Source organism: Anopheles funestus, chromosome 3RL (genome assembly GCF_943734845.2).
Source record: "Anopheles funestus chromosome 3RL, idAnoFuneDA-416_04, whole genome shotgun sequence".
In the NCBI taxonomy this organism is placed as follows: Eukaryota; Metazoa; Arthropoda; class Insecta; order Diptera; family Culicidae; genus Anopheles; species Anopheles funestus.
Window position 1 is genome coordinate 17799223 of NC_064599.1, and position 121896 is coordinate 17921118.

General features: G+C 41.6%; 5 protein-coding genes and 1 long non-coding RNA gene across 16 annotated transcripts; 5 read left to right on the top strand and 1 right to left on the bottom strand.

The window, feature by feature from the left end:
- Positions 1–24565: 24565 nt before the first annotated feature.
- LOC125767998 (myb-like protein A) lies at positions 24566–110396 on the top strand. 10 transcript variants are annotated; one of them, XM_049435075.1, is made up of 15 exons: positions 24566–24801; positions 26725–26982; positions 48038–48054; positions 76852–77043; positions 86510–86906; positions 87482–88169; positions 88376–89328; positions 89401–90208; positions 90282–90440; positions 102804–103116; positions 103984–104004; positions 104306–104581; positions 105386–105607; positions 105695–105735; positions 107527–110396. In XM_049435075.1, the coding sequence occupies exons 4-15, from the start codon at positions 76939–76941 to the stop codon at positions 108464–108466; spliced, it is 4923 nt and encodes a 1640-aa protein (XP_049291032.1). In that variant the 5' UTR covers positions 24566–24801; positions 26725–26982; positions 48038–48054; positions 76852–76938; the 3' UTR covers positions 108467–110396. The 10 variants fall into 10 exon arrangements, 9 of the variants coding, with proteins under 9 accessions (XP_049291032.1, XP_049291030.1, XP_049291031.1 ...); XM_049435073.1 differs by having other exon boundaries at positions 24566–24797; XM_049435074.1 differs by lacking the exon at positions 24566–24801 and having other exon boundaries at positions 26366–26982.
- LOC125768015 (forkhead box protein K2-like) lies at positions 59241–70365 on the top strand. Of its 2 annotated transcripts, XM_049435121.1 has the most exons (2): positions 59241–62898; positions 62975–70365. In XM_049435121.1, the coding sequence occupies exons 1-2, from the start codon at positions 62631–62633 to the stop codon at positions 64165–64167; spliced, it is 1461 nt and encodes a 486-aa protein (XP_049291078.1). In that variant the 5' UTR covers positions 59241–62630; the 3' UTR covers positions 64168–70365. The 2 variants fall into 2 exon arrangements, with proteins under 2 accessions (XP_049291078.1, XP_049291079.1); XM_049435122.1 differs by having other exon boundaries at positions 59241–70365.
- Positions 93056–94233, top strand: LOC125768031 (uncharacterized). The gene is made up of 2 exons (XR_007418843.1): positions 93056–93156; positions 94198–94233. It is a non-coding gene; the product is annotated as an uncharacterized LOC125768031 (long non-coding RNA).
- A 237-nt stretch (positions 110397–110633) lies between the features above and the next one.
- Positions 110634–112138, top strand: LOC125768021 (60S ribosomal protein L8). The gene is made up of 3 exons (XM_049435128.1): positions 110634–110762; positions 111061–111212; positions 111289–112138. The coding sequence occupies exons 2-3, from the start codon at positions 111075–111077 to the stop codon at positions 111934–111936; spliced, it is 786 nt and encodes a 261-aa protein (XP_049291085.1). The 5' UTR covers positions 110634–110762; positions 111061–111074; the 3' UTR covers positions 111937–112138.
- A 639-nt stretch (positions 112139–112777) lies between these two features.
- On the bottom strand, positions 112778–115788 carry LOC125768025 (NEDD4 family-interacting protein 1). Its single transcript, XM_049435132.1, has 2 exons — positions 115342–115788; positions 112778–114972 (listed from the first exon to the last, which is right to left on the bottom strand). The coding sequence occupies exon 2, from the start codon at positions 114958–114960 to the stop codon at positions 114277–114279; it is 684 nt and encodes a 227-aa protein (XP_049291089.1). The 5' UTR covers positions 114961–114972; positions 115342–115788; the 3' UTR covers positions 112778–114276.
- Positions 115789–116058: 270 nt separating this feature from the next.
- LOC125768007 (DNA replication licensing factor Mcm7) lies at positions 116059–119209 on the top strand. Its single transcript, XM_049435099.1, has 3 exons — positions 116059–116241; positions 116316–118239; positions 118323–119209. The coding sequence occupies exons 1-3, from the start codon at positions 116214–116216 to the stop codon at positions 118522–118524; spliced, it is 2154 nt and encodes a 717-aa protein (XP_049291056.1). The 5' UTR covers positions 116059–116213; the 3' UTR covers positions 118525–119209.
- Positions 119210–121896: the final 2687 nt, after the last annotated feature.

Sequence of the window (121896 nt, forward strand, 5' to 3'; positions counted from 1 at the left end):
TACAGTAACGGCATTTGTGCGGCGATGGGCAATCACGAGCCCTGTGATTCTCTCGCAGACAATTCAAACATAAACGCGCGGACATGGTAAAACGGTGACGCTCCTTCGGGTCCATCCCTTCGAATTGCGGGCATTTAAAAAGATAGTGCGCGGATTTGCATAACGTACAATTTGGCGTTTCATTTGATGTCGAAGCAAAACTGGCTTGGCGTGAAAAGGACATTCTCGGTGAGTGACTCAGGTCATGAACCTGTGACGTATGACGGTTGTTTACTAACAACGTCTCCAATACACGCATACGACGGTGAAGGAACGAAATTAAACTATCGTAACTCGGATCGGCGTTATTTGATGCGTGCTCTTCCCAATCGCGTAAGGTGATTATTGGGAGTTTAGTGCATAACAGATGCTCAAGAATGCTACCCCAAGTGTCCGTGTCTTCTCCCAAGTGCTGTAGAATCTTTTTATGCCGCTCAAATTCATCCACAAGATGGTGCAGTGTTGAAACGCTTTCCTTCTGGGCAGCAGGAATGGCAAACATTGCTTGCAAATGGCGTTTTCGCAGCAAATACTCGTTTGAGTATCGCTCGGTTAGCGTGTTCCATGCTAACTCATAATTAGCTGCACTTATGGTGATAGATTCTATCACTTGAGCCGCTTCACCTTTAACCGCGGCGCGCAAATAATGGAACTTTTGTATTGCCGGCAAATCTATGTTTGCGTGTATCAGGCACTCAAAGGTATCGCGGAATGTCAACCATTGCATATAATCTCCCGTGAATTCGGGCAGTGCAATAGTGGGTAGTTTGATGCCCTTTAACGGATTCAATCCGGTGCTCGTTTGTGGGATCGGAACTTGTTCTGATGGTAACTTAATCTGTAACTGCGATTGTACGTAGATCAGCCTATTCTCGAAATTCTCCCTTAGAGCAGCATTTTGCGCTATTTCTTCTGCAGTGGCAGCAGAATCTTCCAAACCTTGCTGAACACTTTCTAGATCAAGGCATAGCTTCTCGAACCTTTTTACACGTATTTCCACCTCTGCTTGGTCCCGTTCAGGAACGAAATCCTCCAAAAACTTCTCGTACCGCGAAAGAGACACCAACAAAATTGTCCGTCGGGACGCCAAGACAACGGGTTGCACGGGCATTGCGTAAGTGACTATGAGTGCGTGGGATTGACAGTGTTTTGCGTGCGGCGGCAAAATCAGCTGTGCGTTTCACAAAATCACGACGAATGTGATACGAAAGCAGGAAACGATGTTACGGTAACGGTGTGATGATCGAAATTCGCGATTAAAAACCAGGAGCAAGTACCATCCTGGTCACGGCACCATGAACAGCTTCGCGAAATTTCGGATCGATTTTTTGTTGCGATATTTACCAAACAGGTTGTAGTTTTTCGAGGTTCCAAAATGTAAGAGGATTTATTCCATTTTTCTAGCCCTATTTATAAGTTTTTTCATGAGTGTTCCTATCGTGAGAGACCATCTCACTACTCACTATTTTCTCACTACTCACTTGACGAAACTAGCTTTCGTCAAATGGCCCTCTTGACGTCTACGCGTCAACAAACATATTTAGATATATCACGTTATGATGTATGGGTGGCCTGGTGATAAATGAGATAAACGAAGCCGGTCCACACGACAGGACCGGGTTTCAATTCGCATCCGGACCATCCCCCAGGTTGGAAGGACTGACTATCCGATTACGTGGGAAAATTAAGTCTTGATATGGCCGTTCTTGAAAAGCAAAAGAAAATAATAAGCAAACTGATTTGAAATACTTTTTAGATAGAGATCAATATTTAAGCAACAAGACAATATCAAAAAGTTGAATAGAATCCATTTTGTTGTTTTAATGTTTTTATAAATTACATTTTACAAGTTATACATCTTTCAGTTTATACTCTCTGTTGAAATTATTTTTAGCACCATCTGAACTTCGGAAACGTTACTTACCATACCAGTTCCTTTAATACCTTAATTAAGCATTATTTTTTCTCCTCACATTTTGGAATTCCCTGTCCTACCATCAAAACAAAAGGCTTTGTTTCCGCAAATATGTTTCCACATATTCCACATACGAAACATATTCCAACTAAACTTATCCTACAAATTTTCTTTCCCAACCACTCTGGGCTTCCTACACCGCCCTGTTCCAAGACTCATTTAATAGAGGAAGTGGTTCGCAGTGGTTTCCGGTTAGAAAACTAAATCACTTAATGTTGTGCAGCAGCGTGCGGTATGAATTATGTCCTCACAAAAATAGCCAAAAACCTCCGTACGGGGCATGCCAATGTTGTGAAATCTTTGGGAGTGCAGAAAGCAGAAAGGGGAAAGCGTTTCTCTTCCTCCCCCATTTGTGTGCGTAGTGCTTGGCCGCAGAACTAAAGCATCCAGTCCACTTTTGGTTGGGAGGAAGTGGTTCTACAAATAATTTCGGGAAATATGACCACTCATGACCGATGATTAGTGGCATCGGGTGAAGGGAAAAATGAGTTATCAGGACATCTTGAGTGGCCATGCCAGGTCGGGTAAAGTCGGTGGTTCACTCGTGGTGTGGCAGGGATGTGTTACCGTGTGCACGAATCCGGGAGTGTGTGTGTGTGTGTCCGAAAATTATAGCAATTTTAGCAGCCAATGGCTCAGTAATTGGTAAAGTTTTGTGTCCAGACCCTTCAAAACCTACGCTCTTAGCTGCCCGGCACTCGCAAAAATCCCTCCGTTCATGGACATGTATGGCGTGCGGAAGGATTCGGGGTATAAATGGACAACAGGGGTCACTTTAACCACTTTGCCAACAGCGCCAATTGTTGTGACCACACACGCAGCGCGAAATGTGCCCTTTGTTCTGTAATGGTGGTCATTTCGGAGCTCGCGGTTTGATTTCATTTATTTTATGCTTTCACCGACAGCGGCACCGTAAGCCTGTAGCTGATTGGCCCGAGTAATGATGATAATAATGGGCGCTGGTATGGAAGCGCTCGCGAAGCACCACTGATCATCGATAAGTGTTATTGAGCGGCTGACAGCCGCTAAATCACATAAAAGTGTTCGCACTCGCACTTGTGAGTGTGCTTGGAAAGCGGAAATACAATGGAGAGACAGAAAAAAGAAGCTAATTGGAACATATGGATTCCTGTGCGTGCGGGAACCTGACCAGAAGACTTAAGTTCTATAAAGATTTACTTCGGGTATCATAATTCATGATAAGTAGTAAAAAGCAGCAAGATTAAAGAAGTGCGCATAGGTATAATGGTTCGTAAAGAAATCATTTTACGATAATTTGAACAATTCGTATTAATTCTTTTATTAAGAATTTATTTCCCGTCTAAAGTGTAATAATGAAACATTGTGAAATTTAACCTATTCTAGATCAACAAATACCTTACTTTTCCTCGATTTTTCTTAATTATAATGTCCTTTAACAACGTTTTCATAACAATTCGATTGCATCCCCCTTCTGTTTTATCAACCATATGCTAAAAAGCAACAATCAAAAACCATTTAAAAAGCCATTTCTTTTTAATAATTAGCGCTTAAAACTTGGCAGACAAATTTAATACGAGTATAGACAGCAAAGTTTCACTGTAACCATGCTGATATAATTGAAACAGTAACAGCTCGCACCGAGCGGAAAAGTTAAATTTGTAATTCAACACAACATTTTTCGACGATATTAAAAAGGTGTTGATGCTCCATTCGCCGGGAACACGTTAGGCTGCTGCAGAAACATGGCTGCATGGTTCCCTGGCAAAAACAAAAAATGCTTGGCCATCTTACCCACGGGCTGCCAGATGAGAAACAATTTCCACCCGTCAATTAGCACCTGCGCTTAGCACCGGTGGGAAAACCCACCCCACCTCACGGCACAAAGAACCCCCGAAACCGAGCTAAAAAAGGAAGATGAAACAAAATTTTCTGCTAGAACAAAAAGAAAAGCGAAACTCTTTCAAAAAACCACCAAGAAACCTACCCGTGAAGCCGATCTTCAGACCATCAAAACCGTACCAACCAGTTGCTGTGCGTTAAAGCAACCCCCCCAGCCCGGAACACTCCCACGGGACGCTCAACGCCAAACTCGTGTCTTATCCCTTTCATCTGTACGACCATGGGCGGTTGATGGCAGGTGGGAAAACCACGCTTTTCACACCCAACATAAACGCAAAACACCGAACCACTTTGGTAGCGGAAGGGGGTTCGGGTAAATATGGTGCAGAAAGAATTATCCCCGCCGGAAACCCGGTAGGGACATAAAGATGTAGAAAGCGTTAAGACGAATGCCCTCAAGACCTCGGGATGGATCAAAACGACCACCATCGTAACCACCGCCAGCAGCGAACCACCGTGTAAGGTTAGGAGCAATAGGTCCCAGGCTCAAGCCATGTCAGAGGTGTCTGCACTACCTGCGCTCCATCCGTTTTTCTCTCTAGAGACGGGAGCCCTTTCAACGCCTTCGGAGGCCAAACTTTTCTGTACGAACATTTTCTCACTCTTTTACCAACACGCAGGTAAGGGTGTCTTGCGATTCGCCCCTCGGTTACGGGAAGGAAGGAGTAGCTATCTGCTGATGTTTCGGTTCTGTTTTACAGCTCCATCACCGGCTGGAAGTACACATCCTTCCGGTGTAGCAGAGTCCCTGGCAGGAACTTTGTCTTCCTCAAGCGAAAAATTCAATATCACAAGGCGACGCTTATCTTTATTATTTTTGCGAATGGTTCCCGCCCCGTTCCGGCCTAATCCACCGCATCACTGTACAAGAGCACACCGTTGTCATGTCACCTACACCATCTATCGTGTGTTTGTGTATGCGAGTTATCGTTGCATGGTGTGTAGATAAAAATTACCGCTTCCAAAAATGGCACAGCTTCCCGCAAACCACGCAAACCAAACCACAACACCACAATTGAAAGTTTTTTTTTGGTCCAACTGCACAACACAAGACACAAGACATCATCCGTCGCGGAAAATGGGTGGGTTCTGTGGCTTCTTTTAATTTCACGCAACTCGTACCACCCCTTGCCAATCTGGTGGTTGCCTACCTGAAGAAGGGGAAAAGCTTAATTGCCTAAATTAGGCTTAATAACAAACCATTTATGTTGGTCGGGGATGAAGCAATGAGGAGATATTTACTCTTATCTCCATAGGGAACATCTCGAGTCACATACGAAACGAAAGGCGGGGGAGAATTTTTGTAAATGACAAACAATCACTTGTGTTGTGTAAAATAGAATTTTTACTTCACCTGTTTTCCTTTCATTTCACTGATTCACAATTACATATTTTAATTAACAATCTAAATGTTCGAACAAGTTTAATAGGAAATATAATACACGTCCTTTGATCATGAACGATTCCACCATTGCAATGCAAATTGCATACTTTTAGGCAATTTGACATAGACATTAACGTTAAACGTTTTAAATAAAACTTTTTTGTTGCCAGGGATACAAAAACAGAATTTTTAAAAGTTGTTTACTTACTAACTCTTTCGATCAAGAACATACCACTGACACCACGCTTCCTCCTTTTCCTCAAAAAAGTGTTGATTGCAAACCACTTAATATCCTACAGAAAAAAAAAATCAAAGAACAAACTCCCTTCCAACAGTTACCGAACCAATCAAATCGATCGACCATCACCAAAGTTGACTTCAAACATTCAAATTGGCAGCTCATTTGCAGCTTCTTTTCTTCGAAACCCATGTCTCTTCGTGTGAACGTTTCGTATTACTCTCGAACCAACAGAAACTCAACCGTAAAAACAACCTGCTCATCAACGTTTTTGCGAAGGGAAGTGAGAAAAAGAAAACAGTAACTAATTAATTTGACAAGCTTTTTACCATATATCGGTGGCACATGGAAAATGGGGCCCCTTCTCCATGGTTGGCAAAGTAATGGGTATGCCCATCGTGACATTACTGCGATTGATTTTCACTACGCCCCCTCTCTCCGGGCTGCGATTTATTTATTGAGGGTGTATGCAAACATCAAACAAAACCTCCAATTTGCTTCTCCATCAAGCGCAGCATGATGTTATGGTAAGGTGTTTTTCGGAAGGCGTTTTCAAACAAACTGGGAAAAATTAACTACCAATTTGTTAATCAATGAAATGAACAACAACCTGTTTATTAGAGCTGCAAGGCAAAACAACCTCAGCTGTGTTGTGTTGGTGTGTCGTGCAATACTCCTCCAAAATATAACGCCAAAAAAAACCGACTCTATAAATACAACGAATCGCTCAGTTCGCTGTGTCCCGAAGGGGACGGCAGGAGAAAAGAGACGAAAAAAAACTACCTCCATATCCCAAGGAGTACATCATCCTTCCGAGCGTCATCAAAGACGACCGCAAACAGCAACCCGCAGTCATTGCCGTTTGTTGATGGAATGTTTCCATTACCGAAACCCGTAAGCCACCATCGTCCAGGCTGCCGAGTGATATCCACTCCGTCATTTGACCGGTATCTGCTCATATAGCGGTTTGCCCAGCATGTTTCCATTTGGGATCAGTACTTTTGGGAACCATCCATAACTGGACGCTCTTTGCAGCACGGAAAGTAAGGTGAAGTGCGCCGGAGAAAAAAACCCACACACAAACAATCCCTCCCTTCGGTTTTCCTCGCCCTCGAAATTCATTTTGGAAGCCAATTTTTGAGAGTGTTGGTATTGCACACGAAAAACCCTCCGACCTCGGGCATTACCCGCAAAAGCCATCACACACAAAAACACAGACCGAATCCAACAATTTTTCAGTCGAAAAATGTTGCGACATTGATTGATGACGTTGATACGCGTCGTACCAAGTGTACCCGAGCGTGCCGTTTTGCGCGGCCTTCATACACTCATCCACACGGATCTCTCCACACGGCAGAGCATCAAAGCTATGTTTTCGGCTGGAACGCCTCCGGTCACTCCGGTATGGACGCTAACAAGGCAAAGGTTGGATGGTACGGGTAGCAAAAACTTTCTGCCACCCAATGGACTGATATTCATTCTTGTCGCTCTTCTGCTCCTCCAGCCCCATCTGCCGCCCCGTGGACAATTGGGGAAAAAAGGAACAAGGAATGGCTGGTGTTCCACTTGTTACCATCTTTGTGGAAACTGATCGTTGTTTTTCTTCCATCATTTTACCCCGAGGGTGTTTGATAGCGTGCGGGTAGATCAGTTACTTCGAGATAAAGTTGAATAAGTTTAGAAACTTTTCACAAATAAACAAACAAAAAAAACTCGACTTCGTCAAGTCGGTGACGAATGAGTGGCTATAGTGCGTACCTGTTTGAATTTGGCACCCCCCCCCCCCCAACTAGGTTGGGGTTGTGTTGCCGAATCGAGTAATTCCTTGAATTATGGATGAGAGAGAGAAAAAAAATCCAACGACAAAGTGCACGTGGGATTCAAATATCGAGCATTTTCCTAACAATTTGCAAGTTCTCATCATTTCATAAAGGCTTTCGCTGTTGTTGTTTGGTAGCATAATAAAACTCCCTTTCAGTTTTACAACACATCCTTGAGTTTGAGTCCTAACTACTTCTCTTGCATTCAGAAAGAAAAAAAAACAAACCACACACACATATTAGAATGGTGAAGATTCCATGCAGACTAATTATACACTAATGAATGGACCACATGCCTACTTGCAACGACAAGCATCCCTTAATTAATTATTTCTTCTTGTCACATACAAAATGTTTGCCACTTCCGTTGATGACTCTACTTAACATCTCTAATTAGTAGCGCTAACCAATCCAATTTGGTATATCACCAGCAAATGAAAGCACTACGCGTAAAGCTTTACTTTTTTCCCCGTTTTTGATATATTTGTAAAAGAATCTCTGTTAGCATTCTAAAAACCGAGACCGGTGGAAGAAAATTATATAAAAGAATAATTAAAACTGGCAGAAGAGCTCATTAAAACGGCACATTCGTTAAGTGCATATGCATGGGTTCCTTTGATGCCATGGATTTGTTCCTCTGGGGAACTGGTTTATTTTTGATCCCCTTCCTGTGACGTCTATTGATATGCATAACTCTATACTACAACTCTTTTGTTTTCTTTCCTTTTATTACTTTTTGTTTGATGATTTTAATTTTAATATTGATAAGCTTATCTACATTTTTTTTTTTTTATTCATAAAGAACGGCCTGGCCGTATTGCTAGCTTATCTACATTTATTTTACTTTCTTTCATCATTTTACTTTTCTATTTTTATTTCAAAATTTTATGAAAGTATCAGTTAAATAAAATCCAAGTAATATAAATTCACACAACTTTTTTTGAAGGTAAAATAAATACAAAAAAATAACATAGTAACGGCATTCTTTAAAAAATGAATTATTTAAACTATGCTTAAAATTTACTGCTATCCGTAGTAGTAATGGCTGCCTTACAATTTATGTTTTAGATTACAAACATACCCATCATAACCTCCCTCAGCGGGCACGCCGAACGGTTAATAGATTGCATGAATAAAGGTCGTAACTTGATATTTTACTGAAAATCCATTTCAATATTTTCTATACCGAAATTGAATTGATTTCCCATGAGTCTATTACGCCTAGAGCGATCCTTTAACCGGTGTTGTAGTTAAAACGCAAATGGGCCCCGATCCTTCATGGTACCATTTAGACGCCGAATTGACATAAATGAAAACTTCAAACAGCCCCGATATTGTGCAGCATATGTGATGCGACACGTGAACCATCGCACTTGACCTATTTATCAACAAACGACGCCATTTACACACGCCACTCATCCGCGATGGAATGGGATGTTGGACAGGGCTTTTTTATTTATTTTTTTTATGAAATTCTCGTTCTCTCGTTAAAAGCATAACATTTTCCACCCCAGGGCGACTGACGGACGATACAGCGCGGTGTCCTGTGAAAATTTCCCACCCCAATACAACCCGTGCGGTTTTCCACCACATGGTTTCGAATACGGTCACACTTCCTTGTCGGAAAACGCAGTCATTTGAATAAATAGAATTTTATGACACTGTCCCCAGTGATGGAATCGTTTTTTTTACCGGTTCGAGCGGTCTAAAATGGTTTGCGTGTGTATTTTTTTTTTTTTTTTTGTTCACCATTTCTTTTCTCTATCCATCGTTCGATAGCTCGCGTCGATCACACCGCGTTTAACGTTATTTTCATACTGTAATGGTTGTGAAAGAAAGTCCAAGCCAAACTCTCCAATTCCGTTTCGATCTTGATCGAATTGAATTGGTGGTGGTTCCCACGAGACTTCCTGCCCTGTCCTTGTGGCACCATCCACAAGGACACAAGGTGCCGTCAGCCTACATCCATCCGCAGCAAACGTGTAGCGAAGCGCAAAGTAATCAAATTTTCCGTAAACAATGAGATGACCGCATTTTACCCTCGAGCCTTATCTTCACCGTCCCCAAACGTACCCAAAACCGTCCGGTACTGGTAGTAAGTGGTCATTCGAAGGGAAAATTGATCGGCTTCGGCTGCTGGTGCAACAATTGGTAACACCGTGGAGAGTCGGCATCCGTTCGAAATGCCTTTGATCGAACATTACATCCCAAAAATTAGAAAGCGGCACATTCACACGAGGCATGATAATACATTTAACTGTAACCATTCTGTTCCTTCCGTTTGCGGTAGGTTTTGTACTTCGATCCTAGTTTTCATCTTTTTTGGGAAAACCATTTTCGCACAGGAAAGGGAACAGACGGATGGCAGACGGATGGGATGATCGTAAAATTTGAATGTTACAGTGCTGGACAAAGTTTCGCTCTATATAAACAAAATGTTTCAAATGAATTAATTCATATAAAAAAAACTAATTTCTTACAGAATATTTTAATTTACAGCTATTTTTATTGCTATTACATTTATCCTATTGTAATTTTTTTTTTCGAAATTCATAAAAAAAATTGATGTTTTTTACGAGAAAGAAACATAAGTTGTGAATAATAATTAAGCATTTACGTTCATGTTCCTACAATTGTGTTGCACGACTTGATAATTAAAAACAAATTTATATTTTCACAACAATTCTTCTCTCAGCAAGGTTTGTAAGGAGTTCGCCGAGAGTTATTAAAGAAAATAATAGGATGATTTATCAAAAATAAAATTTGTAAATTTTTCGGGGCGGGCCGTTGGTGAATGTGATGAACGGCGCCGGTTTCAAACGACAGGACTTGGGATCAAATCCTATCCGGATTTAAGCCAAAAAGAAGAAGAAAATTAGTAAAGAACGATATTCGGAGACATTGTAACTTTGAGATGTTCGTAGCTTTTCTCTGATGAATCTTGTTAATCGCTAAATTTGAATAAATTTGCTATAGTTGATTGGATTGTAACACAATATATGATTTAAAAAGAACGTTTGTATCTGCATCCACACAGTTGAACTCTTGCACAAACATTGTGTGTCACTGTAGATCATAAAACCGTCAGCAAGCACCATGCGGAAAGGGAGCACCACTAGTGGCGCTTACAGGGCAAACACATTCACCCTCCCTCTGATAACATGGTTAGCGCCAGGAGGCGCTAGATGGTGGTGAGTTTTCACCCATTGGGACAAGATATTCATCCAGCGCCTTGCTCCCATCCGAAAACCACCATCGAAATAGAGCGTCACATTTGTAGCACATCATTTTATGACCATTTTTCCGACCAACACAAACATTGTTCGAGCGTGACGAACGGGAGGCGAAAAATAAAACTCAATGGTCGCCTACAAACGCTTATACCCCCGGTCGAAAACAAAACACAGCTAGTAAGGGAACACATGGAAGGATCTTTTAGAGCGGTGAGGAAGCAGCATTTGAGAAAAATTCTAAAAAAACCTTCCCCGTGAGGGATCATCTTTCCCAAACCCTGGGAGGGTTCCAGGTTCCGGGACTGTGTAGCTCAGCTTCAAGGAATATTTTGTTAGCTGACCGAACACAGCTCAGTCGAACGCCACCCCCGGATTCAACCCTCGCCATGAAGAAGCGAAAAAATTCTACGCTCGTTTTCGTAGCCTGTTGTTTTAATCAAATTAAATTTTTATGCCACTCGGTCCACTTTGTCCGGCTCTGGGCTCTCCCCGGGTTCGGTTGGCCATCCCAGCCGGTAATCGTTTTTATCGCATCCTGCACATCTCGGCACATCGGCGGGTTTGGGTTTGCGCAATTTATGAGCAATGCAGCCCCCGACAAACGATGGATGCAAAAGGACGAGATCATGCTTTATGATGATTTGATTTCGACGATCTTTTTTTTTTGCTTTTTGCTTTTGTTTTGTGTCCTCCTGCTGTTGCACACTACTTCTGCCATTTTTCTATTCCCGGTGTGTTCCGGCGCATTATCACTAGAGGGATGTGTAGACATAGGAAAAGGGGGATGGCGGGGGGGGGGGGGGGGGGCGAAAACTTGTCCTTAAAAACTTTGCTCAACATAACAATGATAACGAGTAGAGAGGCATAAAATAAAGCGAAATGCGAACGGTTCTTCCTTTGTGTGTGAGTGTACGTGAGTGTAAAACGAAGCAGTATTATGGGAGCTTGCGCTCTTTATTATGTTTTGTGCTTCGGTGAACAATGATTAAATTCCCCGGGAGGAATCCATCCTGCACGCGGGAATGTGTATGCTTCACGTTGCCTCGGAAGCGAAGGGGAAATGCTCTATTTTTATTTGTGATTACTCATCAATAAAATCGCATTAGTGAAAAAGTTTTAAACTTAAATAAATAAAAGGTTTATATTATTACTCTTGTACATGGAAAGGAACGTAAAGAAGAAACTAGTCTCTTTAGATTTATGTTTCTTATGGTCCTATAAATACCGGGAAAACTATTTTCCTTCATTACTAATGTGTAGGTAAACATATCAAACTCTCAAATGGGATATTTTCATTGAATCTATTCCTTCTTCTATGCCGCCTTATCCTTTATAATCGTTTTACCTTAAGAACCAATTTACTAAATTACCTTTTGTCTATAATACTTTATACTGCCAGTGCTTTTGATACCATCCTTGTGACGGTTTTGTTTTATTTTTAGCTTCACATTTCCTTTACGTGTGCTTATGAACTTTCCATCACCGCGAGGGGATTTTGGAAATGTTTTTGGAAAAATTGAAATAAATTATTTACCTCAGGCTGAAAACTTTCAGTACATTACACTTCGCTGAAGTCCCACAAGCGCGAGACAGGGGAAAAAATCATAGAAATAGAACCAAATACAACACACATTCTGAAGCTTGCAGGAATGTACTGGTGGTGTAAGTGGTGTAAAGTTTTCCCACCGAATGTGCTTGTTTCATTTACGAGCACGAGAAAACATTGTGACCACAACCCCGTGGAATGGTGTGATAAATAAACTTTTTGAAATTTTCTCTTGTTTTGTTCTATTTCCAGCACTTGACCCTTTGAACGGGGAATGGCCGCTTGGTAGCGTTACACACCAGCTTAACACTGTTCTGATTTTTATTGTCCAGTGATTGCAGCAAAATGAACCGTTGCAACGCGTTTAGCACTACTTCGGCAACCTTTTTTTGTCGCCCTTTTTTTTTAGAAAATGGCAGCAGAAAGGCAACAGAAGGTTCCACGTTCCATCTTTCCTTATCAGGTATCCAGCAGAAACTTTTGCTTCATCGTACATCAGGCTGTAGCCTGATTGTTTGATTGGTTCGTTTGAGAGAGCTGTGGCAAGATACATTCGACGAATATTTCATCAATTTCTGTAACCACTTAGCACAACCGCCGCATCCGTCCACCAATAATGCGGGAACGGTTTTTTTTTCATTCTGTTGATTTTCCAAATGTTACCCGGTTCTTTGCAGCATCCGAAACGGTGCTATACTGGCCTTATGTCGATTGCGGTCGAAGATATTTGCCCATCCAAACTTACAGTGAAACAGTTACACACGTACAGCGACGGTGGAAAACTGTAGCAAAAGTACGAAATTGAACCAACACAGGAAAATGAAACGAACGCTTCTCTGCCAGCTTTGCCGCTCGTTTTGTTTCACCCGACCGAACGAAACAGTTCGCCGAGACAGATGAAGGGCACACGGTACACCGGTTTTACTGGCGGTTCATTCAATTTATTCATTTATTGGTATGTTTATTTATTTATCTATATATTTATTTATTATTATGAAATTACTTCTCGTTATTTGTGATCATCGGACGAAAAGTGCCTCCAGGGGCGCTGAGCAAAGCTCAAGCACGAAGACGCTTCAACGACGACGGGGATGGCAATCGTTTTCGACCAGAAGCAACCAGATGAACGAAGGACGTGCGAGTGCCAATTTGGTGAATCCTATCATCATCATCATCACCATCATCATCATAGTATTTTTGTATGGTATTTTTTTCTTTCGTTGCCTCCACATTTTGTTTCGTTCCACTGTGAAAGCTGAAACCCGGGGCCAACTTTTCTCTGGTGGATAGAGAGCAGTCGAGAGCATTCGGTTTTATTTCATTTTGTTTCGCTCCGTTATGGATGCCTTCGTGCCAACGTGCTGCAGCACATCAGTCGCATCATCAAGAAGGTTTTCGAAACCGATGTTCGAATTCATATTTTCTGCTGCTGAAACAGTTTTTCCTAATGCTTTTGCGTGCTGTACATACCAGGCGAATAACATAAAAAGGATACATATTTCGTCTTTTTCTTCTTTGTGATGGAAAAAGAGTTTTCCCTGCCGGGAAGGGGTTTTTACTATAAGTTTTACTTTGTGTAAATTGTGAAACGAACAGAAAATATATAAATGGCTGATTTTCTGTGAATAACAAATATAAAATACATCAAACTCATAATGAGATGTTTCAAACAAAATCTGAAAAATGGTAAAATAAGTAACGCCTAAATTTATGCAATTGTCGCTTATAAAAATATAAAAAATGTATTCCGTCTTACAACTATAGTCTCTCCATTACTTGTTAAAAACTCTTGTTAAAAACGAGTTTAAACGACTTTAATAACATCAAAATATACTTATTTTCTAATTATAAAACTACAAAACTTGAAAATCGCCCAAATATTTGCCTTAAATTTGCCTTGATGATTAAATGATCAAGGTACCCTAAAATATGAATTATTAGGTGATATTGTTAAGAAGGCAAATACGATGATTATTCGAACATGTTTCACATATTTCTCAAAAAAAATTGCTTTTACTTGTATAAGTTGCTTAAATTAAATTTATATTTTATAATTATCTAATCCTAATAATTACCAATTCCATCCTCATTTCCTCTTCTACCGATCACGCTACATACATGCTGAAGAACCCTGTATCCATACCATCACAAAATCGAAAAGGATAAACATAACGGCCACTTTCCAAAAGACAACAACGAAGTGCTCCGTTCACGGAAAACTTACTGCACCATCACACCACCATTTGCCACCACCAACAAAAAAAACCCCTACCCTTAGGGCACGATAATCTAGATAGGAAATTAGTTTATTGTGGCTCATAAACATTAGAAGAAATGAAAATTTATTTCCATACCCACCAGCGCACGTCGTGCCACCATTTCCGAACCGAAACGCGCGCAAACTCGCACTCCTCCATTACCACCAAACGGAGGACATCATCTTTAGCGCAATGGTTGGAACGGGTGGTTCTGGCCTAACCGGGAAAACCAGATCGCCAGCCCGGTTTAGCTGTGAGCGGGTTACAGAGTATCCTGTACCGCGGCATATGCGTCTAACGTTGACTTTGTTGCGCTATGTACAGTGAGGATGAAATCCAACGAAATGGAACTGTTCAATGTCGTTCGGAATGGAGTGTTCGCTTTGCGCCCGGAAAGTTACTCAACCGAACATAGCTCGGTACACCGATACTCATAATTATCGCCGGCGCGTACGCTTCACTACCGGTATGGCTGACGTATGATAAGAAATGGGGAAGCATTTGATGCGAGTTGAAACATAAACTAGCCAGAACCAGAAACCAGAAACCGTACCCCCTCACTTCCCGTTCAGCCATTATGGTGGAATGGTTTTAGTAGTAGTTCATTGCTGTAAAAAAAAATCCACTTTATACCGCAACAACTACAGCAGCAACTGAAGACGGCACGGTACGAATATTTCCAACCGACGGATGACGAAGGTTTTACGATTATTTTGCTGTCGTTAAAATTATGAATATAATTATTGCATCGACATTGTTCTCCTGAGTCGCGTTTCCGTTGTCTTTTAGTCTGTTTTTAGCAAACGGAGTGTTACGAAGCGAATGGCATTTTCTCGAAGCACATCGAGAAGGAGTGTGTCCGGCTGGGAGTTTTCACATTTCACCGGGTGCACTACCTTCCACCCCCAATACATTGAAGATACATTTAAGCGGGAAAGCAATCGACAGAAGCACCGGCAAGGGTCCTTTTTTCTAGAACGCAGCTGTATATTGCTGATGGCAGCCACCGATAGGATCGCAGCACCGTCAGCCATCCATTCTTGTCCTTGTAAATATTGAGTATCAGTTTGTACTGTTGGTAACAGTACCGATACACTAACACTTGCCAAAACCAGGAGCAAAAACAATGACACACAACACCGCAGTAATTGTAATGATGATTGCGCATCCATACTTTTAATGTTTCATAATTTAATTTCTTCCCAAAAAAAAAAACGGATCCCCATGTCTTAAACACTACTCAGTAGCGTTGTGGAATGTGAGTTCGATCAAGCGAAGAAAATTGCCTCCGCGAAGCCAGACGTAAGTAAACCTTCAAAAACGTGATGAAACCATCACGAAGCTAATGTTTATCTTCATCATGGTTCGGACATGAGCCTGGATGGAACGGTAACGGTGGAACACAAAAAATAGACCATCTAAATTTCATATCTGCTTTCTAAACGTAATGAAAGCTGCTTTCTTTGCTTTTATGGTTTGCATGTGCGTGTTACTTCCTCCAGCAGTAGAAGGATCGATACTTTCCTTTCGTAACACGATACGAAAAAACCCGGAAACCGAACAAAGAAATGTCAAGGTTGAAAGCTTTTCGGCTAGCAGGACTTGAGGTTTAACTCATGATGAACGTGTGAAACCTGGTCAAATAACAAAGCAGCACTTGTTAACAACATTATAAAGGGAAAACGCTCCCTATTGTAGGTGCTCAATCTCAACAGACGATTAATGTAGCAGTAGACATAATTTTCTTAATTACAACTCCTCCTTTCTTGTAACTGTGACCAATAATAACAACCACTAGCGCAATCCATCATTCACGGTTTGGTTATCATCCTTCCCCCCCGGGCAGCGTATATATCAAAGGTCGACTGGAACAGAGTTAGCAAGCGTAGCAGATCAATTTTCATCAACGCAAGAAAAAATCGACCTTACAGCTGAACGGTGCAACGAAATTTCCAAGCAAAACATTCACTTTTAAACACTTTTCCCTCACGAAACACAATCGAAACCCACAGCCGTGTATATGAGTGTATCCTTTGGGATAAATTTAATTACCACGACAATAACAAAAAACCCAACCACCCTTTCAACATCACAACCACTTCGAGCAAGGGTGAAAAGACACATTTTTTTATTAGGCCACAACAGCAACAAAAAATTACAAGGACATTTTATGCATTCACCGTGACCGGGAAAGTCTTCCACAAGAAATTAAATCCATACTAAGACGCATAGGTACACCCTAACGTTTCCTCCTTTTGGTGCGTCTAAACTATCGCATCAACCATTAAACAGTAGACCCCCATCGTGGGGTCGAGAGTTTTGAATCACGACATGCTGCCCCTACGGAACCCACGCACATTTCATTGCCCTGGGTACCACATTAACATCCATTACCACTTCAATTTACGAGCTTCATTATAGCGCGTTCCCCCAAAAAACAATAACAGGTAGGTTGGAAGAAAAGAAAAACAACCAAAAACCACCCCTTTTTAACTTGTGTGAATTTCTTTTCCGGTGACTTTTCTGGTTCAATGATTGGCACATTCTCGGTTACCGTTGTAGAAAGCCAGGCATAAAGTTTTTACTTTTGATGACCATTTACGAAACATTACGATTATGTGGGATTTTTTTCTGTGGAGAAGGAAATGTTATCGTTTTGGAGCATGCATCAAACTGGAAGGCGAGGGAACCCATTAAAGAAATGGTAGGTTATAAGAAAAACAATCAAATATATAACAAAAAATTGTGTTAAAAATTCATTACTGCAAACGATAAATGTACTTCTGAAAGCATGCCATCACATTGTTCTGCAGTGTTTGTTTTTTAAATTAAAAACATCCGCATTAGTGAAATAAAGTAATGCAAATAAAATAAGCGTATAAAATAGCCTCCCACTGCTACTAAGATACTACTCACAGCCAAAGGAAACTCATTCGAGCAGTTCAAGCAGTTTTGAATGCGATAAAATCCAACGCGCCACTCAAATATGTGAGTTATCGTTGCTGTGAGTGCTTTGAATAGGACAAACAAAGTCGTTTAACCAACGGAATTTGGTTGAGATTGAAGTATTTGGTTTAAGTTTGTAATAATTTCAAAAACTTGTATACCTTATAGAAATTGTATTCCTTAAAGCATAAATAACAAACTTACGTAAATAAAATATAAATAACAAACTTACTTAATTTATTAAAAAAAAAACATATTCGGTTTCAAACATTTGTTCTAAATGCAAAGGACTACGAATGCAAATAAAAAAGTTTGTTTCTTTTATGTTTCACTCGTCACAATTCCATCTAAATGTGAATTTTCATAAATATATTGCCATTCTGTTAGTTACAAATTTTATCTTGTGCTTTAATCTTATTTATATTTTCTCTCAAATACATTGAAATATTTAACTTTATTAATCTTTTAAGATATTTCTATACGACCCCTGTTCGGTTCTAAATACTAACACTAATTTAAACTTTTCTACTATTATTATGTGATATCAATCCTACTTCCAAAGTTAAACGTTATTATATCTATATTTAATCCAAATGTGTGTCCAGGAAGGCTACAAAAAATTGACTATCGTTTCCAACGAAAATTCCAAAGCATTTCAACGCAAAACGATACAGAAGAAGCAACAGGTTTTCCCGAGAAAAGTCAACAAGAAGCTAAAAGGAAAACTAGGTTCAAACGAACTCTGCCCCAGCAACTCTTCCACGAAGCTGTTAATTTCCACGATGTCTACCAACCGCAACGCACACAAATCATCCATTAGTAGCTGCTTTGAAAAGCAGCTAGCCGGGTTTGTAATACCCTGACAGAAACAGTCAAACGTCTGGTAGTAGCGTATGCTTCATCAAACCTTCAGATAAATTAAACTTTGGTTTTCGGTACGGCATGTTTGAATAGTTGTCTACAAAAGTTATAAATTTCACTTGAAATCATTGCTCTAATCCGTGCCCCGCCTACAACACAATTGCCTCCCCGTAGGGACTTTTAATCGAAACCAACGAAGTTTAGAACGCTAAAGAAATCAGCATTCTCATCATCCATGGGAAGCTAGTTTGCTCGTTTCAGGTCGGTAAAATTGTACCCTCCAGCCTTGCGCCAAACCAAAAAACCCCAACTCTAAATCAACAATTGTGGCACAATTCTCGACGTCAAAACAAGCCTTCCAGCTTCCTTCAAAAACAATATGGCCACAAAATATACTATTGCTAAGCAGAAATACAAACAACAGCTAAAGCAAAAAATTATATTCAACTTTTTCGAACAGAGTACCGCTGAGTTTGGTAAGAGGTTACCAACAAAAAAAAGGATAGACCTGACATTTAACTCTAAGACCAATCGTCCACATAAAGAGTACAGAGCAGGGGGGCTAACAAACTTAAAAACCGCCATCTGAGGAAAAAAATGTCTACTGTCTCCCTTTCCATACCCTCAAGAGTCCCAGCGGCTCCGTCAGAAACCGGTGAAGATGGTGGAATATTAACTAAAACACATGTTTGTGACAGTTTTGTGATGGCGGTTTCGGGTTTTCTCCCGGAGTACACGCACACGAAGTCTACAGCATTGAAATCATTCCCAAATCTGTCCGTCGCCGGTGGCCGACTGCCAACGTGAAAATCTTGCTCGAGACTCGGGACTTCTTCTCCCGGGGCTTGCCATCACCGTGCGCCTATCAAAGGTACGAAGGTTTGGGGGTTTATTGAGAAGCTCCAAACGGGGTGTCTGCGTAGTTTGCCCTTGCGTGAAGTGGTGTAGACATGTAGTCTAAAGTACATAATTGGATGAAGTTCACGTTCAGACTGCCTCTTCCAGGTGCGTACCGCGCACTGGGTACGGCCCTGAGGGACGCACCAGCAATTCAACTAAAACCCCAGTCGGTGCACAAAAGGTAGACATCTTGTTTAATTGTTGTCACCACTTACCGTACAAACCCGAGTGCCAAGCTCACAATTCCCGGGCTACATGTTTCCATTTTGCTGGTACCTATAAAGCCCAACACAGATATAATCAACAATCCGTAGGCTTATCATGCCGCTACGCTCTACACGGAATCGTCGCTGGTACCGATGCCACCATCCGACATTTTGGCTGGACGCAAAAACTTTTCCCGCTGCGTGAAGTTGAAATGATACATAATTGATACGTTTTCACCAACATACGGGTGCGCTGTGGTTGTCGTTTGGAGAATTGCGGGCCCGTACGCTCGCTACCCTTGTTGACGTGCGTCCGGAGAGTTCACTTAGCTCCCTGTCTGCTGTGGCTTCATGCACTCGACGTCTGCTGTAGAATGCAGAAACCAATTAAGCTTTGATAAAGGAAGATTTGTGAGCGATTTAGACATAAACTGGTGGAGGTGATCTCGTTCGCAGGTTAATAGAAATACAATTCTACTACAGACGATGCTATACTAAACTTAAATGTACTAAAATTGCTAAAAAAAATTGGCTTAAAATAGCAGTGTTTGAATTACTTCAAACACGTAATATAAACAATACAAATAAATTAACTCTTTATATGGCCAGGCCGTACTAACCGAGCAAAAAATAAATAAATTAACTAAATAATATGTACGTAATCTACTCAAACAGATGTTTATCAAAAATATAAGCAAACTTTAAATGACATTTATTATTAGCTATATTTAAATTGTGTTCACCCAATTGCTCAAACTAAGTATTTGTACAAATAGCACTTGCATTATTGATCTGTAAAAAATGATAACAAAAACACACTGTTACAACCTTATCTCTAACTTTCTTCTTAGGTGAACTATTTCTTTCTCATCCTTAAACATGCAACAGGTTGTAAAATGTTTTTATTTCATAATTTCAGTGCATGTTTCAAGACAATTTCGATACTGTCTCGGAACAATCGGAGCTGATTCTTAGTGAATGATTTATAAAGCAATACGTAGCATACTTCCAGGCGTTACACATCCTTGACGCAGTTGAACTTAGAGCGACTGTGTGAAGTGAAGCACTTGAACCTTACAATGAATAGGTAATCCTATTTTGCTGCTTACAAGAAGCTCTTGAGAAGCTCTTGACCAGATTTAGTATGTGCATTGCATACTTGCAGGATGAAAGTGTATTAATTAGTGTTTTTAACGTTCCATATCGTTTCGTGCTGTCTTCATTCCACAAACTGCGGAAACTGAAACTTTTTTATTAACAACCTTTTGCAACTTTAAAGCAACGTTATTAAATAGAAAATAAAAACATGTAACAATTTAAGCTTTTCAATTTATATTCCCTCTTTGCCGCATAGGTCACAAAACTAAGCGACAAGCAAAAATAGTAATAAACCTACCACTGTATATGATACCGTCCCCTGACACTGTTTGCCGTTAGAGATTGTGTCATCATCATTCAACAGTTGGATAGGATTTTTGTTTCCCCTGTTTCTTAGCTCACAAACGTCATTCGGTAGATATTTCATGGTGGTAACTTCCGAATACAAAGTTACAGGACAGCCACACACATGGTCGGTGCTGCTTGCTGACATTGAGATTCATTCGCATCATCACTGATGAATGAAAAAAAAAACAAATCCACTCCCATGAGTTTCAACCCACGATGGGGCAATAGTATCATGGTAGTCAGACAAGGGTTGAACGAAATAGGTACAAAACTAATTCTACCTCTACCCACCGTACTACTGTAGACCGGGTTTTGGAAAGCAGAACAGTGAACATTTGAACAATTGTGTCCAGCCGTCAGCCAAACGGAAGCGAACGTGAACAACTGCTCTCTCTCTCTCTCTCTGTACACCGAAGTTCCCTTTGGAGGAGATTTCCGGTCGACTCCAAATGGTGTACGTAGCTGTGCGCACGGCGTTCCAGATGAGGCAGTGGTTCCGTTGGGAAAATTCGGAATTGCAATTTTCCTCCACCAACCAGAAAGAAAGCCTCAGGAACTATCCTCCGGTTCCGGCACAAACCACCTAGCAGGTGGACATTTTCTAAATAATTTTCCAATTATTTCAATGGTCACCGGCGATGGACACGTCGTAACCACCTGCCAGCTTTTTCAATCTCATCGTTTGTGACATTGTCACTGCATTGGGGAAGTAAACGGGGGAGAGATAGAGTAAAACCGGAAGGCAACGTCAATCCTGGCGCTTACAATCCGATTGTCTAGATAGTTCCCAAAAGTGACCAAGAGGAAAGTTTACCGTGCTGAGATTGTTAATTTTTAATTATAAGGAATTTAGCCAGAAACAATCCACTCGAAATGTTTTTGTCAGAAACCACAGGCACACAGGGAACTTTTGTAAGTGGTATTGTCGTTCTGTTTTGAAAAGCGGAGCCGGTATGCAATTAGCCAGATCGAATTGTATAATTTAGGGAATGTTATTTACCCGCGGGAAATTGTTTTAACGTTTTAGAACTTTTAAGACGATTTGTTAGTAATTGACCATTAAATTAAACTTGCAAAGGAAATATTTAATAAATTTAACTAAATACATGAGATCTTCATAAACTATTTATCATTCAAGAATGACGCAACTCATGCTCTTAATTCTTCATATAAGCAACAAGAATTTGAAACCATCTATAAATATATTGGACATTGAAACGATAGTTATAAATAATCACTAATTTTAGTATTTCAGCGTTGTATTTTCATATTCTCATTCAACAAACGGAATCTCTTTGTTTAACTTTAACTTTACATTGTCCTTTCAAATATCTCTTGATACAAACTTAATTATTTATGCTGTGTTTATAAAAATTTTAATAATAAAAAGAAAGTATTAAACATAATTTTTACCAACTTCATAACTCTGCCAAAATTATACATTTTTTTACTTCCAACACGTTTAGTGTTCGAAACAAGTTGTATAAAGCTTTAAATAACAGCACGCCTAAATGTATGCAATACGATATACTTTCTTTCTTTGTTACAATCACCATCACGGACCTTTGCTCATGAAGCGAACAATGATTTAAAAACTTTATTACGCTTCATGATATTCAAAGGTTGACCACGAATTCCAAAAAGTCGCGACACAAAACATGAAAAACTTTTAAATCGTCCACTCGTGAATAATTAATCATTCGCGTAAAAGTATCACCATTTACGTCGGTTCCCTTTTAGGACGCAACAACAACAACAGTGCTTGTCCATTTGCGATGAAAATGTGAAAGGGTTTCATTTTTCAATTTTTGATTTTTGTTTTCTCAAAACCATAAAAAAATATGTCATTACGAGTGAGCGAGCGCAAGATTTTTCCCCGAACAATCTTTAGCTGGATGACAAAAATCCAGCGACATGGCCATTGCGTCGGAGTATTGCAGCAAAACATTTGTCCGTTGTGATTGAAAGAACGGGGGACAAACTTTTTTCCGTGGTTCTCATTCTTTACTGTTGTATTGACGAACTGCAGGAAATGGTTTTTTATTTTCCTTAGTTTTCTTTCCCCAAAAGGATGTATTTAACCAAGAGAGAGAGATGAAAAAAGTATCCAACGTGATGAAGCATGATAAGCAACAGGAAAAGATTTCCCGTACCGTTTCGTTAGTGATGGAAATGAATAATGGAAAATGCGCAAAGGGAAACGATAGTCCGGAAAGAAACAACTCTCTAGTGGTGAGTAAGTTTTCTGTTGCGGAAGACGTATGGAAAACAAATCCAATAGTTCTTGCACACGGTCGCACAGCCTACGGGCACATTCGTAACAAAACATTTCCGATCAAGCTAACGACCACGGGATGGAAGGAAACTGTTCGTTGCGCACTGCAATACGCCACTGATTGTCTCATGAACTTGCAGACTTTTGTAACTTTTCTGTACAATTCTGTTTACGTTCCTCATCACACGTTCTTAACTCCTGCCTGTTTTGCAAAACACTGTTGAACCGATTCCTCGCTAGGCGGTCAACGTCAGCTCGAAAACCCCTTTGACATTTTAAACAAAACTTCCAACAAATGATCATAATTGAAGCAGTTCAGTGTTTCACTTGCATAACGAAACGTACTTTTGCATCCTTACAAATTACGCAAGCTAAACTTCCATCCACTTTTGTGGAACCACACACGTCCGAGTGAACCAATTTCTTTTGCTGAATGCTTCCTACGCCGTTTGATATATTTTGCTTTTGTTTTCAAAATGCAGCTAGTGCCCTTTTCTTCCTTCACGAGATGGATAAATGGTAACAATAAAATCTCAGCATGATTTCTTGCCCTGCCATTCCTGTTGATGTATTGTTTTCGAGTTTTTACAGTTTTGAACTTGGCGCGTAAGCTTTTGCATTATATCTTGCGTACCATTGTAAAGCTAGCGAAACAATTTTACCATAACAACAGCTTATACTTTCAGTTTGAAAGCATTAAACACACTTCACTTCTTGTGTTAAGTAGCTCTTTCATTCAAGTCTTTCATTCTAAAGTAATTTTGAAATGAAACTTACCATTACAAAGCCCGTTTGATGTAGTTGCTTCGTTAGGTTTAACTATTGAATGGGTGGATTATTTAACATTCATGGTTTTTTATTTTTTATTTAAATTTCTAAATTAAATTACAAAATAAATTGCTTCAAAAAGCAATGTAATGTAATTGTATTACAAAATACCATTTTTGCTTAAATGTTTCAATGCCAATAAAATAACAACTATGAAAATAGTCAACCATTTTCTTATAAACTTTATAAAAGTGAAGTAATAAATTGAAATATGTTAACCAAAGCAACAAAAAAAAACTTATTAAATACAAAATAAACGAAAACAATTAAATTATTGAGTAAATAAATAAAATCATCAAATTAAAAAAAATTAAAACACACATCAAACGTTTCTGGTCCAATAACTTTACAGTCAACCCACTTGCAGAAGGGGAGCCACCGCTAAACGGTGACGTCACCGTCTGTACCAAAACCTTTGCTCACCTGCTTTCTCACTCTCATCGGCTCTCACCTGTTGAGGGTTGTGGGCTCTCTAGCCACCCCAGTCAGACACAACCACCCTAAGGTTACGCATAAAGGAAAGAAGGAAAAACAAACCGGTTGGTGCAAGATACCGCTAGGTGCGTACCCTCTACCAAAAAAAAATACCACCCCGTACTCTTTACAGTGATCAACCTGTATCATTCTTGCTCTCTTTCTCGCTTTCTCTCTCTCTCTCTCTCTTCATTTTGTCTCACTTTGAAGCTGATCAATTGCATACCAGCCCGCAGTGTGTGCGCCATCTGCGCCGTCAGTTTTCAGCCGGTCGCGCACTACGCAAGCCACGTACGCCACGCGTTCGCTCCGAAGTGTTACCGATACGCAAATGCGACAAAGCCCATAGTGTATATAGAGACCTTGTCGCTCGGTATGCGCGAGACGGGATCGTGGTTTTAATTTATTTTTTTCTACGTTGTGCTAACAACACTGGGAGTGCTATCTTATTTGCAATTCCCCGGGCCATACCGTTGCTGGTTTCAGTGTGAGTGCGTTTGCGTTGATGTATGAATGTTGATTCGATTTGTTTTTGTGTTTTTTTATTCCCTGCTCGGCGGCATGGGCACAGCCCCGTGTGATGACGAATCGTGTAAGCACGCGCGTGCAAATTAGAATAAAACCCCAGCGCATCCGTTGGTACAAAGTTTGATAAATAGAATGTATAAAAAAAAGAAAGCAAGTGCAAATGAGCATTTGCGAATTGGTTTTGTGAAGCAAACAGATCGGGTACATACGTTGGTAGCTAATAATAAAAAAACCCACTTCCCTTACGAACAACGCACCGTATAAATTAAACTCATTAATTCTGTTACACGAAAAAAAACCGAATAGGGAAGCTGCATCAACATTACCTAGGAAATGCAGAATATGCTGCTGCCCTTTTTGGTGCAAGGGATGCAAAACAAAAACGGGGGAAACAAATGAATGCGAAACGAGAGTATATTGGGGACCTGGTTTCACACTCTAATTACCAAACCAGCTGTTCAATAAACAATCTGTCCGTAGCAGCTGGACAGGGCAGTGTATGAAATTTAAAGGGTATTAGACGAAAGAAGAAGCATTCCGCTTTGTTGCATTATGCTCAAATATACTTTCTGTTACATATTTAAAAGTAAAAGAAATGGATAATATTGTGCACAGCAGTAGCAGTAGATACAGAAGTTTCAAAAGAACAAGAATGTAAAGTAATGCTAATGAATAGGTCGTTTTCTTGCACGGTGTTGTGGTGCCATTCTATTCGATAAGCTCCGCTGGTGTTGGTGGTGTTTGCTAACGTGTTATTTCGAAAAGTTTGTACACAGAAACGGGTTATTATATGAGGAGTTGTGTAGGCGAACGGCAGGGTTCGATAAGATCTGTATGTCACCCATTGACTCACCTCCGTACGAACCACTCATATACACAAAACACACATGTTTGAAGGACACAGGTGTTCGATGTTGTAAAAAACGCTGGTGTTTTCTGGTATAAAACCACACAAAAGTTTCCTTAAAAAGTCTTACATTGAGTCCCAAAAATAATAACAAACAAATCACCAGATTCCGATGCACGATGTGGAGAGAATTTTCTTTCTCTGCTAGTTTTAAGTTCATTATATTTCCAATCAATCCTCCGTTTCGTGCACGACCCGAAAGAACGAAAGACTTCAAACTTCATTAAGCATGAAAACACCCTCTCCTCTACCTGCCAACAAAACACACCGAGCACACTTGCAGACGAGAAGAAAAAAGAGAACCAATTCATCCCGAGTTCCTTCGCCACCTTTCTTGGAGGAAGTTTTGATTGCACCTTACCCATTCCTGTACCTCCCATTTGTCCATGTTACCGACTGCAAGTGAGCTTATCGAATTTGGCCGTGCAGAGAAGAGAAGGAATTCCCCGTGCCGGTAACCAAACCCGACACATACCCGCTGTACCACGCTTTGAGTACGGCAATTATGAGCTTCCGGAATCGAAATAATTACATCAAGATGTACGCGCGCATGAGAAGCATACGTGAGTGGCAACAGAACCTACCCTTTGCCCGGGGTTCACACCGCGGGGGGAGGCGGGGAAGGGGGGGAAATAAGAGAATTGAACCGACGGGTTTTCTTATGTTATTATGCTATTGCTAAGAAGCGAACGGAAGCGGTAAGCTAGAACCAGGTGATAGTTGTACCAGTGTAACCAGTTGACCGGTATCTGGGTGCGAGGAAGATGGTGGATTATACGAAATCTTCACCGTAAAATGCGGCTTCAACGTAAAATGCGCGGCATAATAATCTACCGAATCTGTGCTATTGTTTCCGTGGTGTCTACGTTTCAAGTGTAGGAAGATGGATGATGGGTCGGTAGGATTGGCTCGTGCTGGAATTTAGTTCGATTTAATTAGCGTGATCCAGTGAGCTAAATTTATGCATTCATTCTTGCAGCAAAAAAAAGTGTGCGTTGTAAATATGTTTTAATGTATTCAAAATATACATAAATGTAGTGTTACGAGTTAAAAAAAGTACAAAAGAGTGGCTTAAAAGGCACAATAAAGTGGAAAGTGATTAGTTTGCGGAAGAGTTACCTCTTCTTTCTGAAGATAAATATGTGTTTTGAAACTTGCAGCCAAAACAGCAGTGGCTAACCAAAAGCTACGGGACAGGCACCTATATTTCGGGAACCGCAAGCGGAATCAGTACAAGGTAATACTCCATGCTGTACCTTTTTTCTAGCTACTCATCGCATCCATCTCACTATGGTGCACGGTGCATTACAAGCAGGTTATTTGCATTCCGCTCCATCGAGACGCATTCTACCACAACTTCCAAGGCACGTCCGAACGTTCCGACTGTGCCTTCGGAACTTCAGAAGACATACCCATTGATGAAGGTTTATGGATACGGATTAACGAGTCTCGTGCTCGATTCTCCCAATTCTTCAGTTTCTTCTCCAGTTTCTTGCCCGAATGATTCATCCTGATTTGTGTGTACCATCAGCGGCATTGCCTTCTGCGGACCATATTTCTCACTTTCTGAAGAGTTTTTTTCCTGTGTATCCAGTGACCCCGTGCTGAGCTAGCCGTACATCTACCCAAGTCACAGTAACTTCTTGGGACCGGTTTTGTGTGCACTGGTTGCGATATTTTCTTTATACTCGTGGATTTTGCTGAGCAAGAAGCAAGCTACCAAAAAAGGATATAGCGGATAAGATGTCCGGAATGCTACATTGGACAGTAGTGGGTCATGCATTGCATGAGATTGATTTTTGTTGTTTTTTGTTTTCGTTTGCAACAGGGAAAGTTGTGCATAAAACGAAGAAGTGTGAAATTCGTATGCCATGTTCAGGATGTTCCCAGGAGGGAATGCTTAAATGTAGAGGAATTCATAAAACTATTCCTTGGTGAAAGTGGAGGTGACTACTGCAATGTTATTAATAAAGATATGTTTCTAGATTAAAAAGCATAACTTTCCAATCGATTGAATTCTTCGATTCTTATTTCGTATTGAGTGAGTGCCATCTATCGGAAAAAATCTCAGTAGATACAGTAAATTGACAGAATAGTTCGAGCTAACCTAAAAGTGTCAGATGGACCCAACCGTTAAATACGTGCCTTATTTATGATTCTCGCGTCATTTCATACGACGCGTCTACGGTGACATGTGATTAATGGCTATTATTTGTGCTCCATGACTCTATATTATAAAATTAATTCATCTGCAAACAAAGTTCACTAATCTTTTATGTTCAGAATCCAACCAATGAGCTCGTGTTGCAATTACTTTTACTTTCTATGCTCAACCATACAATCCAATCACGTACGTTCAATGGTGAAAGCGGTTCCGAATCCTTTTCTCATTGGCTCCAGTTCGACGTTCCAAATTGTCGTCTTACATTGACCATTACCAGGAGACCAAACGACCACCATAAATCATCCGGACATCCTACCGGAGAGAGACCAAAAAAATAAAAAAGTATATCCCTTACCACGAATCAACAAGACTGTGCAATTCTTTCATGCCGCTTATCGTCTGGTGGTTTAAAATCAGCCGATTTAGAACCCATAATCCTGTCGACTTTGAAATGGTCTCCCTTTGGAAAAGTATACAGGATAAGGGAGGAACCATAATTCAAGCATTTCACTATCCATGCCGTGCGCATCCGTACGACCGCTTTCACTTCCTAGATTCGTTCCAATACTGTTGGCTTCCCATGTTCCCAACCCGTCAGAACAGCGAAAAACGTAGCTAAGGAAACGTCAAACAAAAAATTGACCCGCAACGAGAATGAACCCAATCCATTCCCATGCGTGAAAGTCTCCTCCGGCCGGAAGAAGAAAAAAAAGCAACTCGTTCAGTAAACTAGAAGGAGCAAAACTGACGACATTCTTCAAATAAAAAGACTCAGAAAGCAGATAAAAGGCAAAGCCACGACATACCGACTTATTTGGGCTTGTCAACGGAATTCCGAATTCAAATTAACCCAACTTCCGCCAGACGGATTTCATACAACCCCCCCCCCCCCCCCCCCTTCGGTCGGTCGATTCCGTATGGAAAATTCTTTTCAAGATGCGATTTCCTCGCGCTCGTCTTGCTCTTCTTTCACGTTGCAAGAGATTATGATGGATGAAAGTAAAATCCTCTGGCAGGAAAAGGTGCAACCAAGCGTTGTTACAATGGGTGAACGCAACTTATGCTATTGGTTCGCATAATACAACGAAGATAGGAAGAAAAAAAAAACATCTTCAAAACATCAGTTCCTCAAATTCCATTGCGGAAGCAAAAGATGACTTGTGGTTGTGATTTCCCGATTCCATCCTCTACAGAGTTAGCATAAAAGCCACCATGATGTGTTTTGACCCAAAACTATTAGCAGCCAAATCTAGTCAGTATCCCTTTTGGGTATTATGCACCATCAACTGCATCATGGTTGGGAGCTGTATGCAAGAACTTACTTTCTTTCTTAACAGGAATATACAATCCTCTTTCGCCAACACCATTCACCATAGCCCGGTTGTACTGCCGTCCGAAAGTTCGTTTGTTTGTGGTTACCCTCAGGCCACATTTGCATCGTAACGGTTTTCTCTGCTAAGTTGTTTAGGGACCGAGAGAATGCAGGACATTCATATTCGATTTGGTCGGAATACGGAAAAATACACCACAACTCACGGTTAAGGGTATGACAGCGCAAGAGCACTTCCTGGGAGCTAAGCTTTTCGTCTTAGCATTATATGCACGTTACACCAAGTTCACTCGTTTGGTAAATCTGTCACATACTGACATACTTTCCCTTTTTTTCTTACATTTCTGCTGAACACCCAACATTATTTCATGGGTTTGGGTAGATGAAAGTAAGCACTCAGGAGAATTGTTTGAGATTAAGTATATTCCGCTTGGCACTTACGTAAACCTCATGTTTTAAATATTGAATTAAAAACTTGATTCTACACTGTGGTAAACAAGTAACTAACTTGAGTGTAAAAACCGTAACAAGAAATGCTTCGATTGTTTTCCTGCAGATGGCGTTACTAAGAAAATTCTTAATCTCTATTATTCGAGTAAAGAACCAGAAAATCGATCTATTTTATTAATACTCTCGTCTTGTGATAATTTAATTTAATTCCTAGTATATGAACAATACAAAGGCGATCTATAAATGATCATGTATTTCCCATAAAACAAACTACCATCAGCATTTAATCGAAAACTGCTGACAATTAAAAGGTGACAGTCAAAATATTGGCTACCATCACGAACTTCATCAGCTTCACATCATAAACGTAAGCCAAACGGTTTAGCTACCACAAACCGCAGTTATTTATACCTCCTTTTACCGTATCGTTGTTAATAGCAGACAACAATGTTACACGGAAGCATTGTCGCCAGCTACTGCACTGCACTCTGTCAATGCCTAGAGTAGTGGTCCGCAACGGCACGTGACGGTGTGAAAGATACGTGCTCAAAATGTGTGGTAAAAATTAACATCGTTACACACAAGTGCAAAACCTCCGCCTAAACGTGGTACAACTTCGTGATTCTGCTGATCATCATATGTACTATACGATTCGAACATTTCTGTACTTGCTGCGCTTCTGCAAGCTTTTTCAGTTGCTGACCTTCTGGGTGTATTTTTTTTTACAAGTGATGCAATCCATACTGAAATCAGAATGAGATTAAAAAGCGGATGGAATTACAATTTCAACCTTGCGTCTTTACATACATCGGGGTTTTTGCTGTTCCGGGTTGCACCAGTAGCATACATTTGCATGCCACGACAAAGAGCGATCAATGGGGCAGTAAAAATGCACAAGGGAAAAGCCACAGCCAGTGGCAGCACGCCAAACCAATCCCAAAAAACGTGGGGGAAATGTGAAATGATAGGAAAATTGGGAAAAATTGTACGTAGGGTAAACGGTTTTTTCCCGAAACCCAGTCACAGGACTAGTGCTGCTGTACGTACATTAGCTGGGCAATTGAGCAAAAGGGAAAAGGTTATTACCACACATCCCGAGCATGTCATAATTTGGTGAAATGAATGAGAAAACAACGAAAGTTGTCGTTTGTGATATGTGTACATGTAGCGGTTCTGATTGCTATCGATGGGAATATATTTTTCTATCGCTTATACATCTTTCATGCATCATTTTTATACTAAAATTTACAGCATGTGTGAGACTTTTTCAACTATTTTTTAACACTTTTTTTTATTGAAAACTTTACATCTACTGTAAAGCTTCACACACAAATCTTTACTCACCCATCTTTCAAGGTGCGCTGTGGGTGCTTCAAAAATACTCAACTCAAGGTAGACATCACGCATTTCGAACGGTCGTCAGTCGAACGGCATTGGTCACTGGCGTCCCAATATGAAACGATGATGCAACACCCTTGACCCGATGCTTGCTTTTAAGGCTTTGAAACATCTGAAACACGACTTAATACACGTGTGCAGCTATAATTTGCTTGGTTTATAATTCCGTTCCCAAAAATTTGACGCACAAGGTGTTACTTGGAAGCTAAATCACTGTTTCAATTTAATTCCCATCAAGCTTTCGAGACCATCGGTATGAAAGTTAACTAACAGTGAGATGCTTTTTTATTTCACACGTTACTTTAATATCTGCAATAATAATATTGTACATAACACCATTTAATATATTTTGTCACACCTTCCGCCATTCGAGCCGTCCAAACGCAATGATTTGGTTCATAGCTAATAAAAACCAACCAAGCGAGGAACGGTGCAATTTTTTACTACTATTTTGCCACCGTCTAGTTAGACCATGCTAATTTGTGACAGCATCAATGTTTGTCATCTGTTCCCCGGTTTATCTGGCAACATGCATCTATGTTACGATTAGCAAACAAACACCAATTTACATTTCATTAAAATGGAATAAATGGTCCGTTAAAACATTGTCACGTTGCAGATCTATTCATATCGGTGTACAGCCACCGTTCTCACACCATCATGATTGATGCAACGCCACATTCCATCATTCTCACCCATTCGCATTAAATACACACACAAAAAAACCCCGAACGAACAAAACAAATCCCAGAAACAAAACAAAAAAGCAACACCTCCTTAACGACCTGTTGCAAAAAAAAGGGTGAAAACACTAGTTGCACTAGACCAGCATAAGTCTATCCCGAAGTGGTCCAAACAACTCCCACCCATTTCGCGGTCCGGCTGTTGGCTCACCTTAGATCACACTCTGCAGCTCGCAACAACTCAGCAACTTTAACGTGCGAAAACGGATGGAAACGTGATGGTTTGCTTCCAGCACCCCGAAAAACTCCTCTCATAACTGGGTTAATGAAATTTTACTCCCCTCAGTAGAAGTATAAATCACTGCTGTTGTTGTACCCACCAATGCTACCCAACCAGTCAAACTTTAAACTATTATAGTTGGTGGAATAAAAGTACAGCATGGAAAAAAAATGGGAGGAAAAATTAAGCCATTCAAGCGTACTTCGTTCAGCCTCATCCCGTTCCCAGTCCCTCAGTTCTTAAACCATTCAATCGACCGGTAAACGGTAACAATGGTGGCATAAAAGTCGAATACCAACTATCCCGATGTGCCAAACACTTTGCGGATCCACTTCCTCCGAAAATTGGATAGAAAGTAAAGCTTTTTATATGCACACACACACACACACGCAGACGCAGCAGCAAAAACGAGTGAAGGGCACAGGAAGAAAAGGCAGCAAATTCGAAAAAATTGTCTATAGAAAGCGTTCAGAGAGCAAAAAAAACACCCGATCATTCTTCGATCACGTTCGATCAGAATGGGTCTTCCATCTGGTGGTAGAAATTAGAAGGGTGTATACCTTTCAATACTCCACTCTAACTCTCCCCTTATTTAATCCACATAATAAAAGAAAACTTCCCCCTGACCACGACTTGAACGCGAATAGCCAAAAAAACCGCTAGGTTTCGTGTCCACCATTCCAACTCGAACACTTATTGGCACCTGCTAGTAAAGTAGTCCAACCGTAAAGTGTCTTTTAATTAAGATCCACACCACGCACCGCTACACACAACCGTACGGCGCATTTGTGATTGCGGTTGCGTGAGAAATCTGCTGCGGGCTGAGCCCTGTTCCGGCGTTTCGGTGGACAATGTTGAGTGGTTGTCACCAGCAGGCGGTACACCTGACACAGCCGGGAAGCTGATAAGATAAGCAGGCAGGCAAGATCAGTGCTGCGCATTTGTGACACGGGACTAGGAGATTCACGTATAATACATAGTGTCACCTCAGACACAATGACTAGTTAAAGTTACGGTAAATTCCACTATAACTCAGCGAAGGTGGAAAGATGGCGGTTGTGATGTCACTGAAGATAACACCCACATCGGTATAAATCAAAATGAAATGTAGGCTTTATTTTATAGCAAAAGTGTTAGTAGTAGAGGGTTAATGTCAGAGAAGTCATGCGTCACGACTTTGTATAGAAAAAAGTTATTTAAACTACTTTTTTATGGGACTAATATAACTTATGTCTTTCTACTGTAACGGTCAAAGAAAAAATCCTACAGTTTTTCTAAGTAGATAAACTTTGGGTGACATTTTAAATTTTAATAGGTACACCACACCAGAGACTTAGTATCCGAAGTCGACTTATGTTGACTATGTCGATAATTATCTAGAAATTTATTTTTACGTATCACCATGATCGTTATAATTATTTAGTGGATATAGTAATTAAATTCGATTTTTAGAACTGACCATTTGCTGATGGCTACATAGTCAATGGCAACTTTATTTGGCCATAATTATTGATTTACATTTATTTATGTTCGGTTCAAACTACATGACTTATTTCAGATAAATATTTTAGGAAAGCGCGCGATTAGAAGTCGTACCACATTTACTGCTAAAATTAATCTAAAAATTTTACAATTTGCGGAAACATTTTATATGGCTTATAATTATCTTATGTAGAAACGTATAATTAAAAACTAAAACAGTATTTTTTTTATTTTTCATGTTTTTTGAAAAGCGGTTTTAGTTTTAAACCGTACCATTAATTTCAATCTTATTCATTCATCCGGAAAACGACAGTCAATAAATCGCGTACCAGCGAACCATCTGTGCGTCCAAAACATAATTTCTGTCATTGTTCGGTGAAAGCATAACGAATTATTGAACACCACCGAAAAAAAAGAATACCTGCACCTTAAGCCAAACGGGTGGGGGAAGGAACAGGGTCCATAAAACTTAATGACGGCGTCAACGGTGGCGGGAACTTTGCGCAATCTCAAGCAACCGGTGAAAGGATGATTAACCTCAAGCTACTTACCAACTTTACTGCTGTTGTTGATAAATGAAGATTTTTTTTTCTCGTTTTCATTTCCTTCGCTTATGAGCGTACATAGTTGGGAAGCAAGCTTTTGTTACATTTTGACTCCCGATACAATCTTTCACCCGGTGGCTTTGAGACACTTTTTGGGGGAGGGTGGCGCAGAAAACTAAAGCATATCTTAGCGAAAAGAAAACCAACCCCACCAAAACCCCAGAAGTAACTCTATTCGGCGCTCTATTCCCAGCGCACCGACAAAATACGAGGTGAGTTAATTTGCATTTTAGATTGTTTTGACACCCACCGTACGCACTGGAAAGCTTTCCCCACTACCCACCCGCCCAGTTGTTATTTTTACTCATCCTGCCCAACTCGCAGTTTGCTAGCTCATTAAGCATTCATTTTCCCAGCAGCCGAAAGAAAAGAATTATTACCGGTGGACAGTTTTGCCCACGGGCTCTCAGTGCCCGGGTTCCATCCGGGCACGAGCTCATGTAATTCTACCGGGTTTTTTTTTGTATTTTGTTTCACCCCTTACCTTTGGTGTGAAATAAGAAAAGGAAAACAATGCATTAACAAGAAAAACGAAAGAAAAGCTTCACGCACACAAAACAACACTCCAGATCGATCGCGCGTTAGTGGCAGCACCCAAGCAATATGTTTGGCACGTTGAACCTCTTTTCCGTACTGGCTCGAACGATTCCGGCCGGATCCAATTACTTCATCATTGTCTGGTGTTTATTTGGTTTTTGGCGAATTGATTTACCGGTTTTGGTGTGTTGCTCACAGTTGTTGCTCCCGGTACCTACTGAAGCATCCTAATCGGGAGGAAATCACACCCCAGTATTGGTGGGGTTTTCCCCGCAAAATAATAATTACACCAGCCGGCAGCACAGCCGGAAGAAGCAACAACCGCTAGTGTGCGCCCGGAAAGCTTTTCCGAGCAAGTCCAGGCGAAAAGAATAGTTCCAGTGATGTAGATAGTAGAAACGGTCCCGGCAAAGAATCGGGAAGAATTATCTCTCACTAGCACTTTATCGATCGATAGAGTCAAAATGATGCAACAGTTGAGTTGGTTCAAAATTTTCTTTTACCACAGCAATGATTTTGAAACATTATAATGAAACATTATATAAATTTTCTTTTGTATACGTGGCGCAAACTGCTTCCATAGCTTAGGCAGCTAAGTAACGTTTATAAGCAATTGAACTGATGATAAATTAAGTGAATACTAACATATTTTTGCTATTGATTATGTACATGAAACAAATATAACAAATCTTTACATAAAAATATTCTAAAGTGCTCAGAATATGGTTCATGCGTGCCTCTTTCATGCACTTGCAAACAATTTGTTCAATTATGCTTCCGCTAGTGGATTCATTGGATCGCATTCATGTGCCAGCGTAATGAACCTAAATTCTATCCTGTCTAGCTAGCATATCGTTTAACATCATTCGTTGTATTTGTAGCGTGCCTTTTGAAAATATTCTTTTGATCATGCTGATAGACGAGCGTGTAGAAAAACATAATTATAAAAAATATTTAGATTGATCTGTAAATTCCAGGATAGAAGGCTGGCTAAAGTAAAAATAGAAAATAATTATAAAAAACAACCAAAAGTCTAAAAAACCGGTAATTAAAATAATAATTTTTTTTTATTCATAAAGAACGGCTAGGCTGTATTGCTAAATTAATAATTTAGTAAGCAAATGAATAAAATCATAAATTGATCTTAAAATAGATTATTAAAAATATTAATTTACAAAATTGTTCAATACAAAACGATAAATAAAAACAAAGTTTTAATATTTCCATTAAAAAAGATTAGTAAACTAAAGTATTATCTAATCAGATTAGAACCCATAGAGCAAACTTTTAAACAGAGCAACGTCTCAACGTTACAACAAATTGGATATCATTCCCACTAAAACAAATACTTTTTTCCCAACTTCATAAAAGCTCTATCATGTTCTGCTTTCATGTTTCGGATAGACATCCCCACCTACAGCAGAAGGGGAACGGGATTATTCCGCACTGCTAAAAGTGCCATTGGCCATGAGAATATGACACCCGACATCGAATAGGTAACAAAATGGTAGTCAAACCCGCAAAAAAAGCCAACCATTGCTTCCAAGCAAGCATTTTGCCATTTTACACTGCCACATCCATACGTCCTTTCCCGTACGCTATAAGAGACCATGCTTGCTGTAGGTCACGATCTTTACCGAGCAGAGTTCGACATATCCTATCTAGGTGGCTGTGTTGTCATTGGGGGGGGGGGGGGGGGGGGAGGGCAGGGGTACATTTTGGAGCCGTAAGGAACCGACGCAGAAATCGAGGAAACATGCGATTCAACGATACATTATCGCATACAAATTGCATGTTGCAATTGCTTTTAGTCCTTGTATGTCCTACACACACGTGCTGGGCAAGAATGAAAAACAGTTCCTGCAGGCTTAAAAAGCATCCCAACCAGATTGGATGAAGGAGTTAAAGAGATAGAAAGCGAGGGAATGGAGGGAGAATACCGGAACCAACATATTCACATACATGTATACGTGTGCTGTTAGCTTTTAGCTTGGCCATCCCTGTCGTGGAGGCGCCTCGAATGGGTACTAATGGGTGGTACCTCCGTTTCTATTTGCTCATTTATGCTACACATGATGATATCCTTAGCCCATTGGCGTTACTGTTACCATACCCTTTACCGGCACTTTTACCGGCTAAGATTAGTTCCTGTTGGGCGTTGGTGTCGTGGGCGTACACGTTGCAAGCGTCGCTTACCTGACTTCACCTTACATACGCTCCAAATCTCCGCCTTGAATCCGTTCGTTCCGGGCGACGAAAGTGGAAAAATGTTGAGAAAAGAACCAAACGGAAGGGGAAAGCCGGGGGAATAGTGTCTTGAAATACGGTAAACATCGTCACTCCGTTGTGGCGCCATGCAGTAATTTAGCGCTTTTAAACCAGCTACGGCTACGGATGGCAGTAAAGGACGAACGTGTTGTTAAGGCGATAAGAGGTGGCCATACGAATGGCGGCTTGTACGGCGCTGTTGTGCAGCGTGTTTTTTAATGATTTGTATGAGTGTTTAAGATATAACGTAATTGTTCGTTTATGTGGAAGATTAGGCGGTAGGGAAGCAGATAAATATTGAATGGACCATTCTACCAAGTGATCTTCAGCACTACGTAAAGCTGTTTATCTGATTCTTATTCATACTGGAAAAGAGATAATAACTGTTATGTTTGATTGTTTTCAAATCTTCTTTCAAATAGTTGGCAGTGATATTTCTTTCTATTGAAGTTTTTTTTTTTTGGTAAAATTGATTTTTTTTTTTAATTTTTGATAAAATTTACAAAATTTAGTACAGATTTGTTTGATTGTTGTAAGTAATTTATTGTTTACTTACAATCTTGTTTATGCTACTTCTAAATTATTTAAATTAATTGTTTACTACTTTTTTTATAAAATTAGTGCTTGATGTTATATTGAACAGATATTTTTACATGTTAATAAAAAAAATAATAAAAAAAAACAAAAATTAACGAAACTTCTTTTTTGTTTTGTCGAATCACGTGTGTTGACAACATGAAATAAGTAGATAGTCAGGCCTATCAATTTCAAATTAAAACCGTAAGTCGTAAGTTGGAAACTCAGATTTTCTATTCCACCTGTGACAGTAACCATACCGGAAACCTTTCCTTAATATCTTCTTCGTGTTGGTGTTTGAAACAACAAAACATATTTTATGCATCCATACGAAACCTCACGATTCTTCAACCATCGTCGGGCAGACCCGGTAGGCAAACCTTTTCGCCCGAACAAAGAAACAAAACCTTGCGCCCCTTTCAACCAGTCGGTGCTCTAATGAACTCATCAACATACCCAAGCGGCCTGTTTGTGGCTGAGCAAAATTCAATTGAACCAGTTGTGATAACATTAACCACCGGTACGGATCTCTGCCATCGGCATGGTTTTCACGTTTCCGAATTCGGTTCCGAAACACCCAGACAAAAGATAGAAATTTGTTGGCTGCTTTCCGTCCCGAATCCGAATCAGTTCACCTTCGATGCAGCTAATTAAAAGTCGAACCACAAAAATGCCTCCCCGTTGGCACTTTTCGTTTGACAGGTAGCAAAATTTTGGTACCAACTCTGTTGCTCCATAGATGTTGTCACTCTATGTGAAGGAATGGGATATGAGCCCCACTTCGGTATTGGAACCCATTAAACCCGAAGCACCAACCAGAGAAGCAATAACCGCATCCTTCCACCCGGCATCGGGTGTCCCGATATGTTCGGGTCAACCTTGCAAAGAGGGGTTTTGCAGATTTGTAATCTTCGCCCCCAAAAAACGTACGTCCCTTAATCCTCGCACGTACGCCATGTAAACAGAGACCTCGTTCGGTTCGTGACCGTTCCGACTCGAACCGGAATGTAGCCCCCAGGAATGGATTGGTACCGTCGCGTCGTACGTGAAACATGGAGCGATCGAAAACATACAACACTCGTATCCTTACACACACACATACACACCGAAAAGCCCCGTAGGAAATTCAGGTATTGTCCAAATATTTAAACAAAAAAGCTCACAATTTTCGTTTGCACTACTCGTTCAATGATACGGTCGATGCTATGTGACACAATCAGCAAGGGTACTGTTAGCCAATATGGTACGGAGAGACTGGAAAGAAATTCGTTCGAGTTTCAAAAAAGCTTCTTTAATCTACTCATTGTTCATCTGTTGTTTTCTTCTCTCTCGCTCTCTATGCGTATGATTGAGACATGATCAATTCTCCAAAAAGGAAAAGCATCATTAATGCAATATTCTAATAGAATCTTCTTTTCAATGTGTGTGACACAAATAAAACCAATAGTTACAATAACTTAGACATTAAAAATCTTCATTGGAAATGAGTTGCTAAACTTCCTGCCTCCAATCCAATCGCATTCAATCGAACAACATCCTTTTACCCATACCCATTCATATTCATACATGTCGAATCCTTCAATCCCATATAACCTACCAACTAGGTCAACTGTAACAGCTTCACAGATGACAACCATTCTCTGCTTGACTACCAAAAGACGAACAGTCCAATGCGGTCCAACTATGTCCCAGAAGAACTTTAAGCTTCAGTCAGCAGGAAACGCAACCGAACGCTGACAGCAAATGGCAAGACAGAAACGTTTACATCAAAGCAGCCTTTTGATTTAAATTGCAATGTGCATACAACGTTTGCTGCAACCGTGCGGTATACTGCTGAGTGGTAAAAATGTAGCAATTTTGCTTTTAATTGGGTTGGGTAAAAGTTACATCTGTGTAAAAGTTTTCCCGTTTTGATCGGTTTTTGAGGAGTATAAAATTCTTTGTTTTTTGTTAATGGAATATTGTTTAATTAAAAATGCACCTATTTCACTTAATCCTTGTGATTGGTAAAAGGGTTTATATTGTTCAAAGGACGTGCTCAACGATATTTGAAATACTTTGGAAACTACATAGGATTAGCTATTATTAACTCCTTCCTATTTTTTTTTTCAAACTTTTATTTTTTCCTTGTCCTAAAGCTGAAACCAGGAGATATTTTTGTTGGGAATGACATTCCATTACGTGACAGACTTACTTACAAAATTTAATACTTAAAACTTTTAGCTAATCTAAGCGTGAATTGAGGGTTAAGTAAAGTATAAATTAAAATAATTTCTAAAGACCAAAACGAATGCAAATAAATGTCTATTTTCCCGCAATATTTTTCATTGTTTAGGTGTGTTGGAGACTAAAACTTAGGTATTATATGATATGGTGATTTAAGAGTCTTTTAGAGTCGTTTTCGTACATGAAGATATAAAGGGTCAAGGCAATTTCCCAATACTCCAATAGGCAATAAAGGAATCTTAACTCGAAGTAGTGATGGATTCAGGTATTTCAACAACATTTCAAAAGTTTGCGCAAATTTCGTTGTGAGTATGCTCAGACATACCCCAATGATTCTTACTAAGCTTTCTCTCCTTTTCTATTTGTAAAACATGATAACTCTCTATTAAATTTTATATCCCTTGTTGTATGGAAATCATTGAAATGTAATGTTAATTTTTATACGATATTTTGAGTTCAGTTGAGTTCAGAGTCCTTGAAAGACTTTAAGATATTTATTACTTACGTCATTGGTTGCATGGAGTTCGTGTCATCTAACTTATCGTTTATTAAAATATCAAAAACAACGCTCAACGTTAGGGTTGTGCATAATGAAATGAGCAGAGATAAATGTCGAAATGATCCACTTGACAAGCCATTAGTCATCACCACAAAACATAACCTGATTCTCAGACAATTATCTTAACTATCAACAAAGAAAGACAACACTAGTCAACAACACTAAACAAAACCAACTAGCATCCTTTTTAATATCAACCACTTTCCATCGTTCCATAGTTCCATCTAACACGCTAAATTCAAATATTCAAATATGATAAATACTTCAACCTTTTACCCACAAACAACTGTTGACATAAATCCACCAGCGACTCCGTTGTTCTTGTGTTGCTTCTAACGGACATAAAGCTAGCGGGTGGAAAACTTCCAACCCTACTGACAGCCAATAAGTGTTGCTAGTGAATCGTACCACACTCTTACAAACAACCTCAGAAACGGTGTGTTTTATTTTATTAAATACATGTACACTGTCCCACTTGAATAAAATATCATCCAGGCCAATGGCGACGCTCAAACGTGTACCCATCAAAATTGTACGATCGCGTGCTAGATTCGGTTCGTGGATTTTTCTTCTCTGTCCGTTATGCTGGCTTTGGATCCGGAGACTAAAACAGGCGCAGAAAGAATTCAATTTCAAGCGTTACCTCGGTCTATGGATTAGAGGCATTTTCCGTTGGGCAGGGAAATGTGATGTGAAGTGACGTTGTAAAACACTTCCGCATGCACAAGAAAAGCTCCACACACACACACACACTTCGTTTTGTGACTTTTCGAACCATTTTAACCATTCGTCCTTTTTTCGTTCGGTAAACAAACGACCTCGACGCGTATGCACAAAGCCATCCAACCAACCAACGCAAGCACAAACACACGTGGTTTGACTGGCAGCGAAATACGCGAACTGCATAAACCAAATGGTCGCGTGCAATGAAACGAAGACAAAAAAGTGTCCTCTCCCTTTGGGGGGTGAGGTGGTTGGAAAAGGAAAACTCCCACGCACACACACACACACACATACAAACACACATGCTCATACAAAAGGAAGTGAAAATATTCTTTCTGTTCAACGATTGACGTGCAACGGTATAGTGCAGAAGGATCCACACAGCACCGGGCGGGGATGAGTTTTTCGGGGGTAAGTTTTACTAACATTGTCATGTCACTTCCCCCATCGCCACCCAGGGCAATGTATACCATCGAATCATTACAGCACCACAGGATGGTTTTGTAGAATAAACGGAACGGTGTCTAGTGTTGAACGGTGAAACCCAACAGCTTAGCGTTCCGAAAACACGAAACGATTCGCGGCAGGTCGAACAGAGCAAAAGAGGAAAGAAAAACAACAAGCGAAAGGTACACTTTCCCTCACTGCCGAACGATGATATCATATGCAAACGTTTGTATATACGGGTTGATCGTTCTCTAGAAGAATGGATGGAAAAAAGGCACACACTCACCGAGCGTTCACCGTTTCAGCCCTACGCAAGCTCATCGTAACGAAGCTGCCATTGATCTACGCTGAACACGTTGGAGAAGAATTTTCCCACTTGCAGCACAGAAACCTTTACCACCTTGCTTGCTCGATTAAACTATGAACTTAATTAAGTTGTACCGAAAACGCGATACGCTAAACGTCCCCTGACTCAGTAGCACGACGTTGTACGTAAGTCAATGTTTTCATATTGAGGCGTTTGATGAAATATTAGCTTTCATCAACAGTGCATCGACACTGTTACACGAGTGCGCACAGCATGCATCGTTCTTTGCGTACAAAAGGGAAAACTAAAAGACCCCATTTAATCGCCAATATCGCCTAAAATTGTTTCCCCCATGCAACCGTGCATTCTATTGAAGAAAAATTGAATTAGAAAAACAGGCAAAACAAAAAATACTTATTTTCCTGTAACGTAATTCCTCACGTCTGATTAACCATTGACCAATTTCCAACATTCTTCGTTTTTCTTTATCCACGGTTTGTTCTTTTTTGCTTTCGTTTCCGTTCCCACCAATGAACAATTGTAAAACGCAGAGATTAATTGGCCAATTATTGCTAAAGGTAGGTCAGGTAGGTTTTCCAGACCCACAGACGAAGGGAGTTTAATGTCTTGATTAAACTGGACGATGGCTTAAAGAGAGGCCTTACATTTTTTGTGGCACGGAAAATCGAGAACAACGCCGCATGATGCACTTACAGGAGGGTTTTGATTAAAGCAACAACTTAATCACAGCTGCGGTAAACATGCTGTAAAATGGATTGAACATTTAAATAGTTCAGCTGATTGTTAACGATTGGTCGGTTTTAATTGATTCATGTCTTTGGAGCTTTTTTCCAATTTTTAGGACAACTAAAACTAAGTTGGGCTTTCATATATTAAGTTATTAAGTTAAAAAATCGTTTTGTCGTGAATTGAAAATTATTTCTAAACTGACAAAATGTCTTCAACCTTTTGAACAATATTGAACAGACCTTCGACAGAAGTTGCTTTAAAACAACTAAAGAACGTCCAAAAACCTGCTCTGTCCTGATTGATACGTGACTTAGAGTTTGGTCTAAAACAGCGAAGTTCGTGGTTAGATTCTAGACTGGAACTATTCCGTTACAAGATAAACAATTTCATTAGGCGTTAAATGACAACAAATGAATAAGAAAGTAAGAACAAGCTAGCTTATTTTGAATCTTTTCTGGAAAAATATCCTTTAAGTACTCCTGGTGGTTTATGTCTAATGACGTCAGTCTTACAAGACAGAACTTTGCTTCGAATCCCAACCGGTCCGTATCTCCGTACGCAGGATTGATTATCCTAAAAAAACTAAAAAAAAACTCAAGGAAAAAAACTAAATAAAGTCAACGATGTTCCTAAACATTTTTCGAAAAAATCTTTTCAGATTATTTTTTTGCTCGGTTAGAACAGCCTGGCCGTATCAAGAATTATTTTACCACGTAGCCGGATAGGCAGTTCATTCTATGGGGAGACGGTTCGGATGGGATTTGAACCGGATGGAATTTGAACGCGCGTTTATCACATACACCACCGGGTCCCTACTTTTCAGATTGTCGTGTCACAAACGAATAATAAATAAATGAAGATTTTTTTTTTATTTATTTTATTACATGATTACGGCTTTTGCCGTATTATCAGCCACACACGGCTGAGGTAATTACAATTTTCGCAAGGCATTTCCTCCTTGTAATTTGCCTTATCCCGGGCATACTCGGTTAAATGAAGATTTTATCGTTGTTCATTGTTCGAGCGACTTTTCTGTTATTTAAAAACAATAAATTATAGATCTATAAGCCGTAGTTAGCACCTCTTTTTTCCCAACATTTTTTAACAGCTAATTAAGACAAATGTGAGAATTACTTAAGATTACTCTTAATTAGTTAATCGCTTTAATTTAATTTCAATTATTTTTATCATCATCGTAATCAAAACTTCTTTAGGGAGGTTTTGCTTCATCGCCAACTTACTCAGGAAGACTTCAGCGATACTCTGCCACGAAAAAAAGCTCATGAAAGTCTCAATTTTGTTTTACGTTACACAGCTTTTTTATAAATTTCACATTTTGTCAAAAAAAAAACAATCCAACAAAAGGGATGCCCGGATTTCAATTAACCATTTTTCTTTCCGTCAGAAAAGTTGCCGAACAACGGCAAACGCACGCTGCTAAAATTACGTGTCACTGTCGGTGGAAAGATTCTACCCAATGGCGAATGTTTGTCACCTTCTCCAGCGACGGTATAACGTGCAAAACGTGCACAACTTTTGCAAAAATTGTGATTGCAATTAAATAAAAATTTCCCACATTGCCAAGAGACCTAAGCGCCGGTCGCGTTTTCTTCAAGCGGAACTCAAACTAAAAGCGACCGTTGGCAGAGAGAGAGAAAAAGCTCGACATGAGTAGAAGCGTGCAGATTTTTATCTATGAAGTATTAAATCCATATTATGCCAACTGCATCTGAAATACGGATAGCACCGTAGGCACCGTCAGCTGAATTACGACGATGTGTTAGACACAAAGTTGCGTGATGGTTCTTCGGTTGTACGATAAGTAGACGCGGGGATTAGTTTCTTCTGCTTAAATTTTAATTTAAAACACATTTTAATCCTTTCTCTTTTACCACCGCCCAGCACATGAGCAGCGTGTGTTTCATACATATTATGATTCACACACAAAAAAATCATGCAGCGTTTCTTTTTGACAAACCCACGCAAGCGCTTCGAAGCAACCTAAAAAAGCTTTACGCGAACGCTGCGGTCTCTACACTAATTTGTCACCGGGGGCACGCTGAGCCTAGCAAGTGTCCACGGTAAGCCAACTTTTTGATTTATATCCCAGGCAGAACTTCATGATAATTTTTTTCGTTGTCTATTTCCATTACCAATTTCACTGTACCTAGAACTTGCATATCCAGCAACGGAATGGATGCAATTTTTGGCACCAGTTCGCGCCCAAATCATAATAGAAACAATAATAGCTTAATCGTTTCATTGTATTTTTTTTGTTTGTGCTAGGATATTTTGTTGCACTAATCAGACGCTGCGTAATTTATGGCAACACAAAGTGTGATGGGCATTTTGCCAGCATCATAATGTTCCTCCGGATGATCGTTGCTTTGTCTTTTCGTACCAAATCGTAAACATTCTTGGAACCATGCCAAAATATGTATATTTTTTCATGCTTTCTAATGTCGGAGAAATTGAAGGGTGGATTATAAATTTACTCTGCAAATTTCTTGATTCTTGTCTTAAGATAAATCACAGTTTCTCCTATTTTCTTATCCAAATACTCAAACAATTAGAGGAGCTGTTATGCCATTCCGTGATGAAATAATTGAATTATTAATAAATAATTAATATTGTGGAATTTTTAGCAAAAATTCAAGCAATTTTCCGCGGAGCTACAATTACTTGATTATCAGAAAAACTACCGAACCAGCCATTTGATTACATTATTTTCAATGATTATTAATTCTTAATTCAAAAAGGAAATATGCACGACTTTTATTAACCCATTCTACAGAAAAAGCTAAAAAAACAGTAAACTATGAACCAATTGATCGAAAAGATGTTATTAAAGTTACCGTCAGTAAAAAATCGTTTAAACACTTAACAGATCTAATGTTAAAGTGCTACAGAAAATTTAAAATAAAACAGAAGTGAAAAGACTAACAAAATTAATCAAATGGATCGATTTAATAAAATCATTTAATAATAAAAAATAAATAACAAAAATATCAAATAATAAAAAACAAACGTAAATTTTACTAACTGTTTTTCATACATGAAATTGGAAGCTCAACCTCCCAACAAATTTATCAACAAGATCACGAATAAGAAAATCATAATAAAAAAAACAAGAAAAAGAACTGAAAAAAATAAAGCCAATTTCATACTAAACATAAGAGCAATTAGCACGCAACAAGAATAATACAGTAAAATGTTGCTAAACTCATTTATGAGTAGAAATAATTATTTAAAACTAATTGTTATAAAAACAAGCTCCACCTGCTGGAAATCGTTTCCACCAACGGTTAAAAGTAAAAGTATTTAGTACGCATAGTAGTAAAATCAATATTCTCTTTTTCAGTCATTTATCTTTCGTTTTCCATTAAATGCCAACATTGGCGAATGTGCATACTGCATAAATCTGCTTTATTTATTTCGACTCATGGTGCATGTGTATAAAAAAAGCATCTTCTGCTTAAGACAAGTGTTGTGCCGTAATTTTACACCTTGCCAATCGACACGATCATGGTGCCAAAACCCTTACGGAAAAAATACCTTGCTACACTCCCCGTTTCAGGTGTTTCAGTTCAATCCATTAACCGAAATTAGACCTAACTGTTTGAATATTTACCGGACTGTTGTTTCGTTGATGATTTTTTTGTTTTGTTTCGAAAAAGGTTGGGGGAAATATCTGCACCGTTAAGCTTCCCCCAAACAACAACAAAATCATAAACCGACTAGGTACTTGTTGTTAACACTTTATGGATGACTATTATTAGCTTTGCTTCATTTTCATTCATGAATGATTTCCACGCATCGTATGATGATGAAGCAAACTATAGCAAAAAGGCGGAAGGAACCGAAACACCGGCCGGAGGCAGAGATGATGTAAAACGCACTCGGTGCACAAATAATAGGTACGCGCCATCATAAGTGTTTCCCTTTCGCCGATAAAATGTTTCCCAACAGCAGCAGCTTCCCGAGTCGAGAAAATGGTATGCTCCACACCATAATGCCCCGGAGTCACTTTAAGTGATGTGAAGTGCACGAATAAAACAGTTGCATTGCAGCGCCATCTCATCGTTGGCAAAAGTATATAATGGGTTCGTTTTTTTTGGCTCCCCTTTTACTTTTTCTCACACACATACACATACGGGCCTCCGTACCTTTTTCGAGCATGGCCAAGATCATAGCGCTGATTCTTCGATTCGAAAAACACTAATCCAACACATTGTTATGGTGTTATTGTTCGGTTTCTTCTTGTTTTTTTGATCGTGGATTCGTGAAAGGATCGTTAAGCACGGAAGCAGCTTCTCAGCTTCATATGCAAGCATTTCGAAATGCGCGTTGTTCACACACCCCTTCTGTAGGCATCTTTGTTTTTGTTTTTTTTTTCTACACCTCTTGTACAACTGCTGGCAAATCTGCTTGTTCCGATTATGTGTTAACGAAAGAAAATTGCAACGCTAAAATCTTTATCGTCCCGTGCGCTCCCATTGCAACCCGGTAAACTACACGGGAGATTGGTTTTGTTTGTTTGCCTTGGCACCAACCCGGCACCGCACCAATTTTTGCTTTCTTTTTCCTGCATCGGATACAATATTATCTTTATTTTCATTTTTGTTTGCCGTCTCCGGGCGCTTATCACACGCGTAAATAGGGTGAACCGTAGCTATGAGATAAAACGTATTCCCAGGAAAGTAAGAAGCTTACATCATGGCAATGTGTTGTCTGTCCTGGGGATTGTTTTTTTTTGGTGTGCAAGTTACAAAGGATTACGCATCACAGGTGAAAAAAACTGCGACACAGATACTGCTGGATATTGTTGTAAGCGAAAATTGGAGGAAAAGAAAAACAACATTCCACCCGTGGTAGAAAGTGAAACCTAGAATCGTTTTCATCTTATTCCACAAGCAGGGTGATTTTTTTGTTTACCCTTTGTACATGAAAAGAAAGTTTTTTTTTGTCTTTTAAATTTTTAAAAACAATTCAAAATGTGGAGTAAAAATACCGCTTTATCGATATAAGCGTAAAATTTTAATTGTTTTTAAAACCTATCAAAATGTGTATTTTGTCAAAATGTCTGCCAAATGGGTTACACAATGTGTTTTTAATATCTAGGGAAGAAGTACAGTGAACTTAAAAATTGATGAACCAAATACTTTTCCAATTTTAGTTGCCTCTCACATATAGATATTACAGCCACTAAAACTGATAATATCTACTAAACTGAAGACAAAATAAAATTATTAAACTACCTATTTATTATACAAAACATGTGAAATAACAGTCACCCGCAAGATGACTGTGAAGTTGTAAATAAAATTCTTGTCGAGGATATTCTTAACGATTTATGAATGATGAATTTAAATGATAATTGCTACTTCAACATCGCACATTAATATGTTCCTTTCCAATACAATCAGTGTCGATGTTCTATGCATCGTTATTTTCTCTCTATTGAACCCCTTACTAATGGCTGTATCTCGTTTCCCTTCTCATTACAGAACCAACAACACCCGTAGTAAGTAATTAAGGACATCGGCGCTTTTCTACATTTATGCATCTGGAAATTGTAAAGAAATCCAAACACATCATATCTCATCCCTGCATCCTTCAGGTGATGGCTCTCCAGCAATATGTATCCATAAGGAACATTTACGTTCGTATGGGAATTCCTTCATATATTTCCCCTGCTGCTGGTGTGGTTTTGTAATTAATAGTGACAAAAACATACATCCCTCGGAAATACGTTCGATGCATGCCCAACTGCAACACATTAATCTACTGCCGCTGTCAACGTTTTCCCTTTTTATCGACGCCTTCGTAATGATCTCTGATATCTTCGCTTTATTATAAAGGAAATATTCTTATTGCAGTGCATCATCTGTCTGTCATTTGGCGCGCACCAATCATTCTTACTGTCTTTGTAGAAATCACCCACCAGTTCGTTGCCTCTATCTTTAATCTTTCGCCGCCCCCTACTACTACTTTAACCAGGAATCTCTGCAACAGGAGAACACATGATACAGACAACAACTAGGGGGGAAAAAAACATCCCTTCATCGCTTCTCCATCACAGGTGCTTGGTTTCATTTCTTCACTCTAATATACAGTACCATCCACACCTGATTTACTGTCCCCGGTAGCATCACTTTACGGCGTAGCAAAAATACGATAGCCCCTAACCTCTGGCGTTCGGTACCATAACGATGTGACACACAGACACAGACACACACCAGCACCACTCGGAACCAGTTGGTATTTCATTTCTTTCATCCTGACTTTCATTAAAAGTGTAATAAGACCGGAAAACTGATTTCCCCAGTGCTCACGGCGGGGTAGCTTTCCTTTCACAGTCACCACGAGCGGTCGCGTGTGCGCAGGGTGACCGACGACTGAGGACGCTTCAAGCATCAGAAAATGTACCAGTCTCAAATCACCCAACGTCAACGGTCCGAGAACTGTGTTCGCACCGAACCCAGTTTGTCAGTTGGACTGAGCGCTCAACAAAAGAATATGGTAACGATCATCTGCGCTTCTCCATCCCAGTCAGACAGGGTGAAAACTTGCAGCAATGTTGAGCTTTTTTTTGGTGTTATTTTTGTCCCTTAAAACATTGGGACAGTAGATAGCAGAAGATTAACAAGCAAGATATTTCAAATTGCTGGCCAAAAAGAGAACCCTACAAAATACAGCTGTACTAAACCTGTCACCGCTTGGTTCGATTATACACCAGAGAGGGCGTTGTGTTACTACTATGTTTTGCGTCTATTTGACAGTTACTGGCGAACTGTCAAACACTATACGCCGTGTTCTCTCCCATTCCAGCTTTGTAAGTAAATTCAAAACACTTAATATTGCGCACAAATACGGGCACACAAATGACCGATAGTCGGTACGGCTCTATAGCTACCCAATCGAAAACTTTCTACCATCGATAACCGTTGTCAAAACCCGTATCTTGGTGGGTCCAAAACTTTCGGCTTTGGAAAATTAACCCGCACTTTACGGTTGACTTTTACCGCTCGCTTCGGAACTTTTTGACGGGACATTTGTGCACGGAGGATAAAGATATTGACGAAGGTTCTGGACACGCCATCCCATGATGGTGGTTAGATGTTGCATTGAACTTGATGGCTTATTGCCATGTCGAAGTGTATGCTCATCATACGCAGCTACTGTGGATGCTTTTTTTCTATTCCAAAGTGACAGTATTGTACTGAGCTTTTAACAAAAGGAGCGCACATACATACACACATTTTGTGTGACAGCTTTTGCGTTGCTCGTCAAGATGATTTCTTGTCAAAGTATCTTCCCTTCCAATAACCCATTACTCTTGCCATTCTTTAATCAAACGCTTCACACTAGACCACATATCATCGTCATGTAATAAAAGCCTTTTTGTCCACAGAAGCTAGCAAAAGGAAGGTAAAAAAAAAATCCCAACCACCCAACCGTATCATCTTCTGGGCTGATGTTCCGAGCTTTGGGGACAGATGTTTCACATATTTATTGCATGTTAAACATTCAACCATTCAACCCTGTGAATGGAGGGAAGCAAGTTTAAGGATAACGTATCGCAATACTTTCACAATCTCCGCAAAAACCCCCTCCAAAATGAAACCGTCTGCTCCTAATCAAGTGGTGTGTGGTTCCAAATGAAAAACGAAAAAAAACATCTACGAAAGCCAAAAAATAAACCGTCGATAGTGGGCACACCTTTAACCGGTACACCTCGGGAGTCCTTTTCGCATTTTCACAGAGTAGCTTTTTCGTTTTGTTTTGGGTATTCAGATAGCTTGCCGGCGAGAGGACGTTGTTTTAGATGCTCGTCTTGGGAGAAAAGCGATTTGTCTGATCCCGGCGCAGGGACAGAGGCTACAAAAGTATCCTCCCTCAACCCCACCATCCTCGGCAACACCAAATCTGAACCTTCTGATCATAATTTCGTCAAGCACGGTTACACCATTGAGCACGATGAGAGATACACGATAGAAACAAAGTATCCCCAATACAATATGGACACGGGCGAAAGGAAAAAAAAAACCGGCAACGGGTTTGACCCTTCCTTGGTAGCATATCACCTTACCACTTACGCCTTTTCTGCCCTGTCCCGTCCCTTTGGATATCCCGTTTTGATTGCAGCAATGAAGCACCCGAAATTGAAGAAAAGCCAGAAGATATTCATTTATAACCTCACCGTTACCGAGGAAATGAATTTCCCCGGCACAGCTCAGATTGGATTCTTTCGTCCATATTTTATCGTTCCCTTAGTTCCTTTGTTAACATTGTTTTTTTTTTGTCTTTCCACCGTTTCGTTTTCCTTTGCAATTTCTTCACTTTCTAACCGAGATTTTTATTCTCTAGTCGTGATATTTTTTTTATTCCCCTGTTTCACACTTGACCTTTCTCCTTTTTTCTTTTCTTTTTTTGTATTGCATTACTTCGTTTCCTTTTTATTTTAGGAAAAATCTTTGTCTCGACTTACAACAAGCATCGAGCGGTTTGTTTGAACCACAAAAAGGATTGGCACCGGAATGAAGCAAAAAAAAACCCCGATACTATGCTGAAGAACTCTACTTAAATGACACTTCTTGCCTTTTCTGCTGCCTTGAGGCAAGGACACTCCATTACCCGTTCGGTAGCCGTCTTTGGTACCGGATTTCAAGCTTCAACCATCGCACTTGTACGAAACGCAAAGAAAGGGTTTTGTGCTATAGTATTTCTTCGCTTTTTTTTGCCTCTTGATTCTTATCATTCGTCCCAAAAGAATTGGTGGAAAATGTGGAAAATGGAATGTATTTGTCAAAGAAGAAATGAGAAAAACGCACCGCTTCAAATCATAGAAATTGGAGTTTTTCTTACCAATCTTTTTTGTTTGTTTCGTGTTTCGTTGCACTAGACATTCCTTTTTATCTATTCTCGGAAGGCTTTTCTTGATTGAAACACCTTTCGATTAAATCGGATGCTGAGGATTTGCATGACACCATACGGAAGGGGGGGTTGATGAGTGCGGCATCACACCATTATAGGCCTAGGCTCTATACCGCCGGGGGTGAAAAACACGAGAAAGTGAGACAAGCAAAAGAACATGACAAGCACCGTATCCGTAAGATAATACTAGCGCCCATCCACTTTATCGTGTGGCAAATGCGCCCGGTAATGAAAATATTGAAATCGACAGGTCGGCAATGAGATGCTGGGGCAATTTGTGTAGTATCAATGTTGTTTTAAGTATTATATTTCATCTTTTTTCGAAAAAGCTTCCAAATAAAGTACCATCGAATCCCTCGCGACTACGTCGCCCCTGAACCTGTTTTGTGCAATTCGTGTTCTAGTATCTAGTTACGGTAATGATTTCTTGTTTGCTTACTTTGTCTTACAATTGCACGATAAATCATTTTCACAGTGAAGAAACAAAAATCAAAACTCACGTTTTGGAAGCACAAATAAAGTGAACAACAAAAAAAAACACACTAAAACTACCATCTTAATATTACTTGAAACAGAGCGAACGTGCCACGTGCAAAGGAAATAATCTGCTCGCGGGTAAACAACAACAACAGCTTAGGGTGCACTGTCCCAAAAAGTCACCATCCATCCATTACGCGTCTTGAGATGGCGCAGCATGGTTCTCAGGGGCAACCATTTCAATCCCGAAAAACCTGTAACCCTTAGCAACATTCAGGGCCCTGAGGTCCATTCCGAGGTTCGTTCCGGGTATCATATAAATCTTCATTTTCACCCCTGGTGGTGGTGGTGCTGAAATCAGGAAGCTGGTAACCCACCAGCACGGGGTCCTTCAATTTCCGCTTTCAATTTTTCCCTCCATTCTAAATTAGACCAAAAAAAAACACAAACACACACCAAAGATGAAAAACATCACCATTCTCTCTCTCTCTCTCTCTCTCTCTCTCTCTCTCTCTCTCTCTCCTATTTAACCCTCCCCAAGAAAAAAAACCGTCATCATCAATCAAGTCTTGGTCCATTCAAATCGGTCGCCCCATGCCGAGGTTTTCGTTTTTGTGTCGAAAGAAATGCAACCGAAAGGTTGAAGCGAAGGTCCGTTTCGCACCAGTTGGTGCCGGGAAGTGTCTTAATTGAATTGCGTTACAGAATCTGTCATCATTATAAAGCTCTATTACGTTTGCTTCTTTCTGGGGGGAAGGTGATGGCTGTATGGGGTTTCTACCACTTTCCTCCTAACCCTTGATATCGATCGTAGTACGATCGTTGGTTGGTAATTGTTCCGCCTTGTCCAATCCATTCCGTAACCTGAACGTGGTTGACAGTTTCGCTTAGCGGCAGCACATCGTTCAAGTGTGAATTAAATTTCCACATACACAAAGTGGAGCATCCTTTCAGCATGATTGCTTGCGTGGTAAGCGATCGCACCTAGTGCCGGGCATTTATCACTCTTCCAACCATGAAACTTTACTTGCAGTTAATGAAAGCTTTTCTGGTGCAAAGAAGTAAACACCACGTATAAGTGTCACACCGTCCGGTTCGTATGTATCTAAAAAGGGATCCTTTTTTTTTGCTAAGAATTTTCCCAACAGCCACTCTCAGGCCAATAGAGAGATATGTATGATGAAAAATGGTTGTTGCAACCAGCTTAAAACCATGCCCACGCTAAACACGCAAATCAAGACGCGCTTGATCCCGCGATGTGAACGAGATTGGTTCCCGTTTTAGTATCATAGACGACAATATCGAGGGAGAGAGAGAAAAAAAACTCCCTTTCACAAATGCCAAACGATGGAGTAAACCGTCGCCCAACCTCGGGTTTACCGTGAACATTCTTCATGGTCGCCTTTATGAGCTCGCGGGCTACACTATCCTGGTTTTTTTTGCCCACTGCCCTTAGAGTGTGCTCCATTTTTCCACACTGACACTTCGTCCTGGTTTCGGAATTGAATCGCCGGCACTCATCCATCATCCGCGTGAACTCGGGCGAAGTCTCCCAAACCCATGTCTGGTGGCTATGTGTGTTTGGCTATGCAGGACGAGGCATCGCCTCGTCTAATGTTGAAGGTGTACTGTTGCCCTTTAGTTCCTGGAATAAAAAGAGCAAGATTCTATCAAGCAAGCAAGTAAATGATTATACACAAAACACACACACACAAGCATATCTACAGCACACTCTGGATGAATGGGAAGAAAATCTAGAACGAGCTAATCATGGCCAGTATATTTATCATCCAGAAGGAATTCCCATTCACAACAGGAATAATACAACCACGGTTTGTGGGGTAGCAGAAGTTGAGGGTTTCGAAAACGAAAACTTCGTTTTGTAAAAGAAGGTGAAAGAAAGAAAGAAATCCCCCCCTTTCTTCATTTCCAAGCGACTTAAACCACCCCCGTTCAAGGAAGTGAAGGAATAGGAGGATAGTACATCTCAGGCAAATGCGCATGTTAATGCCATCAACATCAGCCGTACTTTTGACGCCCCTCTTTTCAGCATGACGCCCTGACAGTTGATCGTGGTGGGGGCCCCCTTTTTTTTTGGAGGCGATGGAGTAGCATAAGAATCCTTGCTCGTCCTTGTTGCTAAAGAAAGATGCGTCTTGCCGTTGCGAAACATGTATACTTGTGGTGTTTCTACCCTTGTTCCTATGTGTGAACCCCTTAAGAAGCAAACATCGTGCTAAATAAACATATTGCGCGCTGTCATGATTCTGTCTGCACTCATGCACCACCACCACCTTCCCGTCGCTCTGTAACAGAACACCAACCCCAAACCCCAGCCAACATTGAACCGACGGATGCGGAACTGACGCACACAGCATGCGGGGAGACGCGTAATTTGATCGATGAGTGAGATGACGGTAGCGAAGATCCCCGAGCGCGTCGTTGTCAAAATTTGAAAGTAATTGAGTTCCAGCGCTTCAGCGGGAACTGTCTGCTTGCTGGTGGCGCACATCAAGCACTCGTGCGATGCGCCTGTAACCTTAAAGTGGCACCCGAGAGGGCAATATTGTGTAAACAAATACACACAACCACCATGGCGTCCTTTGATTTAATTTCAGTACCGGTGTTCTATTTTTTTTTCCGTAGTCCCTTTTGTTTCAAGGGCTCCTTTGATGGGTAATGGGAAATGAGAGCTTCCCAGATTCGACGAATTGACACACCGGAGACAGAGCGTTTGTGAAGAGAGCTTTCCTGCATGCATGTTTGATGTTGTACCTGCATCAACACAATTAAAATGGTGCTACCACATCGAATTGGGTTGTATTTACACGTACATTGCAAGCTGCAATCTTGTCAATCCTTGGAAATCACACCGGACGGACGTAAAATCCTTTTGCAAGTGGATTTCGAATGCGTTAAGTGGAATTTCTCCAGTATCGAACACATTTCTCAACCCCATATTGTATAGAGTTTCAAAATAATGGACAACAAGTTCAAACGTATATACACGTTTTGTGCATCCTGCTTTAAGCTTTCAAAAAGTGATTTTGGAACTTAACAATTGAATTTCCACAACGGACACACTTACTGCTTCAGTAATGCGATACCGAAATAAGTATTTATTGTGTACTTTCCGTTAAATGCCACTTGACACCTACGGTTTCCCGGATCAAATCCATCACCGGGAGGGGGTGGAACTGCAAATTAGAATTTGGTTCTGTGCATCAGGAATTGCCTGATTATTTGCAATCACTATCTCAACAGGGTGACGGGTTATTTGGTCAGTTTGGACGTACACCGAAGGTATAATCATCGAATGCGAAAGCACTCCATTTGATGTACCAAGCGTACCAAGAAGCCTCTCAACTGCATCACCACAACCACTTCCGGCAGTAACTCGTCTAATCGAACCACCGATATAAGCATCAATGCCACTGCCTATTACGGTATCGGCGGTTAATGTGTTCTACACCGCACTGGCTGATTAAAAGTGGACAAAACAGTCATCCATATATGTATAAAGGGGAGGCGAAAAGCTTCCCCCGCCCGGGGGGTAGCTGCAGTAGGACGAAAGCTACTATCAACCCGCAAGCTAATATTCATTACCGATTCAATTGTTATGCAAAATATCTTCTAATTGGCTGCAGCTGCAACTCTTCCACATTCGTTTACTACTCAGCATGATGGGACAATCTCCAACCGTGCTAGTTGCGTTAAGTGATACGCTTGGACAATAACCCAACCGTGCCAACCCCCTCCCCCTGCTCCTTCCTTTAGGTGTGCTGAAGGGGTTCTGATAGTTGCCAATCATGGTGGGCACTCATTACAAACTGGACCCAAAATGGCAATAGAGCGATGCAGACGCAAAGGGATTTGTACAATTGAATGTTCCGATGAACCGTATTCAAAATGCATCAGCCTCAATTAATGAACCCTTGGGGCGTGCAGGTGCATTAGTATCTCGTATCCCCATCGTATCCCCATCAACGCACACATTTGGCCATTTGGCGATTGGACGACTCGGCTGGGCTATAATACTCTCGACAATTAAACGCCACGATGGTATCGTTTGCGCGAAATCAAAACTTTATTCAGCTTAATTGAAACGAATTTAACCCGGGCCTGTGACATTCGATCGAGAGCGTAGTAGTCGAGGAGTATGCGTCACAGCTGTCAATGTGGCATGATTAACAGCTTTCGCGCGCTCACACTGTTGTTGTTATCACTGACGCACTAGCTCGCATTCATTCATCGCTGCTGGATATCACACTGTACACGGAGTGTGCTTTTTTACGCAGTAAAGAATACAGCACTGATTATCTTCATTATCATTCACACACACACACACACCGCGTCATCGGGTACGGGTAAGAAACGCAGAAAGGATTCATTTATTTGTTCTATGATTTGATTTTTCATTCCCAACGCAACACACGTCCCAGTGGTCATCCCAGTTTGCAATCAGAATTCCACCCACACTCCTAACCTCATAGCGGTGTATGTGTCGGAAACGAACTAACACCGAACGGGCAAAAGGTCACGCGAACCTGTAGGGAAATGTACCGTCAAAAAACCCCCCGCCGGGCACTGTAGAGTGCCACAACAGTTCAGCTGCGGGGACTAACTTCCAGACAGAGCCGCCACACATGAAAATCAATAGTCGCAATAGAAAATGCAATAACTGCAGTGTCCAGCAGGGGGGAAGCTTCGCATCACACATAAACACATACAGACACACGCAGAGTGCTTTCAGTGTCCTGTTCATTCGTTTAGATTGCAAAAGCATGCCGGTGGCAACGGCTCTTACCACCGTCCGGGAGTTTCCCGTGAATTGCACCGCAGTAACATTAGTAGCAGAGAAGAGCCAGTGCCACTGACGCGCTACAGCATCCGTACGGTACGTACGTGAGGGTGTACAAAACCTCCACCCACTCCCAACAGCGCAAGGGTCAATACGTACCGATGGCATCCAATACTCCAGGGGAGCACAGCACGAAAAAGATGTAAGAAGTGAAGCTGTTGTAACTTTTTAACCGACCGGACATACAGGATGGTGCTAACATTTTCGTCTCTCTTTTTCTCTCTCTCTCCCAACACCAGAAGCTTCGGTACTGGCACTGTCCATAAAAAAGTGGTAGCACTAATTTATCGCTTATGTTCCCCACTTTGGTACAACTCTCCATGTTGTATGGATGAATGTAGCCAGTAGATACCGCCGTAATAAGTTGGGACCACTGTAACGATATTGCTGAACGTGGCAATTGGTTCCCTGCTAGCTCGATTGTGAACGGGAAGGTTGCCCCCGTTGGCTTTCCCTAATGCAGTACAGTGCATTGAAACATACATACAGCCACACGTACGGGTGGGCCACATGAATGCAAAACAATCAGAGTAATTATCACACTGTGAATTGATTAAAACTAACATGAAGAAATGTCGGTTGATTAGAGAGCGAGAGAGAGAGAGAGAGAGAGAGAGAGAGAGAGCACAGTTGGGTGCCGATGAAATTTTGCTGCGATTGGTTTGCCGACGATTTTGTTTTTCCACTGCCTTGAACGTCCTATAGCGAGTTCGAAGGATGCAGTACGGATGCCACCGGGTGTGACGGGTGGCAATGCTATTCCGAGTCACAAATTAATAAGCTTTTATTTACAAATCAATACAAACGCATAATTAGCAAGTGCTATGATAGGAGCATGATGCCCTGCCTTATACAAAGCAGATCACAATGGTAGAAGAATGGGGCCCTACATTCATGTTTAATTGTGCCAGGGTAAAAGGAACCCGAGAGCATAGAACTCGATTCGAAAAGTCCAAGCCAACAAGCTCCATTGGAAGATGCATGCAAACATGCCTTCAATTACTGGCCGTCGTTTATGATTCCGTACGGCAAAGAATGGGGAATGCCGTCGTGAGTGCTTCATGTGCCCCATTTGGTTTTGCCCCCCCTATCGATGTTACCCGTTTTCGATCACCGGTACCGTTACGGATCATTGTAGGCAAAACATGTGATAATGAATTTATGCCAATTGCCAATGCTCTATCAATGTTCTTCTCCACCTTACATCATCTTTACCGCAGGGCATTTACAAGAACATTTCCTTACATTCCGGTTCAATCTCCCGCCCCCGGGTGGGTGTGTTTGTACATCATTTACATGCTGATTTGCTCATCCACTTTCATTTGTTTGTGGTCCATTGTGTGTTGTTTCAACGTGTTTCACTTTCCCACATGAATGCTGCAAATGGTACACACCGGCAATGACAGCGTATTTAAAAAGTCATTCCATTTATGGTTTCTTGTACGCCTGCCTGGCATGTTCGTATCACAAGTACCACCACTGGAAGGCTTGATATTGGAGCTACTTCGTATTTTTTTTTTGCATGTCAATGTACAAATGCAAACTAACCGTGTAGGCCAAACCGGAGGACAACATTGCGTAATGGAATGTTAATCAATTGCTGTTGATGCAACTACTGGCGATAGAGTGGATACGCAAAAAAAAAAAAAGAAAACCATTCGGTACGATTAAAAACAGGGTTCTCATAATGGAAAGTATCTCCGAACGGATGCTTCCGGGGACAATGTAGCAGTGTAGTAGTTTCATCATGGTATCTCAATCGGCTGTAACCGTTCGGATCGTTTTCAATGTTGAAGCTTTTATCGATATTGGAAAATCCTTTTTTTTATCTTCTGCCATTTGCCTTTGTTTTGTAACACAGTCAGGATCCCCGATATCCTAACGGACGATGATGATGATGATGACTAAAAGAGAGCGAGAACTGATAAATCGATACTGGGAGAATTGGTAAAATAGACGGATTATGCTTTTAATGTTAAGGATGTACGATATTACAAACATAATTCTGCGTGTAGTCCATAAAAATAAGCAAATATGAAGTTAATGAGAAGCTAGAAAGAATGCTGGAAGTGTAGATCAACGATCTCTGAAGATCGTCAATCAATGAATCATAATTCAGCTCCAAGGATTTTAAGCGTAATAGTTTCTATCTCTAAAAACAGCAACAAAAATGGACATCCAGGAATGTCAAGTGTCCCTAGATAAAAAGTTCAACAAAAAATCGCTGACGTCATAATCCCTACGAAAATAAAAGCATTCCCAAAGGGGAAAAAAATGTTTGAAATGAGTGCTATTCGTGACATGAATTACTTCAACCTGAGGAACCAGTATTGGTTGTTGAAGAAAAAACAAACGGGGAGTCTACTAAAAGTCAAATGATTGACTCTACCTGGAATTTTTATATGTACCCGAAAGCCTCACATATGGGCCTGCACGTGGAAGACAAGCGGAGCACAATCAAGATTAGAACTCCAACTGTCGAATTTGTAAAGAAGAGTTACATCAATTGGATTAATTTGCCGTTCTTTTGGCTAATTTTAAAATAGCTTTTGTAGTGTCATTTGCATAACTTTAGGCGTTACATGATTAAAATGTTAATTCGGTTTAACATCGAAATTATTATTTGTTTCATATATTCCATACTGCACGATTCTTCTCCAAAATCAGCCCACTTTAAACAATTCATCCCAAATCAAATCAATCATCACTTACGAAGCAAATCAAATGTTGTAGTACATCGATTTATCAAAAAGCTGATGAGAAGTAACAAAACAGACCATGAACCGTTTGTCTATTTTTCAATTTGATCCTCCTACAAAAGCCTAAGGCTCACAAGTCAGGATGATATCCCCACGCTTCGGTGTTTTTGCCGAAACTTTTGCTTACAAAAATTTTCCCCCCGTGTCCCGTCCGTTTCCCTTTCGGAGCCAAATTGGAGTTTTATCAGCCTGTTGATGACATTTATCAGCAAATTTTCACACAGTTCACTAATTTCACTCTCAACAACAATAACAGCAAACGGCACCCGTGTTGGCCGGTACACGTATAAAGTTATTCCTACACGCATACCCCAAAGGAAAACTCGAGAGAAAAACATCCGTGAAAAAGTTCCCTTTTTCAGTGATCCCATCCTCTGCCTGCTGTAGCCGATAGGTCCATTGGGAATAATAGAAGCTTCACCGGGATGACTGTACAGTGGGAAATTGGTGACGCTCATACCTTCGGTTTTTGCCGTGGCCGATTGTCAATGTCCCCAGACTGGTTGGGAAGGAAAATGCAAACATATTTCCTCACCTCTCCTGATCACACAGAGTACGCCTTTCCGAAATGCTCATAAACACATCCTTTTTCCTCGTTTCGCTTATCCACCGCCACGTGCTTGTCCACCTAAATACCAATACGGGAGATGAAAAGCACGGGATGAAAAACCAAATCAAGCGCACCAAATTGGTACCCTTTTCAAAATGGTAAAACTTTTCTAATTCTCTCGAACCAATTTCTCGAATTCGACACGGGCACACCACCGTTTGCCTGCAACGGATCGGTTTGAGCGGGTGGGGGCCGTTGGTTGACTTTCAGCCTTTCGTATGTCTGGTCTGGTCTTCAGGAAGATCCATCCTATTGAGTGCCTTGTATCGCGCGCACAAGATACCTTTTTCTTTTTTCTCCTCCTTCCCGGCTTTGGCCAACGATCAGACCCAGCGCTCTGCTGAACTGGTGAAGCGTAAACGGAAAAGGATCTGTTAAGGGTTTATTGTAGTAGCGCTAGATATACCAATGGGATGCGATATTGCCACGAATGTCATAACGACGAACATCTTGCCTTTTGCTAATAAACTGATAAATGCCATTGAAATTCGAATTGAGCTTTGGTATGGGATGCGAATTTCTTGGATCTTATTATCCTTTTTTTCTCTATATTGTGTGTGTGTGTGTGTTTATGCGTGCGTCTTTCCGGTCTGATCTGCTGTGACACCTTCGCCCTTCTAGGTCGCTTCATCCAGACTATCAGGTTCGTTAATACACTTTAAAAATCGTTTTCATTCTTCATGGAAGTGATAATATTATTATATATCTATTTTCTGGAGGTATTGCATACTCACATGATCAGGTTCTAACTATTGCAAATGCAATAAAAAAAAATCAAACGCTGCTCAACTGGTAACAAAAATGTGCTCCACAAACTTTTACTATCTCACATCACTTGTCATACAGCAGCGAAACGGATTTATCAACTTCATTACTGAAGCTTTTACGAATCACAGGACACAAGGGTGCGAAAGAAGGATGGCAAAAAAAAGTATTGACTTCGTTTCCGTTTCCCTTGGCGCGACACGTCAAACGGTTTCCTTCGACGAACTTCCTGCGGTTCGTACCGGAAATAAGTACAAGCGCTCCAGGACTGGTAGTGCATGACCTTTGTCGAAGCGAAATCAACATAAACCTTTCAAAGGCGGAACCAGAACCGATTTACCTTCTACCCTGCCCTGCCTGCCCTGGGAACCCGCCGTAAAGGGATCAAGATTGCGTGTTGACGTACGTCAAAGGGGGGTCCTACATAGCGTGTATTTCACGCTGCGGGCTTCCAATGGTGACAGGAGCAATAGTAGTGCGCACGACATAAACATACCGTCGAAGGAGTCGACACAACAGCAACGAAAAAAAAAACTAACACCGGCACGCAGGTTGACGATTGATGCGTCCTTAGTAAGCCTTGTGATATTTCGTTTCTTTTCGCCTTTCTTATGCTGTCAACGCCTACTAGTAGATGCCGGTGCACCATCTCCACTAGGAACGAAAATTCTATTCCCATTTTCCCGATTCACTGTTCCGTTTGCCTATTTATCATTTTATGATTGAATATATTCAATAAATTGCTTCGCACGTAAAAAAAGGACAACTCCCTGAGAAATGTGTGCTACCGAGAGTGAACTGATGCATGGCTCACTATTCCCGGAATGCCTTTTTTATTGAACTAACGAGGAAGGAGGCCTTCATTACTCCTGGACCTGGACGTAGCAGCTCAAACATGCCATCATTGGTATGAAAATAATTTCTAACCTATACTAGACAAACGCGTATAACTCGTGGTCTTAGGGGTGACCATTACATTCTGCCCTAGAATCAAAGCTCTTTTCCTATCTCGATAGTGACGTAAATGTATCCAACAGTTTCCTATCAGCCAGCGATAAAAATGACTCCGGAATCCGGACTAGAAGAAAGGGAGAATGAGAAAAAAAGGCTAACTTTGTCCAGCATAAATTTATCCCGACCACGCGTCAAGTTCCCGGTGCTACTACGATTGGACTGACACTGATTTTATGGGACGATAAAAAGCCTGACCATCTCAACCGTACTGACTTCACCTCATCTTGATAAGAGTTGAAACCAGCGCTAATGCGCCGAGCAAATGGGTTCTTCAAATTATCTCTCGAAATGTCACGGCCACGGCACCTCGGCAGCCGGTAATATCCGGCGATGTCGATAAAGTTGGGAAATAGTTTCCGACGGGTGGTCAATATTCTACCGGTTTTTTTTGTCTCATTTCGATTGACACTATCTGATGAATCCTGACGTAACGGTCATAAATGGAGAGAAAATAGTTTCCTAATGCTTCGATTGGTAGATGCTGTTTGAATCGTTTTAGGAGAGGGAATGTTTTAATTAAACATTCATTCGGTACAGTGTTATGGCTGCTTTTTTCCGGGAAAGGAAGACTGGCACGTGATATTTTAGTCCACGCTAATTAAAAATATTCCAAGAACTTTTCAATATTTCTTTCGTTCAATGTCTAGCTCTTCATTTCTTAGTATTAGTATCAACAGATGAATGAAATCCGTACGGATCAAATCTTGTTGGAATTTTCCAATGAATGTTCCACGTGCGATGACACCACTACCAAACACATACACACAGCCACACAATGCAACACGAAACTGTCAAAAGTTTTGCCGCGAACTGTCAACGCAGTTATTGCAAGCATTAGTTTTCGGTGCACGCAACTTTTTTCTTGTGCAAGGCGACTAGCAGTGAAGTTACTGTATTTCCATACAAATTGTTGTTTGTTTGAAGTAAAATACTGTCTGCAAAAAGGTATTTGTTGAAGAGTCTGGAATTTGTGCATGGATGTATATTAATTGTGTTCTTGTGTCCAAATCCGTAATCGTAGATTGTGTTGCGTGCTGCTCAAATAGGGGCGGGAGAAAAACTGAAATGGAAACGACGGAACAATCGACACAAACATATCCATTCTTCGACGATCCTACCGAGTTGGACGTGGTACCGCCCAATTGTTTTAATTTCATCGCGTATCTACTCGGCGAATCCAACATTTTGCTGATCACCCAACACAAAGTGGTCGTTGGACGTTTAAGACCTACATCAGCTGTAGATTTCCCGGTCTCCACGAAGAAGCAGATCTCTCGTCAACATTTCACTATCGAGTACTGCAATGATGAGTTTTTGTTGGGTTGTTTGAGCAAGAATGGCATTTTTATCAACGACAGATTTTTAAGAAAGAGTGCCATTTCGTACTACTTACCAAAATCGTGCTACATTCGCTTTCCCGCCACCAACGTTAAGGTGTATTTTAACAGTCTCATCGGAACGAAACCGCACATCGGTGCGGTGGTGCATCGTGACATGCTGAAGGCTTTTGCAGTTCACTTGATGAAAAACATACCTGAAGCCGTTTTAGGTTTGTTAAAGATTAACGTCCAGAACACGCTGAATATCATGCAGTGTCATACAGTCACTACCGATACACTAGCAATGAACATGCAGCCGGAATCGGTACCAATGCCCGATTTGCCCACCGAACGGGATGGCGTAAAACTGGAAGAAGCAAATGAATCGACAGTTGACGATGGTGTACAACAAACGGTTTCCGAGATCCCGTTCCGCCACGATAGAAAACCACCATACAGCTACTCAAGACTTATCGTTCAAGCCATTCTCGCGTCACCGCTGCAACAGTTGACGCTTTCGGAAATTTACACCTTCCTAAAGGATAAGTATCCTTTCTTCCGGAACCATTCACGGAACGGTTGGAAGAACTCGATTCGGCACAATTTGAGCTTGAATCGATTCTTCGTTAAGGTGCCGCGTCCATTTGCTACAGCCGGTAAAGGAAGTTACTGGCGGATTGATGCAACTATTTACAGCAAAACGATGGAAAATCGTTGCCAAGGGTGGAAAAAACGTCAGTCGTTGAATCGTGATATTTACTGCACGGCATCAGCCATACCGCTTCCTCCTCCTAATACTACGGAGTCAGCTCAACCGATAGATGCACAACATCCGTCTACATCCGTACCAGATTCACCGAACAACACAAAACCATGTTTGGATGGTTCGAGTTAAACGGAATATTGTACAATACAACGTCAGTTGAAATTGTTTGTTTATATAGATAAGTTCGGGTCACTACCGTTTGTAAATCCGTTCATGCAAATGATTGGTAAATGAATGATAAGTTTGCGCGCTTTCATTCCATTCAACCCTATTGTACAAAAGCACTTAAAAATTAAATAATAAAATGTGCCGTTTTCCGGTAAATGTTTCGGTTCGTTCTCCGTTCAAACAAAATGCAAACTTTTAAAAATATTTTCCATTATTATTCCACCCGCAAACCCGATATATTCGCATTGCATTTCTTACGAAAAAATATGTTCCATTCACTTTAATTGAATTCCACCGAACGCCAAAGCACCAGCCAACATGCTGCTTAACAGATTAAAACCGATTGTGCACGGTTCACTTTCATTCGCATGTTCGAGCGAATATAAGCGGGCCCCCAAAACGCAACACGGAACCTTATTCTACCGACCGTTAAGCAAAACAAATTCAAACGCAAACAATTTCCCATTTTCCCACATCCTTCGGTTACGCTGCTGCTGCGAATTCGATTCGCAATTACACCCGGATTCCATATTGGAAGTTACGCTGTGTAAACTTCGACCGTACGTAAACCTATGCCCGGGTGATGATGTGGGGGCGTGTGAAGAGTGGGAGCAAGATGCACACCGTGCTAGCTTTCAATTTTCACCATAAATCCTCCCATCCAAAAACGCACCGAAAGAGCTTACACAAGATCAGCATAATTTAACGAACGGCCCCTTTTCCCGGGAAAAGCGATCTTCAGAGATCGAGTTGCTGGTGATGCTACCCGCTCGGGGATGGGCAAAGATTGTGTTTACACAAGTTTTGTTCTTGAATCATCATCTTCGCTTTTCTTGCACCGGATGGAAGGAAGCGGACTAAGGACTGTGGTGTAAATGTGTGTGCAGTGTACGCAAGACACATTTGCCAATGCTAACATACAATGGACAACAATAACAATGGCGGCCCATCCGCGTTACCAACGGGATATACCGGGAAAGTGCCAATCAATAAGCACATCATCGGGAGGCGGACTGGCGAAAGGATCTTCAAGTTTGAAAGGTTTCTACCATAATCATCTTCCAACATAAACTTGTTGGTATTTCTTTTTTTTCCTGTGTTGTTTCGCTATCTCTCCTACGCTTTGCATCTTATACATTTGATAACATAACAAAGTTTCCCACCCCGTACGGGTGGAAGTGTTTCAGTATCCATAACCGATCCGTTTTTGCGGAGGTTGGAAGAACCATTTTGCTTCTTACTTGCCTTGTTTAGATATCTTATCGCAGCACCACTTTCACAGCCGGCACGGAAACAGATTATTTATTTACTTTTCATTGCGTAAGGCTTCCAAACACTTAGTCTCCCGTTGCCGTTCCCGGCAAGCGATCCCGATCAAGTGGGGAGGGCTGATATGTTTCGAGCAAACTGATTCATTGGCGCAGTGCGTCGGTGCGTTTGTTTGCGTTAGCGTGTGTTACCGCATCGGACGCCAGAGTTCTGGGCGTGCATACCGTGCACAACACCTTCCCAGGAATGGGCGCAACAACAACTTGTCAACAACAGCAGCACGCAATTGTTACGCTTTTTTGCGAAATATCACCAAGAATCTCCAAGAACCGTGTGATGGCAAGTGTCTGCTGGTGGCTGGGGGACACTGAAGCAATAGCAATTTTCTCGCCATCACCGAAGATGTACTTTACGGGTTGTGTTCCGGGATGCGTCGTCCTGCTCAATCCTGCCGGGGCAGGATTTACTGAACAACCTTAACCTGAATTGACCAAAGCCGTCACACATGTACGAGACTAGACGGAGGATTGTTTTTTTTCGTTCTTTCTTTTTTTTACTGCTTTCATATGTCCAATGCGAAGAATCGGATTGGATCTTGATTGAAAATGTTCTCAATTTTCCGGCTTCCCTGTTGCTCCGTTTGGGTCCCCACTCCCACCCGCTTTGCTCGTTTGTTGCCATCTATTTATTCGCTCGACTATGATTAGATCTTCTTTTATTGGTTTTATCTCTGTATGGGAAAATGAAAGCTTGCTTCCAGTGGAGGCAACTTTCGAACAGATAAGATGGATTTAAAAGACTCACAAACGCATCATGAGGAATAACACAAAAAAGGACTACAAATGGAAGCAGTAAGCAATGAAGCGGAGTCTATTTCCGGAAGGCCTACCTTTTACCTTCAACATGTTACGAAAAACCCCATGGTCCGATATGTCCTCCCCGGGGTGATGGGTTGCTCAAATGCAAAACTAATACAACAAAAAGTGGAGAAAAATATGGCCAACCTGGCAGGAGCCAATATATCTTCGAACCATTTAGTCAATTGCGATTAAAGCCATTAACAGGCGGCAATTGCATTGCTGTTGCGTAAACGGTAACATTTCTTACGGTTCAGCTAATGTTAGCTCCAGCATGAAACTGGAAGGACATAAAAAGGCTTACACAAAGCTCCACAAAGCGTTGTTGCGAACGTTAAATTTAAACAGCAATTCGAACCGGTCTCTGTGCCCTCCTATCTTAATCAAACAGTAACTCTGCGAAAATTGCCATCTTGTGTCGTTTATTAATCTTCTGCTTGTAAATGGACGACAGCACGGGATGTAATGGAACGAATGAATGCCAAACATACCACCAAGGCTCCTCACCCGATGGAAATGCGTTCGTTTGTTTGGTGGTTCTTTACTTTTCTTTCTTCTGTCTTACAAATCCAATCGGAGAACAACGCAATGAAGAGTGAAAAGGGTGTCCAGTGCCTGGCAGTAAGTAACACTCGGGCCGCCATTGCCAGATGGAATCAAGCTGAACGAAAATGGTGAAATTGCACACACACATTGTCCTGTGAGTGGATTATGGGCACATTCCTAGTGTTCCTGCTTATTGCTCCGGCGGAAAAGATCCCCCCGTTTCGATAGTGCCCGATGACGGCGGGTGTTTCCCAACAGCGCATCAGCCATCTTCTTCCGATAACGATCACGCATGTGAATCCTTGGGTAGGAGATGGAACAACATTTTATTTCCACCATGCCTTTCGTTCCATCTGCCCATATCGGCTACTGGCGATCTTTATGGATAGTTTGAGCAAACTAACTGCTTCTTCCCTGGCCGATAAATAGCCGGTACTACCAGAGAAACAACGGATGCTCCTGCACATTCGTCCGGTAGGAAATTCGCCTTTTGCATCTTGCTTGGAAAAGTTTCTTATTGCAAATATTCCACCACATGGAGCTAAACAAACTAGAAAGAACGAAGATCAAATAAGCACCACGATAAGCTTTTACCCGACGTTCGGTTGGGGACATAATTTTTACAATCTTTTTTTTTAAACTTTACTCAATATCGTATCGAAGACAACAACCTGCAGATACGGGATCCTATATACATGTATTAATTCCTGCGATAAAGTAAACGAAACACTTACGCGATCTCAACGTAACGAAATGGGAAAAGGAAAAACTTCTTCAAGTAAAGGAAAAAAAATCGTTCCATTGTGGTAATAACGATCCACCTTAAAAGCAACTGATGGAACCACTTTGATACAACACTCCGGAGCCCAACCCCAAGGAGACAAACAAGTAATTTTCACAAGCTTCGGCTATCAGCGATGTTAACCGAGCGTGAAAGTAAATACGGCAAAGGAGAGAGAGAGAGAAATCAAGAAAGAAAATTTAAGAAAAAAATGTGTACACACTTACAACAGAATTAAATTTAAAGTAACAGGGAAACGAAGAAAAACAAAAGCAAATGGAATAAAAACAGCGGTACTAAAAAGAGGAGGTGAGAGAGAAAAAACGAACCGGGTGAACTATTCTTGTAATAAAATGTAAATAAGGAAATGAACCAAAATTGAGTTCCGAGTGTTGAGAAAAGCGGAAAACAAAAGCAAGGAAACAAAACCAAAACAAAGAGAAAAAGGAAGAAAAAAAAAACGAACAATATCATACCTTCTTGCAAAACGTACTACAGGGCACGGTGGACTTAGGGAGATGTTCCCAGAAGGAAGAATTACAGTATCGTGAAGCAACAGTTTACTTGTGCAAAATGCAAATTGCTTCCAAGATGCACAACTCTTGATAACTTGGGTAGTAAGGTGGTTGGGGTTTTTGGGAAAGGTTACCTTGAAGTAACCTACTAGGAAAAACGGCATTCCTTTTTTTGTTATTGTTATCAGTTTTTGTTCCTTGTTTTGTTTTAATGACAATGGGAAAAGGGACTTACTGGACGAATTTGTTGTAGCTGTAGTTTGTGAAAATAAGATGGGTGACTGAGAAAGTTTCAATACTGAGCTGTTAACTTTGTGGCTTGTAAAATTACTAAAAAAGTATCAAACAATTGTGCTGTAAAACATTGATACGAAGATTCGGTTGTCTAATATTGGAAATATCGTTTCATATTATTCGTAGCTGTTATATTAAGCAACTGTCGTTGCCGTAGACTCTCTTTTTCTATAGTTTACTAATGACATAAATAATCAAAAGAGAACCTTGTTCCACTGGATAAACTCTCTTTCGCTACGTAGATTTGAACCCACACCGTCTTGCATGTTACACTGTCCGTTATCGTGTCGGCTATATGACCGGAACATTTTAATATTGTTGACAGAGGTAAAAAATGACAGAATAGAAATTCATTCTTCCCAACCAAATATTTACCACAAACGTTTTTCGCATTATTGCTTCATATTAGATCAGATGGAAAAGTCTTCTAGGGTATTTTATGATATTTTTTGTATAAAAGTATTGTCTTAAGCTCTATTGTGGATAAATCTTCACAAAAGGAAGTTTGTTCAGAAGCAAAGATTGGAATGCAGTTTTGTATGATAGTTACATCCTCAGTCCCACAATCTTCCACAACCACATCATGAGCTCTTCCTTAAATCTTTTTAAAACTACCTCTTTAATATCCCAATCATAATCCAAAGGAGTTATGTGAACAGAAAGCTGTCAGTTCGTAGCATCCACTTCAAAGTCTGAGATGGAGAGCCTTTTCCATCTTTCGCTTGATAATACTTATTGAATATTGCTACTTTTATCGATAGCAGCATAACACCGTTGCATACGATTCCACACGAACTATAATTTATGTTTCTTCCTGCAGCAATTCTAATGAATAGCTTCTGCTCCTTTCAAGTTCTTCGAGCATACTATCCACTCTGTTCGATGGCGGAGAAAAAAAAATCCAGTTTAATCCCTCGAACCATCATTACAGTTCAAACGCATTAGCAGCAAAAACAAAATGCATTCCTGCTCGAAATCAATATGATGCCCTACGGTTGGTAACTAGCATAAATCTATCCACGACGCCCCTTGCCGCATTGGCGCATAACCCGTCGTCGGAGAATACAGAAAAAAAGTAATTGAATTCATCTTGATCGACATGAAGAATGATTGTCAAGTTCGCTTTATGAATTTCCATCCACCTTTACGTTCGTTCGTGCGTTTCTGCCATACGCGAGGGTTGGACGCATTTTCTGCGTCCTCTTTTCTACTATCATCCCACTGGACGTAGACTTTGCGGGATGAAAATGGATGGACGGACGGTATCCCGTCATCATCTTGAGAGCCAGTTCGCCCGCATAGAAATTCAGTGGCTCAGGAAAGGGGATTTACCTTCCGGCACAACCCTACACTTGTAATCAGATCGTATGATAGACAGCATCGTGTCTGCTCTGCCTACAGGTGCTTACCGTTTTCCCTCTGCACACACACACACAAAGCCAAGGGGGGTTTAGGCAGAACCGGATCACGACGTTTCTCCCTTGCATTGGACGACGCGGGAAAACTCGACAAGGGAACACGCATTCACCTGGCCCATTGTATGACGCATCACTCCTGCCTTCCCCCATCATTTCATATCTTGCTCTCGATCGAAACTCTTTCACAACCGCTTTTGATTGACGTTTCTCGAATGGGAGGAGACATCTTTGCACGCATTGAACGCGTTTCCGATGCTTGGGTTGGAAGGGAAGGAAACAGGATTTTCCCTCCATTCGATTAGGCATCATCGCGGTGCTCTAAATCGTGGCCATTGATTACAGGTTTGTCGTGTTGCGATTGTAGCAAAATAGTAAGCAAATCTAAACAGTTTGATAATAATTTAAAATGTTTATTAGTGATCTTTAAAAAAACATTGAAATATTTTATATTACGTAGCCTTCTACTAAATAAAGTGGAAAATTATATTGCATCTGTAGAAAAAATATTTTAAGCTGTTTGATAGTTTCCCGCAATACTATCTACTTCATTACGATAGTCAACCTATAATGGAGAAATTCAACTACTCTTATCCACCACAAAGTGGCAAGCAAATGTTGTACCATCGTACAGTAATCCGGCCATACCAGGTTATCCGATCGCCTCAAACCATACGGCAACGCCACAAACATGATAAGGAAGCTGGCTTCCGTCTCACGATCCGTCGTACAGGCATCACGATATGACTAACGAGAAACCCGTTAGCCCTAGCACACACCCCCTACCCGGCCATGGTCTTACAAAGTGTCAGAGCGTGACGGAGAAAATTAGCTCTTATTACGTCCAGCCATCGTCCACATTGATTTTCACACAGTGCCGGGGTTCGAAAATATCAACATCGTCCCAACTTCAATGATCATCCGGGATGTGCGTTGTATTCATCCGATACCGTACCCATCGATCCGTGGTGCTGAATTGGCGTCATCTGATTTGCTGAAAACTCGTAAGCCTCTGCTTCATTAATCTGAACCATGTAAACACCGAAGGCAACGGCATGGCTGCAATATATCCAAGCCCAAAGAACTAGGTCGATAATCGGTTGGTAAAAAGAATCAGCCTTCGTTTACTTGCACTCGATACTCGTTGAGGCAGATGGCTTTTATGGCTTGCCTAGCAAATGGTTTGCTGTTGTAGTTCCCGGTACGGGAAGAAACCTGGACTGCCAGTACTGCTCCAAGTTCAAGGATTCAGAAAGGTAGATTAATCGAAGGGGAAAAAACAATCTTTCCAGACACAAATTTGTGGAACGGTACATTCACAGCAATAGCTGTGCCTGGGTAGGTTACATTTCACCGGCCATGTAAGAGACTGTAAAGCCGTTTCCATAAGCAACAAGCCCAGGTTCAAATCGAGGATTGCATGCAGCTTACATTGAAGCTCAATCATAACTAAAGGGCGCATTACTTTTCGTACGAACGACCGAACGATTTCCAAGCAAATGAATAATTGCATGTGATTCAAAGGATTCAATAGATTGTTTGTTCGAAATATATTTACCATCTTTTATAGACAGATGAGACCATGAAGAAACGCATTAATACTATGAAGGTTTTAAGAATACTTTCAACCATTTTTACGAAAAACGAATATCAAGAGCTCATGTTTTTCATAGACAAGTTGGAAATGTAATTTTAAAATTAATGCAAAAAAAAATTCTTCCCAAAAAATTTTTGTTCTGCAATGGTAAACATTTCATTAACTAGTCTATCGAAAAAATCTAATATAAAACTTGAATGCTCCTAAAGTGAAAGCAATTAATTTTAAATAATTAATTAATTAATTACCACACAACAGTAATGGAACAATCCAAATGAGTTTTTTGTCTCGAACAGGTTAATCAAAAAAACAAAACTAAGTTACAAAGTCATAAAACAAAGAAAAAATTCTTATCCGTTTTGTCAAAATTAAACAAAAAATATAATACCTATTTCAAAGTGAAAAACACAGAAAAATATTAAGTCATTAGCAGTGTTCTATTGGAACAAATGAATGCAGCATATTCTACACAAAGAAAAGAAACAAGAGAGAGCGAAATAAAAACAATCAGAATAAAAGTGTACTAATAAACTTAGTGAAAAGTGTCTGCTTTTCTAGGACATCATAAGAAGCAATTCGCACTGTTACAGGACACCAGCAAACGGTGTACAACACTAAATTATACTTACGACCGTTGATTGTGCAGCCAAAACACACACACAATATGCCACCAGCCACTCATTGGCATGCTGCTTACCTTCACACTTGCCATGCCCTGTTTTTGTGTGTTGTACACCCGATGGTGTAAATTTTCCCACCAATGTCCATGCCTCTCCTACCACCTCAATATGTAGCTAAAAAGTATGCTCGTGTACGACCAAAAAAAAACCCTAACTCGTTCTCGTTCATCGACGAACGTTTGGCAAGGTTCCCAAGGGCTTGTTTAGATACACACCCCAAACACCATCCTGCTGCTGCTGCTGCTGGGGCCCAGGGCTTCACGTTCCTTATTTTGTTGCATCCTAAACAACACTGGACCACATTCTCCTGTGGGCAGTGGGTCGTCTCCACTGTCACCGTCACCTTGCACTGTCCCGGTGTACTGCTGCACTGCAACAAAAGCATACAAAGGAAAGAGAAAGAAAAACGCACCCAGTTCAGCATCACTAGGACCTGGGTTCGCTTCCCCCAAACATAACCCTTCCTAGGTTAGGTTGCAAAATATGAGCGAACGGAAAACAGCTGTAAAATTATCATAAAAACGATACAACAACCCTCGCGGTCACCGTTCGGTTACTTTGGACGTAAATAAGATCGGTCCGGTTCGAGGTTTTTGTCTGGGTACAAATGGGTCCTAAGAGGGTACCATAAAGCGTACATGAACATGAGAAGGTATAGAGGCAAAAATACAAAACACTGCACCACATGCCATCGGAGAAACAGGAGTCTTTATAGGGTCGGGTGCCGTTGGAGCATGATGTTAAATAGAGAGCTTATGACACGTTCCGGTTTTTGGGGGTGGCATGCTTCTTTTTTTTTTCTTTAGTCCTCATCATGCACATCTCCCATCAGTACTTATTCCCTGCACCAATCACGCCCGATTGTTCGGAAATTAATTTGCAGTTACAAGTATAAAAACTGTCCCATCAAAGGTAGAGGATCCGTTTGATGCAATCAAATCTGAATGGAAAAATATCAAACAACTCACAAACGCACGCGACTTACATCAATGAGCAGTGGTATGGATTTTTTTACATTTTTTCCCCCTTTTTGTTCCAACGGTACGTGCTTGATATGGTGAAGGACTCAGAACTACTTCAGCACCATCGGGCTCTAACCAGTACCAACGACCACTAGCAAACAGCAAACATAAACCAAAACAACAACAAAAAGCATACAGACTGGAAAATGGTGCGAAATCCGAGGCACAATAAAAACATTTGAATAATTCCGTTATTATCGTTATTAATATTTCGCTCGTACTTATAAATCGTGCGACACGTTCCTAATGGCATGCACCACGAAAACCCACCACCAGCAGCAGAAACCGTTCAAGTTGGAAAATGCTGCGGAAAAGTGAGAAGAGAAAGAACAAAACAGATGTTAGTGCAATATAATTTCTCCTTTCATATTGTGACACATCCCAAACGGGGGGGGGGGGGGGGGGGTTTGGGGGGCAGGTATGGGGTATATACCAAACCCAAAAGGTTGCCGATAGGTTGTCCTTTGAGGGACTTTGCTTTTGCCCCATCCAACTGGTTCCACTTGCTTCATCATGCCTTGTTTCATCACACGGTATCGCACGCGTGAGATACCTACACTAACGGACCCGGGATTTTGTCGCCGGTATGTAAATTTTGGTCTCCCCCCAATTCGCCCTTCGCTATCCCCAAGCCACATCCTCGTGGAGCATTATTTATGCATCATTGCCACCCGTCCGCGTACATGCTAAAACCCATTGGCGCATTGTGTGCGGGGCACACATGCTTAAACGCTGCACCGTTTTGCATGGGGTGTAAAAACAAAAACCCGCCCTTTTTCGTTTATGCAAGGATGATGCACCTGCAATAACAAAAGAAAAAACGCCAACAACGAAAAGGTTACGAACAAATCGAAATGCATAATATCGCATTATTAAACCGAGGGGGGTTTATTAGTTTGTGATTTGGTTTGAAGTTTATTTTTTCCCTTCTCTCGTTTTATCATCTTTTAGCCACTGTTCACACGGTTCACTTTATTGTGAGGTTTGTTCGATTGTTTGTATTGGTGCATTGGTTTATGATTGCTATTTTATTGTGATCGAACTGCTGCTATTGCCGTACCAATTTACAGTCCCCAGTTGTGTGTTTTATATTTTCCTTTTTTTTTTGTTTTTCATTTGAGAAGAAATGCAATTGCGGCAAGATTGCTTTTCTTTATGCTTCATATCATCGTTTGTCGCTATCGTTGTGGGGGTTTTTTTTTGCGGTTACCATTATTGCTACGGTTCCATCCTTCAGCCTTTCTTTGCAAGCATTACAAGGTCCGATTTGTCCAGCCATGTTGCCCAGCCGGACAGCCAACCTTACCGTGTAACGGTTCGTATCCACACGAATGAAGGGAAACCAATCACGAAGAAGGAGATTCTTCAAACCCCTTTTGCGACAAACCAAGAGCTTACCCGCGGTCTCTTACAAGTCATACATCCTCCTAACTCCCCCGGGGCAAAGAAAAGGCAAACAAAATGCACATTCATTTTACCATTTCATCCATTCATAATATTTTTATTGCTACCAAAGTGTTATTGTTTCCGCTTTGGTGTTGCTCCTTTTTCGGCCTACGGGAAACTACTAAACCTTCCCCGGTCGGTGTATACACTGGCCCGTGTGTGGTGCAGCGCCAGCTTGTGACCGCTAATAAACCCGAAAGAGTTACGATACGCTCTCACTGTCTCCCCCCTCCCGGCGCTCGAACTCGAACAGAGTGAAAAGTGTAAAAGGTCCAACATGAAACGAGGGTCGACGGCAAGAATGAAACCGAAAGGAAAAACATTAATAATACACCAACCATCGCTTGGGTAAGGAAGAGGCCGCGTACTTTCCTTACTACCGTTCTGCCTTTGGTCGTGTACATCTTCTGGTAGACCTGGCCCGACTAGACCACCGGCTCGTTAACCACACGCTGGATGCATTTTTTTGCATTGATTTACACCGGCTGACAGGAACTGTGGCCCATTCCTTTAACAACGTTTTTTTTTCGTTGCTGCTTCTGTTGTGGGATTTGCAAGGGTTATGCCTTTTTGCCACGATCCATCTTTATCTTATGCTCGTCACGAACCGTTGTGCTTTCTGCTTGCCGGCTAACGAACGGGGGTGTTAATTCCCCTCTTTTGTGTCGCCTACTGTCGGTACCGGTCCCAAGTCCCAATGCCGTACTTGTTTAGAATTGAATCATTCAGTGTTTTTTTCCTAACCTAGCCAAACCACACCGGACATGCTTCATTGTTGACGATTGCGTTTGATTTTCATTATCAGATTGGTAATCGCATAAAAACAGGCACAAAAACGGAGCTATTGTTCAATGCTTACACATCCAGCTCCATAATGCTATTGTAACACGCTTGATAGAAGCGTGCAGGAAGAGGAATTAGGTTTTTGTTTCTTCAATTTTCATTTTCAATTGTTTGATTATCACATTATAAAATTACTTACTTATACATGCATGCCTTGTCCTGATCCTTCCGTCCTGAATCCTGTCCTGATGTCCTGAATCGTCCGGTACCGTTCTCATAACGTAATAAACTCTTGAGACCAGATTTAGGGCTAGTTTCTTGGGTTCAATACTTGTTCAATAATGTTCAATAATTAATACACGTAATTGACTATTACTATCACGAAGATAATGAATTCTCAGAAATGTTAAGAAATTATCTGTACTCTCCTATTCTGATCCATCTCCTGAAATCCTTGAGTTCTGCTACTTTGAAGAGTCCTACGAATAGATGAGATAGAGAAACTGCATGTGCAGGAAAGACCTGATGAAAGTCGGGCACTTTTAAGCATAAAGTACAATTAAGTGAGAATTAATCTTATTCACGAGTTTTAAAGTCACAACTATGTAGGTAAGAATTAAGGAATTCTAATCTATAATTTGTAGCTTTCTTTCCAAATGTGCTTCATCGCAGAGTCGTATGCCAGTGTTGTGCATGCTCTCTCCCTGCCCTAAGATGTGGATTGGCTTGCAAGAGGCAATCCCGGACACCTTAACCTTTGAATCTTAGAAGGTCTTCTTTCGCATCAAGTTAGAGGGGAATCAGGAAAGTTATTGACATTCTTACTATTCGAACGGGTATCAAATCCCATTCTGACCTTGTCCCCGTCGTTCAGCCAACAAGAGAGATAGAGAGAAAGAGAGAGAAAGAGACAGACAAATATAGAGAGAGAGAAAGAGAGACTATTCTGATAAAAAGCCAAAACGATGTTTTGCGATGTTCTCTTTCGTTTCTTCAATATTTTTAAGTTGCTTCTGAAAACTTTCTGGTAGTTTAAATTCATTGAACTACGTGAACTACTAAATCTAAAGTTTAGATTTTTTTCATTTTGGTAATATTTGACACCACTATTTCAACAAAACCTAATACATGCATGTTCAGAACTGATAGTAGTAAGAGTCTAACTAATTTATTTCTATTTTATTTTATTTATTTCTATTTTTAAGAGTCATTTTAGAACTAAAATACTTTTATTACATTTGTGGATGTAAAAGCTGCATATATTATTGCCTACACATCGCCTTCATTACATTACATCAATCTTCACCTTCGCCACAGCTTTTTTCACCCACGCGCTTTTCTTTTTTTCCCGCCTCTGTACAGCAGCTAATTAAATGAAAAAGCTTCACCGAACAATCACAAAACTAACAACGCGTGCTCTACTTTTAATTATCTGTTCAGGAAGTCCGGACGTAGCCGGATGTTTCACCGACCGCCCCCCCACCGTCACCGTCATCAGCTGGCCCGGCCAGGACCATCCCTCCTCCTATGGGCAAGTGTGCCTCGAAGCAGCCAGCTCCCGGACTGAACGAATTTGGAAGCTCACCGTACCTTGCCATCTGCAGCGAAGATGACATCCTCTACATCAATGTGGTAAGTTGCAAAACACTGGCGTTAGTGATCCGGTTTTGTGTAGCTGGGCAGGATTAGGCTCTGGTACAAGCGAGTCCCAGTGGTAATTGCTTTTGTCCAGCACAGCTGCTTCTCCGTGTTGCATCGGATGCTCAATTAGTATGCACATTCAAAGGCACTATATGGACGCATTATGACGTTACATTTCGTTACAACGTTGTGTATTATCGGTATTACAAAACTCGCCAAAAAAAAGTATTCTACCCTAAGGGAAAATTTGCCCCCCTTCCGTTATTCATTCTGATCATCGATGGAAAACTCATCACTTATTCATGGTGTCATTTACCAAGCCCTAAGTACGATCCGTTAGCGGAAACTGTTTGTAACGATCGTGCAGCAACAACAAAACCGATTCGATGCTTGATATCGATGTCCGATTTGGAAATAGTGTTGCCCCCAACTAAGGAAACAACCACCCAGCAAGAAGCTTGCATGTTAATGAATTGTGGGGGGCCACCAAAAGCAAAAACGCTAATGATTCCCTCACCACCACCACCATCATCGAAGAAAAGTGAATTAAGATTCATCATTTCAAACCCCAAAAGGGGGTTTTGATATGTAACCTTCAACTGTACAATTAACAATTCACAAACAATGCGAAGAAATGCTTTCAAACTCACCAGGTTTGGTCACTTTCGTTCTCATCTTTATTTTCACCTGCGCGGAAAGAGAGTTTTGGGGACGGCGGGAGGGGGGCTATTGCATAAAAACTCATTGCGGCGTGGCGTACAAAGAGCGTACATCAACCACAAAGCCCATTCCGAGATGACCTTGATGGCTTCATTTACCACCCAACCACTCAGTGTGAAGTCTTAATTTTAAGCCTTGTGAAGCTGGTTTTCTCGCATTTACCGCAGGATGCGAAGTTTTCTCACCGTTTCGATTCAGCCATTCGGTGGCATTAGTTGCGGTTTTTCCACTGTGACCACCATTCCCGACACTCGACACCTACTGCTTGTGTGTGTGTGCGTTTTTTTTCACACCCACATCGCAGCGTCATTTCGTGGCCGTGTCTCTGTGGCCAGAGCGTCACAGAAAGACACGGAATTAAAATTCATTGAAAATTGGCGGTTTCGATTGCACGTAATTGAAAATTATACACTGTTAACGGATTAACCACCCACGGGTAATAACAGAGGCGGACAAGTGTGAATCGGTAAGGTGATAGGAGGAAAAAGGCTGTGTGAGAAAAGCTTCGTGACCGTTTCCCATTTGTGAATCAACCTGATGCTTGGTTTTGTAGCGGGGAGATGCATTTTCTATTTTTGGTCTCAATGTTCGTGATGATTAATTTAATTTGCTTTCATCTTTCAATTAGTTTTTTTTTCCTACATAATATTGCAACAAAAAACGATATGTCGTGCGTAATAGATTACGCTTTTTTTGTTTTAATTTTTTACAACTTACTTACTGTAATTTAAGTTGTTTATCATTAATTAGATAAATTGTTGACATTCTTGATTTTGTTTTCTCCCTGCTTTTGACTGAAGTTGGACTGAGGTATTTTTTCTAAGTTTTATTTTTTTAATGTTCTTGTTCACTTTTTAATAATATTTTTTTATATATTTTTCAATAATTCTCCATCATGAATTACACCTCCAGAGTATAAATATAGTTCTAATTCTTAGTATATTTGTTCCTTTTAAACCAACAATGTCAACATTGTAGTTTTTCACTTTTCTATATTCATGTAGAACAGACCTGGGAGTATTGCTTGGTTTTTTCCCTATTAATAAATAGCAAACTTAAAAGGTCTTCGAATCCGGCCCGCAAAGGAAGAACGAGAACATCGATTATTATTGAAGTTTAGCTTGGAAAATTGAATAATTTGTATATGTTGTGTATGTACTTTTTTACACTTAAGTATCACAATCTTGAATTCCTCTTGAAGTCTTTTCCCTCCCCTTCCGACTTATCTTGGCCCGCAAGATCATTTTTGTTTGCAAATTGGCCCCATGAGCCAACATGAGTTTGACATCACTGGCATACACCCTCTGCATACTTGCACTTGTTCACTATTTATTCATCATATTCTCACTTGAAACATTTCCCGGACTAAATTCTTCTGCACGAAACATTTTCCCCTGTACTTACGCTTGTAAGTTGTACAAATCTTGACTTATTCTCGTGGTCTAGTGCAAAGCTTTTTTCGATCAGTAACTTCAATGCTTCGCACAGATAGAAAATATTTTCCTCCAGTGTGTTATACTATAAAGATTCAAACAAAAAAAAGCTCGCAATTTTCCCAAACACGAATATTTCCACATATAGATGTCAGTGCAAAAGGATAATTTCAGCCACGCTTTTCCTTCTTTTCCAACGGACCTTTACTCGAACTGCTTCCAATGCACATGCGCACACACAGATTGGGAATCGAAGCGACGCAAAACTTTTTTTTTTTGGTTGTTGCTTTGCACCCATCGGCTAAACAATAACATTATCCATCTGAAAAGGGGGGACATTTTTTTTTGTGAAAACCCTTTCTACGTAACTAACGCGCGGGCACACACATATACAGTTCAATTTTCCAGAACATTTTCTACGGTGGAAAATACCCAAGCTCTCTCTCACACACACACATGTGCATGCAGGGCACATTTTCTTCCTTTCACGGGCACACGGCGGCGCACATACTTCCAGTGGGAAAATGGTAGGAAAATTTGATAGTTCTGCAGTGGTACCGTTCCTGACGGGCGTACGTTAAAGTTTGGCTCGCGGTGAACCTCACACAGACAGTATTTCTTACTAAATTTGGCATTTGCAAACATTTGCAAATAAACATTTGCAGTAAATAAATAAATGCAGTGAAATTCTGAAAGTGTATCATATAATCGTGTGTGACGAAGTTATTCCATAAAGTGTAACATACAGCCACCATTTGTGAATGGAGATGCCTAGTACGAGCACCGTGCAATCGATAAATATTCACGTGATTGCAATGGGAAATGTGTGTCCCTTAGTGGATTACAAATAGATTTGCAATCAAACATAATTTGACATAGTGCTGCATGTGTGAAGTGAGTAGAAATTGGTGAAACTCTTATTGTACGAGTGCGCTGCACTGCACCAATCTGCCGGAAGAGTTGCCGTTCCCGGCCGTTTTTTTCTTCTTTTGTTTCACCACCTCCTGAAGGGACACCACCTGTCCCGGTGGTGCAATATATGTGCAGACCGAGTCGACCGGTAGCTGCAAACTCCGGGCGGCCCTAGAGCATTCGCTGTTCAGCTATGGATGAATGCCAGCATGAGCTCGACTTTGAGGAGCTAGAAAAATTGTGCAGAACCACACCGGAGGACGAACTGTCAGCGGAAGAGGAGGACACAGGAACAGAGCAAGCGGGCGGTGAAGAGGGAGGTGGAGCAGAAAGGTTTAGAGATATGGTAAGTTGTGATGGATCGATTTTTTATTCCTGCAACACTTGAAGAATCTTCCAAGGGGAAATGGAAAATCTCCGGCAAACAGTTCCAATAGTGGAGACAGATAGCAAAACCATCATGGGTAGGAAATCGATTCCTAAAAGCGAACACGTCATTTATGTCCTTTTTTGCTTCGCCTCTGAGGGGAAGAAACAATGTCGTCTACTTTTAATGTTCTCCTGAGAGTCTTAACCAAAGCATATGCTGTATCACAGCATCATGACCAGTGTGGAGAGCCTTAGAATTTGGAGACTTGCACGTTATCCGATTAAAACTTCACTCTAGTGGTGGTTTCTTATCCTTGGGAAACCATCAAACTACTTCAGAGAGTCCTTAAACGGCAAAACCTTGATTAACTGGAAATTATTCCAAAGACCTTCGGATCCTTCTTATACCCATGGTCACGGTGCACCGAAGGCTGCTACACACCATACCCAGGGAGAGCCTATACCCATGTGTGCGGCTTCTTGTACGCATGCTCCATCGTTTGTTTACGTCTGCAGTTGTGTGGACCGTGCCTGTACCACATTCAGCAGTAAAAGTAAAGCATCTTCTGCTGCCATGAATCAGTTATGAACGAAGAACGATGAAAGTTAGAAGTAATCGCGATAGGTAATACTCATAATGAGATGTTAATATGAAGGTTAATGTAACCAGCATAAGTACACTGTTATTTCATTAATGGGAAGATAGCTTGCTTCTGCTATGAAACATGCAGTACCTTTCTCTTTTACCTAATCGTAACATCTTGTAAAGAGCTTGTGACAGCAAACATAATAATTAAAAGCATAAATAAATCAGATGCCATCATCAAGACGTAAGATGGATAGATTCCCTCCAGTCAAGCGCATTCCTTTTCTACTGAAACATTCAGCGTCACCTTTCACGTAGGGATTTCTTCACCTACAAACGTAAGCAGCGTCTGGACTGATGGTGCAGTTGAAGTTCATGAACTTCGTTTGCCATCGTTAAACGCTGCACCATCATCATCTAAGGCTACACCGGTTATTGGCCTCGTCCGCGCGCACAGGTATCGGGGGAAAAAGCGTGGCGTAAAAAGCCTGCAAAACGATACGCGTGGCAACGAAGCGTCTACGACTAGTGGTTGCTCTGTCGCATGTTCTTTTGCAACGCGCCAGACAGACGCCAGTGCACCCTTTTGCCGACATTGTCGTTAATAATGGGTCTGCAGTGGAGCAGCCCTTCCATTTTTGCTTTACAAATAAAATATTCACAACAGCAATTGTGTTTCCATTTTTTTCAAAGTATTTTTAAATCTTTCGGATTGGTTTACGTCCATGCAAAAAAAATGTAAACAAACAGCTGTCAGTATACTAAGAGGTTAACGTTGACAGTTGGGATACTAATATGTTTTGTTTGACATTTCAACAGCTATTATCGATGGCAAAACACTTGTTTCTTCATTCCATTTTCTACGCAACAGTGGACAGGAAAAAAGAATCACCAAAAGACGCCAAGAACGAGCTTAGAGCTTACGAATGTCTTCAGGTCAAACTGAAACCTACACCCGGGAGTTAGCTCATCCAGCAGGCGGGTGGATATTAAACCGCCTACCGAACTTGCAAAAACCTACCTCGGCCAGCCCGATGTCAAACGTAGCAAATGCGACACAACATTGCATAATAATTGGATTTCTTCGAAATAAGAAGCACAGGTGGAACACTGCAAGGAACGGAACACATTCCTTTCCTTCTCCCCAAAAAAAACCCACTTCGTTCCGGACATTTTCACTGACAGATTTAGCCACAAATATGCTCGCGTGCCCATAACTAATCCAGCCGTAGTTTCGTTACCGCGCACGAAGCGCACCAGCTTTAAACAGACTTGTCATGGTTTGACAAATTTTCCTTCCCCAAAAAAACGTGCACTTTCCACGGTTCGTTGCGCTTTCCCGGCGGCTAAGCCGCTGTGGTGTACAATTTATTTTCATTTGCCGATTTGATTGTGGCATTTGTTGTCCCCCTCGCCACCGTGTCGGTCTCTGGTCGAAAATCGCCGCAACGCAGATCGACTTTCGATTTCTGCAAAACGCTTCTCCGAAACGCGCGTGTTCTGCTGTGGTGCGGTACGAAATCGCCCTAAAATCTGGAACCGGGACGGAGAAAGTCACGATTTTTTAGCCAGCATAAACATACACAACACACTGCTGTACGAACGGTTACCAGGCTGGAAACATATGGCCGTTGCAGTTCCATCGCGAAGGGCTATCGAAAATTGGTTCAAAATTGCTAAAAATTCACTGCAGAGCATATAATTTTACAGACGAAATCCACGATCTCTCTGCTACACTGCGTGAGCGCATGATCGTGGACGGGAGGTCCCATTCGATACAATACTTTTAATTTTCATTCGATTGTGCACAGCAATAAAAAATAAATCATTAAATGAAATATTAGTTCGATTGGTACAACGCGCAGCAAACAGAAGAAAAAAAACCCCAGATGAATACTTTCAAATTTCGAAAGCATATAAAAATCAACATGCGATACTTGACCGTGAGTTAAAGGCATAAGCAGCATGCAATGGATTCCTTTCCATTTTTACTCTGATAGTGTTGTTTGAAGCATTTTTTTGTCTTGTCTTTTCCTGTTCGTGCTCCAGTCGCACTGCCTGCCCGCAATTCGATTGCTGGTGCTGATCTTCTCTTTTCGAACCTTTTTTTCTTTGCCATGTACCTGACTTCTATCCGAATGCTCATCGTTCAGGAAAACGGCACCGAAAGGCAAAGATTTGCGTGTTGCTTCGTCATTTCGGCTGAACTATCGCCACGGTGTCTGTTCGTGAGATTGTGGGCCATAGATAAATAAATATAAAATGCCATACTGATGTACGGCAGAAGAAGAAAAAAATGCCTAACCGAACACGTTGACGCTTGTTTGCCCGATGGGGATGTTTCGTACATAAACAACAATCGATTTACCATCATCATATCCTAAACCAAAGTAAAAGAGGAAAAAAGAACAGATGAGAGGGATGAATGGTTGTTGGAAAAATAAAAACACTCTCGATACCGGTGCAGGAAACCTGCCTTCGATCGAGATCTTAAGCCTTTGGATTCCTCCCCCCCGGCAGTAACAGAGGGAACACAGGAGGGCAGGTCGGATAATTGAAGCCACACTAAAACAGACATGCGATTAGATGCGCAAAGCATTGCAGCTAAGCGGTTTAATGCGCTACAGAAATGGCACACAATTTACCCTTCCAAACCCGATAAACGATAGCGATCGTCATCCGAATAGGGGTGTGTAGCAAGAAATAGAGACCCTTTTTTGTTTGCTCCACTGTTCCACATTACCACGAGCACCACCAAAACGGCTGCGGCTCAGCAATGAAAGGTTAATAACAGGTTAATTTCATCCATTCCATTCAATTTTCCAACCAAAGCACTGAGGGGGGTGGAGGTGGATTATTGCAAGCGAACGATCACACACCGAGTCTATTGTGCATTATTGCACCGGTTGGCACATAATTGGATAAACCATAATGAAGATAAACGGATACACTTTGCTCAACGACACTAAACTGCATCAGGTTGGGGAAGCTTTCAGGTCGCTTGATAACAAAAAAAAAGCGATCAAAACCTTTTGTGGTGTGGAACAGCTTATGTAAGCAGTATTTTCATGAACCTTTTCATCCAAAACCATTATGAGATGTTATGCATTTCATTGCTGCAGTTCAACATTTCATCATACGAAGGGTATTAAAATGTGCTTAAAGTAGAACTTTATGTTTCGCTCATTACGTTTCTATGATTGGGTTCAACGATAGTATGCATTGTTAAGCTAGCATGTGACAATTTTTGGCAATACAAACATCTGTGTAATGCACAATTGAATTGGCCGAATGCCAACAAAACAGCAATCGATGCTTGAAAGTCAAAAAGGAGAAATGAACCATTTCGCATCAAGATTTTATTTGCTGCTGCAGTCCTAATCTAATCCAGCTGGTGTATAATGTTAGGTCATAAGGTCAAAAAATAGTGTTATTCTGATGTACAATTTTTGCTCCAGCTTCATACAGCAATAACGCGAAGATGAAATAGTCTATCCAGTATTGCACGTGTCATCAACACTGTTCGGTAAGGGTTCGAATCTCGACTAAACCTTATTTTTTCTTTTTATACAGGCTGATGAGTGTGATTTATAGGAGCTTAATGGATATTCTTTTTTACTCACCGATAGATTCTCATTAGTGTATTTAGGTAGTAAACAACAACATCAACAATGGGTTTTAATAGACATAAAGAAAAAGAAGGTGAAAACAGCGAAAGCGATGGTGGTCAAAACAAAATCCTCTTTTCCCCCCCATTTAATAAGCCCAACAACATAGCGTTCATTAAGCTTGTTTCAAACACTTCCTGCCACTTTTCATGTAATAATCTCATCCCATTAACAACAAGCTCACCTTTCTCCCAAAAATGAGCCATACCCTTAATTAACCAAAAAAAAAACAAAACTATGCCAAAAATTATCATGTTTTGTGGAAAAAAAAGTAAAACAAAACCAAATGTGTTACTTCCTTTTTTGCTTAGTGGTGGACCATCTTTTACAGGGCAAAACAACACCTGGAACTTGTGGCTGTGTATTTGTCCTACATTTGCAAAAATGCCACCCCCCCTTTCACCTCACGCAACGTTTAAGTTCAATAGGGACAGCAAAGAAAAGCAAGCTTTACTACAATGGTTAAACACCCTTTCCGGTACTATTATCTCATCTTACCACTGCTTAAGCTACTTTCCCTTCGATTAGGTGTGTGAGATATTAAACAGCAAAGCAAAACAACAACAAAAAAAGCGAACGATGGAATTTAGCGCTCCAAAAAGGGAAGACACCCTCTGGTCGAACACATTGCTGAATGCTGAAGGTCTTTGGAAAAAGGCAACCACCAAAGGCACGTCCAAATTATTCACCTGAGCTGGCAATCGGCAAAACACAAATACTTGAAGTAAATCGGATCGACCCAGGTCTTAGGCTTTCGTGCGGTTGGTTGTTACAAATTGTTAGCGCAAAGAGGTGTGGAGATGTTGGCACGTTTAAGCCAAACATGCCCATTAGCCAGAGTTCAAACGTTCAACCCAGTTAGCGTGTGTCCGGTACGGTTTCCGGCTAGTTAGTTAAGCGAAAGCATAGAAATAGCGAACGTTTTTTTTTTCTATTGATTACTTTCAAACGATGCATTTTTGCTATATTGTATGTTTGTTTTATTTTAATTTACAAAAAACTCCTTATCATCAATAAAACCAAAGCTCTTAAAGTTCATGGAAAAGGTTAAGCGGAGCATTTTGAGGGTTTGTTCCTGTGAAGACACGATTTTCATTGCATCTGTCCGAAGGGAAAAGGTAAAACTGTTCAAAGTTGAAGGTTGTTTCATGTTTGTCTGCCTTTAATGGAAAACACACAAAGCTTTGCTGGCAACACGATAGTAACGAGCCGTACGCAAATGTTTACATTGGTTTGAAATGGTTGGAGCAGCGTGTGGCCTTGGCAGTGAGCTTTGAGTCAACATGCAAACATCAGCTCGATGGTTTTTTTTGCACCCCCTTTTCGAAACTGCTTTTCCTGTGCCCAACACACCCTTTCTGTGGAAAAAGTTTGGAGAGGTTAAAAAAGTTCCACGTGCAGTTTGGATCCCATCATTATGGTATAGGTTCAATATGAAGCACCTGCTTTTTATGTTGTTGGAGGGAGATAAATAAAGCTAGTATTTATTTGGCGTTACAAAGGTCAAAGGATACGCCTTTTATGTGTGTTTGTGTCTTCCTTTTTCTTCTGTCCATAAATCGATGTAATAAGTATCGATCACTCACCGCCATATTATCACCTTTTATTAGTAAACAGACCGTTATCATCACTAACGGCTCACTGACAGCTCCAGCCACTTCTGCTGGGTGTATTTGCAGACAAATTTTTAATCAGCAAAACCGCAATAAAGACCATATAAAAACGCTAACATAAATCGTCTACCGTTTCGTCACCCTTCTACCATCCAGGGCCAATCGGAGAGTAAGAAAGCGTCGAAGAAAGCTGCCGCCACCGACACTGGTCTGCACACCAAGGGTACGGCCATGTCGTTTGGGTTCAAGAAACACAAGGTGCACCAGGCGACCAGTAACAACGGTACGATCGGTACGACCGGAACCAACAAATTGGCAACGGGTGCGGCACCACATACCGGCGATATTGGCGGCGGTACGGAACCAGTCCCGGGAGCGGTCGCTAATCAGATCAAGAAGTTCAACAATAACAACCTTACCAACAACAACAACAACAACAGCAGCAGCAATGCGACATTGGAAAGGGAGAAAGCGGAAAGGGAATTGGTGCACGCGACCGTCATCACGAACCCGGGTGTGGATGCGGGATTTAGCGACAAGAACGGAAATACCGGTAAGTGGTTTGGTGGAAAAGAGGGTGCCAGTTGGTAGAAAAAAATAGCTTGCAGTGTTTCTTAAACTTGTTAGCAATACAATCAATCCTAGGGGCTTGTCGTATGCCTTTAAAAATTTCTCTCCTCAGGATAGTTTTCAAACGAATCTAGCCAACGACATTTACGCACAATAATTACAAGCATTACATGACACTTGATCAACTGATCGAGGTCAACGACCTGTCGTGTTGACAGGTGGTCGATTTGATCGGCAGTTCACCGATAGCAATTAGCCTGCTAACACTCGATCGTTTCTGTACGCGCGTTTCCCGCAGCTAAAGACATCTCAATCCGAATGTCAAACGCTTATCTCATTGCACTATTCGGTTGTTCGTTTAGTCAAAGTATTCCTTTGGGTAGTAATGTAGTGCAACTGACCGCATTAAGTAAATATAAGCAGCAGAAACATTCGCATGATCGTTTGAAGATCAGCTACAACTTTGACGCGCGTTACAACAGTGCGTTACACGCATCTTTCCGACAACAGACAACATAATTAACTCTATGTTGGCGTTCGATTTCCCCCCCTTTTTAGGTTCAATCGAATCGGTAGAAGATACAGCCGGATGTACCGGGCGTAATACAGCTACCGGCCGTACCACACCACGACTGCAACCCGCAAAGAAAGACAGCCATGGAGCACCGTATCGTAGCAATCGGTTCGGTTTCCGCACCAACAATATCGTGCGGCCAGCATCGGTCGGACTGCAGCCCCGGGTGGCCAACGATTTTGACAAACATTCCTCCAATAACATCAACAACAACAACAACAGCATCCACACTAACAACAACAACAATAACAACGTGTACGTCGTTAGCGATAAACGCCGCTCGAAGAGTGCATCATCGGCGGCATCCGCACGCACAACCTTTACACCACTGTCCGGCACAACGGCTGCAACCGGAACCGGTGGGAATGCGGCCATCGTACTGCACCAGCATGCGTACGGTGGGGGTGGTGGTGCAAGTGCGCTGCATCGTCCATTGCCGAAATACCAGGCGCCGAATACAAAAATAACTCACAACACGACGCCGGCCACCAATAACGGGTGCGGTGGATATGGGACTTATCAGCAGCAACAGCAGATGACGAAATGCAACCAAGAGGAGCATAAAAATACTCAGCATTCCGGTTCGGGCTCGCGGCAAACGACCCAGCAACATCAGTATACGCACGGTAGCGAAGCCGGACAGAACGCGCCAGGCAGTAGTGGTGGTCTATGGTAAGTAATTCTATGGTCAGTAGCGTGGTTAGCAGAAGAAATATTCTTACCCGTAATGGACTGTAAACAGCGTTCTAAAACCGTTGTCATCTGCGTCACTCCTTATGTTACGGACGTACGTCGGAATGTTTCCGCTGAGTCGCTTAGAAGATACATTTATTAATAGCTTATATCTGACTGTTATTTTCTGTTTTTTTTTTTTGCAGCGCAAAACCACCACTGGCCGGCAATGGCACTGCTGTTCCGACGACTACGGCCAAACTAGGTCAGGAGGGGGCAACGATTGCGAGCAAGTTTACACTACATTCGTCCAGCCTGCCGAAACCACAGTATCCGGTGTCGATCTCGTTGACTGGCACCACCTCCGGTCCATCCGCCAGCTCACGGTACACGATGGACACGAAGGGTGCCAAACATGCAGTGAACGTAAGCCGCAAAGAGTTCGCCAACACAAACGTGACCGGTGCGCCGGCCCTCGAGGACACGACCACCACGACGACCAGCAGCATCCGTATGCCGAGGCAACGCTACCGCAACATGGAGATGGTAATGAGCGGCAGGCACAAGTTTGAGGTGCGCGATCTCGAAGCGCTAACAACGGAACCGATCGTACCGCTACCACTTCCGGAGCTACCGAGCGCATTCTGCAGCACAACCAATCAGCGCACCGCACCGCTCAGTGGACTGATCCGATCGACGGAGCTGAATGCGAGCGCTAATGCTTCCAGTCTCCACGATGACATTGATATCAACGACAATCGGTATGAGATGGCCGAACCCGGTGCCGAGGAGGAAGCGGAAACAACGCCCACCAGCCAAGATGGTGAGGGACCGAAGGAAAGTTTGGAGGAGGAAAAGCTGTTGCGCGATAACAACTCGTCGGAGAAAAGCCTGAAGGGTGCGCTGATGAAGGATCTGGTCGAGAGCTACGAGGAAAGCAAAAGTTCAACGCCAAGCTGTTCGAGGGCGTCATGGTTTACTGCTGGTGAGGCACTCGCTGCCAAAGACTTTGGTATTCGTAGCCTGAGCACTAGCGTTGAGAGCAGCACCACTTCGAAGCAGATGGATTCGATTCCAAAGAAGGTTCCGGCCCAGGAAGAACCGGACGAGGAAGATATTAGCTCCGTTACAATTACGGCGGGAAATCCTTCGGCTTTCTGTAAGTATTGTACATTATGTTAGACAGTCAGTTGCATGCAGCAATGCTAATTATTTGTGGTTCTTTCTTCAGCTTCCATCTCAGCGCCAGTTCCGATGGATGTTTCTACCAATCTGGACAGTGTGTCGGAAGTGCAGATCAGTTTCACCGATCCTGGAACCGACCCGCTAGCCTCCAGTGAGGCCGACGTACCGAATCGGATGTATCGTAATGAGCAGACAAAGTTTGCCGAAATGGCCGCAGCCATCAGTGACGTGCTGCTGCTGGATGATGAAACCTCCCCAACGGATAGTCTCGTCAGCAGCTGTACGGAAAATTCGGACGATGCGAAGAAACCACGCCACGCGAAGAAAGCGGTTGAAAACACAAAAGAAAAGGAAAAGGATATCGATGAAATTTCACCCGAACTGGATGAACTTACCAGTCCCGTTTCGCCCGGTACTCCGACGCATGCTTCCAACTCCTTGTCGCTGTCGGACGGTGGAAGAGATTTTTTAATTGACGATGAAATTGCTGATCAGCCGGGTCTGGTGTTTGACGAGGGTAGCACGTTGGATCTTGGTTCGCTCAATTTAAACTTAACATCGCAAAAGACCGACACACCAACGCTGAAGGATAACCACCACAATCGAACGGGTGGAGCGCCCGGTGGAGCAGCACAACCGACGGCAATCAAAGCGACTCCTCCCTCTGCTGCAAAACCACGCAAAGCGATGCCGGATGCGTACGAATCGCCTGCCCTGTCGCGCAAGTCAACGCGTAGCGGTAATCGGATGGCCAGAGCCGAATCGCTGGACACGCTATCGCCGTGTGATTCGATCGCATCGGATGATTTTATGCTTGACTTTGACTGCAACAGTAGCATGGATTCTATCGATCGGTAAGATTGAACCGATTGGAAATTTTATTATTTAGATGTGATATACGATTATCCATTTTACGACCTTCTTTAGTGTTGCTCGATCCAGTATGGGAGGCAGTGCTACAGGGTTAAACTCAATGGATGAACTGCAGCTGTGGTCCGAACTGGAGAACAAAGGGGGCCACATCATACGCGAATGGAGCACGCTTCTACGCAGCAGCCCACAAAGCATCAGCAACAGTACTAACAGGTAATGTTTTTTAATACACTTTTTATCTCATTTTATTGTACTTTTTTTTTATTTGAAAAGTGCGACTGTGACAAAGTTTGTTGATAGTTAAAATTAAAATCTCAAACTACAAGAAAATGCGAACTGTTCGCTACGCCCAACACTCGCCCCTAAAAGTATGCAATCGTATATGTACACATTATGGCACGTTTATAGCATGCTGCTAGAAAAGTGTGATGGAGCATTTGAGTGTTACACGATGCTTCCAATGCCAATCTGCATAATTTTCATAATTTGCATAAATAATTGTATGCTTTTATTGATCATTGTGCCAACATACATGTAAATTTGCTTTTAAAAGAGCATATAAAATCATGATGCTTCTGATGTTAGAATTAAAAAATCTACGAAACATAAAACTATTTACAAAAATTTTAAATGATACATTAACACATTTAATTACAATCTGGGTTGTGTATTCTGGTTCCTTTGAGTTTTTACACCGTCGTTCGATCTCTGCAGTGTTAGCACGAATCAGACAAGCCAATGTCTAAACAGTAATCCATCCAAATTGGCTTACCCTTTCGCATGGTTGCACTAATTCCCGCCGTGTCTGACATGACGATGTTAACCCAGCTGGATCGACCCTAATGCGAGCGGATTACCGTCACCCTCATTAGGGTTGTGCTCCCCCAACGGCCTGACGCGTGTGTGTCTGTGCGCCTGTATGTGTAAAATCCATGATTGTTTTTTTTCCTAGTTTGCCTTGAGGTGCCGATCGGTATTGCTAGAAGAATAACATAGCAAAGATAGACACATTTGCGCAAATAGCGGATTCTCTTCAAATGTACTATCGTTTGCCATTTCCGGCAAACCCTCACCGAACTTGGCCCCATTGATGTTGACGGTGATCGAGCGAAATAAGCAAATGAAGCAAACCAAAAATGCGCCATCTAAGCTATTCCTTTCTCGCGCGTAGTTGCTATGCATTTGCACAACGCTGAGGAGGAATTTGAAGCATTTGAAAGGAAAGTAAGTTCCAAGCGAGGAAGGAATGGGTATGGGTAATTGCAGCGGGGGTTCAAAATTCATTGCTTAAATATAAATCGCTTCCAAAGCGAAACTGCTTACTTACACGGTCCCCCTACATAGCGGAGCTCATTCATGCTTTGTCAGAGAGCAACCGTCCCATCAACACATGCCCGCTTCCCTATTCTACACACCACCAAACCAGCATGTTCCTCTAGTCTTTTTGGGGGGAAAATTTGTTTTTCCTCCATCCTTCAAAGCGTAACTAATGGCGCTTATGATACACGGAGCAGATTATCGCGATCATGTTACTACTATTTCCATTGGGGAAGAGCGTACTATGCCTTGGCACGTCGGAAGAAGCATGATGTTGCAACATTACGCCTTTTTAGCTGGTTGGAAGGTATGTTCTGTAAAGGGCGTACTGTACGGTTAATCTGTTTACTGTTATGTAGAGCGTACTAGGTAGAAAAAGGAACGATGGGCTTCTCGTTAGTATGGTGAACAGTTTTCGCTAAAAACGATTAGCAAAAAAAAAAATGTGTGCCTTTTCATACAGAAACGATGGTAAAACTTCAACCTTCACACGAAACAAAATTGTTTAAAAATGCAATATGCAAATTATCTTGTAACAAACAACACCACACTGTTTCCTGGAACATATTAAAACTTGCTTGGTGCATTTTAAAATTTCCTCCCGATGAACCTTGTAAGAGGCATTACAAGGTTGAACGCTAAATAATAAAACCACGATGCACGTATGCAAGTTTTAGGAATGTTTTACAACGCTGTAAGAAGAACTGTGGCAAGAACCTTCTTGATGAACTTGCCCTAAAAACAAAATACCAACCCAACACCGTTACGAAATGCATCGCAACGCTGCATTAACCACAATTTGCAGCCAGTGCTAGGCGACCATCTCGCATGACTGCCGTTTCTCGTGTGCACTTCAGGAAGGGTTTGTATTGGTGTGAAACTAGACCACAACATTGCGTCGTGTGTATTGTTTCGACTTGCCAGCTGATGAGAACGCTCATTTCTACGCTGGTAGTGGTTATAAGAAAGCCGGTTTTTTCGAACAGCATAAGAAGCGGAGATTCTTGCTCTCGCTCTTCTCGCTTGATCATACCTTGATCAGAACTGTGATCTTCGTGATGCCGGGGTTTTTTTTTGAAAAATATCATAAGGAAACTATTAAAATAATTTCATGATAAGGTATGTTTGTGTGTAATAAATGTGTAACAATCTTGCTATAAAAAGTGCTAAGTTTAAGTAAGAAAATAGTTTTAAAAACGAATTCCCCACAGTGAAGTACACGCGCCGCTTATGTTGCACTCACACAGGTGGCTTGCTGGTACCGTCAATCGACATTCGTTACAACCCACCAACACCATCGAACGGGCAAACTATTTCCACGCAAACCATCCCCCCATTCGCCATGGGGGGAGGGTGTGAGTCACACGCACCCGTACGGTGTAGCCTCATAGCCCACAGCGGCGGATACCTCTCGGATTGCTTTTTGGGCTCCGTCAGCACCAGTCAGTTCTTGGTAGCTACGTATTACGGGCACAGCACACATCGCCGGTATATTCGGAGGGTACGCTTAAACTGGCTACTCTGCTCTACGTACAGTGATCGATGCTATATCACGATCACTACGAACAGTGTGGTGAGGCAAGGTTATCTCGCGCGATCAACCTCAATCAAGGTGTGTGGTGGTGGTCGTGGGGAAGTTGATTTGATAGAGGGCAAAGATCGACCTCATGGTCAGCTGTGTTCGGAGGCTGCCTTCGGTTAGTTCGATCGCGCGAAACTATTTGGACCATTTTCACGGTTGCGATCAGTGTGTGGTGTGTTGATGCTGCTGTACGTGGAAGGGACAAAGAAACTCTCTCTCTCCCTTTCTTGGACGCCTGTTTAACCGTCTTATGTTGTGTGTAACGCCACCGACTCTCACCTGATACGTGTGATGCACAGCAAAGCGATGCATTCGGACGAATGCATGCAGTGACGTTGGTTGAATTGTTTGTGGCGGTTGACTTCTAATTTTGACATCGTACCCCTTAGAGAAGCAAGAAGTTTGAAAGGGATTTATTTGGTGCAGGCAAGTAAGGGATGAAGCTTTCGTGTGCATGGATTACGATCGCGTGTTTTGTGTTTTAGGGTTGCATTTCCTGTGCAGTTTCAGGGTCAACCGAAGTGTGTTGAAGATTGAGTTTCTTGTCGTTGTTTGCCCATTGTGAATTACGGTGTATAAGAGAGCTACCACACCACCACAAAAGTGTGATTCGTAAGGTGGAAAAAGATATTTTTATTACTATCCGTCACATTTTTCTCGGTTCCCTTCTGGCTCTTTCTCTCTCTCTATTTGGTGGTTTTCGGTTTTGGTGTTTATACACTTCCCACAAAAAAAAGGAAATAATACTACAATTTGCGGTTCGGTGATTTAGAAGCAAATATCGTGTACTCTACACTTTCAGTGTGATCGCGTGGTGTGTTATTAGTTTGTCATTAGTGCAGTGGTAGAAGCTCGGCATTATTTAAATCAACAAAAACCGACTCTATCCAAAGTGGTGACGTTGGATGCTATAAAAACATAATTTCTAATCCATTGCAATTTTCAAAACTATCTTCTCTAGCTCTCGGTACAAACTAGAAAATCTCAACCTTTCTCTACCATTATCGCGACAACAAAAAAATAATAGCAACAACCAACCAATCTTACTCAAATAAAAACCACAATTTACAGTTTATACCGCACGTTCATCAACCCCGAGTTGGATAGGGTTAAAAAAAACGACTCGAGAAAAGCCTACCCATTCCATTAAGAATGTTTGCTGTCGGTTTCCACCTTCGGGCAGAGTTTTGTCTTTGATTGTTGATGTTCCAGCATTAAACCCACAGTCACGGGTGGTGGGTTGTTGTTAGTGCATGAGAAGTGAAAATTGAACCCAGAAGCTTTTTGGGCTTTAGTGTGTGCCGGCGTCTGAAGTGTGTTTTTTTGTTTTGTTTTTGCTTTTCGTGTTTGCCAGTCAAGCGAATCCGTACTAGGGCCGGGCAGTGGCACACAGCCCCAACGACGAGTGGTTTTTGTGGTGGTGGTGATGCAGTGAAGTGATCGCAAAACCCCCCCTTGCATCGTACGTAGTGTAAAAAGAACACCTTTTTGGAGAAGATCCTCACCAGTGAAATTACCGCAGCAGAGCGCAAAAACGGCAAAACACGGGATCCACGGTATGAAGGATTGTGAAACAGCGGTTCCATCGCCGGCAAACAGTCCGACGTCGTCGGCCTTTCTGTCGGAGAAACCTTCCGCCAACAATAATGGGTAAATGATCGTTTCAAACATGTAAGCGCCTAGAGTATGGTATAGTTTGTGTTATGCAGTCTCGCGTTTTTTTAGGGCACAGCCAGTCGTGGCAAAAGGGCCACACGAAGGCTTCTGTGAATTTCTTACCTAGAGGAAACCGAAACTAGTCCATCGTTTCTAGTGTTCATTATGCTATTCTATTCAAATTTTATCACATCGTTCACCGTGCAGGAAGCAAACTGGGAAATTGTATGCATCTGTTTTTCCGCCATGGTCGACATTCGCAAGGTTCTAATTTACATTAAAAGAGGGAAATGTGAAATATTTTCATGTCAGACGCCATAAATATTATTTGATAGACAGTCGGAAGCTCTCTAGTGAAAGGTTATACGCTATAAAAGGCATTTGAATGTCAAGTGAAGCTTATATGGAAAGCTCACGCTTAATAAGCATTAAACTGTCATATAGGATCGCGAATAAGTACTTTAATGCTAAGCTTTTTTTTTTTTCTTCAAATCAAATATGCATTTCTTCCAATTTCTATTAAATCTCGCTCGCGTTTGTCTGGTGAAATCTTGCACGCAAATATCTCACCAATAAACTAAAGCGGTTAGGCAAAAAAAAACTCATTTCGCTAATTAAAATCAAAGTCTGCGCTACTGTGCGCTAATTACCATAGAATGGAAATCTAAACATAAGCACACGCAAAACTTAACCTTTCCAATCCATTCAAGCGTACACAGCTTGCAAAGCATTTCATCTTGAAAGAAAAGCATTAAAAACCCGTCTTATCAATGGTGCCCGATGGCCACCACTAGTGAACGCTAATGTGTTTGAAATTCCATGATGTGTGACCCGGTTAATTGTGAGTAAACAACAGCGCTGCGATAGATTGTGGACGGGGGCTTGTTGTGGCGTCGTTAGTCTCGCGTGTTTTCGGCGTGTGTTACTAAAGCAGCAGGCAAAACCGTTCCTGCGCAGGTGAACGTCACATGAGCGGATGAGCGATTGTTGCAGCTTGTTTTAAATAGCGATTGCAGTGTCTTAAAATAGTGCCGTTATGGCGAAGCGTTCGAACTGATGAGGGACGCTTAGAAGTACTAAATAATTTAATTCAAATTTCAAGCCACATTATTTTAGCCCCCTTTTTTTACTTCAACTAATTACGCTATGTACAAAAAGTGTTCACTTTAATGCGACTTTTAACAGCAGCAACACGGTCGAGTCAAAGCTGTACTAAAGATAATTATGGCTGCTTTTTTTCCACTACTTTCCGGACGTCAACTGCCTGTGCTTTGAAGGCCGTGAAACTTAAATGCTCTTGACCCGATAGCAGGCACTGGTGACCGGTTGTGCTATGATGGCAATTTGCGGACATGCAGTAACATTAAAGCATTTTCCACCAGACGTGTTGTAATGTGGTTGATACAGCGAAAAAGAAACAACGGTGGTAATATTTTTAAGTTTGCTAAAATAAAATATACTGCTTCTGAACGAAGCTTTACGTCGGTTTTCATGGCGAAGTAGTTTATTGAATGAAAATAGAGATAAAATTATTTGTATTTTTTAAAAAATCCTTAATCATGTAAATTTGTCAAATGGATTGCATACTTTCAGGGAAATGCTGCTAGAGTGCTATAATTATTTCCTATTATGCACAAAATAATAATTTCACCTGCCTAACCACTTTATGACAACAATGTTACCTCGCTAAAACTCTCATCTCCTTACCCGAACTCCCCAAAAAAACCATAATCTTCCTCGATGAACATTAGTTTGGTAATCGGAAAAGCTTCCGCACGAAAATCGAAAATTGCTCGCTCGGGTGTTGGATGATGGAGGGTGCAGGGGTTCCCCAGTTATCGAAGCTTAATCAATTAATTGTGTGTGGTTTTTGCGCGTATAGCCACAACAATAGGAAAAACATTAACTTCCGGTGCCGGAAGAGCCGTGTCCATTTTCCGGAATGGAAGAAATGTGAAAATAAAAGTTGGTTTCTTACCATTTTTCTCTCAACTCAACTCCTCCACCGTGCTGAGTGGGGAGGGGTTGATATTCCATTACCTATCAAATGCTGACCTAGGCCAACACGAGATGAAGTTCCGTATGCCACTTCGTTATAACAATAATCTTCTCTACTCCCCCAAAAAGCTCCATCGTGCTCTGCCCCTTGTTGCACTGATGTAGAAAGTAAAGTTGATTGCAGCCGAAAATCACCATTCACTCGCGGCGTGCTGTAGTTGATAAGGCTTGGTTCACTTGTACGAGCGCCAGACCCACACACCCATGTGTGTTTGTGTCTATTTGAGTATGCGATAACACACTCGAAGAAGCATCCAATAATGGTTATTGATTAAACGCATCCGGATTTATTACACGATCAGCCGCACATGCCACTGAAGCAGCTTCCTTCCGGTTATGGTAACGAAGGTTTTGTGCAACATTTTAAAGTATCGGTTGCAGCTCGTTTAACACCCCGGTACAAATCGATTTCCAAACAAAAAAAAAAACGTTTGCCGATCCAATGATGCGTTGTGGCCGTGTGTGATATAATTTCACGATTTCACGAACCCATTAACAAATGGTGAGTGGGAAAAATTGGATCCACCCAAAACAAGATGAGACGCTTAGATTGTGAGCAAAGCCTCTCACCAAGACGAGATGCAGTCACCATATGATGAGTCATACCGCAGTGGTGATCGGCTTCAAAACGACGAGGTGTTTTCCGTTCACCGTGGTACCGTAGGTGTAGAATGTATTGGTCGCGCATGGTTGACCACGACTCTCAAGCCTTTGCGAGGTTAAGTTCGATACGGATTGTTAGCTTGTTAGGTCTTGGGTGTGCAAGATCTACCATGCGTGGATATGCCATCAATAAACCGAACGTAAACGTAATCGTAGGGCCAGCATTCCTGCTGGGAGGCAGCTGAATTCTGGGTACTGTAACACCTCATCCTTCAACAATCCGAAAAGCGAAGACTATACCAATAAACCTTATTCTTCTACTCATCTTTTCGATTGATGATGATTGGTGGCATAATTTCCTTTCACCTCTTACAAAACTACCACCAGCAGACCGAAAGGGAGTTCCGTCAGGTGTGTCATCTTTTTTAATTAAGCGTCAATCCAATATTACCTCACGTATCCATACACGTATAGCCCATGCCTCTGCCACAGAATCAATGGTTTGGAAACGACCGCCAAAGTTTGAAACGCATTCTCTTAATATATGCCACCATTGCTTCAAACAAAAGATATTCGAAGTGTTCTCTCGTATGTCCATAGCTGACTCAGCAGCACAGTGTTCAAATATTTAAACAGTTTACAATGCCTCTCCACAAGAAGGAGGGGGTTACTAAATTCAATATTTATGTAGCTTTTGTTCGGCAAATGGTACGCGCAACACCGTCCAAAGGACGCGTGCTAGACGATAAACATAAACCATGGTGTTTTATGGCTTTCGTACTGGCAAAGATCTGTCGGCAAAGTGCTACAGAATGTGACAAAATTCACCTACCGTTCGGTTTTTGGTGTTTGGTGAAGTTTGTTGTAGATAAAACACATGAAATCATCATGTCTGTCGGCTGATGTGCTTGTAGTTCTCATCAGATGAACGCTGTTCTGTTTTGAAGCTATTTTTGGCTCAATTGTGTACAACATTTATCGTATTGTTTAGGAATTGGAAAGACGTTAAGATTTTTTTGTTGATCTTCAAAAGCCAATCGTGCTGATGTTTGAATAATTGTTGTGTTTTTATTCAGTTATATTTTTTCAAATATAAACATTTATTTTTAGGTTCTGTTCTGCTGCAAGATGTTGACGTCAGTATGCCTAAAATGTAAGGCAAATAAAAAAATTGGTAGGCGAAGTGAGTTCTAAGGTTCTGTGACTCAACCTTCGATCTAATACATAAAAAGTTTGAGGATTTGATCTTACCCGGATCTCTGTCTTTCTCTATGTAACAAGGATCTTTCCAACAACTTGAGGATACATACAAGTCTCTTGTTCTTGGACTAATAATCCGCTTGGGTCCTGTCAGATAAGATTCGGGCAAATGAGATCTTTGGTATATTAGACATTAGAGATCCTCAATCTGCTTTGACATTTGTGTAGTTAAAAATTCATTTGCACCATTTCTAGAAGAAACGTGAAAAATCATCTTATTGGTGATAAAATATCTTGTTGAATAGGTCAATAATTGGTCATCAATAGCTTTCACAATCGTGCATTACTTTAAACCCCTCTCAGATATATCCAACTTCACACTAGAAACCATCTCAACAACATGCAGTTCGCAAATATCACTTTGCATCACACACGAATCGCTTCACTACGATGCATTAGTGACCCAATTCCCCTGAAGTCTCTCGAGGCGGACAGAAAAGCAACACAACAGCAACATATCACACTTCGGGCAATAGAAACGCCCCCGGGCTGTTCCTCGTTTATCAGCACGTGATCCCACACGTGATCACGCGATCGTATTTCGAAAACTTGAAATCAATCGTCTTAGAGGGCGGCCCACTAAAACAGCCAGCTGAAAGAGACGCGAAAGCTAAGCGCGCGCGCGAAAATAGTTGTCGAAGTCCAGGTGAAGTTTGATGCCAATATCACCAATAATCGCACGCCGACACACGCCGACGGACATCCGGTCAGCAAGACCGGGCATGCTCGAGTGCACCGTAATTGGAGCTCTGCTTGCTGATGCTCGTGATTTATGTTGCCGGCAAACATTGGGGTGGCGTTGTAAGGGAGGTTTTCTTTCCTGTACAGTCTCTCTAGTACAGTAGCTAGTCACTTTCCTTGCGAATTTCACAGATTTCACTCAACCCGCCGTCCCGCTATTCAATCGATAGAGGAAAAAAGGGGGGGGCGATTTATTTTTATAAATAACTAGAAAACAAAAAAACCCCAACGAGCGATGTGAATTTCCTATCACATCCGCCGGCATCGAGTTTTTTTTTTCCTTCTTCTATTTCCTTCATGGGGATGTTTAGAAGAGGCAAGAGAAAAGTAATTACCCTGAGAATGGTCGTTTTTAGGCGTTCTTTTTTTTCTTCTCTTCGCTATTTGAACAAACTCTCGTCGCCGTTTGTTGTAGTTTATTGCATGTTTTTACTTTTGTATGGGCGTTGTAAAACAGCCAACATCCCGATGAAACAATCCCCAGTTTGCAGTAATGATTGTTTTAAAGAATTTCTACAAATATTTTAATAAGAGTTTTTCACATTCCTAACCAACATAAAGTACTGTCCGTTTTTTTTTAGTAAATTGAATTATAAAGTGTTTTACTTTTTTGTGTAAAATAGTAAATAACGTAGTACACTCAACCCTGAAAAGTGACATCATCCTCTCTCCGATTGGATTCGGCTTGCTTTTTGCTCGTTTTCCCGAGCGAATTTTCACGCTCCGCGCGAATGTCGGAGAAGATCGAGAAAATTGTCAAATGGTTCAGCAAACCTACTACAAACCACCCTCAGCCGAGTGAAATCTATCATCTGGTGGTGAATGTCACCGGCAAACTTGGGGTTGACCACCATTACTCACTTGCGATCCGATAGACGTGCGAGCAACACATGATCATACCATCCCCCAAAACTTCATTACTGCGGAAGGGGATTAAAAATTAAAAACTTCCCCACCCTGCCACCTAAAAGCGAATAACAAAGAGGCGACTGGGTGGTCGATGGACGAAGGTCTTATCAAACGACACCGTTTCGATACCCGGTGTGGTGGCCGTTGGCACCAGCAGAAGGGCAGCGTTGGCGATCGCGCTTACATCGTGCGTATTTGTCGTCCCATTCACTTTGCTTTGTTGCCATCGCTGTCATGCTTCTTGTTAACGCACTCACACGTTGGAGCAAAAAAATCGCACGCGGAAAAACTTTTGCCCATTTCACACAAACCATCCCCAATCAACCGAGCGAGGGGTCGGTGCACACAGGTGTCTATCCACCACACACCGAGAGTACGCGAATGCACAACCGAACCGAAACCTGCGTCGAGGAAAGAGGGTCTCTGTGTGGAGCGGGTGGACATCAAGCAAGGGGGGTGAAAAACAACACGGACGAGTAATTCCCGCCCGAAAAGAAAAGAAAAAAAAGAAAAACTCACCACCACACCCGGGCTGTGGCAGTGGTGGCGCAACTTTTGCGCCTCTTCAGTACGCAATCAGCAGCCACAGCAAGACGAAGACGCGCACGGGCGTGTGCTGTATTGGACTGCTCTGTGGGGTTTTTCGTTTTTCGGCATTTTTCGTGTGCGTGTGTCCATTTGTTTACGTTTTCTGGTTTTTTTTGCTTGTGACACAATCCAGCAGAGAACCGAAACAGCCGAGAACGCGCGAACTCCACTCTCCCATAAATGCTCCAGAGTAATACTCCTGTAGAAAGATCCTGCTACGAAATTTTCCCACCCTGTTGCTTCACTATACAGTGAGAGAGAGAGAAAAAGAGAGAGGGAAAAGGGCCGCAAGGGATAGTACAATAGTAGTGCTATATCCTTGAGTGTGCGAGGAAAATGGGAGCGAGAGAGCATTTTCCTGTGTGAAATGGAAATTCGGTACGAGACAACGAAGGAAACCACAATAAGGGTGCCAAATCTGTGCGAAAATCCGCGATACTTGCCGATGAAGGAGAAGTTTTGCTGAAGCCACAGTGTTGCCTGTCCTGTTCATATCGACCCAGCAAACATGCGTTCGTCGTCACTTTTGGCAAACACACAAAAAATGCCTTAAGAGAACGCTGTGTTTCATTTCTGTGATAATTATTTTTGCAATAACCAATATTGCTGTACGTTGTGATAAAGTGATGTTTCCGTTCCGGTGATACGTTTAAAATCCGAAAATCGATATTGCATCCGTGTACGCGACAGTGCGTCTTCTTAGTTCCCGTGTGTACGTTTGTGTTCGGAATCACGTCTTATCAATTTAAAAGTGGCACACAAAATCGATATACAGCAAGTGTTGCTCTTTTACGCGTCTTCACTAGTTCGGTGTACAGCCGGGGGTCGAGCCACCGCAATCTTGCGAACTGTTGATTTGTTATCGTCCAGCAGTTAGGATTAGTATGATAAGGGTCGATGGAGAAAAACAAAACAGAACCAACAAACCCGGCACCCAACAGTGCAGAATCTCGGTGTGAAGTTACACGCGGTCAGAAGTAATTCGATTACCCCGTGCCTTTTTTAGCGCGCTGTGTATAAAAGTTAGCACTCGCGAGCGCAAAATGCAATCGAATGCTGCCAGTTCTTCACCACCGATCGGTGCCCGCCGTGTCAAGACCGATCTGCACACATCGGAAAAGCTGTACATCCATTCCGTCGGTCGGTCACGATCGAACTCACCGATGCATGCCGGTCTCGTCGGTAGGCATACGAATGCTGCCCACCGGAAAGCTGCCAGCGAACCGAAAGGTCTGGTAGTGTCATCTACACATCCGTGTCACGCAACCAGCACTACCGCAACAGCGTACCTGACCGTACCGCATAACGTTACCACGTCGGTACTCCACAGTCCAAACCGGCAACGGAGCAGCAGCACCGGAACTCCATCCAGCAGGGTTGTTGGTTGCGGTACGGCCGCTAACACCCATCACCGACTTCTTCCACCATCGTCCGGCACAATCGAGCGGAGTGCCAGTGTTAGGTTGAGCACCAGTCCCTCCAGAGCAAACGACCACGGGGCGGGAATTGCAAATAGGTTACTATCGATTTTCTGCCACCGCCAATATACACGTGTCTCGGTGGGAGCGGTTTATGTCTAAAGGGGTGGACAAGGACAAAAAGGGAGAATTAGATTGTATTTCGAAGTAAACAGTTTTTACTGCACCATTTGTTGGGTTTTCTTTTTGGTTTTTGACTTCCAAACACCAATAAATAGTGTGTTTATTATGGAGAAAAAAGAACCACGAATGAATGGATATATTTATCGTATCCGCATTGGAGAGGGAATTCTTCAGGAATTCTACCACTAGAATTGTGGAATTCTACATATCACTAACGTTTCTCTCTCTCTCTCTATCTCTTTGCGTACAATTCTCTTCCAGATCCCAGCTACCAGCAAGGGCACGGCTACTTACCCGACGGCTACAGAATAATGCGACACCTACCAATGGGTCGGAAAGTCCCCGCTCGATCGACAGCCTGCCCCGGAGGACGTTTTCCGGCTCGTACAAAACGGCCACCCTTAGCCAGTTTCACAATCTCGCTAACAACAACTGTACGACGGACTCTGCCTCGACGGCTACCAACTCCGCGGAAGATCTCACCCTGCTCGACAAGTCACTGCGCAACTCCATGCTACAGGACGTGGTGCACTTCAAGAAGCAGCTGGTACGACTTCGCCGGATACTGCAAGAGGTGAGCAGATCGTGAGGGATCGTTGTTAGGATCTTTCTTCCTTGACAGATCAACATTGTCCGTTGATACGATCAGCCATAAAATCACACAGAAGCATGCCAACCAGCGAATATCATGTCCTACCAAATGCATCACCAATGCATGTGGATGTGGTATTAGACGGTTATGAACGTTTTCAAATTAACGGCTTGCCAAATTATTCTTTAATCATCTTTTGCAACCCATCACAACAACTGCCTTCTCATCTCATAACTATCGTTTCGCGTCATCTTCCTGCGGTTGCATCATATCAACCTTCTCCGAAATGACTTAAAAATTGCAAAAAAAACCCCTCAAAATTTCATTACCAATTCCAATGTTTGCATCCTTTTTCGGCAACCGCTCTCATCAGTCTGCATTAGTGAATGCGTGTGTGCTTTCATTGCATTCATTTTCGCGCCCGCAACGCAACGATCGTTATCAATGTTTCGTGATGTGTGGTATTCATCGCATTCGTTTGTTTTTCTTCTTCTCTGTTGTCTTCGCTTTTTCTTGTGTGTTTTTCATTTGTATTCTTTTTACTTACCTATTTTTTTTTTTCTTCTTTTCTTTCTCTTTATTTATATTTTCTTCTTTCTTTTTTTCCATATCCGTTTGTTGGTCTTCTATGTTGTTGTTGTTGTGATGTTTCTACGCCATATTTTCTTCATCCAAATGGATCGATGTACGTGTACGGGGGGACGGTGCTTTGTTGCTACTACTACCCCGAACAACTCTCGTGTCAACCCTTATGTACGTGTCCTACTACCCACCCACACCCCACCAACCGAACCTGACTGTCGCCCCGACTGACTTGCACCCTTGTTTGCACCTGTACGAATTGAACAGGATGAAGAAAATTTGATGATGGTAGGTTATTTTAGTATTTATAATTTAACAACCTTTTTAGTTAAGTACGATGTTTCTCGTTTCACCCGAACGTTAGTAACTGTTGTACTAAGAGTTAGTTGATGTTGTCCATCAGCATCGTGCATCGTATAGTACACACTCATCTGTATTGGTCATCCTTACTAATCCTATCAATGTAACTAATTGTAACCATTTTTGCTCTTCACACCCAACAGTAAAATCGTGTAACAATTATTCATATTATTTTCCCGTCTCGCTTTCTCTTCCCTGCTGCGCGGCCGTATCCGCTACCCCATTCTAGACCGACACTCTCAACCCATTTGAAAATAACAATGGGCAATTCTTCACGACGGCAGCCGCCGCAATCGCAACCGCCAACGGTAGTATCGGATCGGCAGCGACAACAATCACACCGTCCGCGGCAACGACAGTGGGAGGCCCTGGCCAACAGGAACAGCTGCAGCAGCAGCAGCAAGAAAATGTACTCATCCGTGAGTCCAGCGTGGCGGCCCTTGCCCTACTCGAGGACCAGCGGCAGGAGCTGGCGGATCTCAGAAGACAGGTGGTTTACCTTCAGGTATTTGCACGTTCATTTCCCTTTTATTTCTCTCTCTCTTTCTCTTACTGTCCCCCCCCCCCCGTACCTTCCGCTTGTGTAGTGTAGTGGCAGTGGCCTTACGCCATGCAGGGCTTCTTCCGGTGCTGTTCGCACAATCAGTGCGTATCAGGTGCAGCAGCGTGTAACGTGTGTACTGATGTGTTATTGCAGTCTTACTTTTAGTTGTCGAAATTTACAAAAAAAAAAAAAAAACACATGCCCAACAAAGGAACAGGCTGGAAGGAACCAGACGAAGGTATCAGAAGAAACGGGAACTGCGGCAATTACAGCTATTTCTAATGCTACCGAAACCGATCAACTATCCTTTCAGCCCTATCGTCTACCTATCTCTCTTTTTTCCTTCCTTTTGGATCTCTTTTAAACTTTTCCATAAACTAAACACACTTTTGTATTCATATTGGCTTTCGCTGTTGTAAAACTGTTACAAAGTTTTAGTTTCGTTAAACTATCCGGCACACATCACATGTTGCACTCTTGCAGCAATCTCTCCCAATCCCTTACAGGAATTGTTTTTAAAACCAACCCCAAAACGCTTGTACAGATATTGCTTTGTGTTGTATAAATTTATAGTATACAGAGAAAAAAAACTATAGTAATGTTTTATCCCGACCAAACGTTCGTTATTTTATAGCTAGAAGTTATATATTACTCTTTGTTTATTTTTTTTTACTTAAAATCATGAATTGATTGATCTAACCGATTTCCAAACTATCTTTATTATCTTTTTTTTTATTAAACAAACTAATGACACACGATCGTTAGGGTGAACTTACGGCCAAAGATCGCACGATTCGGCAGCAACAGAATCTGATCGAAAAGTATGAAGCGGAGCGAGAGAAACAACTGCACAGTCTCTCGAACGGTAGCTCATCGGTGGACAGTGGAGATGCGCCCGGTACAGTGGTTCCCTCCGGGGACAATACATCCGCCAGCGACAGGAATCAGTCGGCGGAAACCATCAGCACCGCAACACAGACTGAACGTGTAAGTCTTTTTTTTTTTTTCGTTGTAAATATGAACCCACAAATAAAGCAATTATTGGACAAATCTAATTTACGACTTCTTCCACAGTTGAGGCCGGTATCGTTCGGTGGACAGGAAGGATTAGGCAGGTAATTATCGAGTTTTTGAATGCACACACGTTGCAGTATGCACAGGAGGATAATATTGATTTTACTTACCACACTATTTAGCCCGCAACCATTTAGTTCTCTTTACCTTTCGTTCTTTTGCTTTCTTTTCTTTTCCTCTGTAAATTAGCTACTACTGGTTGTTTCTTTTAACTTTTCTTTTCTTTTGTGTTTTTTTCTTCTTCTTTTCTTCGTTTTTCCAACTGTTGTGACGGTCGTTCCTTTTGCGTGTGGAAATTCGATATGTGCAAATTGTGTGCTCTACTACGCTAACAAATGTATGCTACATAAAACAAAATCCCTAAAAGAGTCTACTTGCGCCACTTCCCTGCACGCCCACTGTACGTGGCGGACTATTTTCCCATACGCCACAGTACGATCGGGTTTGAGGTGGCCCTTGCCACTCGTTGTACCAGCTGTGGTCGGGCTGCGGTTGCTTGTGTTTCTGTACTAGCACTTCGTTTACTGTCCATTATCCGTGATTTGTTTAACCGCTTGCTAAACCGACTGAGCCCGGGTGCATCACACAGGACAGGTGATGCACTAATGATACCCTTGTGGATTAGAAAAGCTCCACTCGATCTGCTGCGGAATGCAGCTCAAAAGTTCTACTCTTTTTTTCACTGTTTTATCGCATTGTTTGCTACCTCCAGAAAAAAGACTCTTTAACATTTTGTCCCTTATTTGTTACGTTCAGTTTTTCGTTTTCTTATCTTTACATTCATTTAATCATCTTTAATATCCCGTTTTGTCAACAGTACGCTCATAAAGAATTGTTTTCTCTTTTCATCCGTTCTTTCTTTTTTCTAATACATGCGCCCACGAACATAATGATACTTATAAAACAAAACAAAAAAAAAACTTTAAAAACTACATCAATAAAATTCGGGACCATCATCATCGGATCGACACGAATTGTGATTTATCGTATAACACGCGTTAATAACAAACTAACACCCAACTCTCTCTCACAACTATTAACCTACATTCGCTTTCTTCATCCTGCGGAACTCATCTGTAACACCTGATCATCTCCTTGTGTAACTACTCCCGCCTAAAATCCCAACCCCTTTTCCAACCGGAAATCCTACATCGTCCGCTTGTGTTCCTTTGCTTGTGGCTTTGGATTGTTGGCTTCTCAACCATCGATTGTTCAACCATCACCGTCACCGTCCTGACAGGCTGCAACTGGGACAGGTACTGCTTTGTGATATAGTACTAGCAATAGGCATGCTGTGTGCGATCAATCTCATCTGCATTCTACACCTGGTGCACAGTCAGCTCGACACTTGCCCTGCTGTGGTTGCACTACCATCCTTACCTGACCGCGTAACGGTTAGATTACCGTACGCACCATAATGGGGCAAGTGTTCGTCACGATGGCCTGACTGTGTATCACTCCTGTATCACGTATTCCCCCCAAAACAATCTCCTTTAACGTTGTGTTTTATAGTAGATGAGCTCGTATGAGAGAGAGAAAAAAGTTACCTAAAAGAACAAACATATTTATATTACCTATATTTTCATGCCTTACCCTGTGCAGTTAAATAAGGTAAAGGATTCTACATATAGTCTACGTACAGTGTTCATCCCTTCATTCGTATACCTTCCATCCTGTCTGGTAGAAGCTTGTATACTAAAGACATTTAACGTGTACTAACACTAGCAATTATTGTATAAAATAGATAAGTCGTATCTCATCTCACTTTGATTTTTCTTTCTATCTACATTTTATTTTGTATTAATTTAATTTTTCTTCCTCATTCCTTACAGTCGCAGTGAGAAGCCGGCATTGAATGGACCTAAAAATGGACTGCGAACACCAACAGCAGTTGGACTGCCGAGTAACACCACCAGTACAATCCCGTCGCACCATACCACCATCAGCAATGGTCCAACAACGCCCAGCAAAAGCAAAACCCAAATCAGCTCCGTCTACACCCAGCTGTCCTCGGTGAGGCACAGTATCGCTGGCACGAGTGCACCCACAACACCGACCCAAACCACTACCCACAATGGTCCTGCCGTCCCGGCACTCCGGCGTACATCGGTCGGTTCTAGCCACAATCTAAGCTCGTTCGGTTTACACACAGCGAGCGATCGATCTCCCGGTGGTAATAGTGGTGGCGCTGCTAATAAACCTGTCCGTACGACACACATTGGAACGTTACCATCCCCAACGGCTCGTACACTAACGAATGGTGATCGAATGTCGGCACCTAATGGTGCAACAAAACCTAGCAAAAGCATCCCGAATCGAACATCAGCATCAAATGGTGGTGTGGTTACAAAACTGAACGGTTTAAATGGGACGACAAAACGAACGGGCATTATTAGGCCACCGTCATCGTTCGGTAGTAGTAACAGTCTCGTACCGATGGAACAGCAGCTAAAGAGTAAATCAGCACCGGCCACACCGTTGGTGGTAGCGAATGGGAAGTTACTAACACCTGCTGCAACCGGTGGTACGGATTGTTCAGCGAATGGTGAACATCGGGAGGAAAGTAGCAGCAACGAGCGGAATAATAATAGATCGGAATCCGAATCGGATAAGGGCACGACGGCGGTGGTGAATGGTGCCGGAGGAACGTTGGTGGGTAATTTAAAGCTAATAACCACATCCGGAACGGTACCTACAGGAGGAGGATGTAGCGATGGAAGCAATCTGGGCAATGCCACCACAAGCACAGTGAATGGCATCGTAGGACATTAGGAAGAATGGAAGAAACGGATGTATTTGTGTGATAGGATGTGAAAAGATCATTGCAGGAAAGACATAAAAATAGAGAGAGAAAAAGAGAATATTCCGTTCGTGGTATTACAAAGCACTAATCACTTTTATAGTGATTCATTATTTTATTAGCTGTATACGCCATTGTTACACATGCTCTCAGTTTTTGAATTCATTTTGTCACCTAGTAGAACAAGGTTTTTTTTTAAACAGAGGCTCCACCGTTACTTTTGAAGGTTTTTCTTTTCTTTTTCCTAAAAGATTTGAATATAATCATATTGGAAAAAAGATGGTTCTAATTTGCCACCTCTTAAAAGAGTAGTAAAAAGGTGTTGTGACTAGGTTGAATATTGTCTCATTTTGCCAAAAAAAAATATACTTCCCATAAATAGTAAACGAACCCACGTTTTCTCCCGCCCCGCTGATTCTCGCTGTTGTCCTTGTATGTTTTTGTTTTGTTTAGTAATAATTCCTTCCTTTTTTCCACAAACCAACAACTGTTGATAAGAAAAATATAAATTTAATAAATAAAGAAAAAACGAACGAGAATACAAAATGAAAAATACACAATGGAAGTATAGTAAAAACCTCTTTACCCATTTTTCGCAACACAAACAAGCAGCAAAAATAAGAACAAAAAAGAAGAAGACAAGAAGAAACACATAAGCAGCAAAGAAGAAATACATTATACTAAAATAATTAAAATATGAACAAATGTGATCGATTTGTGTAATGTAATAATCCAATGTATTTGTACATCTTTAAGCAGCAGACAAGACAGAAATAGCACATCAACTAAGCAAATGTATTTATTCGAAGCGCTTTATGCCCGATTGTTTCCCCCGATAGTGAAAAAAAAGCCAATGCTAGAAGCGGCTATTGGTTAACCAATTTTGCACAAAACAATTTGCAATAAAGTAGTTGGAGGAAGGAATACACTATTTAAAAGGGGTTGTAGGAATGCAGGACAGGCTTGGGTAGCTTGTATCGGCTGGGAAGGAAGTGTATGTAAAGGTTAGTTTTGTTTTCCCTTTATACATATATGGTCCATAAAAACAACAAGAAACCCCTTTCCCCATTTATGGCTCTTATACGCGCCAGCATTAAAACCAGAAACCGCCTCAATACGCTATTTTTAACCATTTTTACAACCCCGCGATGGCTGCTTTACGCGGATCCTTTTGGGGGCTGTTTTGCTGTAGTGAAAAATTAAAAGAAATTTAAACAGGGAAATTAGTGTAGCGCAAAATCGGTTAGAAAAGAAAGAGTCCAAAAATTCCCAAAATGCTCTTCCGTTTCTCTTTATTTTTTACTTTGCACATAGGTAGGTGCAATTGGTCCATCCCTTCCCGATTTTACTTGCCTAGTTTAGAGAAATTATACCTTAGAGCAGGATCATCCTTTAAAACAAATCTGGCAGACGCTAATATTAGTTTGTAGAGTGTTTCTTCGAATCAAAGGTGCTGCTACCCTGCCACCCGTCGTAGTAGTGTTGATTAAGTAGAACTTTACGATATGTTGAATAGTATTTTTAATTGCTGATAAAGATTCCTTTTCGGTCCACAGACAAAAAAGAAACGCTGCATCAAACAAAATAAACAAAAAAAGAATCATTCGATTCTGATCCATATTTTCTCGCCTATTTGTAATCAGCAGAGCAGAGAATCCATATTTGAAACCCACGGTTTTGACTAACACACAACAAATATAACAAATTGATCACAAAACGTGTTAAGCTGATATATATCATAAATCTTCATAAATAAAAAAGAACAACAGACAAAAAACGGCATACAAACAATCGTTGTGTATGAAGTAAAGGACAATGAAAAAGCATTGCAAAACAACAGCAAACAAATGGCAAAGACAAAAGTATTTCGATAATAAATTATTAAACTGTAAAGGAAAACAATGTGCGATTTCATTTCATTTGTGTCATGTATTGAGAAATATTGCTGTTGCATTATCTGGGCAAAACTAATTTCACAATGAATAAAAGAATGTTTTTCGTTTCATTTTAGTCAAACACAATCACTTCTTAACGACATTTTATAATATTTGTTTCAAATGTGCGTTCCCTGTCTCTATAGAAACGCATTGGTCAAAACGCACACTTTTTTGACAGCACATCAAGCGTCATTTGTGACAGCTGTCAGGCATTGTTGCGTTTCGTCGCTTCCTGCGTTAGACAGTTCGCTCGTTCTCTCTTTCTTTCCGGCTCGTTGCAGAGTCTAGTGAACACACATTTTGTGTATCATTAAATTAACTTTTAAGCCCCGTAAGTGTTTCGAGTTTCAAAGCATTGTACAGCAGCACGTACCATCACACCGTTACCATACGTGGGAAATGTGGAAAGTGTAAATTTGGTCCAGCAATGCACGGAAATGCCATATCGTGGCCAATGTTTTTCACCGCACCGGGTGATGTGTGATGATTGATGATGGGGAGTTAGGTGGTGATGTTGCTAGCTCTCACTGTCGTCTTCGTTTGTGATGTTGCGTGCTGTTGTGCTGCTTGAAAAGCAGTAAAATTTGGCTGAATATTAACAATGAAACTAATGTTCTTGATTTTTGTAGTGTAAGGCGTCGAAATGGGACGCGTTATTCGCGCGCAGCGTAAAGGTGCCGGATCCGTGTTCCGGGCACACACCAAGAAGCGAAAGGGACAGCCCAAGCTGCGCCATCTCGATTATGCCGAGCGTCACGGTTACCTGAAGGGTGTCGTGAAGGTAAGATTCCGCTTTAGCGCAATTTACGGTGTGACGTCAGTCTGAGTTCACCAAACCCGTTTGTTTACGTTTGTAGCAAATCATCCACGATCCGGGCCGTGGTGCACCGCTGGCGGTCGTTAACTTCCGTGACCCGTACCGCTTCCGGTTGAACAAGCAGCTGTTCATTGCGGCCGAAGGTATGTACACTGGCCAGTTCGTGTACTGTGGACGTCGGGCCCAGCTGCAGATCGGTAACGTGCTACCGATCGGTCTGATGCCGGAAGGTACGATCGTGTGCAATCTGGAGGAGAAGACCGGTGACCGTGGTAAGCTGGCGCGTACATCGGGCAACTACGCCTCGGTGATTGCGCACAACCCGGACACGAAGCGTACCCGCGTGAAGCTGCCGTCCGGTGCGAAGAAGGTGCTGCCGTCGGCCAACCGTGCTATGGTCGGTATTGTGGCCGGTGGCGGTCGTATTGACAAGCCCATCCTGAAGGCCGGTCGTGCGTACCACAAGTACAAGGTGAAGCGTAACTGCTGGCCGAAGGTGCGTGGTGTGGCGATGAACCCCGTCGAGCATCCGCACGGTGGTGGTAACCATCAGCACATTGGTAAGGCGTCGACCGTCAAGCGTGGAACGCCTCCAGGTCGCAAGGTCGGTCTCATCGCTGCCCGTCGTACCGGTCGTATCCGGGGTGGCAAGGGCGACGAGAAGTTCAAGGAGAAGGAGAAGAAGTAAACACACACACACGCGCAGTGTTTGTGTTTGTTTATGTTCTGGCCTTTTGCTGGTACTGCGATGTTGTGTAGAGAGGAACCGTGATTGGAGCAGGAGACCTATCGATATCGTTGTGTATTGATAAAACAAAACATGGAAGATGGAAAAAACGGAAAGCGAAAACGGAGGTTGAAACCTAAATAAATATCAACTTCCAACCACATTGAATGTGTTTTATTTTCTTGTACAGTATTTTTAGTAGTTAAGCCTGGATGGTTTTAGGTTTATTGGCTGGATTACGTCATGAGAATGACACCAAACCAGCAATTTTGTAAATTCTCTAAGCAGACGATAACGATATAGGAACGTCCTGTCCTGCGCAGCTCAAAGGTGTATGTGATAAACGGCGCCGGTTGCACGCGACATTACCGGGTATCTAATCCCATCCGGATCGTCTCCCCGTAGCAAGGACTGACTATCTGACTACTTGATACAAATAAGTCTAGTAAGCAAGAAATGACCGGCATGAACTCAATGAAGAAAATGAAAGAATATCCTGTTTCCCTTTCAACGACTACTTTAGTCTGAAATCTTTAGCCATTTCACGAGGAATAGGCCATTTTCGGAGTACAGTCAATCCACTGAAATCTTGGATTAGTCTTTCAATAAGGAATAGATCATTGTCGAAGAACAGACTAATATGATTACGAGCTTCTTGCGCGCCAAGTAACGCTGGAACGATTACTATTAAGGAACAGCGTTTCCCTGTCGACTGTTTCCAAGGCAACACGTCGAAACACATGATGAGTTGATATCTTAACAGCTACCTACAATGTCACAACTCCAGTTCAAACGCAACACGTTAAGTTACATTAAATTTTTATTTCTTTTTTTTTTACTTTTACAATATTGAGACATAGTGTTTTGTTTGCTTCTTTTAATATGTTGTTTTATACAATACAATAGACGTATTCCATTTTCTATGTTACTTCTGGTTGTTTTTTTGTGTTGTTTCCTTCTGCCTCTTTCAATGCTGTAAAGCGCACAGGTGATGTGCTTGGCTACACACTTTGTTCCACATGTTGTTTCCATATTCCATTTCCTACCCCGGGATCAGCAGCTTAGCTTGCAGATTTGTAGTAGTTTTGTAGTAATAGTAGTAGTAAATGGTGGTGGTAATTAGTAGTAAATTTATTGTATTTTTGTTTTGGTTTTTTTGCTGTGCTTCTTTTGTTTCATTTTTTTTTTCTTCTTCAATCTTTTGTGAATAGAATCACAACACAGCAGGGGCGCTTCCTTCGGTTGTGTGGTTACAAACCTATTTACAGTGTACAAAAATATGATTTTCCTCTATGTTTTAAACCCCAAACACCGTAGAAAGCGTTTGATTTTACTCTGTTTTGCTGTTTGTTTTCAACTATGTTCATTTCTAATTTGGTTGGTTTTGCAAAGATGAAGGATCAAAACATTGATCTTCTACAAACTTTTTTTTTTCTTTGTTTTTGCTGTTACTTTCACGCACTTCCCGCAAAAAAACACTCACACAATTGTGTTACGTTTATTGGCAAAGAAAATAAGGAATTAAATTATGGTCCCCACCCTACTACAGACTGTTTTGTAAGAAACACAAAAATAAACACACGATAAACAAAGTAAAACAATGTTTCGTGATATAAATTATCTTCTGAAAGTTTAGAAACACTACATTTACAATTAAAAAAAATCGAGTGATGGTGTGTGTGTGTATCTAAGTAACTATAAGTAAATAAAATGTACAATTACATTCCATTTGTGGCAGGACAAATATTGGAAACAAGTGAAAAACAGCACAAAACACAAACAGCCCCATCATCGAGCACTAAAAACGAGAAAGGTTTTCGAGGGTCTTAACGCTGATTGCTATCACAAAATTACGATAATGATTTCTTGACCTCCGTCCTATTCTCCTACCGCCCCGCCAAATCCCACGTGCACCATGTTTTGATCATGTTTTCATTCCCTGAAGTGTTGCTATGCTCTAGAGACAGCCAGCGATTGGTTGGTTACCATCGTTACTACTATAGCGATGGGATCACTTCGATCGTTCTGCGAGCCCTTTACACCTACTGTGTGTGTGTGTGTGGTTTTTGTGTTTTTGTATTCAAAATGGAGCACAAGGAGACGGATTAAAATTACTTCACAAACGTAAGAACGCATCATCACCATCAGCAGCCGATGTTCAATGATGCTACCACGGGAATAAGAATAGAACGCAAAAACAGTAGAATGGCTCTTAAAACTACGCTTATGGAAAACAAATAAACCACAAGTAGCAACAAAAACAATCAAGCAACCGATGGAGAGAAAAAAAAGGAACCCGCATTAGTAGAAGAACAGTAGCCGTTCCTGGGCGGATGTGGACAGCAAACGCCAGGTTCGCTTAATGCTAATGTACTGCACCAGTGCCCGCACGCAGATCAAAAATCCGAACGCCATTATTAACCACCACAGCCAAGAGTTTTCGTGCGATGCAAAGTCGGTCGAGTGTTTCATGATCAACGTCCACTTGGCGAGCGACAGTCCGAACCCGGACAGTGCACCGTACCGGGCGGCAATCGTGTGACAGAAGCACGTCAGCACCAAAAATCCGATCCAATTGAACAGGAACGCAATCAGGAAGGCGGTCACGAACATGATGTCCGTACCGAGCAAACCGTTGTCGGCGTTAATGTTTTCCCCGTCGGCATCGATCGCTATGAATGTAACCTGCGGACCACCGGGTACACCCGGACCACGACCTACCCCACCCATGGAGGTGATGCTGGGTGGGGGTGGTGGCATCTGGGGCCCCATCGGTGGTATTGGCAGCTCGTGATTGATCATCTTTTCCATCTGCACCTCCTCGTACGTGGGCAGCTTGGTGGTTAGCTCCGGTACCGGAACCGACTGCTGTGAGCCATACTCGTTGAGCTGCTGCTGCGGATCGGTTGCTTCGTACGGTGGCGGTGCACTAAAATCTGCCTTCGGTGGCGGTAAATCATCCGGTCGATTATTTGTCGGTGGCATTATGCGGTTTTGCTGAAACGAGATGAAAGTAAGATAAATTGTAAGCGATGTAAGAAAACACGTAAAGAGAGTAAGATTAGATGTGGCTCGTCATGTGATGTATTTTTAGGAGTTTTTTTTTGTCTTCCTATTTTGACACTACCGAAAATAACGACCATTAAATAAGTGCGTTGAAATTACTTTCACAAAATAAGCAAACAAAGCAACCGCACCGTTTGTTGTGGTGAGTCACAACACTTCGCTCTTTGCTACGTATAGAGCGAGATATCGATTTTTCCCCATTTCCTCCACACGCCAACTAGATGTTTATCTTTTTGGTGTATGAAAAATATCGTTGTCGTAGCAGTTTTATGCCAACCACAGCCATACTGCGTTGCTTACCCTTCTTCGCTCCTTACAGCCGTACTTCCGTGATTAGTGTATTATCCTTCCGTATATTTATTGCACCACCTTCGTCGGATTACGGCTTTTCTTCGCGTTGTAACGCTTCACTGCACCGTCCGTAATACGACCGTGCCTGAATAGTTTCGTCACTTTTGCAAAGACAACGCGACAACGACGACCTTACTGCGTACGGTGATCACAAGCTAGACTGTAGAATATTAAATAATCTTTCGCACCGCTACGGCACTGTCCGGGCTATCGGGAATTGTTGAGTAGCTTGTAACGTTAAGCGTAATAGCACACAGATTATGCGTTTATTTACTCAGTGATATCACTTTGTCTACACGGCAGCGTTGTAAAGAGCAGCTAAATAAAAATTTTATCTTCTTCTTCGAGCTTTTTTCTGGTCTTTTCCAAGAAAAATCCAAACATCGAATCACGCACACCAATGCGTTCGATGTTGTCAAAGTTTTTTTTTTCACGCCTGTCATTGAACTGTCACGCAACTGGTCTAAAGACGAATGAGCGCAATTGAATTGGGCGATTTCAATTGTTTAACATTTGAAAGAAAATTGATAATCTTAAAAAAATATAATCTGATTTTTACAAAAAAAATCATTTTGTTTTGTACTCATTCCAATTTTCTTTCATTTTTGAAATGGAAAAATTTTCAACCGTTTGAGCTACGACAACAATTCGACCAGATGTGCTCAAACCGTCGCTAGTGATGGCCGTCTCATGTACAACCGCTCCACGGAGCGGACTTTCAACGGAAGCATCATCAGTTTTGGCGCGCTCTGAACAAGCAATCATAATTTTCTCGCTGTGTCCTCTAGTTTTTGGCGTTATATTTCGATAAAGTGAATAAAATGCAGCGTGATTACGCCAAAGATAAAGGTGTGATAGCGAAATACCCAACTATACAGTGTAGTGCTTGTAATAAATGTGTTTGTACGTTTATTTTTTTGCAGAAACGATCAAATCCTTCCTGGCGGAGTTTTACCGCGAGGAAGACGATGGGAAGAAAAACTTCGTTTACGCACGCCAGCTAACAAAGATTGCGCATCGCGAGCAGATTCAGCTTATCGTCGATCTGGACGATTTGCTAAGCTACCGGGATGAGGTGGCGGAAGCCATGCAGATGAATGCCCGCCGCTATGTGAAGCTGTTCTCCGATGCCGTCTTTGAGCTGTTACCGTCGTACAAGGAGCGCGAGGTGATGAACAAGGACACACTGGACATCTTCATCGAGCATCGGCTAATGATGCAGGGCCGGCTGCACAATCCGACTGATGCACGCGACGCACGGAACAACATTCCGATGGAGCTGATCAAGCGGTACGATGTGTACTTCAAGGCACCGAGCATGGCGAAGGCCCTATCGATCCGTGAAGTGAAAGCGGACCAAATCGGTAAGCTGGTGACGGTGCGGGGCATTGTGACCCGCTGCACTGAGGTGAAGCCAATGATGACAGTCGCGACATATACGTGCGATCGCTGTGGTGCGGAAACGTATCAACCGGTAACGTCGATGAGTTTTAAGCCGGCGATCGATTGCCCATCGGAGGATTGCCGAGTGAACAAGGCGGGCGGTCGACTGTACCTGCAAACGCGTGGCTCAAAGTTTGTAAAGTTCCAGGAGGTTAAGATCCAGGAGCACAGCGATCAGGTGCCTGTCGGTCACATTCCACGATCGCTTACGGTGATGTGTCGTGGGGAAACGACACGCTGTGCCCAACCGGGTGACCATGTGGTCATTACGGGCATTTTCCTGCCCATCCAGAAGACAGGCTTCCGGGCAGTTGTTTCCGGATTGTTGAGCGAAACGTTTGTCGATGCACATCGGATCGTTTGTTTGAACAAATCGGACGAAGGGGAATTGAACAATGAGCTTACGCAGGAGGAATTGGACGAGCTTGCGAAGGATGATTTCTATACGCGTATCGCCAGCAGTCTAGCGCCGGAGATTTATGGCCATTTGGATGTGAAGAAGGCACTGCTGTTGCTGCTGGTGGGAGGTGTTGATCGCAGTCCGGACGGTATGAAGATCCGTGGTAATATCAACATCTGTTTGATGGGTGACCCCGGTGTGGCTAAATCGCAGCTGCTGGGATACATCGATCGTCTGGCTGTGCGTAGCCAGTATACCACTGGTCGTGGATCATCCGGCGTAGGTTTGACGGCAGCCGTCATGAAGGATCCACTGACGGGCGAGATGGTGCTGGAGGGTGGCGCACTGGTATTAGCTGATCAAGGTGTGTGCTGCATCGACGAGTTCGACAAGATGGCGGACGAGGATCGTGTATCGATTCACGAAGTCATGGAACAGCAAACGATCTCGATTGCAAAGGCCGGCATTATGACGTGCCTGAATGCGCGTGTATCCATCCTAGCTGCGGCCAATCCTGCCTACGGTCGGTACAATCCTCGTCGTACGATCGAGCAAAACATTCAGCTGCCAGCTGCGCTACTTTCCCGGTTCGATCTTCTATGGCTCATCCAGGATAAGGCAGATCGGGACAATGATCTGCGCCTAGCAAAACACATCACTTACGTACACAGCCACGGTAAACAGCCACCGTCCCGCATCAAGACACTCGATATGGCTTTAATCCGACGGTATATTGCACTGTGCAAGCGCAAGATTCCCGTAATCACACCGGAACTGACGGATTACATCGTTAACGCGTACGTGGAGTTGCGCCGTGAGGCACGCAACAGCCGTGACATGACGTTCACATCCGCGCGTAATCTGCTTGGCATTTTGCGCCTCTCAACCGCATTGGCTCGACTTCGGTTGGCCGATACCGTCGAAAAGGATGACGTGAAGGAAGCGCTACGGCTGCTTGCCATGTCGAAGGATTCACTGAATCAAACCGAACAACGTGACACACAGTAAGTGTTGTGCGGGGACCGGGGGGAAAGATAAGCTTATCGTACTCTAACCTTTAAACCCATTTTTTCTTTCACCTTCGTAGCGTGCAAAACACTTCGGACAAGATATTTGCTCTCGTGCGCGAACTGGCCGGTGACAGCAAGACGGTAAAGGTGGCCGACATAATGGAACGCTGCACGACCAAGGGCTACAAACCGGACGAGGTTGATGAGTGTATTGAAACGTACGAGGAGCTTAACGTGTGGCAGGTCAACCAGACGCGAACGAAAATTACCTTCCTCTAAGGCGCCATTGCAATTTGTGTTCTACTTCCGTTTCGTATTGTTTTATCCTTTACTTTAATGTTTTTTTTTCCATTTTTTTATTGACATCTTGGATATTCGTCTTTTTTCATGTAGTTCGTAAAATGTCTCATTTTTTATTGATAAGAAATTTTGTGTACCTTGGTAAAGTGTGTTAGGGAGAGAAAAGGGAGTAGTTTCAAGTGTGTGTATGTGGGCTTACTTTATTTTACCATTTTTTTTTTATTGAAACTGCACGCCCCAAACAGTATAAGTTAGGAAATGCATCTTCGTTTCTAATGAATGATTTAATAAACGAGTAAATGTGACGAAAATAAGAATGTTTTGTTAGATTTGTGGATCGTACCCGAAATGAAGGACAACTGCGATGGAGAACGCTAGTACGCTTCAATATTTTCCAGATGGATTTTCTAAGGACCGTAGATCGTGACTGAAGCAAAATGAAACAAAAGATCTCTTCACACAGGCTTATAGAATGGCTTAAGTTCTTAATTTCGCTCTCGATTTAGTTCGGATAATCCATTTTTTGTATTCCACCTGGGTAATAGTAGCATGACCAATCTGATTCGTCCTTCAACTAGGATCACTGTCTCCCATATACAGAAGAAAATCAAAACCTGACTAGAAAAGCTAGCAGGTGATTCGAGAGTTCGAATATTTAGAGAATAATACAGTCCATTCCTACATAAGAAAGGAATAACTTCACTAAAGTTTAAATAATAAAGCTAGTCATAAATCACCTATTTGTTCATAATGCTTTGAAGAATACATAAATCACCCGCTTCTTCTATCGTTCACATCCAAAACAATAATCGATACGGTGTGTTTAGTAATGCAGCATTTCATGGCGCTAGCATTTAAAGTTTGCCAATAAAACTACCTAATTTTTACGACTAAAGGCGCCATTTATTTTTTGTGTGTGTTTGGCTAGAAATAAACACCTTATAAGGGCACAGTTAATGCCATTCGACGCGTTACAATTGGATTGTGTCCGTTAAGCGACTCGATCAGAATTTCAGACTCAACCCGTAGCGCACCCTCTGCTGGCTAAGGGCTTTTGGGAAGGGTTTAACGAACAGGCAATAAAAGGTAATGCTCATGTAGGGAATTATTCATGTAGTACTTTAACGACCGTTTGAATAAGCAGTCGGTCGGAACTTGTTGTTATGCTTAGCCACAACCGAAGAAGTCATTAATGCAGGACGACTTTTAACAGCTTAAGGTACATTTTGAACCATCAATTTCAAGCAAGGTAAAACACGTCAAGGTCTTTTAATTGTATTTGGTAAATCGTACTTCCTGGCAAAATTGTATCGAATGTTAGCATATGATGCTGTAATACGCTAGAAGCTTCCATTATCAAAACGATCCCCCATTTACCATATGGTTCGATGGAAAAGTGGAACAATTTCCATCCCTCCTACACGGCGGCCTATCGTGCCTTAAAAGCTAATACACGTTTAGTATTTCTTTTTTTTGACCATCTCACTCGGTTCCTCGTGCTACCTCCGCTCAACCCCGTCAAACAGATTGGTCAATTTACAGTTCATCCAATTTTCCCCGTTAAAAACCAGGTGGAAAGCGAAAAATTCTCATTCGGTATTCGATTGTCCTTTTCTGCTTTCTTTGCGCAAACAAACGACGGATCGGGACGATTACGAGCTTTTTTTTTGGGGTGGGATTTTTCTCTTTATGCAAATGCCTACGTTCGGTTCGATTTTTTTTTCGCCAGCAGGACAGGATTTTTGGTTTGTCCTTTTTTTGCTCTCCCTGCCCTACCCAAAATGCAAATGTGAAGTCTCGTCTCGCCCCTCTTCTGGCACACGAAAGATAGTGTGATGGTAGTAGGAAAATGGCCAAAAAATTCATTAAATCTGATTGCCCTGTGGTGGCCGATCTAACGGTAGGCCACGCCGGTCAGGGTGGCATCAAAGAACGGAATGGTGAAAGATGGTAGCAGAAGAAAAGCTTTCTTCCAGCCACGGCAAAATCGCCAACCGTATTCCGTTTTCTAAACAATTCATTGCCACATGATCGAACTAATGTCCTCTTAAAAGCATTTTCCTACTAATCAAAAAAAAAAAAAATGTATATTAATAAAAAGTATTAATGTGGCTACATTTGCCATGTCATAAATGTAAAAACGGATTTGATCGAAAGGAGCGCAGAATTCTTTTTTTTTTTCAAACGAGGGGCGAAGTGTGAGAGAAAGAAGAGTAAGCGAAAGATAAGATCGGGTGTCCGAATCGGCAATTATAGTTGTGTAGGTGCGACATGATAACGAAGCAGAAGAGATGTAGTGATAAAAGGAGAAATTGTGATCAGTACCGATCGGACAGCCAATACATGCGCGTTATGACGGAAAAGCTCTCGATAAATAGGCAATTTTGCAAGAGTGGCGCTTTGTTTTTGGTGTTAAAAAGTAATGCCCTTTCCTCGAGGATCGTGTTCCATACAAAAACAATAGTTAGTACAACAATTCGTGCGTTAATTTGATGTTAAACAGTGAAGACTGGCTTTGCACGTGTTCCAAATGTTGGCGGCGTCGGCTTGGGTTTGTGTCAGCGTATGTACTCTCGTGACACTTGTTAGTAAGTGTAAGTGAGAGAAGATGCTGTGTGCAAAAGTGATGGGGACCAAAAAGTTACAACCAGTATGAAAGAAGGTGTATTGAAGTAGTGCGTTTGTCTCCTAATTAACTACTTTTCGGGATTTAATAAATCATAAATGGAGTTTCGCCTGTAACGGTATCGTGGTGATCGTGGTTAAGCTGATAACAAGATTTTTTCATCTTGCGCTTACGTTAAAGTCATCATTGTGGACGGTAATGCCGGTGGGTACGTGTGTGTGAGTGTAAAGAGATTTATTATCAGCGCGTGTACTATGCGTGTACTAAGCGTGCAAATTATTTGCATTTGTATTGTGCAGTGCTGTCATGAAATCATGACTGTAAATTATTAAATGATAATATTAAATCATAAATTATTAATAAAACTTGGAATTAATAAAAAAAAACATTCGGTACATGTTGTGGAAAGTGTACAGAAAAAAATTTAGGTGTTGTTTTTTTGTGTGAAAAAAGTGATGTGTATTTCTTAGTGAGATTATTGCTTACTGCGTAAAATAGTGTATTGAAAAATGTGGCCATTGTAGGCGTGTGTTGTGTTTTAAATGTGCCAAATCGCATTGAAGTGTTTTTAACATAGAAAAAAAGTAAGTGTTAGTTGTTTTTTTCATAAAAAAAATGATGTCCTTTTCTTAGTGAGCTTTGTTGCTAATTGAGTGAAATTATATATTGAAATATGTGGCCATTATAGGCGTGTGTTGTGTTTTAAATGTGCCAAATCGCATTTA

Coding starts and splice junctions, on each gene's coding strand:
- LOC125768015 (XM_049435121.1), top strand. CDS start 62,631: ATGAATGAAATCCGTACGGATCAAATCTTGTTGGAATTTTCCAATGAA. Junction 62,899..62,974: donor AAAATACTGTCTGCAAAAAG/GTATTTGTTGAA, acceptor CCGTAATCGTAG/ATTGTGTTGCGTGCTGCTCA.
- LOC125767998 (XM_049435070.1), top strand. CDS start 80,311: ATGGATGAATGCCAGCATGAGCTCGACTTTGAGGAGCTAGAAAAATTG. Junction 80,464..86,509: donor CAGAAAGGTTTAGAGATATG/GTAAGTTGTGAT, acceptor TCTACCATCCAG/GGCCAATCGGAGAGTAAGAA. Junction 104,582..105,385: donor GACAGGTGGTTTACCTTCAG/GTATTTGCACGT, acceptor CACGATCGTTAG/GGTGAACTTACGGCCAAAGA.
- LOC125768021 (XM_049435128.1), top strand. CDS start 111,075: ATGGGACGCGTTATTCGCGCGCAGCGTAAAGGTGCCGGATCCGTGTTC. Junction 111,213..111,288: donor ACCTGAAGGGTGTCGTGAAG/GTAAGATTCCGC, acceptor TTACGTTTGTAG/CAAATCATCCACGATCCGGG.
- LOC125768025 (XM_049435132.1), bottom strand. CDS start 114,960: ATGCCACCGACAAATAATCGACCGGATGATTTACCGCCACCGAAGGCA.
- LOC125768007 (XM_049435099.1), top strand. CDS start 116,214: ATGCAGCGTGATTACGCCAAAGATAAAG. Junction 116,242..116,315: donor TGATTACGCCAAAGATAAAG/GTGTGATAGCGA, acceptor ATTTTTTTGCAG/AAACGATCAAATCCTTCCTG. Junction 118,240..118,322: donor ACCGAACAACGTGACACACA/GTAAGTGTTGTG, acceptor TCACCTTCGTAG/CGTGCAAAACACTTCGGACA.